Below are 104,882 nucleotides of genomic sequence, written 5' to 3'. Positions count from 1 at the left end.
TTGTGCATAGCTTATACAAGAGCTGAGTTATTTATGCCCACTTGAGGAAATGACCCTGTGCTTGTAAATACAGTAAATGAGGCCTCTACAGCCCAATACCATTATGCCTCCAATTTATAGATCTTAAAGTAGAGGTAAAAGAGGTTTCATTTGGGATCCATACAATAAATTTTAAGAAGCAAGGTTTATAAATCTATCATGCCATGATTGTACTTTTAGAATAAAAGACTTCAAATTTATTAGAAATCAACTATCTAAAATCTTAATAGATCCTACTATTTCAAATCTCGGCTAAAACTTGAGGTTGTCAAACATATCTCAAGACGCCTGAACATAAAAATGGATTTGTGTAGGGGTAGAGCCAGAATTTTTTTTTTATAATGGAGCACTAAATATATCGTTAACAAATTTTTAATTGATCATGGAATAAGGGTAGAGCCAGAATTTTTTTTTTATAATGGAGCACTAAATATATCGTTAACAAATTTTTAATTGACCATGGAATAAGGGTAGAGCCAGAATTGTTTTTTATAATGGAGCACTAAATATATCGTTAACAAATTTTTAATTGACTATGAAGCACTGATATGAATTTCATGAGGCTAACCATATAACTGGACTCAAGTTCACCCAAGATTCAACACTAAATTAACGATTCAAAAAGTGGGCTCCAGCATCCTACATAGACCCTACTACCCTTAATGTGTGGATTTGCTGAACACATCTTTTATAAAAGTTATTCAATTGCATGTACAGGAAATAATGGCGAGAAAATAAAAAAAAAAATTAAAAAATGACAACCGGACAGATTTGAAATGAATGTAATCTTCACAATATTCTATTTTATGGAATGTTCACATATGCGGATTTGAATGTTCGCGTACGTGGATTTGAATCCGAATGAAAAAATTTATGCTATATTTAAATCTGAATTTGACTTTTAAATTCACAACCGAATCGAAATCTAGCTTCTAATCAAATAAGAATTATGTTATGATATATAAAGAACTGACTTTTAAAATGTATGGGAATTAAATATAAGAAAATTTAGCTGGTCATATTAATGCTTATTATCAGATCCAATATTTATTTAAAATTTAGCACACAACTGAATAAGATCAAATATCGAACTTATTTGAAGCAGTCCTATCCAGACATCCCTAGAAAGAGTTACTTGTAGTTCCCAGCACAAACTGTCAGTATCTTTTTGAAACAGTTTTTTTTCTTTTTTAACGTTTCTGCTTTTGGATATTGCGAAAAACACATGGAACTTTTGCACCATTAAGAAAAAAATTTTACAATTAACCCAGGGAATCACTTAATTATACAAAAAACAATGTTAGTAACTGCTGTTTAACCATATCTAATTAGTTGCTTTTTAATATATGAAAGATTCAAGTGAATACTATTTGCATGATCCTAGATAGTTGGGCAAGAAAACTTAGGCATATACGCAGAAAAAATGTACATTTTTACCTTCTACTTAAAAGGCAGAATAGTAATTTCTCAAAATGAACTTATGGACGTTTCTAATTAACCATGAGAAAACGTAGTTTGCTTTTATCAAAATAAAAAGGTTAAGTGTTTTTCCAATCATGGCCTATTCTTTTAGTTTAGTTTCCAGGAAAGATCCCAATTATAAAAGGAGAACAAATCTTACAAATACAGGCCAATATTTTTTTTTAACTAATGGCTAATTTAAACTAATTAAAATAAAAAAATTGTGTTGGCATCTCTCAATTTAGTGAGGAGCAGCTAAGATGTGCATGAGGAGCAATCAATACTGATAGTCGTTCTTGGCAAATCTTCTTTTGCCATAATCTTTTTTCTTGGGGGTGTGTTTGATAGCCTCAGATCTAAGATACAACATTAATCTAATAATTCTGCCCTTTAATTTGTTTAAAGGGACAGCATATCGGAATGGTGTCGTGTACCTCATACCTCATCAGATCCACAAATTTGAGATCCTCGATTATTTTAGAGATGTGCATAATAAATTACCTAAGCCTAGGCATCGGGCGGGCCTGGCCCAGCCTGATAACGAGTCGAGCCCGGGCCAGCACGACACCTAAAACTCGGGTCCGGTCCTTGGCCAACTCAAAAAACCCGAGCTCGAGCTTGACTTGAGTACATTAAAAAAAACATTTTTTAATATAAAATAATACATAAAAATAATTGATGGTAATAATATATATATAATATTAATAAAAAATTAAAAAAAATCATTATCGAGCCAAATCTGTGCTTATCGAGCCCACATGAGCCGGCCCACATCATGTTTTCTTAGGCCCGAACCTGGGCTCCAGTCGGGCCCAGGTACTGGGTATCCGGTGGCAGCTCGGCCCGATCCATAAGCTTAAAATTACCCTAAGGTGTTTGGTTATTTGATATCTGATATGGATTTGACGTTAGTAGAATCCATCGTTCAGAATACGATATGGATTTGACGTTAGTAGAATCCATCGTTCAGAATACGAGTTAGATCTTAAATTTACAGTTTTCAAACCTTTCTTGTTAGTAGTTGTAGGTGGGATTGGAAAGATGTGATCGAGGCAAAGCACGGTGACCCTTTGGACCTGTAGGAAGTCTAAATGGTAGGTGAGGAGAGAAACAGTTGGGAAGGACTTTTTGATGGGCAGTTGATATGACAACATGTTGTCTTTTTATAATAATTCAGTCATTGCGTGAACATCATGTTCCAGCAAGCAAGCACCAAAAAAAGAAACAAAATAAAATTATAAAAAAATGGCGACAAATCACATTCTCAAGGAAATCAGGCCACGCCAAAACTTCTGTACTTCAAAATCTTGAGTTTCACAAACATTTGAAGAAAATATTTGTTTGATATATATATATATATATATATATATATATATATAAGATTCACGAAGAACTTGTTTTATGTAAATATAAAGACGGGCAAATTTACTATTTCAAAGGGATAAAATGATTTTTGGTATTTTGTATAACTTTGTAAACCATTGATTAAATAAATTATGCAACTTAATTTGGTGCCCTCAATCTCAACATCATTTTTGCAGGGGAAGATATTGAGGCCATATACGGTTTGAAATTTGTCATTCATAAGAAATTTAGCCGCAAGGATTTGGGAGACCTAAAAAAATACTTTTTAGGCATTGAAGTTGCTAGATCTAAAAGATGGATATTTTTTATCCCAAAAGAAATTATGTGCTGGACAACTTGCAAGAAGAATGAGGATAACATTGATTTCAAACCAAGCGACTTCCAATGAAGCAACACTTAAGGATCAATGACAAGAGATGCCAGCCATTAAAAGATCATACTTTTTCCAAAAAAGTTGATTGGTTTGGAATTTTCATTCAAGAATAAAAATGGCAAAACCATAATTCCTCCTTCAATTAGAATGGAATCAAAATTCCAGGTTTCGGTTTCCTAATTCTAGAAATAAAATACCATGTTTGTTTGATAATTCCAATTTCTTAAACAATGAGCATTTTGTTTAGATTGGGCTTGAAGTCCTATGACAAGAAGATCCATGTCAGGTTTTCGCATCATTATTGGAGATAGATGATGCTACCATATCCAAATCCTGAGCAAAAGATGAACATGGATAAAGGATTTACTTGTGGATCTGGGAATCCGTCACAATCAGCCCATGGAATTGTTTTATGATGACCAGGGAGCTATCTATATACATAGTTGCAAACTCAATTTTCATGAAAGGACTAAACATAACTGCAACATAGTTCATCTTTGTTATATATATATTCATTACACATCCTTCTTCTTTCAACTTTTATTTTTTCATTTCCTAACGAGGCCCACAATGAAGAAGTTTGGTTGATTTCGTCAACCGCTATGAAACAGTAGCAAAAATGTCTTTTTTTTCGGGGTAAAAGTGTATGGCAAGATTGGCTTTTAGTTTCCTTTCAACAGCAAGCTGAGGCACAAATTTGAATGTTATTGTCAATGCAATCTTTGATGAATCTAGCAAGGATTATGTACAAAAATATAACGAAAGAGAACTGTTCTATGAATATCTGCTATAGCTTAAAAAAATGGCATCAAATAATAATAATTTTTTTTTCATTTCTTTGGTGGATTTGTAGGAGCAAGCAAAATAATTTTACTAGTTTTCCATGAATTTATGGCAGCTAACAATTACATTATTTTCTTTGAATTTCATTAGTTTTTATTAGTTGATGTGAAGCAAGAAATGAAAAAAAAATTTTAGTATGCCAATAAATTTGCTAGCCGAACATTTTCGCAAGAACTATCGGCACAGGAGTTGAATCAATTCAGGAAACGAGAGAATCAGCGATACATGTCGAATCGGCAATATGAACTGGTACACGAAAGGACCCAGAAAAGGATTGTGACATTGATACATGTTGTGTCCTTTTCCCATGTCAATGTCTATCATCTATATATCCAGACTCGTCCAAACTCTCATATAATTGATTTCAAATAAACTATAAATAATACAATTGATGATAACAACAAAGGCACTAGTAACGACCAAAGGCACCAATTCCAATTAGTTACAAGAATCATATCTTTCTCGAGTATGAACATATTAAAATGCGTCGCATTTCTCAACCAAGCTCACCAAATTCCTTTGGGTCAGGATGAGCCCAGAAATGAGCGAGTAGGCCCACCAGCGGCGCATTGATGTAGGTCGTGGGCTCGCTCTCCTGGAAGAAGGGCCTCGAGTCTGGGAAGAGGTCCGTGGTGTTGGGGCCGCCCACGACCGCGCCCACCAACAGGTTCGGGTTCGGCCGAGGGCTGAAGAAGTAGCGGGAACCGGCCTTGCAGCCGATACGTGCCGGGTGAGCCGAGACGGAAGGTAGAGAGCTGCCCCTATGGTGAATCCGCTGGGGATAGTGCTCGCCGTATCCCACCATGTATGACATCTTCATGGGATTATCTCCTAGTATGTAATCCACCTGCGGATCCATCAGAAAAAGATCCAGTAAGTATTTGGATCCGAATCCATATCCTCACCATGAAATCAAACGCACCAAATAATCCTTTAAACTCCTAATAATCTAAGAAAAAGAAAATCCAGATGCGACTGGAGATTTTGGATCTAATTGAAGGTCCGAAAGCGAATAAAAAAGTTTTGGATTTGATTGGGTACTGGATCCGGTTCCCAAGTCAAGTGTTGGTCGAACTCGAGAAGTTGTTCTGGGACAAAACAAGCCGAAAGGACTCTGAAGACAAAGGCACTAAACTCAGGGGCATAATCGTCATGTCGAATTCCTAGAATCGCAAGCCCCCAAAAATTCCTCCTGACGCCTATACAGTGTAAGCCCCGGGCCTTCTCACTTCTGAAATGACGAAATTACCCTGAGGACCAAAATCATTTCCAGCGTCAAAAAAAAAGGGGACGACTCTCAGTAACTTTTGGTTTCAACTTTTTACTGACCTGTTGCTTTGCTATTTGCTTGAGGTGGGCTGGCGTGGCCGAAACCTTGCCACATGGCACCACGTGATTGGAGTGGCTCAAGTAGTTGGAATAAGTCAGCAGCAAGAAGGAGAGCGAGGTTACGTGCTGCATGTTGCTCCCCCCGACCTTGAATATCAACCCGCCTGAAAATCATTTGACAATCCAGGTCAGTTTTCCGGCGATCACTTCAGGCCGAAGTTTTCATTCAAAGTGTGTTATTATCTTTATAAACAACTCAGAAACTTAAGATAAATGATTATATAAACCTGGAGAGTACTCGATGTGAGGATGGGATGTCCCCGGCAGCAGGGAACAGATGAAGTTGTCTGCATTTAGCTTGAAAGACTCCAGGTAATGCGCATTGCCCATCAACACCTCCTGCACCAAATTAGTTTATTATTATAAGAAGACACGAAATAAAACAACCAAACAACTGGCATGAACTGTACTGGAACGCCTGCTTGGAGGAGGAATGTTTGAGCCTTCAACTAAAAAAAAAGAAGAAGAGAGAGAGAGAGAGAGAGAGAGATCGACGGCATAATGCCCACCACGCCCATGGGGATAGCAGCTAGCTTTATGTAGGGATATGGGCTCGGCCATGCGAGCCATGCCAAAGATGGTCAAAAAGGGTCGGTCGAGCCCACATGGGTTCGCCGGGCGCGGGTCCCTAGGTCCGCTTTTAGCAAGTGGGTGGCTTTCGAAAGTCGTTTTCCGGAGCCCTTTCGGGGCTCAAAGCTCGAATCTCTAGGTCACCATACTTTTTGTCGTGAGAAGGAGCAAATAAATGCCCACAACAGAAAATTGAACCGAGTACTAAACGACGCAATCCCCAGTACCTCTCCTTTCTTTCCCTTCTCCGTCCTTATTACGTGAAAAAAAGGTACCTTGGAGATGAGGACGTTGATGCCGGCGTGCTTGTTGTCCCAACCGAACTCGTTAATGGTCTCGTCCGCACCCAGCACCCTCTCGTTCGTCTTGATGTATTCCCGGTAGGTTCGGTCCTCCGACGCCTTGTGCAGCCACGCCGCCGCCCACAGCAGCTCGTCCTGGTTTCACCACCCCTCCCCAAACTAAGTAATGGACACCAAAACACGTAGAGAGAGAACACCAAGAGAGAGAAAGCTAGAGAGAGAGAGGCCGATTTGATCTGCTTGTAAGCAATAGTAAAAGCTAGAGAGAGAGAGAGCACGAAAAACTGAAAAGTGTACAAAGTTAACGGCAACAAAGACTAGTAGAGAGAGAGAGAGACAGATTTGGGTGCTATTTTATTTTTATCTGCAAACAGTAGCGCTAAACCTGAGCGCTTTACAACGGTCAGATTTCCGGCCGACCAACTTACCTGGTAGCCGTCAAAGCTACAGTAAAACGGGCAGACGACGTCATGCAGGCTGTTGCTGTATGCCCCGCGGTATTTATCCGCAAACTCGAAAACCTGCCAAACGGGATCGCAGATCCCGAACCGAAACAGTCAAGAGACACGACGAGGACGCCTAACGGTTGGTGGAGCAAAGAAAGGAAGAAGACGAGAAAACGAGGGACAGCGTAGCCGCGACGGGGAAAACTCACGCTAACGGCTCTCTGAAGCAGAGTCCGAGAATACGAAGGGTCGCGGGACCGGAAAACGATGGAGGCGGCAGCGAGGGCCGCTGCCGTCTCGCCGGCGACGTCCGAGCCCGGGTGCTCTTTGTCGACCTTGTAGACCGTACGGGGCGTGTCCATGTCTTCCGGCCTCTCCCAGCAGTTGTGGTCCGCCACCGCGTCGCCGACCTGCACGTACACCGTCCCCGGCACCGCCGTCGCCTTCAGGAGGTAATCCGTCGCCCACCGGACGGCCGAGAGGGCGTGCTCGAGCTCCGAGCCCATGTTGCGCCCGAAGTCGATGATGCCCCAGGAGAGAAGCGTCCCGGTGAAAGCCATCGGGAAACCGAATTTCACGTTGTCCCCCGCGTCGTAGTAGCCGCCACTCAAGTCTACCTGCATCCAAACAGAATAAAAAAAAACGTGAATAGTGTCAGTCACATTGCGCAAAAGCTACAGAGAAAGATAATAAGGGAGTGCCATTTCCGGCTTACACCGGCGAGAGAGCCATCTCTGAGTGCGGAGTCACGGCGCCAGCTGAGACGCTGGGAGGGCGGGAGCTTGCCGGAGCGTTGACCCTCGAAGAAGAGAATGCACTTGCGGAGGGCGTCGCCGTAGTCGTGGTCAGCGAGAGAAGAGTGGGGAAAGAGGAGGAGGAGGAGGAACAGGGCAGTGGTAAGATGAAAGGCCGCCATGGTCGCCGGAGAAGCAAGGGACGGCGGTAAGAACGGCAGAGTTGCAGAGCATGGAGCCTCGCGTGGGAGATCCGTGCTTTTATAACGGGACAACAGAGCGAAATGCAGTCATCGGATTCCAGTGCAACCCACGAATGGAAAGACGCCACGTCGGCAAACAGCGTGGCTAAAAGACTGTCGACCTTCTCGTTGACGACGTCGGAGGAGGGACCCACAGAGGTGACAGGAAGCGTTCACGTGAGCGGCGGAGGCCCGTTGCGCTCCAAACAATCAGCTTTCTCCTCCCTGCTTTGCGATGGCCGATGGCCCGTACCGTGTTTTGACCCGAAGGGAAGGGAACAGTCGCCGGCCGGAGAAGTGGGGTGTTCCCCTCGGTCTCCATTTTAATCATTAAGACTGCCCTCGGAGCCCGGCACGTGCCGCCCATGCACTCTCTCTCTCTCTCTCTCTCTCTCTCTCTATATATATATATATATATATATATATATATAGGGGATTAGGTTGTTAAATATGTTTGTTGTTGTTTATTCTAGGGAACTGCATGTGCTTTGTTGAACCTTATCTAGAAAAAATGAAAAACGAATTTTTCCTTGGTTAGACTCAGTCAGTTTGGGTTATTACTGCTTGGCCGCCTATTTATATAGAAAATGGCGAGTCCGATCCGTGTTCTACGTTAAATGAATATCATATAATGCATTCAACGGCTTGAAGTGAATAAGGGAATGCATCCGAACTAAGTATGCTTTTTATAGGCACTCAAAAGGAGCCCAAGAAAACTAGGTCCGATTGCCCGTGCATATAGACAGAGAGACTAGCTCATTACTTGCCAGTATTAAGTTTGGAAGGAGAAGCCCGACTTTGGCCGAAATCAGTGTGCATGTGGGGATCGGACAAGGGTCTTTAAATAGACCGTTTTAAATGCTCTTACACAAACACAAACGCGGTTAAAATAGTTTGAAGCCAATGTTCCAGTCGACCCATGCCCTCACTAACACACCCTCAAGTAGGAGCAGAACCAGAAATTTTTTATGAGACGGACCAAATTAAAATTTTTAAATTTTGATTAGAGCCAAAAAAATCATTTTTCAAAATTTTTATATAAAACAAGTGAAATTTGTTAAAATTTACATGTAAATTTTAAAAAAAATTGAGGTGGGGTCAAGGCCCATGCAGGCCCTACCTTGGGTCTGCCCTTGCTCAAGGATTTGTTTCACAGTTAAGAGGAAGGGCATAGCTTAAACGGGTAGGTTGGGATGTGTTATGCGGCACGTTTCTAGTTCAATTTATAGGAGGTTATTTTACCATAACATAGAAATGAATGAATTTGATATACAAGTTAAAGCACATGTTTATATCACTACCTAGCATCGATGCAGTTATAAACCGTAGGGTCAAGAGAAAAGGAAATGAAGCTTTGGCTCTCGCTCAAACCGCAGGACTAATCTTCATGCTTGCCACAAAAAGATGTATTTTTTTCGTCCAATTAACCAATGTTACACAAAGAGAGGGGGCCGAACACATGCGCATGTGGTCAATATTTAACTCCATTTGGTTTTTAGATATTGGTTGATCGAGGCTGTGAATTCACATTGACCGAATCAGCTCTGGATTGGCCAATACTTAAGCGAAAACGAAGATTAAAAAGAAAAAAACTAATAAAATACTTTAGTTTAAAACTATTTAAAATGGTTAATACGAGCCGCGCTGTGGACTGACTTGGTAACCATTCGAGTCATGGTTGGTTCAACTCACTCCTGACTCGTCCCTGACTCCATCCAACTTGACCGGACTCGGTTGATTCAGCCGCAATAGTTTACATTATGATTATTTGAATACTTGATCGAGTGGCGAGCCAACTCGCTGACCCAATAACGCAGTCAAATCTTTCGATCCGAGTACCAGAGCCATGGGTTTGCCAACTATGCCCTCCTCCACTTTTTTCCAATTTCTTAGTCTAATTTTTTTTTCCATGCCAACAGTTGCATATGTTTGAAAGGCAAATCACGTGAAATGATGCATCCCTGAAAAGGAAAAGAAGAATGTACGAGTTATTTTTGAATAACACAACAGGTGATTGCTAACTATGGTTAGACTTAATGTAGAGGACGGATTTTGTCAATTACCAATAAGCGACCTCCCGATCTGAAGAAAACACTTGCTTTATTAGGTAAATGATGGAGATTAAAATATATAAGCATCCCTGGATGAATGAAACATTCAATCATTGGAAATAAATAAGGTTTTGAGTGACCACCAATGGTAGAGATTATATTTATATATGTCTTGCCATGTGAAAATGTATACCAAATGGGTGTCCCATTTGTCCATATATATATGTCTTGCCCTTTCCTCAAATTTTTTTAAGAAATTACATATAAATTTTGAAAAATTTTACTTATCCTATATAAAATTTTGGAAAATGGTATTTTGGCTCATGTCGAAATTTTGAAGCCATAATTCACCCTTTTCATGAAGAATTCCTAGCTGTAGACAACTGCCCACATGACCCTGCGAGTTTTAAAACAATGTTTGTTTTAGGAGCATTGTGTCGTGCATATCTAAGCATAAGGATACAAGCTAGAAATCGAAAAGCATATACAAGCACTATTGAAGCCGCGTATCAATTGTCTGTTAGAAATTATTGAGTGAGCAGGACGAGTATTTAATCCTACCATCCAAAAGAGCCGAAGCCCCATCCACTCAGGCTACCAATTGCGGCCGATAAAATTAACTTCAAGCTATCAGTTTAATCGCATCATTTTCTTCTGTATAATGGCCATTAAAGTGTTGCCATTAAAATTATGGCCAATCTCCATAAAACGTTGGAGAGATACGTGCATGTGGAAGTTGGGAAGAGAGGGAACACCTCCCTTTCGAAATTCTACCTTAAAAGGGTGGCTTTCTGAATTTTGGTTTTATATAAGGGGCAATTGGTATGCCCAAATGACTCGGATGCATGTGAAACTTGGGGCGCCAGAGAATGGATTTGGCGTTTCCCGTGGCAGTGTGTTTCACGAGCCCTTAGTGGAAGACAACCGATCATAACTGCAGCTTCGCTGACGCTTGCTAGATGTCAACCGGGTTGGATCCACCGTATCTTGCGTTTGATTTGGATTGTAGTTGATCCACAAAACAATAAAAAAAAAATTGTCTTCATTTACCATAATGAAATTCTCCTTCTTGAGTTCACTATTACTATATTAATACATTCATTTGCCTAACTTTTGATAAGCCAACCAACCACATGATAATTATTTATTGCTTCTTGGAATTGAAACCACAAAGATTGGTTGCCTTTTGAAATTATCAAGCACTCGAATTATGTTACAAGTTTAGCCATCTTGCTAAGTGAGGCAAAAACAAGGTTGATGGCAAGTCCCGTATACGGAATATTGCAAGAACATTAGCCTAACCTACTCGTCTCTGTTGACTCTCCAGCATATTTAAAGGTTTTTGAAATTTATAAACCCAAATTCTGTACATTTCTTTTTCTAATGTGCTAGATCTTTTGTTTTTTTTTTTTCAATAAGCAATTCTATGTATTAATATGGCCGAACAATTTTGGGATAAGAAAAGTTGGAAAACGTTTTGGAAGCACTTAAACGCTAATTTGGCCAACTTACGCCATGCAAGAAATTAAGCTAAGTTAGTTACGATTGTGAATTTTTCAATCTAAAAAGGTAAAAGTTACAACCTCGCGGGACCAAGGTAACATACAAATCATCATCCCGGTCTCGAAGCAGTCTTTTAGTGAGATTTCATGTCTGGGCACCTAAAATTTAAAGTGCAAAAGAATGTTGTACAGTCGCATATACAGCCAGATACTGAAGATTAATTTCAATACTATCTTTCACATCATGTTCCCGAAACAGGAAACTCAGGTTTCCCTCACTTCCATGAGGATGCGAACACAAAAGGAAGGAAGATATTCTATGACAAAGTATCCACTGAAACGAACGATCATACATGTTTTTCATTAATAAACAATAGATTAACACATAAGTATCAGTAAGTGTGTACCCAATGATCAGACTTAAACACAACTACATACGCTAACACACGACCCGTATCCATCACAGGAAGTGATGGAACCGAATCTTCACAGCTACCCATTTGTACACGGCATCAAACAGTGAACCAGATTAGGTTTCCAATCATAAAGGAGGAATATAGAGACGTGTGAGACGAAAAGGACGAGTTGAAGACGGACACATAAGGAAACAGGAAGAAGCCTATAATGGGGATGAGGACATACAGAAAACTTTCACATGAAGCAGAGAATATAATACGGAATGGTTCCAAATAAAATGAGCTAACTATAACGTGGGGATCACTCAGCTTGTCGGCTTTATGATCAGGGCCAGTGTAGCAGAATATATACATCTTAGTTTCCCTTCTTGGACCTTCGATGATGACCAACTTCCTGAAGTTGGAGGTTTTAATTTCTACGCAATATCCAAACATAGACTTGATGTAAGCATGGGATCATCCACTAATCAGTAGGCTGTTGAGCCTTCGTAAATGTTGTCAAGGATGGCGATGATGCCAAAGACAAAGGCCTGATCGAAACCGGGCTGGACGATCACGTAGTACAGATCCTTGCTCACTAGTGTGCCAGCCTTGTTCTGCGCTCTTATCTGCAAATTACCAGAGATTTACCAATTTGTAACAATATTGATCACCACAATTTCGTGACTCGTTATCTCCAATATATGAATTCAACAACCAAGTTCTCCATATTCATGACAGAACATATTTACGTTCATATTAAATGATTAATTTGTTTATCTGGAAATCAGCGATCTAAGGTATGTCTTGTCATATATAATTTGCAGAATTTAGTTCTTGTTTCAATATATTGGCCATATAATGAGTGGTATCCCTTGGCGCTACCAACAAAGGCAACATTACCTCTGCTACCAACTTTCCCCTGTGGTCTGTTATGGTGCACTGTCTGTCAATGAAGGAACCATTAATCTCAAAATCCCAGGAGTTGAATGAACTTGCTGCCAACTGCACTTTGAGTGAGCATTTCTTGGCAAAGCATAAGAGTGGCTCCTTCACACAAAATATCAGCTTTTCTGTTCCCTCGTAGTCCAAGGAGTATGCCCTCCACTGTCTGTGAAAGCTTACTGCCTGCATATAATTCCACTCCCAATTAGTATGGCAGTTGATCACAGCCATGACAGTTAACTAGATCTAGTAAACGAGCCAGGACTCCGATTCCAAACTTGGCTCATGCTTGTGAAGAGCCAAAACACAGTGCAGTGAAGAGACCAATTAGTTAAACTGCGCAGAGACAAACATAAACCTGGCTTCAAAACAGCTACACCGCACCATGTCCTAGAAAGAAGAAACTAATCAGGTTTTGCTCTTAGACCTACTGAGCGAGTTCAGGACAACGTCTTGTACTGTTGCTGAAAGTACTCGTCTAGGTCCGCATATCTTGTTTGATCATCTAGCTACATAGATGCGATCTCCATGTCCAGAGGCCTAGAGATGAACATGATTAAGCAGGACTGTAAGAGATTTTAAAATTGATGAAAAATTTCAGCGCTTAAAATCCTTCAGAAACACTGGAGAGCGTGATCTCTGTGTCCGTTTTCTGGTTTTCAGACATGGGGATCGTACATACTCTAGTTCTCTTACCATACAAAACAAAATCATGATTTTGTTCACCTCTGTTTACTCGAGCACAGAGTAATATACCTCTTAAGGTGCATCTTGCACCTGCTCAGGATTGTACATGGCGAGCAGGATCCTCCCACTTACCAGCAATAAAGAATAACACATCAAAATACTGTCCGAACTTGATAAGAACGGCAAAGATGGGATTCACCTTCTTGCGTACGAGGAACAACGCTATGCCGTTGGAGTCCCTGAGGACCAACTCCCCTTTGACGCCGAGCCCCGCACATGCCTCCGTTCTGAAAGCAAGGTCTAGGCCGCTGCAATTCGTGACAACGAACCCACCCCCCTGAACGGCGCGAGGCCTCTTCCTCACTGAGAAGGTCGTCTGAGAGATTGAGCAGAATTGCTTGCTTAACACAGGTCCAAGCGCCGCCATCTCAATCTCTCTCCCTCTCGCTCTCTCTGTTCTGTCTACGAATCCATTGACAGAGCGACGTCCGTTCCTGCATTTATAGAAAATGAAGGCACGCCGCAAGTTGGTTTGTCTGAAAACTGCGTTTTCTGCTTTTTCAAACTACTTGGAAACACACCTTTTACTTTACTGGAAAAGGGAACACTTTTTCTACGTAAGTTTTTGCCATATGCAGCAGACCACACACGTCTCGCAAGTGTCCTCCAACTGCCCTTTCAGACTATCAATGATCACCATTTAGGCCGTAGATTCCAATTGATCATATAATGAAAATTAATTTTTAAATATTGAAGTCAAACCAAAAGTTTGAATACGTTTCTATACTTTTTTTTAGTATTAGATTGGTTCTTATATTTTAAACTTAATTTCTACTTTTTGATTTCCTTGGAGTCTATGATACATTATGTCTAGCTAAGGGTCAATCTGGTAAGTACTTGTTTTCTTCTAAACAAAATATAAACATCTTAATACATCTATAAAAACCAATGTGAAATAAAGATGTTTAATTTCAAATTGCTTTTATGAAGAAATATGGATTTTTTATCATCCAAATGTCTAATTATAAGAGCCATTTATTTTAACTTATTATAAAAACACTATTAAACTCCAAAAATTTATGAGCTTAATTTACGTTTCAATCAACCTATTCTTGAGATCATATAAGTTACAATGCCAAACCTATTGAAGAGTCTAGTTTTTTACCCCAAACCTATATATATATATATATTGAATGGAAACCGTTTAACATTACTGCCGGCACTTTTGCAACTTTTGAACCCGATTGTCTCGCTGGTTGTTGGGTTTTAGTTTCGGGGACATGAACTTGTTTGACTCCGTCAGGTTTGGTGTAAATAAATTTTCCTTGGCGACTCCGAATCATCGATCGCTACCGATTATCAGATGTAGACGATGTCATGTAACGTTTATCTTTATCATCGATGTGCTAATGGCAAACTACCACCCCTAACAATCAGCCGCTTAATTTTTCCTGAAAATCTCTCATTGCTTCCTCCAAAAAAAAAAAAAGAGGTTGACTGAGAAAAATAATCTGTAAAAAATGGCTTTATCAAATGAATTTATCTAAAACCTTCACCGACAACGAAGGTCGGCCCTCGTTGTCCAATAATGAATGTCGAAATCACTTGATGGTCAGTCATCTTCTCCGCATAATCTCCACATTGCAGTCTGTTGCTTATGGGATCAGAGCAACGAGCGGAACTGCTTCTCGAGTAACGGCTCCTCCAGGGTTGACCGATCTGAGAAAGCCAATCTCGAGCTTGACTGATAAAGATAACAGGAATCGCGTTGGGCAGATTTGTATAACATAAGATAACGCTAAACAATTGCAAATATTAATCGAAGATAGAGGAAATCTTCTCAATGGCGGTTGTAAAACCGATCGCTCTTTGTATAAATTCATGTAGTGCCTCATGGCAAATACAGAAGAAGGAAGAAACCTTGCGAGAGAGATCTCTCCGTGCATGCCACATAAATTTACAGTGTCTTATCTATTGTCCTTTCTCCGTTGTCCTCTAAACCTTTTAGTTGCAGATAGAGTCCACTACGCAATCGGGCTTCAACCAACGTATGATCGTGAATGAGCTCCGGGAGCAGTTGTTCGAGCTCTTGTTTTTCTTCCTTCCTCGGCTTTCCCGATGCTTTACAAGGTGAAGGAAGGCGGGAACCATGTTGAAATGGCCCTTCTATTGAAATAACTCCTTGATGGGCACATGGGATGGAAATCAAATTCATGGGGTACAAGTCGGCAAAGATGATCGGGCCTTGTTCGCCTCAAGTTACACGCGTTATGGGAAGATGATTGGAATGTGGTCTGTATCCAGTTCCATGCCGGAGAATTTCAAGTTCACCGGAAACCGCTTTCTCAACCTTAAGGAAGACCCTGTCAAAAAGTCTTTACATCCAGCAGCCTAAGAGGCGACGGTAACTCCTTATTACATATTTTACAATGTTTCATGAATTTGTGTTTTAAGGCAAATTCGTGAGATTACTGCTGCCAAATAATCTCTGCAACAAGTCTTATCAACTGCTCCACGGGCTCACTGTCAATCCTTCCATATGGCGGTGGTTTCTTGACAGCCAGTTAATTAGGTGGTCTTTTGCAATAACTTTATGTTTAATTCGTCATGTAAAAATGAATGAAGAAGATCGCCTAACAACAACAAGCCACATTTCAAGTCTAACAAGTAGGCGCCTAATTTTTTTCTTCGAATTCTCACATTTCACAAGAAATGTTAGCTGCCGGAAATGGTTTTCAAAAACACTCAGTTTAGACCAAAATTATTTCAAAAAATAAAATAAAAAAATCTTTGCTAGGTTCAGGTCTTTGCCTCTTGGCTTGATTTGTAGATCATGGCACTTCTAGTTAGTAATGGACTATGGTTTAGTTTCAACCACACTTATGGAAGGGTCGACCATGAACATGATGGAGATCGCCAAGCAGTTGATACGAAATGTTGCACGGTTTAGCATCTCATGGCTCGATGTTGAGGAGTTTAGTGGGTCTTCTTTGGGCTTGATAAGCGGATTTCCGGTGAACTTAACATGGTCCGGCATGGAGCTGGAAGCAAATGACATTTCGATCGTCTTTCTTGATGTTGGGAGCTTGAGGCCAACTAAATCCGATCATCTTTTCCCGACTGCGCCCCATCAATTTTATCTCCATTACATTGAGCACTAAGAAGTAAGTGGCTTTTAACATATGGATACATCGGATCAACAAGTGCTGATGGAGCTCATTTACAAGAATACTATGGTGGAAGCCGCATTGTGCAATGGGCTCGCCGCTCTTCTTTGTCTTGGGCACAGTGACATGTGGAACGAAACAGTGCGACTCGCTGCTTTTAACGGAGAATCAGTAGCGTGGAGAGGTTGTTCCGAAGATGAAGGCCCATCATCATCAAGTGATTTCCACACTCCATGGACGACGGAGAGTGCCCTCGCCTTCCCATGCAAAGGTGAGGGGCTTTTCTTTTTTTCTAATTTTTAGATAATTTTATCTGATATGGACAGGAATCTAAGAACTTTAAGGAAAAATGAGGAGCCTATTTGTTAAATCTTGATTGTTGGATGGTGGTTTCTTAATAGCCATTTTGATACGTAAAATTTTATATATATATATATAAACAAGAAGATTCGTCTAATCTATCATGAAAAATAAAAAGAAAAATGCGTGAAGTGCCTATCACATTTTTCTTTTTGTTTTTTTTTTTAACTATTCATTATAATGAACCAAACATTTCTTATGAATCAACTGATATCGGGCCCATCCATATATCAAAGCGGCTGTTAATAGGCATATTCCCACTACATGTGGGGATTCAGCTCAGGTGGCCATGACAGACGGATATACATAATATATATTACCCAATGTAATTGAACCCAAACCTATGTATTAATCCGAATCTAATCCGCTTGCACCCCAATCTCAAGCTGCTAGAACAAGCAGAGGCCAACCACGTCTAGATACCAACTGGACTTGAATGATTGATGAAGGTGGGCTGAATTTGACGCCAAGAAGAACATAGAATTCGTGGCACCTCGAGTGGGTAGCACGAAAGAATCATTTGAATTTGAGGTGAAAGCCAACCAAACTGAGATTCCAAAAAAAAACTTGGAGGAAAGTCCAACTACAAAGAATTTGTGGCTGCAAATCAATGGCAACCCCCCAATCTTTTTCTTGAGGAGAAAGAAAGTAAGAGATCTTATGTTGAAATTTGCTGCTTGGAGAGGAACAATTCAATGGTCAAATTCATCTGCTGTTAATATTTTGCTGTTTGATATCGTAGCAGGTTATAGGCATGCTAACTACGTAGCATGACATTGTGGACCCATTTCCTCTCCCTACTATATCTAAAGCAACAAAATAAAAGTTTTCTACCTGATACCAATGCAGCTCTAACCCCCCAAAAGCAACGGTCTGCTCGCCTGGACCATATTCAAAGTAATGAATAGAAATTTGCAAGACCAATAGCCCTTGAAAAAAGTTAGGTTCGTGTAAACTATAGAGGGTCATGGCGATTCTTTTCCTTTAGTCACTTTGAGTTGTTTGAAAACTTGTGTTGCAGTAGGTAAGCTGCTAAAAACCTAAAAGGATTCCCTGCTTGCTTCATATGTAACATAGACACTATTTAGCCCATGTTTTCTGACGAGGAGTCTGCATCATTCAAACGCCATCATTGAAACCCTGGGTACCCTCCCTAACCACAACCAGTGTATGTTTTTCCCAAACTCGATAACTTTCAATTCTAGAACCTGGCAAATCAAACATGCCCTTTGAGAACTTACAACTTCTTTTTTTTTTTTTTTCATGGCATGGAGTCTTTCGACAAAATACGAATTGGACCCATTTGAACTGCAACCGCGATCATGATTTATGAAGACATGCCCATGAAGATACGCCGTGTGAACTGGTAAAATGAGGGTACATGATATCATCGAGAAATTGCGATCCCTACGGATTTTTTTTTTTTTTATCTTTCTAGTAGTTCTGAATTTCGATTAACTGAACGGTACTTCATTACAATAGATCGTATTGTCAAACAAAGTTAAGCAATCTAAATCCTTGTATACTTTTTGGTGGCACCGCGCTAATACTAGTGCAGAAAAAACTGTGTTTCACAGACAGACAATCTTAGAGAAGGACTAGATTTACAAGTGTTGTTAGAAATAGTATAAGGGGATTGAGATTTGTTAACTTTATTTCACAAAATACTCTATCTTAGTAAAGTACCATTAAGTTTGTCCCAACAAAGCATCTGCATGGGGATAGGTTCCTGGGCTTTTCTTAGCAATAAATGGGTGCCTAATCTACAAGTTTGTGTTCACAAAAAGGTCCCAAACCCCATTCTGGGCATGCCATTTCCTGCATCCAGTAATAATAGAAATAGCAGAAAGCAGATGTTTAGCCTCTGCCACCGTCCCATCCCCTTACGATGAATACCGTCCCATCCCTTTTTAAATATATGATGAATCAAAGGTGCCACCAAACTTGTAGAAATACATTTGGCCACCACCAATCATGTAAAAGGAGTCCACTGAAAGCTGTAAAGTATAGATGATTGATCGCCCTTTACTTCGTCCTTGGACGTTTTCCTTTATAGGGTAAGCCTTTTTAGCTTTGACAAAGTTTCACTCCGCATACTCAGAATATTCTTTGGTCCCTCGCTAGCTAGGTAGAGGCCAAAAAAAGGGCAGTCAAAAGTAAGGACCATTGAAATAACTGTTTTAGGATAAGCGGGTTATTATGTGCGTCCTGCTGTGCACCAAATTTTCATGCGCCAATAGTAGTGACTAAAAATGTTCACGATTAACAGAAAAAGTAATTTTTTTATAAGGACAAAAAAGAATTCGAAAAAAAGAGATTCAATAATGTTCAGAGTTCAGACCAAATGATTGTCAGTCTTTATATGCAGATTGTTATAACAAATATACCTAACAAATATACCTCTCTGAGCAGCAAAACAACATCTTCATTTTTTTTTGTTTTGTTTTTGTTGTTATCTCATACTCATTATCTCTTACCACTATCATTTTTTCATATTTTTATCATTATCTTGTTCTCATTATCTTATACCTCTGTCATTATTTCATATCTCTATCGTTATCTCATATAACAAGTATGAGAACAACAAGGGTATGAAATAATGATAAGGGTATAAGGTAAGAGTTAAGAATTTGTGCACATGCAATGTTAAGGCATTCAAGTAAATATATATATTAGTAGTAAGATCCACCCCCAAACGCATACTCGTTGTGTACACAGCGTGGCATGCAGAAACCATTATTTGTTTTTAAGTCACCTTGAATGCCATCCGTCGTCAAAGCAGAAAGACGTCTATCAATTATAAAAACTAACATGTTTGTCCTCTCCGCCAGCAGACGTCTATCAATTATAAAAACTAACATGTTTGTCCTCTCCGCCAGCATCTTCTCCAGTCTATATCGACTTCTCAATAATAAAATGAAAACCATGTTTCGAAATGCTAACTAGCCTGTCGCATGGAAAGCAAGTTACAGTGAAGACGATTAACAGCAGGCAGGCCAAGATTGTGGAAAAATAGAGGTTCTAGATCCACCATTATGACAACATTCGCTTTAAGCTGTAACGATACATCTTAAATATGGTCATCTTCTCTTTAAGCTGTAACGATACATCTTAAATATGGTCATCTTCTCTTTTTTGTTGTGTGGGAAATGGAAAGGTAACAAAAAACAGGGTCAACATCCCAAAGTGGTTAGACATTAAAAATGCCATCAAGTTGGAGGAGGTCAAAAGTTCTATATAGCATAATCTGGTTAGACTTATTTTCAGTTCTCGGAATCGTTTACAATCACTCACCCCAAAAAGGAAAGATTACTGATTTACGTCATTCGATCTAGAAGCTATGAAAAAATTCTGATACGAAGGCTTAGTAGGGTCGAGCCAGAGTATAATCTAGGCGGCATTTTGTTATGTTGCGGATTGTAAACTAACTTGATTATCTAGTCACCAAGTTTTGCTGAAAATCGTTCATGTTCTTATAAGTTGGCCCTTCAGATGTAACCTCAATAGGCTTGTGCTGTTGTCCCCGTGGTTGAAAATCAAGGGCCTACATTGTGAAAAGATATTCTACCCATATACGTGGGTGTGTGGGTGTTGTGTGTGAGAGAGAGAGAGAGAGAGGGGTTTTGGCGGAGTCGACCCTACCATTTCAATCCAACGCAAACAGTTGCACTTTGCAGGTTAGACAAAGTTTATTCTGCAATTAAGCCGAAGAAATGATTGCTCTCACAGACCTGTAAAATTGCAAATTTGAACAATGGTGAAACTAAGACGATTTCAAGAACTTGCCATCGCAACACGAGAGCTTGAAAACATGAATACTATGAGTCTCGACTTTATAAGCGTATAAAGCTCATGGCGCCGCTTTTTCAGCAAACATTACAATTGTTCGAACTAATACCAGACCAAGTTCTAGTACCTCAAAACTTTGAACCACCACGTCTGTGGCATAAACTAAGCTGAATCCATAATGGCTAACGTAAGCAACTTACCACAATGGATCCACTAAATCAATGATTGTTTTTTGATACACTTCGTGCTCTTGAACGATTGTGCCCCACGGAGTGTAGAACTAGTGAAGCTAAAAAAAATGATTTATTCTTATGAAATTTTCTCAAATGTATATAAAGTCATATTTTGGTATATATAGAACTGAGTTCCTCAATTCCTGGAGGATTCACACTTCACAAATGAGCAACCACATTTTTATGGCCAAATACTTCTTTTAACCATTTATGCAAAAGGTGAGAAGCAGACGAGAGTCCACCAAAATAACCATATAATTTATTTCTATCTTGAATGCTCTGAAACCCTTGAAACAGGTGGAATTTCCACTATATCTAGGTTCCCAGGATAAGGAGTCCAAAGGCCCAATCCTCCCTTGGTTTCTCTCAACCCACTATTATTCCCCTTGAATTCACTCAATGATTTGACCCATTCAACCTTGGAAGAATGTTCTCTCGTGTGTTTGTGCAATATGAATAAGGAGTTATATTCACAATTGGGGAACATATGAAACTTGAAATGGTCTCCTAACCTGTAAACAACATAACCAAAACTTAGCTGGTCTCTTGGAGTGAACATGTGCACCTCATTGAACCACAAGCAGCAAAAAAGATTGTTCAAAGGTGTGTGCTCACGAATGATGATGGCTCCTTCAGGAACATCTGCAATGAGTAGCACTTTCATGAAACTAAGATCCAGAAACAATGGTCTGAATTTCATTGCAATAGAAAGTGGAGGCAAGTGAGAGACAGCAATTTCAATTATCTGAACTTACCACTGACAGTTTTCTTCTTGGAACTCCATGGTTTCATTCCTTCGTATACATAGATTTTCATGTGCAGATCAATAAGCGGTCGAGCATATCGTTTCCTTCTTTTGTTGGCATCAGCCTCTTCATATATACTCTTGTGATGTTTGTGCTGAGCTATTGCAAAAGTATAACCACCACGCCACAGATACCTGAAACTTGTTGCGTGGAACAACATGAGGGCAAAGTAGAAAAAAGGTGAACTGAAGGAGCAGAATAATAGTGTTTTGGCATTTTCAAAGAGGTTACCGGAGATCTTCACAGCAAATAATATGTTCATTCAAGAGCATGAAGTTTTATTTGTTAAATGAAAGAACTTTGTCAACAGCCAGATATGAATAAGGAAAGTTTCCATTGACAGGCCAACCTTCTAACCTCAACTCAGGAAGTGTCATGATTTTTGAATCTCCTGAGATCGGCAGCATGTTCTCTGAATACATGGCTAGGCTCTGGAATACACAACCTATTCTTAAAAATTAAATAACAATATTGCCCATTTCATTTTTCTCACGTATAATATCCATTTTTTTTATTTTCAACGACAATAACTTAAAATGTCACCTTTCCCACAATCAAAGACTTTTAAGTCCACAAATTGTGTGTAGTCAGGAAAAATTTGGTGAATATCATGAAAGTCAGAAGCATGAAAGTCCCTTTCGATGATTAGGAAAAAAAGGATGGGCAGAAAGGAATTTACCCAGAAAGAAAATTAGCAAGGGCAACGCATGTGCATTCTTATTGCAAAATTTGACAGCGTATTTACTAACCTTTCCAAAATGAGCAAGGGATCAACTATAAGCTCCATTTTTCCATCGATCCAAATACTATATCTTGCTTGTGGAAACAACCTGTGTGTCAATATTTTAGGAACCTTCCCATTCCTTCTTGGTTCATCATATGGGAGCTTGTGCAGTGTCACAAGGCGCCAAATACCAACCCATTTTCCCCCATCATTCTCCTCCTTGATGCTGCCATTTGCCCTAATATGAGCAAGGGTTGTCTCATCAATGACCATAAGAAAACAAAAGAGCTTTTGTGATCTCCTACTTATATTGGAAGGTTGATGGGGTATATCATAGCCATCAAATATGCCTGAGGCCACAACATAGTTGCATCCCTTGACAAACTTGATATCTACAGGATCCATATCTGCGCCTCCATTTTTCATAAAGCCACAATGCACCTGAAGTTAACAATAAGTAGACAGATGGTCAAGACTATAATTTAAATGGTGAAAGCATAACGATGTAATGCTTGACCCAAAACAAAGAGAAATTTAGATATGCTATCACAAGTATACACAGAAAAAGGAAAATTCAGAAAACGAATGTGGAATGTGCGACCATGTTTTGTGAACAATGGCTTCATTTGATGAACAACCATGTTAAATTATACACCACAATTTTCAACTTTCCAGTTAAATATCACGGCATGTGCCACTGACGAAAGTGTGTCAAAAAATTAGTGAATTATTTCAAAACACAACTCATAAGCTTGTATCACAGTCTAGCTGAGTTGGACCTATCCATGGTGGTTACAAGTACTCAATAGAATATGTACAACTTTTCTAGTCGTGAAAAATCTAGGCACAAATGATGGTATTTATTTTCTGAAAAAATAGGAGAAAAAGAGAGAAACTAGGAAAAACACTGATATCTAACTGAAAGGGACAAAAAGATACATCAAAGGAGAAGAATAAGCTACATTCTGAGAATTATTTCAAGAACTGTCATGAATCCAACTGTGCTGACCCAAGCCTGCCAAAATTGGGTCCCAAACCACCAGGTTATCAAACTGTTCAACCAGAACATGTTATCCTACCAACACAAATAAGGGTTTTAGCTGAATTAAGAATGATTGAAATAAAGATCAGTAGAATCACCCGAAAAAATTGTCTAAAAATACACCACCCCAACCCCCCCCCCAACACACCCCACAAACACACACACACACACATATAAATGTTCCTAATATGATTTCTGGTCTATTAGAATTATAATAGGAAACAGGTTTCACAACGAAAGGAAGTAGTGGTCATGTTGAGGAACTTCTAGAAAGAAAAATTAGTAGGCTTTAGTTGAGTTTTTTTACTTCAGAAATTAGAATTAGAGATTTAATATTGATATTTACTATTTAGGAAACCAGAAGATTTTCCATGCAGCCATGCTCTATAGCATAAAAAAGCAGTCACCTAAAATTTTAGAGGGTGTTTGGATGACACTGCAAACTAAAGCCATGTTATATGCAAGGAAGTTTGCCCATCTTAATGATTTTTTGGGACTTCCTCTCTCTCTTTACCTGGCAGATATATGCATTGGTTGCCCTCGTCAGTGGAATTCCTTTTCCTGGTAATATTTTGATTGCTTTATTTCTCCTTCTTTGGTTCACAATTAAAGTTTGCCCATCTTAATGTTTTTTTGATTCACTAAGTTGGGGGTGGGAGAAATTTCTGCAGATTTTCTTTTTATTTGTAGGTCTTTTGTTTATAGACTCCACAATACTTTTTTTTTTTTTTCTCTCCCTGTGGTGCACTTTCATCTTTTAACAGGTATGGTAATGGTCCCTTTTTTCTGCTATTGAGTTATGCTAACTATTGGCACAATAGATTCTTTCAGCTCATCGACTATTTAGACTTCGTTTCTTCAAGTCCAGCCCAAATTCCAAGCCTTTGTGTGTTTATGCTTCTTTCGATTACTTCCCATGTTCAACCTAGCTTTTCAGATGTAAGGTACTGGTTCTTCATATCGCTAGTTTTCTCTGTTTGCATTTCCACATATCTTTCAGCTAGTGGTTGCCGTCACCTGCCTAGAGCATATTGGTGCCATAGAGAGAAAGAAGGTAAGCAGATGAGAGACCGCCTAATGGCAGAAAACAGGCAGAAGTATGAGGAACTAAAGGAGGTACAAATGTAAACTTATGATAAAAATAAAAAGGGAAAGAATGTGCAAACTCTGTTTGATCCATAGTTAACCATCTCTGTAAAGTGATATTCTCTAATTTATCTGTTAAGTATTGCAAAATTTGTGGATAATTTTCTCTAAACAAAGAAGGGTTCTCAGCACTGGGTTAGAAAGTTGACTTGATCTCTTAAGTTACAAGAGGTCAGGGTTCAAATTTTTGGTTTGCAGTTCATTTAGGTAATATTCTGATAAAAAAGGGTTGTACCCACATGATTTGCATTAGTGCAATATTGTAGAAAATGATGTTATTATGTAAAGGTTTTAGGTGAAATGAAAGCAAAACCATAATTGAAATGAACATATTTTCTTAACACTGAATGGATTTGTCTCCCATATTTTCATATGAGCAAAGACAGCGTAAAAACATGACACGCCCTAGATAGGCGTTCCTTCTGATGTAATTGCATTCATCTCGTACTCTGTCAATTAATGCTTTTAACATCATCCAAGGTTGTGGCATATTAACTTCATGACTGATTTTGTACATATCAGGGTCACAAATATCGTTCTCGGGACTTTTCTCAGGTTTTTTGGGGAAAATCTTGGAAAATTTTAAAAATAAAAAAATTAGGTATAAATGAAATAAATGAGAAACTAATAGGAAAACATGAATAAAACTATATAAAAGTGATAAAAGGAATGTTTTAATGATAATAAAAATGATGCAAATAATTTCGTTGAAGTTTATATTTAAATCCATGATAATATCAATGCTAACAAATAGAAGAATAAAAAATCACGAAAAAAAACGCGGTAATAGTGCGATAAATATTTTTTCCTATTTTTTCAAAATATCACGATTTTTTCCCTTTTTTTTATTTTTTCTGCTTTTTCACGTTAAAATCGCAATATTTTCGAAAACATTGCGATATCTGTCACACTGTTACATATGCAATTTGAAGCAGTAGATACCACGTGTCAGCACACCAATCATCTGCCAATTTGAATGACTTCTTTAATTATGCAGCAGAAGGCTTCTCAGTTCATGAAACACTCAGCAAGACTCAATGTAGCTAATCCTTTTTTTTTAGTGCATTGTGCTTTTCAATAGTGCATTGTGCTCTTTAAATATAAGAAGCAGTAGATACCACGTGTCAGCACACCAATCATCTGCCAATTTGAATGACTTCTTTAATTATGCAGCAGAAGGCTTCTCAGTTCATGAAACACTCAGCAAGACTCAATAGTGCATTGTGCTTTTCAATAGTGCATTGTGCTTTTTAAATATAAGCACTTTCTGGATACAACTTCAGGAATATGATCACCATGTTCGAGTAGCAACTCATTCAAATTTGGACGAATTCGTGTTGGCTGCTGGGTTGAAGTTTTACTTCACCATTCTGTATCAAATAAGACTCATTATTTGATTATTATCATGTCACTTATGTATCGGTCCAAATCAGGACTACCAAATACCAACATGATGTTTATTTATCTGGTGTTTCTATAACTATCTTTGATTCTTTTCAAGAGACTGAAGCTGCAGAAGAACTATGATTCTGACACTGATCAGTTCGATGAAGTTCTCACTGAATTTGCATCCCAGAACTGTGTCCATAGAGTTGTGGCAATGCCTGTTATAGAGGTAGATTTTGCAGGGATGTTTGAAGTATGAAAAACATGTTCTGCAGTAGAGTGATTGTTTCTTATATGCATAATATTAGTGGCAGACACAAAGACAAATTGTTATTGTGTATCAATTTTTCATAAAACTGTAAATTGACTATATACATTTTTGATAATCAAGTTTATATTTGAGAACATTATATTTGAGAACATTCTTTCTTTTATTTTATATATATATATATATATATATATATATATATATATATATATATACAGATGTGATGACTACGTTTTCTGGGGAACGCCTACATGGGGGATAATGACTATAGGTTTTCAATTTCATTCAGTAATGCTTCAGCTTTATAGTTTATTTTAAAAATTAACAATGCATTTTATTTTATTTTTTTTATCGGTCAGCTTAACATTCCTAATCCTAAGCTATCTAACACAGATACTGCTGAAATGGCGCAGTACCTGTGTCAAACTGGTACGACTTAATTATGGGTAGCCTTGGGTGCATGTGCGGTTGTGTCGGGTATAGTCAATGCACCCGAGGCCATATTTTGGGCTTGACCAAGTGCAAGACCATCCAAAATTTGGGACCTTTTTAATACATCATGAGGCGTGAATAAAAGCACAGTGATTTCTCCAATTTTGGACAGAAGTTGTAGGGTTGGAGCAGGCTGAAGATCTCCAGCACCCATCTAAGGAACAATCAGCATTCTCTAGTGTCCTGTTTTTTTTTTCCTCCTTCCCTCAAGTGAGCCCTTGTTTTGCAGAAGATTTTTTTTCTTCTCAGTTCCGTTGAGAGAGAGCAGCATGTTTGGTGTAGAGATGAGTGGGTGGCAACTTCTGCCCATCCCACTGCAAACCGGCGCATGGTCTAAGACAGATCTTGAAGCCTTTCGACCATGTTGAGATTTTCCCCGGGCCTTTCTTGCTGATGAATGATAAGCAGATTGAAATTGAATGCCCCTAGCGGCCAGAGGAAGAGATGTACTTAAAACTGATGGGTGGAAGGTTCTTCGAACACATGGAATGGTGTTCATTTCAGCGTCAAGCCAAGTAATGAAAATGTGTAAACAACAGGACCTGCCTGTCTAACTTATCTTCCCTTCATGGCAGTTTATCATACTAAACAAACGACAACCTCTCTTGCGTTTCTTAATTATTTTGATGTCATTGCTGCTCTCTTCAATATACACATATAGAATATCTATATAAATTAAAGAAAGATCTACAAATTTTTGAGATGTGATGCAGAACCAAAAGTGAGAAAAGACACATTTATGTGAATTTATAACACGTTTGAACTGCCCCTCATGGTAGAGATCAAAAAGGCATGGTGAGGTCGGGTATGTTATGAATTCAAATATCCACACTTTTTCTTTTTCTTTTTTCTTATATATATATATGTATATATATATGTGTGTGTGTGTGTGTGTGTGTGTGTGTGTACGGCCGTATCCCCATTCCCAAGTTTTTCTTAAAGTTCTCCTCAACCGTATCCGCACTTGTATCCATACCCATGTAATATAGCATTAGGCTAGAGGCTCAACTCACTGCCTAGGCTGTGCTTAACACCATAACAGAAGTACATTTATATTAAAAAAATGCCTACTCATCATAAGTATCATGCTATCATGGCCATGCATTTTGAATGCCTCGTGCAATCGAAAACATAGCAAAAAAGGTAAATTTAACCAAAAAAAATCATAAATTTGTAGAGCAAATGTAGATATGGTGGTAAAGGATTATCTCTTGAACTCAAAAGAAAACGCATTACCATCAAATCCATATTTAGTATAAGCAATAAGAAGAAAACCTAAAACAAGTGAACACAGAAGCATTTAAGTTACCTTCATTGTTGTGTTTAGTTTAAAGGATTCATTTCTCTGTTTCCAGCTCTCATGTCCTCCAAATAAAGGTTGATTCTGAGAGTCAGAGTCTACAAATTCATCTTCCACAAAAAAAGACAGCTTTTGAGGAATGTCATCATAATTCCTCTTCTCTGGAATAGCTACGCTACTAGGATCATCAGCAAGAGGGATAGGGCAACCTATGCACGTTAGAAAACAACAATAAGAGTATAACACTAACAAATTGCTGATGATAATTGTCAACAAATAGCTAGACTAAAAGCAAATCAATCTTACGATGTATTGGCTTTTGTATAAGTCCCACTGCATCCAACATATGATATACCTGTCCATCTTTTCTACATAGACCTGCAGACAGAAAGGTATTCTTGGAGCCTAAGAATAAGCAAAGTGAAATAGACCAAAGTAAAGAAACGAGAAAGAAAACTAAGTGCGTGGACCAATAAAACCTAAATTACAGGTTAATATTAGAAGCAAATAATGCTGAATCTTTTCAATGAAAGTTCTACCCTCAGCATTGTAGCTGATTTTTCCTTATTATTCCATTTTGACATGTAGGCAGCATTATAGCCATGCCAGATACACAACTAATACTCATAATAAACAGCAGAAACAAATAAAGGCTTGTGAGTAGGACCTAAGAAGGGCCAGCCAAATCACCAACATCATACCAGTGAATCTTAGCATTCATTCAAGACATGAGACTCATTCATAAACATACATGACATATAAGACAAATTGAAATATGTTTGTGGAATATGATAACAATAATTATAAGAAAGCTGCTCAAATTACTCTGCAGAAAGATTTTGAGCTCCCTGTCCTTGCTTAGCTACTCCCTACACATATGCCAAAGACATGGATGCTGAAACCAAACCCAAAGAAAGAGAAACACTACAAATATATCTGCAGGGTCAAGCCTTGTCAAATTAAACGCCGAATATACAGGTTTCCTGTGGAGTATGGTGCAGTTGAGTATGTAATCTGCAAATTTTTATATACCCATGACACCTATAATAACCTTAATTTTTCACAAACGGATTAAAAAAAGAAATATGTATGAAGCATGACAGGTTATGGAAATTAGAAAGGAAGTGCCTGAATATAAAGCAACAAGATCAAAGATAACCAATAGTCCAGCACAAAGCATTTAATATGTGTACTTTCAGAAACTGTTGTATCGATGTGAAATCACATAGAAATCGTTCCTAGGAATTGTTCTATCAACACCCAATACAAGAAAAGAAGTTGCACTTTTCGATGTCCCAAGAAGAAATATCAACCTAGTTACAGTATAAATTCATAACTAACCCAAAACTGATACAACATAAATGAATGACTGTTACAAAACACACCTGGAAAAGACACCACTGTCAATTGGCAGGACCAGACTTGAAATAATAACACAACAAGCATTAAAAATATCCATAATATTCCAGCAGCAAGGACTAGTCGTATAGAACGCTTCTTCCAAAAAGGTTTTAGTGAAGACTCTTGAAAGCTCCTATCAGACAAAAGAAGGCCGTATTCATCATCTGCATATAGCACAATTTAGGATTAGTGAAATGATCAACTTCTTAATGTCCTTAAATTTAATAACATGTAAAAATAAAATTTTTACCTGCTACCCTTTGACCACGATTACTTCTTTCTGGTCTATGGATTGCTCTTGAAGAGAATGAACATGCGATGTCTTTGTCCATTTTCAGACTTCAGATATAAAGTAAGCAACAAAACAACCTTGCTGGTTCTTATCATGCTTTAGAAACATGATTTTTCAAGATCTAGAGAATCAACTGCAGTTTGTAGAAATATCTCATGTGTAAGTGAGTAATTGCAAGATTGTCTGAGCATTTGTATGTTGTTAGAGAGAAAGAGAGAACGAGAGAGAGAGAGAGAGCATTCTAATACTAGGTCTGGCACTTCCAATTATCAAATTTTCTAGGTCCATCCCATACTCAACGAAAAACTTAAACATGTTTCAGAGCACTGAATTGGAGCTGTACAATATAAATATTGGCGGGAAATAAAAAAGCAATTAAGCAAAACAGATGCAGTTAATCGAAGCAACATGCCCATAGATATTCTAGTACCCACGGTTGAGTTTTTGAAGATTCTTAGGGAACACCCAAGAAGCAAGATAAAACCTTCTCCAAATTGCTAAAACAAAATGAATAAGAGGTAGTGACTGGACTTAGAAGTAGTCTCCTACATCATTTATCAGCTTAATCTGATGACTTTTGCTTGGTTTCTGCATGGTGCTACTTCAAGAGCATTATTTAGGAACACAATGATGCAGGTTGGCTTGTGGAACGAAGAGGCAAGGGCATGAAAAAGACAAATTCTATATCAATTGTTGGACCCCCAAATCAAGAAAAGAAGAAAGCCAGATATTATGCCAGAAACAGTTGGAACCAACGTCTAACAACTCAGCAAGTCAACCCAGTGACTCGGCTCAGCTCATCCCCTACCGGGTCAACCCAGTAGGTGGACTTGTTTTAGTTCATGCTTCAATATTTTATTCCGTTGATAGTTGATACAGGTTAAGATATAGGTTCTGTTTGTTACTTTATTGAAAATACAGGTTTCGTTTGTTAAAGTCAAGAAATGTTAACGAAATTGATTGAGCTTTCTTAATGTCTTTCCATTTTGATATATCAAAAGGAAACTAGAAAGGGAGAAAGAGAGAGGGAGACAGAGAATAGTTGCAAAAACTGCAAAGATTAAAAAAACAGTGCCAATGCCAGTTTTAATGCAACATTGACCATTGATCGCATCAAGATTCAATGGATTTTGAGCTAATAATAGGGAAAATACACAGTACTATTGTCACCCTCTGCTCTAGGGCATGAGGAGAAAACAGTAACTTCCTTTCAGAATTCCAAATCTAACGATCATATGAATGCATTTTCAATCAAAACTGATATTATGAGCTGGAAGAGAAGTGTAAAGGCTATTTTCTACATGATATACAATGCATAATCAATAAATACGAATCTAATTTCTACCTAGTATTCTGGGAACTCAGAGGCTTAACTATAACCGATGCTTAGCCGCCTGCTCAGAAAATTCTATCTCGCGCAGCCGAAAAAGAGAAAATACAAAAGAATGAATCCTACTGACTCTGTGAGCATCACACTGTAAGATCATAACAATAAAAAGCAAATACATACATCAACAATTTAGAGATAACACTACATACAACTTTCAAGCACATCTCTTAGAATTGTTTTAAGCTTAAAACTTAATTGTCTGATATTGGATTTCTAACTTTCTCATATCAATTTCTTACTTAAGTTTGCTCTATCGCCTCAAGAGAGGCTTGCTCTCCACTTGAGATCCCACACTTGAAGGACTTGCTCCTTTGTGGAATCTTACAACTAATGACCATCTCTTTTTCTTTTTTTTCTTTTTTTCTTTTTTAATAAAGGACTTGCTCTCGTCCCTTGCGGCCTATTATTGGTTACCACTCTTAGGCAGCATTGCAACCAGTCACGATAGAGACTTGCTGAAAAGTTTTATTAGAATCCTCAAAAACTTGTCTTCTCATTTCATAACAAATCGATCTCAGTAGTATAACATAATGTGATATTTTTAATCGTAATTCTAACCATGCCTGTAGACTGAAGTCCATTCTTTCATCATACGGCTCAATCATAAATGATATAATGATATAATCATAAAGGATGCTTTAAGCAATCTCAAGTAGCCATGACCATCTAAATTTAAAACTGTTTAGCATATGACTAACAAATCACGGTTAGGCAAGGGTTCAACCATGCTTCAGTCACTATAATTATCTGTTTCATGATCTATACATCAAATAATTAAATATTTCATAACCAGACATTAAAATGTGTCCTCTGCTAACAATCTATTGCATACTAGAACGCAACCATCAATGCTATAACTGTCTAAACAAATATACATACATGCTTTAAAGAAATTATACTAAAATCTGCTCATTAATGAATAAAACACTATTAAGATGTTCTCCCGGTATGTCCTTGGGTGCGGTGTCGCGATCAGGTGTCTCAAGCTTCTTATATGTCCAGCTGCCTAACCAACAATGAATCCCTCAACTGTGATACCAAGTCTTCCCTAACTTCATTTTCTTTTAATCTAACTCACACCAGATTATAAAAAGGCCCATTTATTTTAAAATTAACTCTAATTAAAACCAAAACGGAACCGTACAGCTTCAGCCCCACCACAAACTAACACAGAAGTAAAATTTCTCTCTTTTTCCAACATTCTGTACTCAAAACTTCTTCCTTAGCCATCAAGTGCCCGAACTCATAAAAACAGCATTCAAAAATTCAACCGTATGACCCATTCAGCCCTCTGTAGACAAGAAATATCACATCCATGATGAATCCCATGCTCAAACTGACAAAACGTGATTTTCTATCCCAAATTAACAAAGTAAAGATTCAAACTTCTAATCTAACAAGAATTTAAAAATAATAATACTAATTGAAGAAACAGAAATACTGATAACTTTACTTCTCTACCGTTACTCTCTTCCTCTATTTCTCAATCCCTCGTCTCCTCCCTTTCTCCGTCGTCTCTTCTGTCGTTCTCCCTCTTTCTCTCTTCACCTTTCCCGCTCTTTCTCTCCCGTTCTCTCCCTGTCTCCCTCTCTCGCTCTCTCAAACTCTCTCGGTTCTTCCATGGAAAGGAAGAAGGAAGGCGGTAGCGCTCTAACCCTCCCCTCTCACCCTATTTCAAAATCGACCCAACTCAAAAGAAAAACTTTCAAAAAACACACTTTAACGAGCAATCTGCACCAAGACAACTCCAAATCGATAACCCTCGACTCATTCAACGAGATAAATCTCCTTCATCACTCCCCAATTCCTTCGCCATTTTCTGGCGACCAAATGTAGCATAAAAAACCATTTACATTCAAGGAATTACGGAAAATCCCTACTCCATTTGCAAGAAAGCCCTTGCAATTCCTTCACTAGCAAACCTCTAATTCGCTTCGGGATAAGAAGCAACCGACCCAAAGAGGACGACACGAAAAAGAGAAAGAAAGAAATGACGCACCAACTTGCAAGATGCGACACTCGAGGGATAAGATGGTAATGTGGATCGCAACCAGCTCTTATTCCACGATCTGATGCAGCCGTAAGCTGATCTCCTGTAAAGGACGAAATTGGTGCCTCAGAGCACGATCTGGTCGGCGGATGCGGCAGAGAGCAGCAGCAGCACAGAAAGAGAGGGAGCGCGCAGGATACAGAGCGTCGGCCGCGGAATGAGAAAAAGGGGCTGGTATGAGCAACTGGACAAAAAACTAAATCACCCAAAATCGAATCCCACGAATTTTACCCGCAAGAAGTTCATCGATACTTCCATCAAGCGCGCCATAAGAAGGGGCCCGCGGCAATGATCCTGATGGTGGTCGCAACATAATTAATCTTGACGGTGATGTTCATCCCTGCAAACGGACGGTGGAGATATAAGAACGTTTTGTTAATGTTAATCTGGCGTCTAACGTTTAATCACTTTAACCAGTCGGGTCTAACCAGAATTCTAGAATTTTAGAATTAAAACTTTCATTTTTGTTCCCAAGATTTATGTTATCAAATAAAGGATTTTGATTATGGAATTATAGGTACATTCTTGAATTAAAGTTTTTAAATAACATCTAATTCTACCATAGGGGTGGGATTATGATTTCGAAATTCTATAAATTTTTTACCACTTTACAGCACATGTCATGATGGTCAAGTCTATCATTTTTATCCGTATTTGATCAAAAATATCATTTTCAATTATAGAATCAAAATTTTATGCTATCAAACACACATATGAATTGTAACTAGAATTTTCATTTTAATTCCAATTTGAGGTGGAATTTTGATTCTATGATCAAAATCCATGGCTATCAAACGCCTTTACTTTTTTGGATGAATGGGATGAGTTTATCTTATTGTGCGGCTGAGAGCAAAATCTTTCACTCTTCCTCCATCTATGAATTTACTTTTAGTGCCTTAAAGTGCTACTAACACTATACTTCCACTTACATATCGGTGTCCCTCCCACTCTTCACAACACAAGAAATTTAGATTATGGAAGCTCGAAATAAGGTTATAAGAATCTACTTTACTTTTAAATGACCGAAATTACAATATCTAAAAAATCAACAGACAATGATAAAAAAAAAAAAGAGTCAAAATTTTGACTATCACATTCAGAGTTGAGACACATGTTGTCAATGCCGCTTCCAAGAATGGTTCGATCCGTTCCATTGAAACGAATAAGAAGGATTAAAGAAGCCCACTAAGGACAAAATGGAAAAGTTCAAAAATTGCCTTTGATCGAATTACCAAGCGAAAATACCACAAGACTCAAACATAAAAATGCCCCGATCACACCAAAGTCCAAACTCACTCATTTGCATGTTACGTTGACATCAAGAGCCACGAAAAGCCATTTCAAATAGGGGTATTTTTGTCTTTTACTTAAAATATACCAAATTCTAGTTTTGACCTTATCAAGAGGTGGTCTTCTAATTTATCATCCAAGGTTATTTTTGTCGCTACGAGCCCCTAACACGCAGTCTCATGTTAGGGGCCTAACAGGTGACTTAACATAGCTGGTCGAGCTGACGAGTTAGTGAAAGTGATGTCAGTTCTATTCTCATAAGTATTACTTTTTTAGACTGCAAAAGGCAGGAGACATTATTCTCGAGTGAAAATCTAAGCTTCATGAACAAAAGGAAGAAAAAAGAGATTCGGCCTTTCACCTGAGAGAGGTGGGATTCCCTCCTGCTCACCAAATGAATGCTACTAAAAGCGAATGCCAGTTAAGGGCAGTAGTGGTCGAAGCGCAGGAGATGACCATCTGATCATCCATTTACATTTAGAACTAACTTTTCAAGGAGGTCAACAGTTCCATTTGAAAATAAGTTACAAGCAAACGACAAAGGCCTGAGGGTGTAGGGGGCGTTGTTAGGAACGTGGTGGCTCTCTCACACTCTTAATGCACCAAGAGAATAAGAAAGCAAAAGAAGAAAAAATGAATGAACACAAAGTTTTATGTGGTTGAGCAGTGGCCGCCACTTTGTGGCTAATGTGAGCAGTTGCCCCCATCAGCCTCACAAACTTTACTTATATTAATAATTTCATGTATTTGGTTGTTTATAAATATAGGTGCCCCTTAATGTTGTTATTGAACTAGTGCCCCCACCACCACCAGCAAAATTGGCTCCGCTAGTGGTGGTTGACAATATTCTCTTAGGTTCAAGGGGAGCCACATAGAGTAGGTTTTCACTATCCCAAAAGAATACCAAATACAAGCTAAAACAACAAACTCATAAACATGAGAAGAAATGCTTTTACATAAATTAGGAAAGACTATCATGTATGGATCAGGCTTAACACTCCAACAAGGGTGGTGGTGTCGGGATAAGCAGCAATTGAGACTCCTTTGCCAAGAATGAAGAATGGAATCAAGATTTTGAGGTCAAAGGAGGGCAAAAGCCTATTAGCAAGATGCATTTTGACACAACGCTCACGCCAAACTTAGCTCGATGCACTTTAGTTGTTAGGACATTTTACATGCAATGTTGGAATGTTCCAACCACTTGAGTAAATTCATAGAACATTATAACATGATGTTCTTTGAATCAACCCTAAATTTGAGTGCATGATCATTGGATAATAACAATTTGTTACGAGTGTCAAACAACCTCTTAACGAACAAGTGACCCTATGCTTAAGCCAGTGTCTTTGTCAAAGATGAAAAATACACTTTTTTGTAACTTTAGCTTAATATAGCCGGTCTACTAACAACATGAATACTTTGTTCCAGCTTTGCTTCTAAATACAAGAGATGGTCTTATTGTTGTCTTTGCGTTTGAGGCTGACTAAATATTTATTTCTGGTTGGTTATTCAATGAAAAAGTTTTGGATTCTCAATCACATACATTTAGTCCCGACAAAAAAAATTCTAAGAGTTCGCGTATTGCACTTGGAGAAACAGGGACTTCACACTACAAATAAATATGAAAGCAATTATAACTTAGAGATTTTGAGCTCTCTCTCTCTCTCTCTCTCTCTCTCTCTCTCTCTCTCTCTCTTGGTTGGCTGGGGGGCATCGAACTAAACTAAATGTGAGCCTCGATTTCGTTAGAATACTTTAGAGCAAACCAATTGCATCCTCTTTCTGCATTCCTAGAACAATAAAAAATAATTAAATGAAATTGAGCTTTTCCTTTGTTCCGTAATATACTCAGGTTGCTTGAGTCCATTCCCACTGCATCATTCTTTGTAGAAAAATCTAAAATGGTTACAATCGATTTGTCATTCATAAAACAATTTAATTTAATCAAATGGCTTCGTTAGTGAGTATAAATTAGGAATGGGCATATCTTCCATCCAAGGATTTAAGATGATTCTCTGGCTGTCTTTTTTTAATTTTTATTTTTATTATGAAGGAACCTGCACCAGAGTCATGACCCCTGCCCTTCAGCGCTAGATTTGCTTTTACTTCAACTTGCTCATGGAACCAATTATAGTTGGTAAACCCGTGACTCATACTGGGATCGGTGGATGAATGACTGGGTCATTGAATGAGTCAGTTGATTCGGCGAGTTGACTCATCAATTCAGTCGAGTATTCAAATAACCATAACGTAAATCACTGCAGTGGAATCGAGTGAGTCAAGGCCGAGATAGGCTGAGTCGGGCGAAATGAGAGGCTAGTCAAGGGCAAGTCAGAAGAAACCTTGAGTCATGGCCAGATTTGTTGATGGTGCGAGCTGGCTCGGGCACTTCCCTAGTCAGCCCGGCGAGTTTCCCAACTATGGAGTCAATCTCTTTTTATAAAGTTAAAGCCTAGTCCACTCTACCAAACCTCTTGCAGGTTTTTAGGCATATCTAAAGATGCAGTTGAGTCGATACCACTAAACTCTACCTGGAACTCGATCACCATATGACGATCATCTATGTAAGGCAGGGGCGAAGGCAGGTGTGGGCAATTGCCCACATAGGCTCATAAAAAATGTTAACTTTTTATATTGATATTTGATGATAGTTTTTCTAATTTACATTGCCCCCTTAAAAATTTCATTTATATAACTATTGTTCCCTAGCCGAATTTTTTCGGCTCCAACCCTTGACTGAGGAGATTAACATCCGCTTAATTAGACCTAAGGTTTACATTTAAACCATGTTTGTTAGCATTGGATTTCATATTTGAGGTTTAGCAAACAACAGATTTTAGATCCATGGATTTCATATCCATAAGGCGGTTCAATCTCATATCTGCATGGGAAGCTACACTTACCTGGCCTTCGACAGACCTCTGCTTGCCAAACCCTTGTGGCTAAGGGTTGTCTGTCTCCTCAACTGGTCATAAAATAAGTTGGCCGACTCCTTCCTGTCTCCCCCTTCGGCTTAGAAATCACTTATTTTTTTCTGACAGATCTTCAAAGGAGGACTCTTTTCCACTTCAAAGTACAGAGTGGCCTTGAAGACCTCAATGCATGTGATAAAGAAGGTCTCTAGTAGGCCGGTAGAGAGAGAGAGAGAGAGAGAGAGAGAGAGACGAAGAGGAGAGAGAGAGAGAGAGAGAGAGAGAGAGACGAAGAGTGATAAACCCTTGGTTGCTATGGACGAAACAAGAACAAGGAAGGAAAGAAAGAGTGAGAGAGAGAGAGAGCTTCCTCTACTTTATCTCAAGCTCTTAAGGATGATTAGTGCCCACTGGAATCAAAGGAACCACGTCTCATCTTGCCCTCTATGCCCGACCAGTTATACTACACTCTTAGGGTAAGAAAAGAGACAGAGCATAACAAAATTTGAGATCAACAAATTCCCTAAATACAAGAAGAGAGAGAGAGAAAGACTTTGGTCACCATAAGAGAGAGAAATTGAGAAATTGTAGTTAAAGAACTTAGAATGCCATGTTTAAGAGTTGAACCATTCATAAGCTTATCCAAGGGCAGGTAGTTAAAAGAGCTTCGAATGCCATGTCTAAGAGTTGAACTATTTATGATCATAAGCTTCCCCCCCCCCCTATATATATATATATATATATATATATATATATGCAATTTTTAAAAACTTTTATTTTGGCTTTTGTTAAAATTTTGAAACTATATTTCAGCCTCCTTAATAAAAAATTAATGGTTCCGCTCTGGGCTTATCAAACATAGAGTTAGAGTCAACAGCCATTCCTACTTTAAAGTTACAGAAAATTTTTTCGCCATCTATACCATAAAAGATTCATAAAACATTTTTATTGGAGCCTAAAAACGTAGGGAGAGAGTATAGCCTTCTCTTGAAGGCAATGAAAAAACCACTTCCCTCGTTAAAAGAAAACCAAAACACAGGTAAGTTCTACCAATCCATCACTCAATATGCATTTAGACTGTCAACACTTAGAAAAGCAAAGGAAAAAAAAACTCGTCGAAGAGGATTTTGTGTTCATTAAGGGGCCGTTTGATGGCAGAAAATATGGAAATGGAAAAAAATTTCTAGAAAAAAATTCCTGGAATTAATGAATAGGAAATAAAATTTCAATTGTCCAAAACCAAGTTTTGTTTGTTACATAGGAATTATGTTTCTGGAAATTTTTTTTTTGTTTGATGAAAAAAAATTGGAAAAGAAGGAAGGGGACGACGGTTCTGTGTGAGAGGAAGACGACGACCACCGCCATCACCGAGGAAACTCCGAGTCGTCTTTTCCTCCGCCCTCTGGTCTACACCACCACCATCCCGGACCTGCAGAAGTGGCATTTGTGGGCCAGAAACATCGCCCTCTTTGTGGGTTCGAAGTTTGCCCAGCTCGACAATGGCCCCGACTCTCACACCCTCTGCAGAGAGGTCGAATAGCTCTTGGAGGATGCCGTCGAGATCTATGACCACCGATATACTCTGGAAGATTTTCTCAACTGGAAGCAAAAGGGGGACGGAACTCCACCCGCGAGAAAAGAGGGAGGAACTGTAGGAATCTCATCCTTTCCCTTTCCCTCTCTCTCTATGTCTCTCCTTGTGGATCAGGGCAGCCATATCCGCCTGCGCATTCAAATTTTTGCGTTCCATCTCTTGTTCAAAGGGTTTCTGCCACATCCAATTCCACCTAACGGTTGACGACCAATTCGTTTGATCAGAGGGGTTAAGAAGAAGAAGCAAAAGGAAAGAGGAAGAGAAGATGATGATGCAGAACCCTACCCAGATGAAGGCACCGTCGCCTGCCAAGCTTCCCCATTCCCCATCTATCCTCTCTCCCCCATCATCCACTAGCACCAATCCAACGCCACAACCGCCAGTACCACCACCATCAGCGGCAGCAACAAGGTCAGCCTCAACCGCCCAACAGAAGCAGACATTCTTCCTCCCAACGGATTCCCCGGCGAAACCTCAGGTGGGTGAACGGGCGAGAGGAAGACGCTGTGAGAGGGCGAGCAGGCGAGAGGGCAAACGGGCGAGAGGAAGACGCTGTGAGAGGAGACAGCGAGGTTGGTGCGGCTGCGGGTGAGAGGAAGACGCTGTGAGAGGAGAAAGCGAGGTTGGTGCTGCTGCGGGCGAGAGAGAGGATGATGCGGCTGCGGGAGGAGAAAGCAAGGAGAAGCAAGGTGTGCCCTAACGGGCAAAAATATTTCTCCGGAAAAAAGTTTCCGAAATCGACCGTAACGGTCCAAAATTTTTTTCTGCGTTTGATAAACCGGAAATTTTTTAAAAATTTGAATTTTTTTTCTGCTGCTACAGGATTTTTCCTGCCCGTCAAACGCCCCCTAAAGAAACAACTTTTTTCTAAGCAGAAAAGATTCAACAAGTGGCTATGATCTCGAAAAAAACAGGTCAGCTCGCGGCAAATAAAAAAGGTGGAAGTCTCCTGAAGTTGGTACAAGAAATTTTCTTGATTAGTTGTTTCAGAGATTATGAATTCGCAAGTGTCCATGGCAAAAAACAATTGGACGCAGCAGAGCCTTCGTCCGGTGAGCTGGAGGCAAGTGCGCGGGCCCCGTCATCGCCTCGGATTCGAAAAATGAGGGCGGGAGAAGGAGGATCATGTGCACTGCGGGGTCTGTCAAAGTGTCCCACCACATGGGGCGGAGGACGAGAGCTTCTCTGCCCACCGCCCGGAAAGGGGCCGAGCGATCGTACGGCGGTCGTCAGAGAAGCCACCGCTTCTGCGAGAGGAAACCAGATCTCCGCCGTTCATCGTCGACCGGAAGAGGGGAAGGGAGCGAGACACCCGGGGACAGGGAGCCGTTCGTCCCCAGCCGATGGACGGCGCGCAGGAGAGCTTTTCTTCACACAGCATCCGTGCACCGCACCGTTATGAATGTTCTGATGCCGTCCTCTGGCAGGGGGCCGGCGTCTCCTTCGCCGTTCATTTCAAAATGGACGGCACCGGGAGGAGCTCTAAAGGGAAGACTGCCAGCTCCATTTATGCTCCTCTTCTCTCTCTCTCTCTCTCTCTCTGCCATAAAAGAGATTTCGCTGGCGGCTGACCTAATGAAGCTGGCTATGTTCCCAAAATAACGGCACGTTTTAAAGGCAGAGGATCATTCTTAATCTTCTCTTCATTTGATCTTATGTTATTCGATATAGAAATCTCAAATTGATTTGGAATCTACTTCGTTGGATTAAACAAAAAAAGATAGAATTGATTAACCATTTTGAATTGAATATCCAATTTCATAGAGGTAGAATCCAATTAAAATTTGATAAATGTCTAAATAAATGCGGTTGGATCCAATTATGATTAAAAAGTGTCGGAGTTGAATCTAAATTCTAACAAGTTACATACAATCAGATGAACAGAATTCGGCGGAGGCTGAATCTAACCCGTAGTCAAACTGCTATGGGTCTGTAATTGCATCAAACTTTAAGCAAAGTCATCTTTGTGAAAAAGTTTTTTAAAAAGAGCGAGTTCTTCTGATTGATGATCGTGATGGCTAAATTCTAAGTCGTTGAGAACCGAGAACAAATCCCAACTGATATTTTAATCACGGAAATTTTCCGTTAAGACGTCGGCTCCTCTGTCTCTCTCTCTTTCTCTTTCTCTGTGTGCGAAACCCAAGAAGAGCAGGTACGCACTCGAGAGCATGCTCAGGGAGAAGGAAAAAAGAGAGAGAGAGAATCGGGGCGCCTCCTTCTCTTCTTCCCAACCTCGATTTTCTCCCCACGTCGTACGGAACCGAGATTCTCACTGCGGAGAGAGGAGGAGGAGGGGAATGCAATTTGCAATTAACGATGCAAAAATGGGGGCATTCCTCGGAAGCGGCAGAGAAGCCGTTTGGGGAAATCCTAGGGCTCCACTTTCCGAGCATCTTGTGTATCTCCTCTGTTCGCCTTTCTTCCTGTATTATTCCTTCTACCGAAAACAGTGTTCTGGAAGGAAGACAGAGAAAGAGTGTGTTATAAACTATAATAAGATGACATCAACGGCGTCATGTGCAGCAGCAGCTGGAACGGTCAGACCTCCTGCTGCTGCACCAGTAACAGTGGCTGCTGCAGCAGACGTGGCAGCCTTTAGCTGCAGCAACGCTCGCTCGCTCTCTCTCTCTCTCTATTATTGCTTCTCTCCTTCTCTTCCTATTGGTCATGGTCATTGTTAGGCTGCCGTCTATTCTTCCTCGCTTCCTTTTCCGCTGCCTGCGTTCGCTCCTCTCTGTCTCTCTCTCGTAGCTCCGTTTTTTTTTTTTTCTCTGTCATTAGGGGGCTCAGTGCGTGAGGAGGAGTTAGAGAGGGGGGCGGAAGAGGACCTGGAGATGGCGACCTCGGAAGCCGTCGTTAGACCGACGACCTGCTCAGCTACACTGCCACTGCCGCTGCCCTGCCCAAGGTCGCCTCCTTCCCAACCTGACCCGTACGGAAAGCATCGTTTGGAGAAGCAGATTGAAATCTTGAACCACGAGATCGGTTCCCTTGAGGTCTCTCTCTCTCTCTATCTCTCTTTCTTTCTCTCTTATACGGTATAACTGTCGGGTGGGTGGCCTTAATTTGTGATGATTTCCATGCCATAGCCTGCAAATCAAGTCCTGCAGATATTTTTAGCAAGTTTTCTTTTGGATTTTCTTTTCATGAGCATATTATTCTCTTCAATTTTGTAAAATATAGCAAATTGTAGACCTAGATCGTCGATTTTTCTAGTTCTTCAACTGCTTGCATGTTTTATCGGAGTGATCCAACAAGCAGACTCCTATCGTGTCTATATGCGCATGCCATAGCAACTAGGCATGGAAGTAGGGAGTGGGGAGGATTGAATCAAGCTATCCTGTATATGTCTGTTGTGCAATTAGCAAATTCTAACCATTTTCTATTCTGTACATATATAGGAAAAAGGGAACGCCATTTCTTGTTGGTGATATTGGATAGAACCAGTGAAGATTTTAATTCCTCCAAATTCTCCAATCATGTAGCAGTGCAACAATATGAACCATTGTCTTTTCTCAGATAAATCACGAATATTTTCATCCTTAATACATATTTTCTATTATACAAGATTAAGCTAGAGAAGGTATATACAAGCGGAGACTAATCAACATTCATAAATCGAGTTAATGTTTCTGTAAGTTGAATTGTAGATACATTGTAAGCCAAATCTTTAAACACCCAATTTATGTGCGCTATGGATTTTGTGAAGTCCTAAACAACCGATTTATGTCAGATCCAAATCTCGTTTTGGTGTAGATTTTCTCTACATGCTTTGATGTCTAATAGGAAGAAACACATGAAAAAGCAGGTGTTTGAATTCATTTTATAACGAGTGATTCTTTATCTGCAGTTTCTAGTCTTTAAGTATTTTTGTGCATTACTTAATCTCTTCCAATTCTATAGTCTAAAAAAAAAAATTGCATCTACAGGAGGAGTTTTTGTCGCTGGATAGCTTTCCACTTGCTTCTCAATGCTGCAAGGAGTACGCAATACGCATGTTTCTTTGTTTATATAAACCTCAGGTTCTGCTGTTCAAGTCCTTGGAGTCGTTTTTTCTTGTCACTGAGAGGATGCTCTTCTGCAGGATTGATGATTTTGTTCGAGAAAATGCAGATCCCCTATTACCCATGTATGCACCTCTCTTCATATTTTTGTCGAACATGAGCTTCTTTCTATTTGGGATTTTTACGTTTCTCTTCGATCCTGTGCAGAGTTCAGAAAGCTCAATCATGTTGGATTTGGAGAATTTTGGGGTACCATATTTTTTTTACATTTGCTACAGATTTGAATTTTATTAAACGTACTTATTTCATATTTTATCAAGTTGCCAAATTTCAACAATTTAGTAACGAAGTTGATGACATTCGTCTGTTTCTTTTTTTCCCATTTCCCCCGCGAGAGTTGCACTGCGATGTTCTTGAGTTACGGGTTTCCTGCATTGCCTATTGTGTTAAGTTGAAGTTTTTAGTGTGCCTATTGCCCAAACAAATGGAATAAACTATCATGTTGCATGACCCAAAAAAAAGCAACTTCCCTGCTTAATCAGTATGCTCGGGTAGGTAAGTGAACTTGCATTCAAGCTCCTCTCTGTCAATAGTTCTAAGCTGGAATTACTGAACAGGACGAAACAACTTTCTGAATCTGGTTCCAATTACGCATGTCATTTGGATACATAGAGCAGGTTCAGAATAGCCTTTTCTTTGGACTGAATTTTAAGATAGGCAGGTGGTTTAAGTCATCAACACACTAAAGATAAGGTGCAACGATTCGTAGTTCTTCGAAGCACATAGAAACCACGACTTTAAGCACCCATATGGCTATTCACCTGGATCAGGTCGTTGCTTACTGCCATCTTCCAGAAAAGAATGACTGCATTGCCATTGTTGAAAAGAATGAGGAGGTATTCTATCATAATTGACGGAATCTGGCCTTTCCACCGACATTACATAATCAGGGGCTACATGCTTGTTTGGATAGATTGAAGTGTTGAAAGTTCGATGCGTTATCCATTCTGTCAAGTAGAATGGGCAGAAGAATGCCTCTCTAATTGAAGATCTTCCCTTTTGATGCTTTAGATAATTGAGTGAGATCGCTTGGATTTATCAGCTTCAAATTGTCTGCTGTTTTTCTATGCTGGATGCTTCAATTTGTGTGGCTGGAAATGTTTATACTTGAAATGTTCTGTTCTTTTGATCTCTCGTTGTCAAGCTTTTAAACTTTGTTATGAGCACCATGCAATGTATACTTTATTGCTTACTGGACTACTTTAAGCATTAATTTGTAAGGAAGGTATGGAATCATATAACCCTGTAGAGGGATATGCCTTTCTGATGTTCTATAATTTATACTATTTCATTTTTGCTCTAATTGAGGTAAAGAAAATAAAGATAATGCGTTTTCTATTTTTGTATTGTTTTGCAGCGTAATTTTCTGCTTCAATTTCTCATACTTGTGCTGCAGCAGCAGCAACTGTGAGCTTAGCTTGCCCAAACCATGTTGTTCGTGCCATGCAAAAAAGCGTCGGAAGTGGCAATGTGTGACATATTGCTGTACCTGCAATCCATGTGCCCTGCCAAGTCTCTCTTGCCCTGACTGCACTTGCACTTTGCCTGATTGCTGTTGCTGTGAACCTGATCAGAATCGCAATTTACCAGTTTGCTCCTCTTGTATTCCTAAGTGCGGTTGCAGTTTACCGGATTGCTCTTGCTGTATTCCCAACTGTGGTTGCAGTTCAGCAGATTGCTCCAGAGGTGCTGATAAATGCAGATGCAGCATACCAGGCTGCTCTTCCAAGTGTGGTTGCAGTTTGGCAGGTTGCTTTCGCTGTAAGTCCAAGTGTCACTGCAGCCAGCCGGACTGCTCTTGCTGCACCCTGAAAAATTGCAGTTTACCGGCTTGCTCTTGTATCCCCAAGTGTTGCAGTTTAGCGAAACACTCTTGTTGCAGTCCCAAGTGCAGTTGCAAATCACCAGGCTGCTCCTGCTGTATGCCTAAGTGCAGTTGCAGTTTACCGGACTGTTCCTGTTGCACTCTCAAGTGCAGTTGCAGGTTGCCTGACTGCTCTTTCTGTATGCCCAAGTGCAAGTGCGGTTTAGCTGACTACTCCTGCTGTATGCCCAAGTGCAGTTGCAGTTTACCAGATTGCTCTTGCTGTACACCGAAGTGTAGTTGCAGTTTACCAGATTGCTCTTGCAGTATGCCCAAGTGCAGTTGCACTTTACCAGATTGCTCTTGCTGTATGCCCAAGTGCAAATGCAGTTTAGCTGACTGCTCTTGCTGTATGCCCACGTGCAGTTGCAGTTTACCAGATTGCTCTTGCTGTGTTCCAAAGTGCAGCTGCAGTTTTCCAGATTGCTCTTGCTGTATTCCCAAGTGCCGTTGCAGTTTTCCAGATTGCTCTTGCTGTTATCCTAAGTGTTGTTGCAGTCTTCCAGATTGCTCTTGCTGTATTCCCAAGTGTTGTTGCAGTTTACCTAACTGTTCTGGTTGCACACCTGGCTGTAATTGTAGCTTACCAGATTGCTCGTGTTGTATCCCCAAGTGCAATTGTAGCTTACCAGACTGCTCTTGCTGTACTCCCAGCTGCAATTGTAGTTTACCAGGCTGTTCTTGCTGTCTGCCTGACTGCAGCTTGTCATGCCTCTCCTGCTGCGTCCCAGACTGCAGTTGCTGCATATGCTCTTGGCCAAATTGTTCCAAGGCATCATGTTGTTGGCCACGCTGTAAATGGCCCAGCCTATTGTGTTGGCCAAAGTGTACAAACAATTGCTTTCTTCCTTCTTGGTTATGCTAGAAGGCACTTACTTTTCTCAATTTTCCTGTGCCTGCTCTGTCATCCTTCCTTGATTTTCTAAAAGCAAAAGGAACCATGTGCTAAGTAAGATTCCAGCCTTATTGCCGATTCTGAAGTTTGGAGTTATTGGCCTAAGGAATCCTCATACTACATTCCCATGGGACTAGAGATTTATTCATTTATTTTGGTATCTTTCATTGACTTGATAAGCAGTAATGATTTTGTTCACGAAATATGTGAGGTAAAATATAAGCTAAGACTAGTAAGAAGACTACAAAGTCTTACTGCATTGCCAACAGAATTATTAATTTGCTCATAATCCTGAAGTGTGCCTAAAAGTGATGCTGCAGGTTCGGTACTCCTGTACAAAATCAGGCCAGCAAAACCAGATCCCTCAGCTCACTTAATCTTGCTCCCTCTTTCACTCTTTCTCTCTGGTGCATGTCTTCAAATTCAAGAGCTGCAACACCGGGCATTATGTTTCTTCCTATATTGAAGTGAAAAGAATTATGAACTATAAAGTAACCATGCAGTCATCAGCACACCTGGAGCAGACTTATGTTGGAAAACAGCAAGACTTCATGAGCATAATCCTCAATCTGAAAACCTTAAAACGTCATGACAGTGTCTGCACCAGAGTGCTATTTTCAGCAATACCCAGTATGGGGACCAGAACTGACATATGAGGGTGGTGGTCAACATATACCGATAGGTAGGCTTTAGTGAAGAGGAGGTACTCCCCAGTACACTGTCAAACTTATACCTAAGAAGTATCAAAATACAGCTGCAATGATTCGAAGAGCAAACCATCAGGCCTACACCATCCAAAATGACCTATCTAAGAAATTTACTCATACTCATAAAATCACTGCCAACTTTAGTAGGAAATTGAGGATGGACTCAGAGACTTAGCTTTCACCAGCAGGCCCTCATAGGTGTAGAACTTTCCACTGCCACCTCAACCCAGCAGTTTGTTAGATGATGCTACTAAACAAAGCAAATCCTAGGAATTTCATTAGACCAAAAAGAAAACCATTGACTTTGTAGCCCAAGATCACCAACAACCATCTTAACAATCATGAATTGAGTCAGAAAGAAACGAATGTGGTGAATAATTCTAGTGTAGATATACAATACCACTCTGACCTGGCAAACATATATCGTTCATGATACTGGAACCTCAAAAAATGAGCTTTTACAATGAAATGAACAACGAACTGCATTTTTATGTCATAAGGTACAAAAAGCATTCTGGTATGCTTACAGCACTCTTCTCAAATTTTTATAAGCTTAACACCTGAAGTACCATTTGAAGAGTGAAACTTGCAGAGAAGCAGTATGATATCATCAAGTGGAAGACAAAGCCATGAACTTAGGGCTGATTGTGAACTCTTAGAGGAACTAACTCATTCTCCTGCTGTTGTCCCCTAAGATGTATCTTAGCCGAAAGCAATTTCTTGAATCTATCAGGCCAACACCTGCAAAAAATTGCAAAAGTATATACGATATGTAAGAATGCCCTAGCACCCCATGAAGACAGAAAACATACATTTCATATCAGGTCTTCAGCAAGATGGTCATAGCTTAGCAATATATCATGCAGCTAGATTAGTGACCTAGCAAATGGAAGGAAATGGACTAACATTAAATAACTAAGTGGAGTGTCAGAGCAAGGATCAACATATTTCATGGATATCGAGTATCACATGATATGCAGACACACATGAACATGAACTATGGAATAGATGCACAAAATAGTGTGCTGAACCATGTTAACGTAATGTTGGGCCCATGCTGCTATTTTCATGAGTACAGGAAAACCACCAAACAGCAACCTAAAATATCCACATGACCACTGCCTCACAAATGTGAGCTGTTCAGCTTCGAAAGGGCAGCTGATATTGTAAATTTTACATGAACAGAAGCATTCCAATATAAGCATATGCAAAACAAAACATTTCAGAATCAACATAATAACACATCCAATTTCATCTCAGACGAGTATAAAATCCTGAAATGAAAAAAATAAATGGCTACTAAACGGCTACTAAAAGGCAGCTGATATTGTAAATTTTACATGAATAGAAGCATTCCAATATAAGCATATGCAAAACAAAACATTTCAGAATCAACATAATAACACATCCAAGTTCTATGTTAAGGGCATACACTATCTGTATGGCATACAGACAGTCAGTAGGCAGCAGCAACAACATAAGAGTTGTAAATGAAGCACGTAGAGTTCTACCATAAGATCATAACAAATGCCAACAGCTAAAAGTAATCCAACTAGATTCATTTCCAGGAAACTGACTTACTGATCTAGCCTTTCAAGTATTGCTCTTCTCACTGATGCATTAAGTCCGTATGCAATTGAATTGAACAAACCCTGGAACATGCATGATATGTAGATAAGTAGCTTCAATAATAAGTTAGTAATGGTGAAGAAAAATCAACAAAAAATACTTTTACATCTTCTTTAGATATACAAGTTAGGGTTAGGCAGCAGATCCCAGGTTATTTCGTGTTTCAACAGAGATGAGCTCCTGGTATTGAACTCTTGGCCTTCTTCAACCTGAAGGTCTTAGTTTAAAGTTTTAAATGTCTAATTGGTGAAGTAGTGAGCAGATATACGTGACTGATCTATTAAACCATAGGCAGGTTAATGATCCTAACATGACATCACAAATTTAAACTAAAAAAAGTCAAGCCAATAAGGCTAGAAGTATTTTTCATGTTTGTAAGCTTCTGGATGAATTAAACTAGAGAAAGGACTCACTCAACATTGCACAGAAAACAATACAACCAATTACTGACATGGAATTGATCTTAGCACCAACTCCTCAGGCGTTTATTCTTCCCTCATAAACAGTCACCAATACCTGGTCCTTCTGCATATGCCCTTCTCGCTAGGCGTAGAATAGCATAAAAGCAAAACTGGCAAATAAAGAACTCTCGTTCTAGATTATCGCTATAATATTTCTACCGGTAAATAGAGGTTGTGCAGATAAGATTCATACCATGAGGGATGCCATTCCGACATCAAGAAGTGACAGCCAAAATATTCTATGTTTAGGATCAATAAAGTCATGAATGCGATTAATAGTTCCAAAGGCCCATGAACCAATTAAGATCAATGGGTAGTATCCCCATCTGCTCAATGCCTGAAATACAGAAATTAAAAGTAATATATGAGCAATTTTCACAGATAGCTTCAAGGTTTCTCATGTGACATAAAGCAACACTGAACTGCACAGCTTTAATACACAAAACAACTATGTTTCCTTTCCAACTGCGGAAAGAAAGAACCCTTTTGCATTATCATCAATGAGTATATCAAGGAGGTAGATGGTGTATTTTGGATAAGATTCACAAACTTATGACCTGCCCAAACATGGAAAATAGAGTTGACCAAGATGCTAATTAGATACACAAGTGAAACCAGATGAATGCCCACACCCCAAACAATTATCCAACAAGACCATTACCTGACTTAATGATCAGAGTTATGTCAGACATCTAGCATGCACTTTAGGTTAGTCACACACAGTCACACACACACACACACACACATATATATATATACTGATTTATATTGAACCTACTTTCTGTTAGTTTATATGTAAGTACATATATATATGTATGTACATATGTTTCAGCATACATCACTGTATTTAAGTGTTTGTATGTATACATATGTACTTACATATGTTTTATGTACATAGGACTGTACTGTGCTTTTTTTTATATTTCTTTTCTTTTTCTAGTTTTTATTTTTCTTTCCTTTTTTCTGTGTTTCCAGATGTTGGAGAGTTCCAACGGCTAGTTTTCTACCCGTTGGAACTCAGTCCAACAGTTGGCTTTCGTCGCCCTTTAGTTTCTTTACCTCTATAAATATTGTATCAACCTAAGGTTAATTGCTATGGTTTTTTAAGCCAGGCTTGTATGACTGTTTCATATGAATAATATTCAGTTTTCATTGTGAATTGTTTCTCGATACACTTGCGCGTGGGAAGACTCTTTTGGTGACTGGAGTATAGTATACATGGTATCAGAGCTTCGGGCTTTGTTCAATCAGATTCTCTCCTGTTCTCCAAGCTGTAGACATCTTGGGAAGGTGTTTTCCAAGTTGACTTGAAGTTTTCTGCTCACCAACTATTGGCTGAATTTAATGTTTGAAAGTCTATTGCTGTTATTTACTTCTGCTGGAAGTTTGTGGCTGCTGCTATGGTGAACAACAATCACATCAATAATTATTGAAGAAGCCGGTCAGTTTGTGATTCTGCCCAGCAAGTGTTCAACGATTGGATTAGGAGTAATGGGATTCGTATTGGCAATTGGACTGCATCCATCTTGATTAATCTTTCCAGCTGGATTTGCTCAAAAAACTATAAATTCATCCCATTTTTGCTGTCCTCCAATTTCTTTTGGACATTATGAATGAGAAAGTTTCCACAATTCCCTTTCCAAAACTTACTTCTACTAATTGTGCTCAATGAGCTAGAACCATAGAGTATTTTATTAGAAGTAACACGGTCACAAATGTGTTTTTTAGGTTCAGCATTTTTGGTCCAAAATGTGCTTTTATGTCAGTCCAAAATGTATTTTGGATCAATGGAACCTTTAGCAAGCAGACATATACAAAATACTACCTTTGTATCTGCCCTTGTGTCAAATTGAGTTGTCCCATCCAGCATGCCTACTGCCATCTGACAAAGTTCAAAAACTAACTGTTAGTGAAATAGGTTATGCTGCAAACCCCTTCAAAATTCTCCAAAAAATTAAATGGAGGAACAGATGCGAAGTTTCTTCAACACAAAGAACTTTAGGTTCAGCATTTTCAGAATCATGAACCTACACGAGTTGCATTATTCAGCATGCGGATAACTTGGAAGTATGTAAACCCATTGAAAAGAATTGCACCCCATAGAGGTGCATAAAATGTCATCAGATGCACCACCTGCATTATACATGAAATCATTCAGCTGACATCCAAAGTAGGCAAACGAAAGAGTGCAAAAGCTTAAGCACAAGGTCCTCATAAACTACTTGAATATATTCAATAAGAACCATGGAGGAGCCTTTACGAAAAAGAAGGATAAATGGCATGAGAACAAATGAACTGAGTTCCTGAGACACACAATAATGGAGCTCCACAACAATTACTCCACAATAACACATATTTAATTAAGAATAATAGAATAGAAGGTGAAAAAGGAGAAAACAACCAAAAATCAAAAGAAAGTTACAAAAAGGTAATCAGTTACTGTCTGCCTTTTTTTATTTGTCTCATGTGGGAAATGTGTGCTATCACGGAATTTTATGAATAAATCTATAGAACAGTAGTGGAGAGCATAGACAAATAGGACATGAACCATGCAGAACAACAAGCTGTTCACAGAAAAATATTCATGGAGCAAAGAAAATTTATGGTACAAGTTGTAACAGATTAGGGTTGCACAATTTCATACTCAAACTAAACCACAATACATTATTTATCATGAACATCAGTCACCTAATATGATCAATTGATGGGTCAATGCGGGTGTATATTCTCAAAACCAGATGGTATCCGAATGAGAGTTAAGAAATAAGAAAGAATTTACATAGCAACAAATACTGGACGTGCCTTGCTTGTTTGTCCTGTCTGGGTCCAACACCAAGTACCTAGTTGTCCATAATTATTACCTATTGACTGTACAACAGTCATCACAAGTGAAGTCCCTGAAAAGTGGAAAAGATAATATATAGCAAGTTAAAATCAAGCAGAACAAGTACCATGTCAATAAGAAAGTATATCTCCTGCCAAAAGAGACACACCTTATGTGGTTAAAATGTTAGGCAGAGCCTAGGCAATGAATAGAGCATAGGCAAATCTAGGCTCTTTGAGCATATATATATATAGACACACACACACACACAGAGAGAGCGAGAGAGAGAGAGAGAGAGAGAGAGAGAGAGAGAGAGAGAGAGAAAAAGTCAACGCCAATAGATGCCAGACGGCTATAATTTAAAAATTCGTCACTGAAAGAACCATGAATCATCACTAGAGCCACTATAAACCGTCAATAATGCCAATGTAGTGACTGCTGTTTAGCAACAAAAATTTTTGCCATCCAGCAACATCCGACATCCCGCAGAATTTTGAGAGAGGTAGAAAGTCTAGTCAGAAAAGCATTGGGCAAAGCCTAGGTAGTTAGATCACCCTAGAGCTTAGGTGGCACGAAGCACATTAAGCACCCAAACTACCCCCTCCCCCCCAACCCACCCACACAAACCAAATTATAAAAAAAAAATAATAATAAGGGAAACCAATAAAATGCAACATTAATTGTTAAAAATAATAGTGAAGCTAAAGCATTTTTCAGTGAAAAACCTAGAACCATCAACTTACAATAATAAAACAATTAAAATGCATGATAGCTTGAACACATTAAACATTTTGCAACTTGGTGGTAAACACAAATAAAAGTTTGGAATATTAGATTTGATGAAGTTGAATAGCATTGTCATAAATATCATTTTCAGGTATTAAACGACGAGGTTCTTCTCCAGTATAATATGCCAAAGTTGTTTGGGAAAATCTCAATAAGTTTAAAACAAAAAAATTGAAAAAGGAAAGATCCTAAAAATAACGTGAAAAACATGAAAATAAAAATCTGTTAACCGAAAAATGTAAAAAACATGAAAGAAATGGAAAAAATTAAAAAAATGGAAAAAACATGAAAAAACCTTGCCTTTTCATTTTGGCATTTTTTTCAAAAGAACATGTTTTTTTCTCTCTTTTTTGGCTGACCTGTTTTTAACTTTTTTTGTCAAATAAACATGTTTTCTGTGACACTGAATTAAAGTTAACAAGTTATATAGCACAAAAAAAAACTTAAAACATAAATAACAATGCTTCTCAATGTTACAGGTTCCCAATTGTCAATTGTTTATCTGCAATTCCAATATCTAAAACTAAAATCCCAAAAGCAAGACTAAACTACTGACCTAATCAAAGGAAAAGGAACATAAATCCTCAATATAATCAATGTTTTCATGTTACATTGCTTGCCAGAAATTTGTCTTCTATCGTAATTCCAATAAGCAAAAAACATATTAAATAAGACATGTAAAGCAGAGTTAAAAACTTAACATATAAACATCCAAAGTATAATAGCACATGAGTTGGAACTATAAGTATGCATGCACACACACACAGAAGTACTGGAAACAAAAAAATCTACCAAACTAGGCCATTGTTCTAGACCATGTCTTATAGATAAGTCAAGTAAATATCTTCCACAAGAGAAGTAGACAACACTGAAATGGGTGTCCATATCTTCTATAATCCTTCTATTAAAAATAAAATCCACCTATAAGCCACTGGACAACCTATTTCTAACTAACTAAATGAAAGAAAAAAGGTAAGAAGAATTGGGCAACAAACACTTACAAGTGGCCACCTAGTAAAGCAATGAACAGGGAAAACATTCTGATTCTTAGAAGCAAAACTTGCAAAAAAAGACTAAAAGACAATGAGCATAACACCACAGCCTGTTCTTTCCAACAAACATCCAATTTTACCATCAAGAAAACCCCATGACACCAACAAATAAAGATCTACAGATGATTGCAAGAGAATGCTCACCCCAAACATATAAGTGGAAGATAGGACCCAAATCCTCAACGTCAGTTTTATGCCTAACAACAGTACGATGAAGGGTGAATGCAATAGTTGTGGTCCATAGAAACGATGCAAGACAAAAGAAATGTGTGCTGTATCCCTGTGCATAGCATAGAAATCCTTTTGATGGGTCCCTGCAACAGCAACATGATGGTTTTGAATGTGAAATTCACAAATTCAGAATCTTATTATGACCAACAAATATAGAAATCTTAGAGATTCTACAAACTTGAGATTGTAAAAAAATATTTTTCAGAAGAAATAATAATCACTAAGACTCAGAGGTGTTGATGACACTGAACCAGCAAAAGAAAAAGCTCAGCATCTCCTGTATTTATGCATCACTACAAGGATGTATAGGCAGCATCAGAATAGGAAGATTTTCAAAGACAATGACTTTAATTAGGTGGCCGGAATATAACAGTGATGGTAATGGTGGTCAATATGAATTTCCTAGCCCAGAGAGAGTTGGCAAGTAGGCTGGTTCCACAACATGATTATGGTGCATATGAACACAATACTGATGGTTGAGGTTTACTTGATAATTTGGAGAATATAAATGCAACACCTCTTCTATAAAATAGATTTCTGATTTCCAATTGGATTCCTAATTCTTAACCCAGTGATGGAAGCAGAATACCCAAATATGTTGAAGAAGCTGCAGAACATATCCTGCAACAGGAACACCATGTGTCAGAAAACTTCCATAACGAGCAGACAAAAGAAAACAACATTGAGTATCTGTATTGACTGATTAAAGAAATATGCGCCGGCGTCAATTCATAAGTATGAGATCAAACGGACAACATAAAAAGGTACGTATGGCCATTTATATCACCTAGACAAGATGGTAAGGACAAAGCAGGAGGCATGTTAGGGGAAGTATACCTAGATTTTAAGTGCAGGATGCATCTGATAAAAAATAACTTAAGAACATCCAGGTATCGGAGGCCATTAAGTTTAACCTTCATTAAAGTAAAGGATGTCAACTTGTTATATTACCATAACAAAAACATGCACAGAATAGTAAAGGAGTTGTTGGATTATGAAACAAAAAAATGTAAATATACATGTAAGTTACATATAAAGAAAGTTTTTTACAGTGGATGTATCATGATATCATGATATTTTCAAAATATTACTCATATTTGTATGTCTGTGTGTGTGCCTGCGTATGTGTGTGTGTAGGTGAACCATGGAAATTGGGCCCACATTGACCACAAAAGGAAAAATTACTATGAGAATTATCTTTCCTAAGCCAATTTATGTTAGAACCTGCATCACTATTTTAAAAAAATCCAAGGCAGAACTTGCAAGTTTGTTCTCTGGTCTAGCATTTTGGCTGATGTTGTGAATATCCCATTGCATTGGATATATATTAGTATGATGTGTACTTCATGATATACACTAACACATGGCCTAGTATTGTTGAATCATTGATAAATACTGTGTTTTTCAAACAAGTTAGCCAGCTTTGGCTAGACTTTTATTATTCTAAGAATTGCTGTTGATTCACATTTTGCATGCATTTAGGATTCTATAGGGTTATAATTTTGTGGGCTTTGTAGCACTTTTGCTTCCCACTCTTTTAAAAGTATAAATTGACATTCAAAGAGGCAACTTAGGCTCGTCAGTGACAAGAAACGTTCTATCTGCCTTCCTGTTTTATGGTGCATGTTTGTGAGGTAACAAATAGACAAAGACAGCCTTATGAAGAGTTGCATAATTGTTGTCTTAAGCAAACAGTAGAGCAACAATGCCTACATAGAAGAAAACAAGCGTATTGATCTCCCAAGGTATCAGTTCTAGAGAAATTCAACATGGTTTCAAGTGTCTAACAAGATGGAGCGAACCAAAAAGGATCAGGAGAAAAGTAATGAATAAATATAGGAAACCTCCAAGAACTTGATGTGCCCACGAAAAAGTAAAATTCTCAAATTTTTTTAATGCAAATCTGCATATGCAATGATATTAACCAGATGGATTGGCTACAAGATGCATCACATCTTATATGAATCTTGCAAGCATTAGTACCTCGAAATTTTGTGATTTTCAATTTCAACTATTATAACATTCTCATACATCCATGACCAAAAAAGTTTGACATGTTGGACCCAGATTCCTTCCCTATTTAGCAACATCTACACATGCTAGCTTGTACATTCTAAATTCTTCCATCCTGTGCAACTTTAATAAGACTAAACACTTGCCTGCATGTGTAAGTCTAGCTGAATAAGACGCGACTATGATAGCATCACCAATAGACAATGTTTCCCTATATGAAGGGATCAAGGTCCGCATGGATATAATGCATCGACATTCTTTTACAAGCATATTACACTCCCCTTGAACCCATGTCAAGTGGGAAACATCAAGACAACTAATTTACACCTGATTTAAACAATTCTTTGCCCCACAATACACAAGAATTGTAACCAAATTCCTGCTGTTTTGCTTAGCTACCTCGAGTCCTAAAACTATTACCAAACTACAGATCTCTCTCCTCAGGTACTTAGACGGTCAAATTCCAGCGAAGCAGGATAAAACGGAAGAATGCAGATCGACAGCAAACAGATATCCTAGTTCAAAGAAACAAAAACAATGAAAATATCCGGCGTTCGAGAGATCCATAAGAGGATCGAGGAAAAACGGAGACCGTGGCGAGCACTCACCGACAGGGCGAGGAAGAACACGAGCTTGAAAGAGAACTTGCGCAGCTCCTTGAAGAGGACGTAGCAGAGTACGATGAAAGACGATCCTATGAAAGAGAGGCCCGAAGCGCCGGCGCCGACTGCCTCCAGGATCCGGCGATCGTTATCGGAGAAACCGCTGGCCATTTTTCGCCGACCGAAGGGCTCCCCCGGAGGAAAAAGAAACCCAACCTCTAGGGCTCATAAGAAGCCATGAGGGAGAGAGAGATTTCCCGCTCAGCGAGTGACTAAACGAGGGACAGGATCGTGGCGGGGAAGAAGGATTCCGTTTCCCTTTGAGAAGCTTCCATTTCCCATTACATTGTTAGCGTCTTTTGAATATACAGTTCAACCTTACGGGCAAAGGAAAGATATCATATCATCACAGCATCCCCGTCCCTTTTGTAAAAAGTAAAAAAGCTCAGTTTTATTGTTAATTTCAAATCGCCGCACAATCACATGCTAATATTGAAAGGGCTACCTCCCAGAAAATGAGAAAAACAATAAAATTGATAGTAAAAAAGTACACAAGTGCACCTTTTAATTGCCGAATTATTATTTTTTTTTTTTTGCCGATGAAATAAATGCACCTTTACTTGAACTTACTTGAAAGGTAATTACTGCATGTGGAACCAAGGGTGCATTTTTTTTAGGGTCCCAAATAAAGAAATGCTCTTCTTTTCAGGCAAAAGTGAAAACAAAAGGTGTTGCTTTTTGCACAATGATAGAAATGTCCATTTCTTTTGCAAAACTAACAAGACTGCCCCTTCCATATAAAAGAAAAAAGGGTAGTCGTGCTTTACATCAGCTGGAGCGGTTGTGAATATCTCCTATCGTTTTATCGAAACATTCTTTTTTTTTTTTTTTTGCTATTTCATGCGCAATTGAAATATCCAAGGCGCAAGCCTCACAGGATGAGATGATTGCAATTGTACAACATCCATTCAAACGCTATGTTTAAAACATAACTTTCTCTTTCAAATTCGAAAGGTTTTTCACTGAGAATCTTAATTTTGTTGCACCTGCATTTATGCAGTAACAAACATGGCTTAGTAGCTGTTTGATTGATGCGAAAGGGAGCACTATTACATAATAAAACGAAATCATTCTGACAAGAAACCCTAAACTTTAAGAACTTCAAAACTAATTAGACAAAAATTAAAATCCAAATAGAACAAACCCTATTGACACTTGCTTTTCTAAATTGTTTTTTGGGAAGTTGGACCTGCCACCATGATCTTCAAATAGTAAGGTATGAGAAAAAAGATTGACAATGTACTAGTAAAATGACAGTTGGCACTTCCAAAGCTGCCCAAGTACATGTAAAATTTGGCTTTTACGTCTGTTACATCCAGATTCGGTTTATCGAATTCAAGTTCAAACCCTAGTCCATGGCTGAAATCAGTTTAAAGAAGACCCGACTAAATTGAATATAGTAAATGGCGGAAACGACCTGAATCCAGAACGTTTGATCTCTGCCCCCAAATTGTTCAAGAAAATCAGAATTTAATGTCCATTCCTTCTTAGATATCAATCGAAAGACTGTCTTAGCCAGCAAAGTAGGGTTTTTTACAAGTTTTGCGATGGACACTCGTGAAAAACCCTGATAGCCATGGACGTTCTGAGTTAACAACCTGAACCAATGTCATCAATATAGCTCCATATTGGAGGATGTTGGCTGATATATGTAGTAACAAGCCCGATGGAGGTTCTTATTTTTTTTTTTAAATCTAAAACATTTAAAATCCATTTTTAAGTTCATAAAATCGAAAAAGAGGGGCATACGGGCAGATAAGCAACGATGCATATCAACAGATACGCCATGTAAGTATACCAATTTTCTTACAACATTAATCTAAATAAATAAACGACTTTCATGCGGCATCATGGATCTAAAACAGCATATATCTAAAACTGAACCTGAGTCACAAGTAAATGCTCTGTTCGTTGAAAGATCGTTTGCGGTAAATCGAACTCAATTTTCTGCCACCCAAACCATCTAATCTGCAAAGTCTCATCCCACATAATGTATACATAATAGAATTTTCAAAATTCCTAACGTGAAAAATTTGTGAAGTTTAAAACCCTGGTAACAATTGAGCGGCTACTGCGCCACCACCTTGTCCTTTGAAAGGTAGCATATTAACAAGTTGCCAACCCTTCACCCATATCCACTAAAAGAAAGTACAAGAGTTCGCATTTCCATCAGAGAAAAACATGTGAAAATTTTAGCAAAAGCACTATCATTTCCAGCACACAGCACCAGTAATCAAACATACCAACGGGTCTTCTTCTATCGTTCCCTTGTACCTTTTCTAGCTGGAAAATTTGAAATAAACCCGGAACATCATCAAATCATAGTGTTTAGATCTCTACATTTGAGTATAGTTATATAACTTTCTGTGGTAACAAGAGAGAGAGAGAGAGTGTGTGCGTGTGTGTCTTCTAAGTAGACAAACGCTTCATAATAACCTTGATAGAGGGTTAACTAAAAACTTCAAAAAGAAAAACGATCAACACTCAAGTACCTGGCATGCATCTTTACACTATAAGAACACATGCACCAGCGCATGCACATGGACACATGCGCATGCGCACACGCACACACACATAACCATCCACTACCCAGTTCCAACCCCTTCCCGAGGGGCTAAATTTACCACTTGGGAGTGACAGAGAATGAAGGCCAGAGTCCACGACCAACACAACCATCAGTAATTTGCGAACAGACAAAACTCAGCTAAGTAGAGACATAAATCCAGATGCATACAGGAGGTTCCTGCGGAAACTGTACATAGTTTTTGCTTGAAAAAAGAGGTCAGACAACAAATGAGAATACAAGACAACTTTGATAAGTGCGAGTAGGTTCAGGCTTTAAGGGAAACCCAATGAACAGAGGTCTGAGCCGTTAATATGAGGATGAAGTGATCTTCACTGCACGCGAAGAAAAATTGGCCCTGGACAGAAGCCAGCCGTCCATTATAACAACCTCTTAAGAAGCACCACTAATGACCATATTTCTGGAACTCCCATTCACTGTTATCTGTATAGAGGAAGGCAATATCAAAACTTGCAGAAATCGATCATTGATAGGTAAAAGTAACACATAAAAGAAGAAACACATATTCCCCAATAAATAAAATCAGAAAATATGAAGAACATACCCAATGGACAGACTTGACGTGTTTTGAGCCATCTGCTAATACAATGGAAGTGAAACGCATGGTTGCAGACACCTTAGGAAGTAAGCAAAAAACATTAGCGTGATACATCAGCCTAAGCTGCAATAAAGCATAAACAAAACCGTGTACATAACAAATAATTTCACAAAGGGTGTTCAAACATGCATCTGGAGCACCTAAAATCATAATACCAACAAGTTTACACTTTACAGCAAGAGAGTTGCTATGCAGAACACCTGTCTTGCAGTTTACTGATGTTATACATTTAGCTGTGCCACATTAACCTTAACAGGGAAGACCACATTAAGCCCTAGACAACCTTAAAACCATTGTCATAAAAAACGTGTACAGGCCTACAGGGTATTATACAGCGAGGAATTTCTCGAGTATAATACGACAAAGTTGTATATCTCGACAAAATCTCGGCAAATTTTAAAAAAATTAAAACATTTAATAAATCCTTAAAATTATAAAAAAATAAAAAATAATAAAAAATATGAAAAAGGGAAAAACACGTATAATACCCATATTATATGCGTATTATACCCATATTATACGGATATTATACAAGTATTATACCCATTTTTTTGCGTTATATTATTTTTTGGCGTTTTTCTCGCATTTTATACGACTGACTTGTTTTTCATGTTTTATACGCGTTTTTTTTAATAAAACGCGTTTTTTGTGACAACACTTAAAACTGATTTTTGGGTTAATTTTGATGTATTGAAAATAGAGACATTTCGGTCACCATACCGTACCTAAATTAGAAATTCCTGACATTTTTGTAACGGAGTTCGAAAGTCTAAGAGTCTATTTTTCTTTTCCCTTGGTTGGGATTACAAGGAACTTTCCTTTTCCCAGGACACACGTCGCTTATGGCAAGGTGGTAAATAAAGGGCTGTTAAGCTAGAAAAGGGATTTTTAGCCTCAGCAGAAAAATACAACAAAATCCAGATGAATATAAATACAAGAATTCATGTTTATGCAATAAATGCAAGACAATTTTAAGTTTTTAACCTCAAGGAAAAAAGAAAAAAAAGGCACATACGTATAGAGTCATAGACACAAGGCTTCATGTTTCTGCTCCAAACGACGAAACTGATTAACAGCTATTGCATTGTAATTGCATCTTATAGATGATACTCTTTGTGAAGTTTGTGGAATTTTAAAGTTCTTTGTTCCACTTGCATTTGTGAAAGACACAAAAATACTAGCCAAATGACACTTGACAGTTATACTAAGGGAGCACAGGTTTATCTGTCGTTTCCATCTGAAATCAAGTCACTTTGTCAAATACAAATTAGTCAACTTTGACTGACTTGCCTGATCTGACAGTTATAGACTTGTCAAAAGTTTCCATGTTTCTGTGATTATTCATGACTGGCACAGAGAATTTACGGGCTACACAGGCATGTAAGATGCAAGCTAAGTCACATGAGTACTTCAATAAGGTCCACGTACCCGTGTCGACGTACCCATACCCAAAATGGGTACTTGGACACACTTGGGTACCTTTAGATCAAAACTGCTTTAATTTTACTTTGATTTAAAATTTTTCACCTTACTTTTCATTTTATTCTTAGAGTTATTGTTCATTAACATATAACGTTTTTATTTATATCATTTGCTTATTAAAGTGTTGCTTTCATTTTCATTTTTTTTGTTATTTTGCATATATATATATATATATATATATCATGCCATACCTCTGTTCCCACATTTTTTAAAGTTGTCGTGTCTGTACCCATACCCAAACTGTACCTGTACCCATGTAGCTTAGGATGCAAGCCATAATCAGGTTTTTATCTTTTGTATCAACATCACATGATGAACTTGCAGGAATTTCAAAACCTCAGTGGGATCTGCAACCAAGATTACATCAGATAGTTCTTTGAAAAAAAAAAGAAAATCCTAATCATGCATACTTTCTAGGAGAAGGATACACGTGCACCTATCTATTGGTATCCCACATAAGTTCTTTAGAATAAGCACTTTAGGATCAGAACTATAAAGACAAGAAACACTAGGGCATTAAATAAGTAACAAAATGCATAGGATTAATATCTCACATTCATAACATGGTGCAAGGCTAAAAAGAAAGGAGAAACATGGATGACATGACTTGTTGTTTATGAATGGTAGCGATTCTTCCAAATATCATGAGATCGTGAACTGTGTCAAAAGATCCTCAACCCTTACATTCTACATCATGATTTTCGATCTTAGGTTCTTGAAAGACCATTTCAAAGTAATGACCAAATATTATGCCCAAGTGGCATCCGTTTCCACCGAAGAACCAAAAGGAATTACTAAGGAAATGACTGCAAACAGATGGAACCCCACTTAAACGGCACATCAAGAAAAAAAGAAACAATAGCAAATTACAACATAATTTACGGCAAACTTCTCCTCAGGATAATCAACATACCCCATGCAACAGTACATTCTTCGCTCGTTGCGCTCGCTTGATTGGCTTGGCACTCAATGCCTGTTTCAGAACTAGTAATGAGCAACAGTATAACCCAATGCAACAATATAATCACAATCCTTCAACTAAGCACAATAATACCGAGATAAAAAAAAAAAAAAAAAAACCCAGTTTCCAGCATATAGCTAACTTTCATCTCAAAACTTCAGTCAATAGGCTTAGAAGATAACGCGAAGAGCAGCCGGACAAGAATGCCTAACAAACAGACAGCAAGGTAAAATAAAGACATAAAAGTCAGGGGCGAACTCACAGAGATCCATGATATGGTTCCGGCAAATCGCACAATTATCGACCACAATATCTACAATGATTCAGCAAAAGGATTGAGCGCAAGAACAACCACAGAAAGGAAAACGAACAAAGAGGAAAAATTTTGGAATTTCAGAGATAAATGGTCGCCAACAAAATAAAGCAAAACCACAAGATAATTAACCCTGTCAATCTCAACCTCCGCACAACCAGAAGCAAGAAAATGGAATAAGCAAAAGAAGAGCGCCAGACCAAGACGAGAATCAACTAGGGTTTCGTACAAAACAAGATAGTGAGAAAGAGATTCACCCCAAGCCCAGAGGGCGACGGCGTTCCACTTCTTGATCTCGAAGCGCTTGGGCTTCTTGGTGCAGGCGCTCGGCCCCGCCGCGGCGCTCGAAGACGAGCCCTCCCCCGCCGGCACCATGTTCACGTCCATGTCCACCGCAGACGCCATATTTCGACACGCACTTTCCCTCTTCTACTTCTTCTTACACCGCAGAAGCCCACAATCTCAGAGGGATTTCCGATTTTCCCTCTTTCCCCTCTTTCCCCCTTTCTTCGGTCGACGGAAGCGCGGCAAATGAAGTAGCAACGCGAGATGTCTTCAGGTGTCGACATATCGAAACAGGTCATTTTGCGCTGTTGCGAAAATATCCAATCAAGTAAAAACAGATAATTAAAAAACAATTAAAAGAATAACACAAAAAAATTTAAAATTTAAAATATAAATTTATCATAAAAATTTCTAAAATACCTCAACGACCTTTTTCTTTCTTCATTTTTCGGTCAGCCTCATTTTTTACTAAAAAATGATTTTTTGTATCATTTAAAAATAGTCATATTTTATAAAAACTACTAAAGAGACCGAAATATATTAGCTCTAGCTTTTTTTAGCTGTTACTTTGTTTTGTATATATATTGTATATATATAAAGGGAGTAATTGATAACTTTGAGGATCCAAATAACCCAGCCATTTAATAAAGGTCATTCATCAAAAAATAAATTGATGGTTAAAAAAGACATAAACTAATATTATTATCTTTTTATCATTCTTCTGTTTTTTAACTGTCCATCATATTGGATCACTACTCCCCTGCCGATCTTTACTCTCCAAGACTTCATTCATGATTTTAGTTCATGATTTTGATGACGTCCTTGTTGATGACTCCACAATGACTTGAGGGTGTGTCATGATTTCAACAGTGACGCAGGAATAGAAACAAGAGAGATCCAGTTTCGGAGATTTGTTTTATTTATTTATTTTTTATTCAGATCCAGATCTAGAGATCGCTATATAAAGGTGTCAATGGCTCATTTTGAAATCAATCTGGAATGTGATGAAACCCTAATTATTTATTGGCATTTTATAAAAATAATGGACATTTTAAACCTTTTTCTTTTTCCACGATCCTTTATCACCTTTGTATTTTTTATATTTTAATGACGGCATTTTGGTCATTGCGTATCTATATGCATGAAAAAAAAATCATGCAGGGGTGTGCGCTCTATAAAGAAGATTCTAAAATGGATCCCATTCTTACATTCATATTTATCCTTTTTTAACCATATTCATAAATATTATTAACATGATTTAAACGGCGAGGATTTTTCGAGTATTTTTCGGCAAAGCTCTTTTTCATGTTTAGCACCAAAACTGTTATCAATGAACTTCCATGGCCACCTCATAAAGGAATATTATCTTTAGATTCGAAATCTAGCCATAATCTAGCCCTTCCCCAGCCAGGAATTTTTTGTTGCACCACCCAAACTTTTAAAAATAAAAATTTTCAACAATTTTATATATATTTAATTTTTTTTTTTAGATTTACATATAAATTTTTAAAGTTTTTAAACTCTGAGGATGGCCAAGGTCCTTACCAGTGCCTCTTCCATCCACCCCGGACCCTAACTTAAACATGCCAAGAAATTTTGCCTTATATAAGTTTCCAAACGAAGCACAAGATTAGTCCAAAAGTAAGAATTCTCACAAGCAGGTACAAGTACACAATTACACTTTATATATATATATATATATATATATATATAATACTAGAATTAATGGGAATTCTCTAGGCCATTTATTCAAAGGCAATTATATAATAGAAATTAAGTTAAGAAAAGAGAAGCTAAGCTATTTTTTCAAATGACTGAAATACTCTTTAAAGGACGTTAAGAATTTTGATTAAGGAAAATCATTTGGGCATGTGTGCATATGAAAGAGAGAGGGAACAAAATTAGTTTCCTTAATTGAGACTATTATGCCACAATGAAATGTATTTTGTTATCTTGAAAAAATATTTTGGCTTTTGTATTTTCAATTGACATCCACCATTTTATCTTCTTAGAATCAATGACCCAAATGGTTCTTATTGGGACTCTTATATGAAGGTTTGGCAGCCATTAGTGGGCGTATATATACATATATATAAAGTGTTACATGTGTCCTTTGACCCATAAATACTCAAGATGTTAGTGCACGAATCTTTTCTTCCTAAGCATGAAAAATTATCAGTTGTGAGACTTGAAAGGAGATCTTCAAGAAGCTAGAACGAGGCTGAGTTTGTGACACCAAATATTCCAATGGTCGCTCTCAGTTGCGAGGATGTGTTCTCGGGATAAGGACCTCGGCTGCCGGTGCCGGGGACAAAACACATTTGAGAGTCGGACACAACGTAGTGCCAAGATATTGGACAAATCCCTTATATGGAGGATGAATAACGGGGAACAAGCGGAACACGAAATGCGGAGAGGGCCGGAAGGAACACTTTCCCGATCCAGATTTGTCCTTTCGAACACAAAAAACAATTCAGGTCCTTGAAAAGGCAAGCCACCATTTATATATCTCCACACTATATATCAAGCACCCGTCCGGCCCCACCATTTAGAGGGAATTCTCGCCGTCCGGTCCTCCGTTCTCTTCTTGTTTGTTTGTTTGGAGGATGGGTCCCCTGAAGATTTTCATGGCAAAATAACAGATCTGGTGGGGAAATGTTGTACTCTTGGTTTTGGATGAATGAGAATGCAACATTGGAGCTCATTCATAGTATTTTACTGAAGGTTTTGAAACGAGGGTGCTGAACACGCAACACTTATGGAATATATTATAGTTTAGAAGCAATGTTGTAATATTCAATACATAGTTGTTTGCTGGCCGAAAGTTTTTAATGTTTACCAAAAAGAAACCATCTTTAATATAAAACCCTCCAAAATCATACATTTTTGTTTGCCTTTAAGGTTTTCATTGCTTCGGGGCTAAGGTGGACATATAGTACATCCTTCAACTTAAGTCTCATGCTTAACACTATTTGAAATGTAAAAGGATAATACAACGGAACGTGGCAATAATCAGGGGATTTGAAACTCAAACTTCTTGTGTAACACTCCAAAAAATTAATCCAAGATTGTGAGAGATCTTTAAAAGCTTATAAAGAGGGTTATTAAAGAGATGATTGTTCTGATTCCTAGTTTTTTTTTTTGTTGGAACCGAAATTGCTATGAAGCAGGTTGGGATCCGCCGAACTAGGGGCCCTAGCCCAAGAGTGGGTCGAGCTGTTACAATGGTATTAGAGTCGGTTCGACACTCGGACTTAGGGTCCCACACGCAGAGATGATTGTAACACTCAAAAAATTTAGTCTCATGTTAAAAATTGTGAAAGATCTTAAGAATTTATAAAAGAGATTATTAAAAAGATGGTTGTCTTGATTCCTAGCCTTTTTTTGGTTTCAAAACTCAAACTTGAAGCGATATTACCAATGTTGCTATGAACCAGCCCATATGAGTTCTGCCAAACAATACAACCGATATGATATTTAGAAATTTTCTTATCTTTCGATGCTTTAATTATCTTTTAAATAGTTTTCTATTATTTTTAGAATAGAAGGAAGAAATCGGTGGACTTGGGCAGATTCTTCTAAGCTCATACGGGCCGATTCGTCGGATCCGTCCACAATATGAGTTCAAAATGGTCTATTGTTAGTAGGACCGGTGGTTGGTAGATGACAGGAACCCGTTGGAGATGGGTAACTTTTCATAAGGAATTGGAAGTTAGGGATGTAAAAGGATCAATTCCTTCACTTATCAATCTGACTTTGAATAACTTTAAATGGTTCTGACAAAGAAATCTACATCCAATTACTATTTGGATTTAGATTTAACATGCAGTTCGTAACTGAATCTAATTAAATTTTAGTCAAATATCCAGCTGAGTTAAAGATCGGACCCGATTGCATACTAATGTTGGATCTTATACTAGTTGGATGTGAACTCAGATTAGAAAAAGGAGGCTGAACCTTCAGGAATCTGAATACATAGATTAGTCGAATCAGATAGAGACTAGTCTTAAACCCGCTAACCGAACGGTTAAAATCTCTACCAAAAGGTTGGTGGCCATAATTTTGAAGAACAAAATATATACTTTTTTTTTTTTTTCCAAAGGTGTGGCTTAAAGGTAGACTGGTATAGACTTGATCACAATAAATGCACGTTTCAGGGTTTTGTCGCAGGCGAGCCCACTTTTCATTTTCTTTTATGAAAGTTTTCAAGTCAAATGTATGACCGAAAAAAGCCAAAGTATATTACTTAAAAATTCATAACCCTCACTCCATAATCAGAAACATATATATATATATATATATATATATATATATATATATATATATATATATATATATATATATATAATCATTGGGCTACTGGTAGGACGCATACTGAGGGCGCTGCAAACTGCCTCTAAACTCACTGCCATCATGATCTCCCAAGACCTCTTCAAAGGTGCTTCGGTGATCTCTGCCGTATCAGCTACCTAGGTATCTGTCCAACCATGATGGGAGGGGATGCCAAATAACTTATATATATATATATATATAATGATGTGAATTAAACTGAAAAAAATGAAAAGCCAGTTGCATTTGAAGAGATTGAAATACCTTTCAATGAAATAAACAAATGAGTTTTCTTAATTGAAATCTTTTACTTCCTTTAAAGGTACTTCGATTTCTTCTTAGGTTCCTACTTTTTCAATTTAATCTCCTACATATGATTTTCTTAAAACGTCTAGATAATTTTCTTATACATATATTATATATATATATAATCAGATAATGGTAGGAATCCAATCCGTCAATGTATGGAGAAGCAGCTGGGATCCACAATTTCGCAATCAAAACGGCTGGTGAATCAATAATCGACTCATTGACTTTTTTGGTTAGCTCGATGACGTTGAGTTAAGTCAGTGGACTCTCACGACTTCAGGAGGTCGTTCTGAAATGTATCGAAGGTGGTTGGCGTTAATGCGGAGACTGGACCTAAAATTATTCAGCAAAATAGGAATATATTCTGATTATCAGCCTCATTAGGTGCTCGAGAGAGACATGCAATAACATATTTAATGCATATAATTCTTGCCGTCATCTCACTTTATTTCATTGTTTTTAGGAGGCCACCTGCTCCTTTTTCTTTTACTTGGACGATGGAGAAACCCCGTCTAAAATATACTTTCAAGTGGCAAAGTGTCTGTGTATCTCGCTTTTTCTATTTCACATCTTGAACTGCCATAAAAATCAGTGTCAAAATCAGATACGTACGTGAAGAGCAGTTCACATGCTTCACTATCTGCATTTGCTTAAACAAATGGAAAGCGAAACCAAGAGTTGCACTGACAGAGCGTCTGGTAAAGAAAATATCATGTTGATTATGTTGACGAAGAAGAATATGTTCTTCTTTGGGGAAACATGTTGTGATCACCAATATGCTTTTATGTGATGCTTTTAGATGGTATATTATACAAAATTTTGGAGGTAAAATTTTGCTTGACTTTTTCACTTTTAAGGTGCCCATGACGAAAGAGTTATTGATGCAGCTTAGGTATACCTAATCGCGCCCAGTCAATTCAATGAAGACGAAGTAATAACATGAGGCTAAAACAAATATAGACCTGGCACCAAGTAGATAGTAGCAAGTGGGGCTAATCTAGGACCTATTCTTGGATTTGTTGGAAAGAAAAGTCAGAAAAAAAAATTATTTCATAAGTTTCAGTGTTAAATTATATTCGGGATAAAGTCTGTGTGGGCGTTAGCCCCCCTTCCTTTATTAGTAAAAAAATGAAGATATATACGCTCTGATGGAGCTCTAACTTTCAATTACAGGCTCACAGAAAGGACTCCAAGAGCTCTCATCTCCTACCAATTTCCGCAACGAATTTGGGAGCCGGAGCCGAGGCTATCAACAAAAGATGAAAGCAATGGCGGAGCTACTTGCTGGATGGAGTGGGCAATTGCCCACACTAGCCCAACAAAATTCTTATTATACCTTATGAAGATCACATTGTCATGACTCAAAAATTACATCTTATGCCTACACCAAACTTGTCATGTGCCCCTTAGCAAAAAAATCCTGGCTCTGCGGCAAATTCATAAAAACATGTAAGACAATATTCCATTAATTTATCTCAAATTTTAGAGAAAAGGTAAGAATATGTCATTGTTGCCAAATAGCCCTTAAAATAACAAAAATAAAGTCAACTTACTGGCATTTAAAATTATTAGATTACGGTGTTTTCTTGCAAAGTATAGCAGTATTTTCCGGGCTACATGTCACATTTTTATCATATTATATTTGTTTATAGTTGCAATTCGGTCACTATTCACCTTGAACTCTGCATAGTGTTATTTAATATTTTTATAATGTGCGGTGGCGAGGAGTTGCTCCAAAGCTTATCCAAATGGGTCTACCAAGTCAGCCGATCCTTAGAAAAAGAAATCAGAGTTAGTCACTCTGCTCTAAGCTGAGCTATCATAGTTTGATATGCATCCAATATTACAACTGAATCCAAATCTGATACTCAAATGGATTTGGATAAAAAATTCGAGCAGGTTATATATAAATGGCGGATCTTGCATTATCTGAATCCAGTTTCGTAAGTGTCCGAATACAAATCCAATTAGTCAAATTCAATGAAGCGCGGATCCAACCCGAATTTAACCGACCCATCCTCTTCAAGTAGACAACATGGATCCATGTGAGATGAGGAAGCGACATGTAGTAAGCGGGTCCCACAGCTTTCTTCTTGCTGCTTCCCTATAAAGAAAGGCTCAGGTGGCCAGCGCCCTGCTCTCCCTCGGGTTTCTGAACTCCCCGGTCCACATCTCTCTGTCGCTGAGGAAAGATGGTGGGAGGTGGCGACGAGCAGCTGACGGCAGCCGGAAACCGCCGGAGGCAGGAGATATTCCGGCCGATACCGCCAACGCTCTTCTACGCGAGGCGCCAGTTCGCGTCGGGGTCGGGGTCGTGGAGGGTGAGGCCAAGGAGGAGGAAGGTGCTGACTATCCGGCTAGGGGGGCGCGGCCGGAGGGGGGGCTTCTTGTTCCGGGCCTTCAGGCAGCTCCGTCTGGGGTGGCTCCGCTGCAGGGCCACCCTCTTGGTGAAGAAGCTCAAGGTCCTCTACCTCCGCCTCCTCAACGACCTCGTGGAAGCCGGCGCGGCCATGGACTCTTCTCACTCCCGCTTCTTCATGGACGCTTACTTCGCCTCCCCCATGCTGCCGGTCTCCGTGCCGTCCATCCTTCCATCCGACGGCCAGGCGACTTCCTCGCCCTCATCCCGAATCTTGGGTGCCCTCAAAAGCTAGGTGCTCCATCGATCCATCCTTTCCCCTGTTTTTTTTTTTTGGAAAATTTCGGCTTCCTTTTTTGTTAATCTTAAGTTTTCCTTTTCTTTTTCTTTTGCGGTGTATTTATCTGTCATGTAAAATTAATGGTAATTATCAAGTTGTACAAAAATATGCGTGTATGTGTGTTCATTGCTTTGGTAACCAAGGTCGTCGGTGCGCACATCAAATCGATAATTAAAAGGTGTACTGGCATACTAATAGCTTTGGACCTAATTAAGAAAAATAAGGTGAATTTGCATCGCACAACGATGAGGGTGGTAGCATATTGGCGACAAGGTGGTTCCTCTGCATACTCATATTCGAATAGTGGTCACTATCACGTTCTAATGCATGTCTTAATGCATTTTACTTTTACACTGTAAAAAGTCTCGACGCATATTTTGTGAAAACTCAGGTGGCGAACATCAGAAGGAAGTAGTGACCTCTCTTAAAGGTGCTGGATTAAACCACTCACACTAAAAATGATAAAAAAAGAATTTGTCTCTCACATACCATCAATTAGTCAAAATAATTAATGCACCTTCCTATATATATATATATATATATATATACCTATAAAAAGTACAAACATTTGGAAAAAGATGTAAAAGTCTAAGAGGATCCCAATCCAGAGGCCCATCTTTTTAAATGTTATATTTTATACATAATACTACTCTTAAGAATGGTTCTTCAAGGACAACAAAATCTTTGACTATGCTTTTAAAAAAGATTTAACAAATTTTCGCCCCGCATCTTTTAATTAATCACCATATCTTTCTCTTTCTCTCATGCGACGACAGGGACTAGATGGCCAACACAACGTACAAACTCACCAACCAAATGATGTTAAACAATTCGGTTTTGGCCTTGGTGCAAAATTATTGAGCCTGTGAATGGAAAGTGCAAGACCGAACTTGGCTGGAGTTTCTTTTAAATAACTTGGGCATCTGCGTTAGAAGAATAATTATAGGAGCAAGGAGCCAAAAATTATTGTACAAGAGAACACAATGCAAAAACAAGCAATCCCTTTCAGTTGATGACTTTTTGGCTGGAAATGCCACCAGCAAACTGCATCTCCGGCTACCCTGGCCCCCACATCAATTATAGAGAGAGAGAGAGAAAATCACCGGCGCGACCTGTGTTCGCCCTTGTGCAGCGTGTATGCCCTAGTAGGAGTACCTCGAAAAGGTCGAAGCCCCTCTTCCTTTTATTCTGCCCGTTGGGTTTAAAGCTGTTTTTAGACTTGGGTAGGGAAGCAGTACACTCAGCAACTAAAGTGTCGCACATTCACCATTTACTGTCCAAATGAGTACTGCCCGCAAGAATCAAACTAACGACAAAACTTTCGCCGGTCCATCACCACTAGCCTGACCAGCTATACAATGAGGGATGCAAACATTCCAATAAGGTTTTAAAATTTTTTCACAGGGGCCAAATATATCTTTCCTAAATTTTTAGAGTCACATTCAAATCTTTGAAAATGTTAACTATAATTGAACATTTGATAGGAGCAGATCGATCAATTATGCACACATCTGCTCCGATCAAAAACTCACATATGGTCTTATAATCTTGCTTGAGTACGTTTCGGATGTTTCCTTAGAGGGACGTAATTCAGATTTTTCTCGTTCTTTAAAATCGGATTAGGTGGGGATTCAGATCTAGTTGTATTGCCATATCAATTAGTCTAATATGATACCGTCTGATTCTGAATGAAATTCAGATCGAAAACCAATGAAGCGAATCAATGAAAGAACAAATAACAAAGTTGATACCAATTTCTTCTTGATATTTTCTAGCACAGGAGAGGAACAGACACTTACACGGAGACTTTTCTTTGGAATTCAAATAAAGGTAGAGATAGTAGACATGAGATCTGAAGCAAATTGATAACCATTGTGGTTCGTGCTGAAGGTTCTACCAGATGATTCTCAGATGCTTAGGTTTTTTTTTTGGGTACATATAAGATCGGAGTCCAAATTTTAAACATTAATTTCCTTCAAATGGAGTTGATTAGTTATCCTAATTAAACACCAATAATGTAAGGATGGATACATTAATAAATTAAAGGAGGTTTAAATTGAGAATCTGAATCTTGAGTTCGCGTTTTAGTACGAAGGTCATTTTTATGGACTGGTGTGGGCAATAGACCACATCAGCCTACACTTGCCTCCACTACTGGTTGCATGTTTGCCTCGTCAAACACGCGCTCTCTTTGCTGTGACAGCAATTGAGCATGTCATACATTACTCGTTCTCGCGATAAAGAGTGTGACATATGGTTGTGGGACCGTAATACCACCCCGTTCCCCTGCCCCTACGTCTGCTTCAAGATCTGGGGAGATATACGGTGCACCTGTTAACTAGAGTGTTCCGCTTACCACTCTTTGCAGTCTCAATCTCTTAGTTTACACAAATAATATAAAGGATTAAGAAGCTTTAAAGACTTTGCATTTTTGTTTAGTTTTCCTGCTGCTTGCTTACCAACCATAGTGGGAGTTCAACATTTCATACCTAGATCTCTTGGCACAATCTATACCTTGCTGAGCTATATAATTAAAATAATAACGTACAGAGGGCCGCCAAAGAGACAAAATGAACCACTCTTCAGTTAGGTTTACCATATGACAAGTCTGATTGGGTGAGCTAAGCACATGCACACGCTACTGTGTGCTTACACGATGTTCTTAAAATCAGTTTTGGAATCAAATTATTGAATCAGACTCATTCGAAAAAGCGGATCCTTCAAGTGAAAGTAGTATTTTTTTTTTCAAAAAGAAGGAATTCGAGTCATTATAGATAAAGTCCTCAAGTTTACGCACTGAGGAGTGTTCAATAAGTCAAGCAACTCGGACTTGACTTGAACTCGCTTGCGTAAGCTTGACTCAACATCAAACAATTTAATAAATAAATCAAATTCAAGTTAATGGATGAACATGCGTAGACATACAAGTTGAGCTCAAGATAGCCGGACTCAATTCAGTTAAGGTCAATAAAGCTTGTGACAGAGAATATATAAAAGATGTTTTTTCTTTATCATAAAAGGACGTTGTTCCAATGAGCTTCTTTTTGCCTAGCAGTAGGGGCGAAGCCAGGATTTTCTTCAAGGGCGGGCCGACAGTCCAACCTTTGAATCCACGTAGGCCAAACTGAATTCAAATCCAAAAAATACATGGTGCAATTAAAAAATTTCATTCTTTTCAATGCAATTTTTTTTCCATTGGCCAGGGTGGGGCCATGCTTAGCCTCTCCCCCTGCCTAGCAAAAGTTAGGCTAAGGGTTTGAGTCTCCCCGTTTTGCTTATCAATAAGACAATATTTTTTGTAAATGGCACATTCAAGATCAAGCTGGGCCAATTGCCATCTCATCTCAAGCTTAGTTGGTCCGAGCCGATCTGAGCTGGCCCAGCTCCGGTCGAGCTTTGCTCGTGAACACCCCTACTGACCCACCTATTCTCTTGAATAGATGGTTGCATGGCATTTTTGTTGCCCATTTGAAACGAAAGATTTAGCTGACATGAATCGATTTTAACATCCACCGTTTATATGCGGATTCATTTGGAATTGGTGCCCACGAAGTGTTGAAACACGGGAAGTTTTGCAAATTCTAGTGGCTTGAGAAATTAGAAAAACAAAGCTCACTATGCTTGGACATTGGACAATTGAAGTTTCTTTTAAGCTGTGAGTTTCCTGGAGGATCAAGAACCAATAAATTGGCATGATACTAGGGCATCTAACTTGGGATTCCAAATCCCAAGTTTGTCTATGAAGAGCTGATCTAATTGTACTAGTATCTATAATTTTTTTTTGGTGTAATACTAATTGATATATGACCTCATTGGTAAGTGCTACAAGTCTCGTGCATTGGAACCCATGGTTATGGATATGAATCCATTAGTATGGGACATTTTCTTTTCCAAGCGGAACCCCCCAATATATGAAAGAATAAAAGTGTGTTCTTTGTTGTGGAATAAGAAGTCTTTGTATCTTAATGCATGTATTTGTATCTTTTAGGGAGTATGAATCAAAGCAATAACACTAATATTTAATATGAATCAAAGCAATAACACTAATATTTTTAGTGAAACATCTTTCATAATCCCTGGTGAGATGGTTCACTAATAGACCGAATGATAAGTCATTCACATACAGATCATGAATGTTTGAAATTCATATTATGCAAGAAGACATTGCTTTTGCTAATTCTAATGGAAGGGTGATTTCAAAGTGATCCATTTTCAGCATCATATACATAGTTAGCACATTCGGCATAGTTATCAGCTCCGTATCAAGGTCATCATCGTCATGATCATCACTGTGTGTGTGAGGGAGAGAGGGAGAGAGAGATACCTACCATTAATTACTTAAATTTGGATCTCTAATCCAAGCATTCTTCCCACTGGACCATAGCTGCACGTAATATGTTTTTCACTTCCAATGAAGATGTAGGCATTTTAGATAAGTTGTATATCATCACTCTCATCTTTAAATGCAAAAGAATTATGGTTGGGTGCCTACAAGACTCAGATGCTAACATTAAAGGCGCTTTGTCCCTAGAAGCAAGTTATGGTGTAGATGATGCAGAATTTAACATTCTCAAGTGGGGGGAAACTGTGCACTCCACCAGCCCGATCCCCCTTGCCATCTATTCCAACAACAAAAGATGGATCAGACGCCTTAAGTCTATTATTCAAGGTAGAAGGAACTGGCCTGAGAAATGGCGTTTTTTATCTGAACACAGTGGCCACTGGAGGCTCAAAGATGATACAATTCCCTTCAACATATGCTTTCTGGTAAGGGACTGCTCTGACTCTTTTGACAGATACTCCACTAGTTGATCATCCTACATGCTCAATTTTGTTTTTTGGGTGAGGCCTTTTTAGCCTGGTTTTTGTGTTACTTGTGAGGGGTTGCTGTGTTAGCAGCTCTGGTTTTTTGATGTCTCTTCTTACCGGTTGATGCATGGCATCCTTGTCAATCTTGTACATCTTTTTTTCATGTACATATTATACCTTCTCAATAAATGGTGGGGAGCCTACCTCCCAACATCCTTCATTGGAATATGTTTTTCACTTCTAATGGGATACTGAAGCCCTGGACTTCACGTCCCACATCCACTTGAGGAGAAGCCAGATCCAAGTTTCTGTTTGGATTTGACGAGCGAGTGCGATAGTAAAGTTCACATTATCATGCTATATTCGATGTGAACAACCTGTTATGATCCAAAACATACAGTGTAACTGCTTGGACTGAAAAAAAAACATAAAAATGTGACATCATTTTTGGTAGAATGATGAAGGTTGACAGTGAGTCCCAATGCATAGAGATCGATGCCCGAGGAGCCCGAGGCATGGGCCTAGTGGCGGCGAGCGAGCTCGTAAGTTTTAGAACGAAAATGGACTTGGGTCTTAGTTCTAGTCATATGAGCGCCATGCCCCATTAGACTTAGGTGTGCTTTGGCGAAAAATTTCTGACTCCACCACTGAAGGCCCTACTTCGTTATCACATCCATGTTCAAACACTTCTTTCTTGAGTTCGTCAAGAACCCTTGCGTTAAAGCGAGCAGGTAGATAGATCTCACGTCTTTCCCTCTAAGCTGGGCCACCAGAATGAAAGGTCCGTCCGTCATCAACTTTGGGTCCGACGGCACCAACTTTGCCTTTTTTTTATCGGACCAACACGGGCTCATTCGAAAGTGTGTTTTGGAGGTTAGCACCTGGTTGAGGCACTCTTGGGAGCCGTGCCTAGGAGGCTAACAGTTAACACCCAAGAGAATCAAACCAACGATGTTGATTCAAATAAAATATACTCTTAATCATATCCTCCTTTTGGATATTTACATATTTAGATTCAGATATGAATAAAGAAAAGCCTTATGAGAATCCTAATCTGAAATCTGCAATCACAAACTGAATCCGACCTTAGTCCGACTTTTATATTTATATCTGAATCTGAACAACAATTTTGAACAATATAAGAACATTGGACATGAGTTATGTCTTTAATACTAAATCTGATTCGATATTTGTATGCGAATACGATCAAATGTCATTTCTTAAATCCGAATCCGACTCGATTTCTTAATTGAATAACTTTTTCTCTTTTTCCATATCCTATTTTGTGTTTTTTAGAATGTTTCGTCCCTGATTGAAATAAGGATGTATTGATATCCCTAATTCACACCAGGGCCCCTCTCCTTTCCTTCTCTCCTTGAAGCATCTAATCAGTCTAATGGCCGACAAAATCTATCATTCGGGAAGAAGACCCTATATGCCAACAAAGAAGTTGCGTTACAATCAGATATTCGTTTCATGGACCATCCCGAGAGGAAAGATGGTCATCAATTCTGGGTTATCTACAGCGACATAGAACAAGCTCTTTCAAGAAAAGTAGAAGCCGACGTGCTCCGGCTCATCTTAAGGAAGGAAAAAGAAAGAAGGATCAATATGCGATTCGTGTCTATCATTAACAAGGAAAGTGCCACGCCAAGGTCGAAAATCAATGCATGTCATGGATATCATTTCCAGAAGAATGTGAACGTGTCATGATAGTTCTTCCTTCCCTGATAAAAGGTTTAACAGACTTTATAAATGCAGAAGAAACGGACCTACAGTTACGTAGACCAACGCTGCCATGTTTCTCGTCCTAACTAGTTTTTGAATAGACTGCATCAGATCTCTGAAAAATATCGCATTTGTTTGGTTTTATATCGAACTCTAGACATGACGTGCAACAATATGGAGACATCACCTTTTCTGTGGTCGCAATACTTGCGGAACTCTTTTGAGTTGCAGCAGTCTATAGCTTTTACATTCTTTTATATAGCTACTATGTTAAGATAGGCATGGAGACATCCATGTCTAAGCTACTTTCGACTCGAACGTCTTCAATCTATCGCCAAGCACTTGAACTGTTGAGGGACTCTGAGTCAGCCCAGGACCCACGAAGCAACTGGAATTGGCGGGGACCTTAGGACCTTTTTTCCTAGCAGTGCGTTGTTAATCTCTTATTTACCTGAAACTAGGAATGTTAATGGATTAGATTCGGATTGGATATATCTTTAATCATATCTCCTTTTTCGAATATTCACATATTTGGATTTAAATTTGAATAAAGAAAGTCATATCTGAATCTGAATCTGAATCCAAAATCTGAGTTTACAATCTGAATCCAACTTTTAATTCATATCCGAATGAGAATTTTGAACCAGATTTTGCCAATTTTCAAAATTTAATAGCATTAGATACATTATATTTGTCTAAAAACGAATCCAGTCCAAATCAGTGTTTGAATCTGGTTGGATGTTTATGTATATCTGAATCCGAATCCAAATTCGATCGGATGCCATTTATTAAATCCGAATTTGATCTGATTTCTTAATCAGATATTATTTTCTTTCGTATCCAATTTTTTTGTGATCGAAATGGTCGGACATCCGATTCAAATCAAATATATTGACATCTCTACCTAAAACGCCCGAAGAACTTGCATATATATGATGGAAAACTGTGTGTTTCTGCTCCCACGTTTTACTTACTAAGGGCAAAACAGAAGACCTTTTTTGTAAACGTTTGAAGAGGGTCAGCCTTTGCTGCATAGGCTATACGTTAGGCCCTTTAGAAATGATAAGAATATCTTTAGAGATAAATTAAAGACCTCCCTTATAAGCGTAAAGTTGCAATTCAACAAGTGACTTCTTATGAAAATAACAAAAAGGCATCTCAAATGTTCCTGGGTTACCCATTTTAATCGACCTTCACATTTTTCACAAAAACCATTCAATGGTCAAAGAGCTTTGAACTTTGAGAGATTGTTTGGCAATGACAACATTTTATTACTGTTCCAAGTATCCGACTGAAAGAATAGGGATTCATAGAATACTTGTAATAATGTTTCATGAATCAATCTCAATTTAAAAATAGGGCAGATTCATAGAATACTTGTAATAATGTTTCATGAATTAATCTCAATTTTTGGAAGCATGTTTACAATGAACTGCACTGCACTGCACTGTGTGTACTATTATTAACTTGTTAACCTGAAAAAATAAAAAAATGCCTCCCACTAAAATTGCATTCCTACATTTTAAATAATATGATGTATTGACAAAATTTCAACTTAGGTTTGGATTTGAGAGTTATTAGAAAAAATTGTATAGAACCCAGCACAGGACTCTGTGCTAGGTTCCCTGTTTGAGTCCCAAGCACGCATACTTCTTCTCACTGTTTTTACTTTTTGTTTTGCTTTTCCGTCTTCTTCTTTTTTTTTTTTTTGCTTCCTTTTTTGTAGGAATAAATATCTTATATTCAATGCCCTTACATTTTGAAAATCAGCTTAAAATTCAGATTCGGATTTGGATGTCAATTCAAATGTCAGATTTAGATCAGATTTGGATTGTAGAAACAGATTTCAGATTGGGATTCAAATATACATTTTTTTCATTTGTTTCAAATTTGAATTCCCATCCAAATATGTATCTATTGACATCCCCCATTTATGTCTCATAAAGTATATGTACTCATTGGTCAATTTTTATTTCAAGGCCAACTGTTATTCCTATAGTTTGGCACATTTTAGGAGGGATCGGATCACCCGAGCCAGCTTGCTGGGCCACTCTCTAGGACTAGGGACCCTACTGACCCCCCAAATGGTTGAGTACTGCTCAAAATCTCTCTCTCTCCAAGGGGCTCAACATAGCTGGTCGAGTTAATGCTTAGATAGAAGGTTTATCATTAATTCGATTCACATAAGTAGTATACTTCCGAACTATAATGTCACTGTAGCTCTCTCAGCTCTACCGGCTATTATATATGACTAGGGCTGCACAACTAGTCGAGTCAACTCAGGCTCGACTTGAACTTGCTCGTGCTCGACCCTCTTGTATACGAATCAAGTTTGAGCTAACAAAATACTCGAAACGATAAACGAGTCGAGTTCGATTTTGTGTTGTCATGTCAAGCTCGAGCTTGCTATAGGGAGCTCGGACGAGTCGTGCTCGAACTGGCCAAGCTCGGGTTCGACTCATCTCGTGTGCAGCTCTAGGGTCTGCCCCTTCCAAGCAGCCAACCTTTTGCCTGTCACTGGGATCTCCATTCCACCAAAAGACCTTCTATTCGGTTGTATAATGGTATAATGCCTGTGTTTTATGTAAATCAAAATAATTTCATAGGTTCGCCTGCTTCTGCAAAAAGTGGGCAGTCTGTGGGACCTGATCTCTTACAACTTCCATTAGTAGAACTTGCAAAGATGTTAGGTAATTTTTTTCTGCGCTTTCAATCGGTCACATAAACCCGCTGTTTGTATATATAAGTGTCTCACATGATGAACCTAGCTGTTAAATGTCAAATCTTGAAAGTAATGTTTGACCAATGACCAAGCAAACAGACTTTAGGGTAATTTTCGGGCAATGGGTTGTTAACCTCCTACTCAATTGATTTTTAGCTGCTGTTTGTTTAGTTGTTTATTGTTGTTTTCTAGCTGTATAACACTAGCAATTTGTGCTTGATGTCCGCAGACAACGGTTGATTGTATATGCCCGATAATTAGTATTTTAAAGCATGTTGAATTTCTTCGTCTAATTGCATAAAAAATAGACAACAAAAGTTTATCACTTGAGTCACACGGCGATCAAATCACTCTTGACCGAGGACCCCATTGTCAGCAGATAGCTTTGATTCACGGGTTTACCAACTATAACCAACTGTCCATTATTTAATTGTAAAAGGCCTCTTGTTTCCCGATTTTTCTAAAATTGCGGGGTCATGAATTTGGCCATAATTGGCCATGTAAATGCAGCGAATATGTTCAATCTTTTTATTAATGTTTACTTAAGAGAAACCGCCTTTAGCGTGAGACCCCCAAGACAATATCTTTTTCTAATTGAAGGAAAATGCAAGACCATTTAGTGATATAAAGATTGAACATATTACATATAAATCAAAGTCAAATTCAGTGAAAGTTGGATCAATCTGAACCCAAATTGCTAGTGCACCTACTATAATTTGCCCAATAAGAGCCTGAGATTTTGGGCACGTCAATTGGGAATATGGGGATCGTTCACCTTTTCATATTTGTCCTTTACGTTGCAAGTGATTGCTTAGTTATGATATCATAAGGGGGAAAATATCATTGTTATTATGTGAACTTGACTAAGCGAAAGAGGTGTGATTTGGGCCCCCATTTAGTAGTTGTTAGCAATTATTTTTCTCAATATATGATGATTCGACGTTAATGTTTTGGATTATAGCTAGAAACTGTGCTTCTAACATATTTTTTTTTTTCTGTCCTCGTTGAATTTTATGCCACCTTGTCGAAACCAGTTTTTTCTAGTGGTCGTCATGTCTAGAAACTGAGGAATTAACTCGAGATACCTTTCTCAAGATGTAAACTAGATTTTAGAAGCCGGACATTTTTCAAATTGCTTACTGCTGATCGTTCAAAAACTCATAAACCTACTTATTGGACAACACACGTATCTTATATCGTTTCCCCATTTTTTGTACTCAAAATTCACATCAACATATATATAATATACATTGAGATTCATGAAATAATCCACAATATATAATATAAATCCGACACTAGATTCAAGAATCAAGGTTCTTTCCGTGGTTTTCATCGGTGTTGTCACTTGTTAGCAAACAAAAGGCGATAAAGAATTGGGATGTAAATGAATTAAATATATCCAAATGCCGAATCCAATTTCAATTTAAATTCGGCTAGCTGGATCTAGTAAAGGAATCTGGATCCAAATGCTAATCAGATTGGGATTCACTCCGCAGTTTGATAACGAATTACTAGGAGTTCGACTTTGATATTCAACTATAAAGTTGACTTGACTCCCTCGACTTGATTTTCATGGCTACTACTTCTCTATACTGTAAACTATGACATGCACGACTCTGAAGTTGAATGATATACCATTGAACCACATATGTCCCAAAGTAGCTTTGTGCCTTACGGACAGAAAGAAAAGAGGATCAAAGACGGCTTTCCCACATGATATTCAACAACAACCCGACAAAATCTCACCGGGGTAGCCAGCTCATTAGAATTCCTTTATTTTTACATTGGTAAATTTAATATTTTCTTTTACACATATAGAGGTGTACCTTCGAATATATAAGTGTTTCTGAACATAATTTTTCTGGCTCCGCCACCGCCATTGCTAGCTGAATTTGGTAGATACTGAACCTGCCTCTAACTCAAACCATCTACAAACTTCTACAAAAAGACAACAGCAGAAGCAAATGGGACCCGTGTAGTCGAGGTGAAGCAACATACGAAAGCACATGAGAAAGCGAGTTGCCTTGAGAGAGACGAGGACGGTGCGCTCGTGTTGCAGAGACGACCCGTAAAAAATGTTTTTAAGTTAAGTTGTAGACTTTGGCGTTGAACTTCGCGACGGCGGCTGCGCCATTCTCACTACGTTTTGCTTTTCAAAACCAACACCCTCACGTCAAAATTCTTCAGTGGAATGGAGAAAGAAGACGTGTTCGGCACTAGATCGGATGATCATTGGTGTCTTTGCAGTGTCTTTATATGTATATATATATATGCTCGTCGTCGTCGTCTTCTTCTTTCGCAAGCAAGCTTCTTTCTAACATGTCCTTAGACTTGGTAGTCGCTTCCCTGCATCTGTTTCTTCTTCCCTTGGCATTTTCTTTGTAAGTTTGAAGAAGCCTGGGTTAGGTAGAACGCTGCCCATTGACCAAACTAAAGCATGAACAAAAGTCGAAGCATTTCATTCGAGGAATTATATTTAAACTGCGACATTAGTTGTTAGTTGTTAAATTGGCATTAGACCGAAGATTCTAGTCGCCTTTGTACCTTCAGTACAAGACAAACCAAACTCGCCTTCTTTTCTTTGCGTGCAGTAGCTTTAGATTTTCTTTTTTCTTTCAAAAGTTCCTTGGATGAAATTTCTGAATATGATTTTTTATATGCAAGTTGTTTGTTCTTTTACCAAATGGCCTGCTATTATATATGACGCATACAAAATCAAATTCGAATCTGATGTTCTCTTTACTATATTATATTCAAACGATCAGATACTCAGAATCCCAAATTCAACAACGAAGGAAGAAAATTTTATAGCATACCTGAAATCAATTTTTAGATTCCCAACACGAAACAGAATTGAATCCCGGCTTTTTCTTCACATATGAATCTGACTTTCTGACTTCCACGTATACACGGAATCTAAATCACGTTATGATATGTTAAATTCCAACTTTGAACATGTATGTATATTGAATATAGAATATTTTTCTATTATTTAATTTAAATCTGAATCTCGGTGAATTTATATTTGATTTTTTAAAGCATTTCGGTTAGATGTCCGATTCTCTTCAGTGTTTGATTCATCAAGAGTGACCTTAGCTATCGAAAGTATACGGTTGAGCGGGGGGAAAAATGCATGACATATTTGGTTTGTGGCAATATGTTTGATTCCCGCACAATATGTTCTTTTTTATACAAATGCTGAAAATACCTCAAAATCTTTTTATTAAGTATATAGAGCACATCAAGATCGTACTTGCAATGCAGAAGTTGGTTATGTATGTCATATTAGTGTATGAATTTTCGTGCGACGAAGATTCTCTTAATTAATAAAAAATATATATTTTTTTTTGTAAAAATGAAAATCTAACGAAAAGACATTTTATAAATAATTACCAATAAATATCCATGTTTTTTTGGCGTATATTGGTTGCATGTCACACAACTTACTCTATGCAAAGCAGCATAAGATAGAGAAAGAGGTATGCTTTTCCTGACGCCATATAGAGTGGCTGTTCGGTTGAGGTTTGGCCTTACTGGTTTGAATTTTTTCTGAACTGAGATGAGTCGTGCGCGGCCCCCGGCAAAGGAACACCGGCCGGCGGCCGCTCGTCCCTTTTACCAGTGCCGCTAGAGTGGCGGTGACGACGAGAAGGCTCCTCTTGGTCGGTCGGGGGAGTTGCGTCCCAGTGCTTTCCATGTGAAAGCGAGAGAGACGGAGGTAGCCGAACCTCAGACCAGTCACCATCAGGCGTTGAAAGCTGGACGGTGCTGCAGATCGTTAAGCTGCGGGACACTCCCAGTCCCATGCGCCGTCCATTTTCTCTAGAATCTCCCCCTAAAAAAGTCTCGTTTGGCGCGTTCTGAACTCCGCCCGAACGCGAATCCCGAACCTCGCCGAAATCTCCCCGAAAATTCCTTGCTGCTCTAAAAGACTCTTATCTAAGTTTTGAATTCAAAAGACGTATGCCAGAGTTTCAACCCGAGTGCGGCCGGACTCGGCCGCGATGCTGAAGTGTGAGTGCCCAGCTTGTGGCCAAGCAGCAGCTTTTACCCGGCCGCCGGCCGGGACCAACTGACCTGTCAAGGCACTATTCGTGCCGCCGGCCGGTTCACCTATCAGAGTGCACACCTTTAGGCTTGCCAAAATGACAGCTAGACGAGAACCACGTATCGAATTAGGTTGTGGACTGCGTCGCTTCAAATCGCTATCCTGCATGTCGGCATTCGTATCTGCGCTTCAAACATGAAGATTCGGATCCAGTCGGATACCTAAAACTTACCGGCCACACCCAGAAGAAGTCCGTCCAAAGCCTTGCAGTGTCGGCTTACCTGCGCCAAATTTCTAGTGGCAATTGGTGATCATGACTGACTGCGACGGCCGCCGCCGGGAAATCTCAAATGATCCGCGAGTCTCTGCTGAATATCAATTAACACGTACATATACTGATATATGTTGTCTTCTCAATTCTATATCTCATACGAAAAGCGATGTTTACTATGGTCGGTGCCCAATGTCTTTGTGATCAAAGGGGGCGGGCGGGGTCAAGCGAAAACTTTATCTTTGGCAGCACACTATTGCCCAAAAGAACAAACTGCTGAGGTCCATACCATATGCACCAGTGTAGAGAATACCAAACTTTGTTTTTGTGCGGCAAGAAGCCCTGGATTTCAAACAGTGAAAGTTTCCGGGAAGCAGCTCAACCTGGGGCCGCCCATGGCTATGGAGTGCACAGACCTATGGCAGTTCCACAAAATTTGTTTATTTACACATCGATCAGCTCCGATCATATGCTTATTTTGTACATTGAAACCCCTCGCACATTTTATTATGTATTCAAGGGTTCCAAAATTCCGTAGATTGGCTCTACTTAGCCCGCATTCAGGGACGAAGTCAGGATTTTTTTAAGGGGCGAGCCAAATGAGAACTGAGTTTTGTGGGTTGGATTTGGATAAAGCCAAACTGAACTCACATTTAAAAAATATTAATTTTTACATTGTAATTTTTTTTTTCATTTGGTGGGGTTGGGGCAATAGCCTAGGCGCCCCCCCCCCCCCTCCCTCCGCCCGTGCACTCATTGTCATTGCTTGCGCAGATAGTTTCTACATACTCATTAAGATTTTTTTCAAACCCTTTACGTATAGGAGCAGCGAACCAAAAAATATGGAAAAATGCATGAGAATTAGAAGCACTAGTGTGCAAAGAAAATTTCTTTGTCTGCTCATTCATGGAAACTTGGCTTCTTGATAATCGTCGCCTTCCAAAAACCCACCAAACCACCGAGAATGGCTACACATTCCAAAGAGAAACTCAGGAATCCAGTCAAATTTGCCACCGATAGAGCCAGAAATTTTATATGAAAAGCATTAATTCAATAACTTTAATGATTATATATATATATATATATATATATATATAATAATGAAATATATCCAAAACAATAATGTAAAACTAAACATACTTTGTGAGGTTGGTGTGGACGCATGGACTCAACCACTAAACCAGTTCAAAAGATAAACTACTAAAGTAGTACTCAAAGTCTTTGTTTCCAGAATAACAAAACATGGTTTTTGCACTTTATTGACGACAAGAATGAAAGATTTCAATAAATGTCGAGACGAATTAGGAGAAGGTTGGTACTTGTGCTAAGCAAATTTGACATTCTTTCTGTGAGCATTACTAAACTGGCCCTTGACCAGTTTAGTTTGCCCCGTCAGAATCCAACGGACGGGGATACATGAACAATTTCAAGCTATTCCTTACACGACTCTAGTAAAAGAAGAAGTAGAAGAAAAAACATCATGCCTTGATTGATCAAGATTTCATAAAAGTTACAACCTTATAACATAACCAAACTAAAAAATAGTTTATACTAATGATTTTATAAAATCAGGTGTATTTTTGGCAATTTCATTATTTTATGCGGTCATATTCGTTAAGCCATGCTATATATATATATATATATAATGTATCAAACAAGTGAATTGAAGAGTCACATTTTTTTTCTGTTTGTCTCTGTCCTATTGGTCGGTTGAAATTTTGGCTGGTGTTTTTTAAAATTTCACAGAGCAATGAACTTAGAATACTTAGTCCTAAGGGTTTTTAAGAAAGATCACCCTAAATCCGACGCGTGGATTGCGTTTTATGACAATTCAATTTTTTTTTATCAATTTAAAACAATTTAAGATCATTGATTTTTTATCTTCAACAAATTCAAATTTATGCATAGCATTTAAATTAATTTTTTCTTGGATTGTGTAGACTTTGGACCTTATAAAGTCAAATTTTAATAAAACCACCAAACGACTATAAATACTTGAGTACTGTCACATTTATGGATATTATCTACGTAAGTCTAATGCACTACTCATTTTATAATTGTCTGTTTTGAATTTTCATTATGAAGCATTTAGTAAGAAGCACAATAGCCACAAAGTACGTTCATTAATAATGCGTTCTCAATATTACATTTTTTATATAAGATTTAATCATGCTGCCCGATTACAAAATGTCTGATGAACAGTTTTGTTAAGTGTTACATGCGAAAGTCTTTTTTGTAACAATTATTTTTTTATTTGAAAAAAAAATTCCATATATCGTTTTATAAAGAACCAAGTATGAGAGGCATCTTTTGAATGATTTTTGTGATCGGACAGTAAACATTAACATGGTCAGTTTAAACTCTCCCTATTCAATATGCATACATTCCGAAAGCGGGATGTTAATGTATCATAGGGCGGTTTGATTGCAGTTGTTAATTGAAAAGTTGGATTCAGATTAGAATTTGAATTTAAAGGCCATATTCCTATACAATGCATATTTGAATACGAAAGTCAGACTAGGATTCACATAACTTTTTTCGTTCATCTAGCTTGTATTTGCTCATGCCAGCAACAATTATATATATATATATATATGTCTTACAATTATTTAGTTATTTATATATGGTTTTTTCTCATGAAAAATGAAAAATTCTACAATTATACTCCTTAGCCAAAAATTTCTGGCTCTGTCGCTTCTACCATTCACATTTCAATTCAAATTCAAACATGGAGCACATAATAAATCTAATGATAAAGGGTATTTTTGTTTGGATTCCAATGGGTTTGTATCCCAAAATGTGCTTCTCTTTTTTGGAAATCACAAAAATACCCCAGGTTTCTTGGAGTACTCATCTTGTGCGTCCAACTTGGACTAATGTTATCCCTAACATTAACTATTTTTTTTTTTTTTAAAAAAAAAGAAAGAGTTTTCGGCACGTAAAACCCTACAACATCAGCTTATATTTTTTGGTAAAGGGCACCGGAAACCCTCGGGGCTCATCCATAAAGAACTGTTTGATGATCTAGGTAGACCTATGGTACAACTATCAATTAGAATTCGTAGAATTCGTCATGCATGTTATGTTTTGGCCTACAAGAAAAAAACAAGAAAAACTTTCTCCAGCTTTCAAACACAAACTCAAAGTTTGCAAGGTGCAAGCTTCAAAAATAGGTGAATGAGATCAGGTGTCCGCATTGAAAGAATTTTTTTCTTGAACAGGTGCACGAGTTAGCATACTAATGGGGAGGATAGTGAAAACAAGGACGGACATGGTGGCCACTTCAACCCACCCTCCAGAGCTTAAGGGCTGTTTGAGGATATAGGCAGATCAATGGTACAACCGTCAACTAGAGTTTCTAGAGTTTCACATTTGAGCCTATGTTTTGACCGACAAATTTTTCAAAAAAAAAAAAAAAAAAAAAGTTCCAGCTTTCAAACACGACTTGAAGTTTAGGTGGTAGCTTCGAAAGTAGGTGGACGAAATCAAGGGCCGGCATTTGGGAACCTTTTTTTTTCCTAAACCGGCACAAGAGTCAGTGTAACAGTAGGGAGGATGGTGGCAGCAGGCACCGGCACCGGCCCCATCCTTCAAAAGCCTCACTCTTTATTCTTAGTTCATATGGTTGTTTAGGACCTAAGTAGATTCGTGGTATAACCGTCAACACTGCGGCTTCTGTTTCCACCATGAACAAAAAAAAATCTCTAAGTTTGAGACCAAACTTGAAATTTACAGGTGGTAGCTTCGGAATTAGGTGGACTAGATGAGGCGTCGGCATAGACAGAATTTCTTGCTGAACTGGTGGCAGAAGGCACCGGCACCGGTGGCCACTTCAACCCGTAGACGTGGTCACGAAGGCGTCGCTATCAGAGGACGTATGACTACGTTTGCGGCGGCAGCCGCTTCCCTTCCTTCCTTCTGTTAGTCGACACTGCCGCAACGTCTCCTGCTCCCTTCCTTTCTTTCTCCGCCCCTCCCACCGTCCAAGGGAAAGCTCATGCCATCAACGCCTTCCCTCTTTCCACGGCCGCTCTAAGTCATCTCCCTCCTCATCGTGACATCCTCTTGAGTGTTCTCTTCATTTTTGAATCATTCTCCTTCGTCATATCGTGGCCGCGTTCAAATGTTAAAATTAAAATTGATGCCTCTTAATTTTCATACAAAATGCTCGGATGGGATCAGAATTTTGTTGCTCTTTCAAAAACATTAAGGGGTTGAAAAAAACACTTGATTTAGTGAAAAATTAAGTTTTCACGAAAACTTTAAATTAGTTTTATCTACAAAAACTCGGTTTTGATGTCATTTAAACCCACTTGAAACCATGTTTTTGAAGTAAAACCAACACCAAAAAACCTGGTTTTGGGCTGCCATCAAAATTCCCTCTAAGGTTTGCTTGTAAATTTAATTTTCCGCTGCCTGGTGTGCCGCCATTGATGCTAGCTGTTTTCTGCATATCATGCATAGTAAACGAGGACGGAATACACTGGTGAAGCTATGATGGGGAAAACAAACTGACCAAAGAAAGTGGAGAAGATTGAGAGTACACTAACACGAAATTACTTTCCCAATATGACGTTGTTCCCGTACTCTTTTTTTTTTTAAGCGCAAGCGAGAATTTTACTTACAATTTGCAATGTTTTCAAATATTAAAAGTTTTATTTACACGTAATTTTCAATTGCCTTACATAAAAATTTTGAAAAAACTATATTTCGGCTCGAGTTAAAGTTGTGAAGCTTTAATTCGACCATTCTAATACAAAATTTATGTCTCCACCCCTAATTCAACTCTATCTTATTTTTGTTCAAGGAAATACGGCAACGTATGGGCCAACACGTAAAATATGTCACCTGAATTTATATAGACTAAAAGACAAACGACTATGTGTACATATACATGACATCAGGGGCAAAGTTAGAAATTTTTCACGAAAAAAGTTGAATTAAAGTTTTCAAATTTATATTATTTTTCAAAAATTTTATATAAAACAAGTAAAATGGTTTAAAATTTATATATAACTTTATAAAAAACATTTTGAGTGGAGTAGGGCCCATGTGAAAGCCTTCCCATGCTAACAAAGCCCATTTAGAGTGATCCTTGTTGGTTGGCCCAACTTTATCGACTCTCCTTTGCCCTCTCGGCTTCTGAACCTAAGTTTAGTCCCGTTTTGTTTTTGTCCATCGACTGCACCGCCATGGCTATGGGGAATAGCACCCAATCTTTAGCCATAGAAGCATGAAGTCGGCGATGGCGATGACTAGCATGGTAATATGCTGTTGATTCCATGGCTGCTCGTCCATTATTCGGAGTTGATTTCAGTCTTAAAATTTAGTCTCCTAATGAAAATTAGGAGAGAGCTTAGGAGAATTATAAAAAAGCTTAAAACTAAAATCATACATCCATGCATCAATGTAGTGTGGGGTAAATATTAACAAAAGAAAATATCTTTGGGGACTGCTGCGGCTGGGATACGGATGAATTGAAAGTGTCATTTCAAATTATTGAAAAGTAAATGCGAGTGGTTAATTTGGTTGGTGAAAGTTTTATGTTGCCATTGTCCTTCAACAGCGACTAAATGATAGATGCACTGCCAAAAACAGCGTTAAACCCTGGGATAAGGACAAAGGCAAAAGGGAGGGAGGGCCATGGCCCTTCCTCATATTTTTAGAAAATAAAAATTATATTTGTAAAATTTAAAAATTTTAATTTAACCCACATAAAAAATTGAAAAATTATATTAAAACCTCCATTAAAGTTTTGAAGAAATAATTCGGCTCTTGAGGGAAAAAAAAAAGTTATTTTTGGCCCCTGCCTATAAGAAAACGGGAACAGTTCCAACCTCTCATCAAATTGCAAATGCAGGTCATTTGGCATAGTTGGTCAAAGAAATAATATAGAAATTAATGGTCCGTGCTGTTATTTCAGAGAATTTATTCTTTATTCTTAATATTTTTAATTGGACAGTTCAGGTTAGTTATAATCTGAGTTTGCATTCTTACCCCTGAGTAAAAAAAGGTTAAAAAAAAGAAGGGCTCAATGATCAGTGGACAATTTTTTTACAATTTCGACAGACTATATTTGGTGATATGCTATATAGTTACTGGTTTTCAATTAAATGTCGTGTGTTAACTTGAAGACAGTCAAACGCTAAATAAGTGGGAGTTTTCTTTAAGATAAACCGCTAGGTTTCCGGTTCACTCTTTTCTTATCTTCTATGTACCAAAGATAAAACTGAACCCAGTTTAAATACAGTCAATTGTAGAGGTGTAGGTGTAGGGAACTGTCCACACCAACCTAACCTACATGTAGCACCTTTTCTTTTATATATATATATATATATATAAACTGAATTGTGACTCTAATTTTTTGGAGTCTTACTTAGTCATCTAATTTACACCATCCAATCAAATAAGATGGACAGTTAAGAGAAAAATGTGTTGGACATTTTTGTTATTTAATATTAATTTACAAATTTTTTTATTTGTTTTCCTTTTAATCGTCTATTTACTTTAGATGGACGGCCTTAATTAAATGGTTGAGTGACTCTAAATAATCAAAGTCATCATTCACCCACTATATATAAGAGGCTTTAATATATTGTAATATATAACTTGTCGACAAGTTTATATATATATAATAGAAGTGCCGACAAGATATATATATATATATAAAGTGAGAGAGAGAAAGACAGAAAGAATAGCCTGAATTATATTCACGTAAAATGCCATCCCCTATATTGCATTGTCAGACGTTTTAATTGGAGGCAAACAGATTCTATCATACATGGTGATGATATAACTGCCCATTCTGAATTATTATTGGCAATACAAAGAATTTTGTATTTATGTTCGTGATGGGCTTTGAATAAGGCTATAAATGACTGAGAAGAGTCCATCAATGATGAAAACGAAGGCACGGTGAAAATTTACTTTGCTTATAAATGTCGGCGGAGGTACAAGGACCTTGCGTGTCCGAACCAAGTCCTCATTCTGGCGTCGACCGAACCGTAAACCTTGCCTTTATCTGTGGCATCTCCTAACCAGCACACGACCGGCTTTCAAAATATCGTACAGATTTAATATCCGCATTAATTATTATGATGCTTTTAAAACGCATTATGGCGTTTTTTGGGGATAAAAATCAGATAAATTGACCGAGAAAAACAAACAGTACCAGCCGACTTGGATCTCATGGGTCCCTCGCCCATCACCTTTGCAGCACTAGAGCTTGGACCCACTTGTGGGTCTCTACCCCCTTACCCAACGCCCCAATTTAATACCTAACCCAGTTGCTGGAACCGACTGAGCCCAGTGAATATGATCAGGCATGTGGACCTGTGAGGTATTAATGGCTAGGCTTAGGCCGCGAGGCCCACCCAGTTTCCACTTGTTTCGCAACCTTACAGACATTGGCAGTGGCGGAGCTAAAAATTTTGGTGGGATGGGCACTCATTCAAGAATATTTATCGTTAAATATAAAATATGAATATAAAAATAAGATATTTTGTGGGTTTAGTGAGGGCAACTGCCAACACTAGCTTATATGTGGTTTCACCAGTGCGCCTAAACCGTGGGCTGGCTACCCGGCTTGTCTCTTGGATATGCAAACTTGAATAATTTTTTCGGACGTTTTGAATTGATCGACACTTGGTTGTCCTCCCGCATGTCGGCCAGAATGATGCCTTTGTTAAATTTTATTGAGGAGCATACCTCTAGAGGATATGTTTGTTTATACGTTTGACGCGTGCCGGATTCTCCTACAAGTGGACGCTTATCCGTGTTTGTGTTGGACTTACTAGAATGGGCTTTCAAATCAAACTTAGGGATACTGATTAAATTCAGAGCTCGATATCATATATCAATTTCTTGACATTTTTAAAAATTTTAAAGCAGAAGTTTTTCATTTTTAGTTAATTATAATGTTTTTTATTCAGTTTTGCTTAAAAATAACTTTTAAGTACTTTCTATCGCTTCAGAACCAAATTTCTGTATATATATTATTTTATAGATGAGTCGAGTATTGTCGTATGTCGGACGGTTGAAATTTAAAATTTGTTGCAAAAAGATAGTTACTAGATTGACATTAACTTGATTTTGGATGTCGTTATACTTTATAAAGGTTTTAGTGAAGATTCATTTTAAATTTTAGCGATCCTAATATAATTATAGAAATTATTTTCATATAAAACATGTTTTGAATCAAGTTGTTGTTGTTTTTTCTTGTGTGGATTTTCCTACTTTCAAAATGTAAATATACTGTGGCAGCCATTGATTGTTTGTTCTTCTAAAAACACCTATTAAAAACCCAAAAAACAATATACATAATGTACATTTTGCATCAGCCAATTTTTAAGATCATCTTACAAGGTTAGATTACCAAAAAGAAAGCACTTTAGCTATATAGCATTCAAACCGACCAAATTGTAGGTGAGAGGAGGAATTCGTGCACATGCACACACATACACACTCAAATATGATTGGCTTTATGATTATATACATATAAGTTGCTGTTAACATTTTGGTCCGAAGGATTTATTTTTTGCGTCAGAAAGTATAATTGAAGTGTCCCTCTAAAAGCCAAGTCAAGTGAGATCAACGCTGCCGACATGGCGTCCGAGTTGTAAAGTCAAATATATATATATATATATATATATATACAAAATGTTACTTGAGTCCGCTGGGTAGGTACATTTAGTTAATGTCTTGTTATTATTATTGTCGTATAGGTTGTGCAGGAATGCCCTAGACCTACTGAATGTCATGGGCCTATGTTCTGCCTCTTTATTCGTATTTGAGAGATAATGTGTTTTCCTATTCTTGGATTCCAAGTAAGAGGAAATATTATTACTCAGGAAGGCGGAAACTTTTCTTTTTTCTTTCATGTCCCTAAGACAGGTCTTCGGTGCTTTTAAGTAATGTTCCGTTATGGTTCAACTTACATATTAGCAGTCCCCTTCCCCACTCCTCGAATATAAGGAGTTGACAATGCAAAAGTTTGTTTGAAACTGAGCATGACCAACTACCAAGAGTCGGATTACATCAATTAATGAGAATGCTTACATTTCGGCAGAATAATCACATATTCTAATCCTCAAAATCAAAACCAACATATCAGTAGATACAGATCTTCTACCACTTCTAAGTGGACTGTTTATATAAATAGGTTCACTGCTTTATATGAGAATGTATATAATTAGCAAGACTATTAGTTTTACACTATCTAAATAATCAAGAATGGATGAAAGATCTTTTCTTTTTCTTTTTTTTTTGGAACTTTAGCATGTTCTTCTTCTTTTGGGTATATAGAGTATTTTACGAAGAGAGTTGAGTCCCGACTACACATTCATTAAATCAATATATGAAAAGGCTTAAACAATGTAACCGCAAAATTTAAACTTAGGCCAAGTTTGAATACATGGTATTAAATGCTCGGGCATTAGAATGCCCGGTATTTAATATTGGCTGGCTTTTAAGTGGAACAAAAGCTTACACCATCCTTTTATGATGATATAAAACTTCTTTTAGGCATTTTAGTTCCATGTTTGTTTTTGTATGGAAGTTTTTTATTATGCACATCTTCATATACAAGGAGTGCTGAAAAGTGAAAAACAATGGCAAAAAAATTTTACCCATGCTTAAAATTTAAATTTTTCATCCTTTTAAGTGGAACTTTATTCCCAGTACTAAAGTTTCATAATAGATCAAAAGATCCTGGTGCACTAATTTTTATGTTTGTTTCTTGTTGAAATTTCTTATAAAAGTTGGATTAAAGTCCCCCATTTACAGTAAAATGTCACGCATTCAAACAAGACGTTACTGCTTTTCAACAAATCAGCCAATATGTTAGATCAAATTACTATTGTATATATTATCAATGTGTCACAAATAGAACACTACAACCTACCTAGAATCTGGGACAGATTCGTGGACATCAAGTTTTAGTGGAACACACTCACAGAGTGTTCCAACCGCCAAACAGCCCCTGAATTGTCTGCCAAAGCGCCCTCAAAGTTACATGAATAGAGCAATCCGTAAGACTTTTGTCACTAATCTCGCTCGATAAGGGGCAGATCCAAGGGGGCCCACCTAGGCCGTGGCCTACCCTGGCTAATTGAAAAAAAACTATACATTAAAAAAATTAAAATAAATTAGTTGTCTGATGTATTTTTTAGATTCAGGTTTAGTTTGGCCCTACTCAGATAAGTTCATTGAACTGTTTGACCCGCCCAAAAAAAAAAATACTCGTTCCGCCCATGAGCTCGATCAAACATGGTGAACTGTATGAATCGCATGACACCCAGTCAATCATGTCTCATTTTCACCCAACTTTACAGTCAGCAGTCGGAAAGTTGAGGAGGTCTCGGACGAGACGAAAAATTTGCCACAATTACGGCCTGAACTTCATCTGAATTTTCGTTTAAAGATTATAGACTGCTCACCGATTTTCATATGCTAAAATACAAGAAAATGCCATTTAAAACAAAAGTGTCACAAGAAGACCCTCAGCCTTTGAAGCTGCAAAGAAAACATTCTCAAGTTTGATTATACTTTTTAGCTGTACAAAATATGTGGTTAAATGGAAAGAATTCGAAGGCCAATGTACCTCTGTTGTATTTTAAGTTTGTTTTCTTCCTTTGAGAAGATGAGGTTTTCAACCAACAATTGGTTCATCGCCTCATGCACAGAAAATTCTCAAAATGAGATTGGCACCAAGTAACAAAATGACAAAGTTGAAAACATGATCCATCAAGATTCATGTCCAGTTTTGCTTCTCGGAAAGACCATCAGCGAGTTTAACTCTTCGGAGGTTCAGACTCCAAACTCAAGAGGTGCATGCTAACCATGCCATGTCCCAATTGTTCCTTTCGTGATTCGCAGTCAAAGTAGAGATGTACGCCTGTGAATGAAATCTTACGAACTAGTAGCGCATATAATATGCAAGCGAACGCTGTCCTCGACCCTGAAGACAAGGAGAAAGCCGAGAGCCTCGGCATTCCCTTCTTCGCCGGAACTCTAAAACTATTCAATCTCGTTCGCCAGAAGAGTTGAACGCGCTGGTCCGGTGATGAAAAGTTACGGGGGACGATGCGTCTCAAACAAAATAATTAAGTAAAACGTGTTTGCTCGAGAGAAGGTTCCTCGGATTTAAGGTCACTGTTGCAATGGCGACCACGAGCACTCCCGACTTTTCATCTGGGGACCTCGCAGCTTCTTTTTAAGATTTAAAATTGTCATCGTCCCATTAGAAAAAGTGACCAAGTTGGCATTTTTACAACGTGGACATTCAAGCACAATAACATATAATTTTCGAAATCATAAATTTGCTTTGAACAGATCGAAAAAGTTTTTTCGCTCTGAGATCTCTTGTTGTCAAAATCATAAGCTTGAATCGAGTCATGATCTAATGGCTAATTAATTTTAATTGGGTATCTTAAATTAATGTTCACACTTAATTTATATTTTGAAAAAAAATATTCTTTATATATTTTTTTTAACTGATAAAGAAGTTGATTAACGAAAATGACAAAAAGGGTCCTTGAAGTTTTTTGCTTGGGATTGAGCTGACAAACAAGGGGTTCGGAGACACGTGAGACGCGATGGACACATGGGAGGCTTGCTACTCGGTATGGTAGGCGACAGCGCAACGCTGATGGCTGACCGCCGCAGAATTGGCTCCGTGTGTTAGGTCAAACTCTTTCCCTCACACACACTCTCTCTTTACCGTGTGTCATGGCCGGTGGGAGGACCTCCTCTTACTTTTTGCGAGCTCGCGCGTTTATAAATACGAGCACAACGGATGATCGGCCATCCAGGTGATCCTACAGCTTCCCGCCTTCTCTCCTCCTCCTCCTCTTCTTCTTCTTGTTTGCTTCGATCACTAGGAAAACAGAAATTCTTTGCTTCCATCACTAGGAAAGCAGGAACTCCATTGGAGGAGAGAGTGGAAGAATGGCTGCCATCGTGAAAATGGATGGCCAAGTCACGAAGCGGCCCTCATTTTTGGTGGGTGCCCCTCCGGTTTCCATCGTAGAGAGGAGGATGGTCTCCTTCGGACTGGGGACCGGCTCTCCCCTTCCGGCGGCCCGCACGAGGAAATGCCTGCGGCCGACCATGGCGGTGGTGAGCGACAGAGTGCAGACGGCCGCGGTGGCGGAGAAGGCCGTCAAGTTCAAAGTGAGGGCCATCGTCACCATCAGGAAAAAGAACAAGGAGGACCTCAAGGACATCATTGGGAAGCATATCGACGCCCTCTACGATCGGTTGGGGAAGAACGTTCTCCTCCAGATCGTCAGTACCGAAATCGACCAGAGTACGCGACGATTCCGCATTGATCCTTTTCGGCTAATTGGTTCAAGTGTGAGCGAATTTTTAATGCGTTTGATTTTGTTTTTGTGGTGGCGACGAGTAGATACCAGGTCGGCGAAGAGGAGCAACGAGGGCGCGCTGAAGCACTGGCTCAAGAAGTCGAACGTCAACGCCGAGAAAGTGGAGTACACGGCGGAATTCGAGGTGACGTCGGACTTCGGAACGCCGGGGGCCATCACGGTGATGAACCAGCACCAGAGGGAGTTCTTCTTGGAGAGCATAGTGCTCGAAGGGTTCATCGGCGGACCTGTCTATTTCACATGCAACTCCTGGGTTCAGTCCACCACTGTTCATCAGGAGAAGAGAATTTTTTTCACCAACAAGGTAAAAAAACACTAAAAAAGTCTTTCTCCCTCTCACCCTCTCTCCACATAAGACCACAGGTGCCATGTCATGGATTCTAGAGTCTTGTCCTGCTATTTCTGACATCTGTAAAACACTACACATGTCCCTGTCTAGAACAACCAGCATAAAGTCTTTCATCTGCCTCCCAGAAAGAGCATTTCTACTTATTTCAAATTGAAGCTGCCCAGCTTCAAATCCAAGCAATTCCAGAATTTTTCAGTCCCTACCATTAAGCCTATTACGACGGCAACATTGAAGTACGAAGAGTACTAATTTTCTGCAACTACCAATTTATTCTACAAGTTGAATGAACTTGTTAGATGAATTTAAAAGCCTTTCATCTTAAAGGTTTATGAATAATGAATGGTGGCGAAGCTGATCTAGATTGAAGCACAGCTACGTCCTGAACAGTAGTCCATTAAGAATATGATAACAAAAAGAACAAAAAAAGAATGCCTTTCTTCCATACCCATGGTACATCCACATGATGCATGCGGATTCTGCTAGTGATCTGTGATGACGACTGACGATTGTTTTGTGGGGACAGGCTTATCTGCCGTCGGAGACTCCAGAAGGTCTGAAGTACCTGAGGGAGAAGGAGTTGAAGGAGATCAGGGGAGACGGGTCAGGGACCCGGAAGCTCACCGATCGGATATTCGACTTCGACGTCTACAACGATCTGGGGAACCCGGATCAAGGTAGAAACATGCAGAGGCCAACGCTGGGAGGGGAGGAGATTCCATACCCGAGGAGGTGCCGTACCGGCAGGCCCCCCACGGATTCCGGTCGGTATCATGCCCTATCTGTTTCTTTCTTTTTCCAGTTATCTTCTCCGTTTTTCTTTCTTATCCCGTGTTCTTGTGTTTCGTGCTTCTTGGAAGGAGAAAATGATGGCTGCGGGAAAGCTTATTCCACACGGATTGAATACTTTAGTCGACTATGTAGCTATATTTATTGTGCATGCGCTCAATTCCTCCTTATTTTAAGAACTATAATATTAGTTTTGGGTCGCTATGATACTGGTCAGGTTTTAAATTTCCTTTTTTAAAAGTTTATGTGAGGAAGATGACAGCGATATTTGGTTCACTTATGGGCCCAGCTTTCTTTTCTTTAATGAGTTTTTTGGACTTCTCTTTCGGATCCCCATCTTTACTCTGATGTTTGGAAAATTGAAAACGGCCTTGCCTTGTGCTCGATAACTAAGACTCTTCAAAACCAAATTTTAAAATATTGTGGGGTATAGATCTTTGTTTTACTGAGTCAGGTTTCGACCATAAGGTGATCATCGAGCCATCTTCTGTTTCTCGGATGATGAAGTAAACAAGGAAATATCTTTGCCGGTGATGGCTGTAAATAAGATTTTTTCGGATCCCAACGTTGATATTATATTCAAATCTGAAGCTGGCAGTTCTTTTTGCAACAACCCAACTAAGCTTTTTTCTTTTCCTCAAAAATTACTATTGGCTTCATTTGGAACTTTAACAAAGAAGATGGAATTTCCAAATATATTATTTCCCACTTGGTTGACATGACATAGGATGTAAGAGGCATGAAACTAAACCACACAACTTTCCGATAGTGGGGTTCGGTGTCCTCCTACTTTAGCCATTTTTACCAAAAGAAAAATCCTTCCTATGGCACAAGTTGGAAAGGGAACCCTGGCCCGAAGCTTCTTAGGAGCAGTGATAAAACTCTTTCTAAGTATATCTTTTGACCCCAATCAGTAAACATGCATGAAAATTAAAGAAAATGCAAGCATATTTACTTCCATGAACCATAGAAATGTATGAAAATTATGATGGTTAAGTTAATCAGACCGTCTAATCTGTTCCTTTCTTCTTCCCCTGTCTGAACTACAACAGATATATCATGTGAGAGCAGGATCGAGAAGCCCAATCCAATGTACGTGCCGCGGGATGAAGCTTTCGAGGAGATGAAGCAGGAGATGATTAAGGAGTGGAGGCGCAGGGGGGTGCTGCACAACCTGATACCTTCACTCAAGGCCTCCATCTCGAAGGACAACCATGACTTCAAGGGCTTCCTCGAGATAGAAGGGCTCTACCGCGAGAGCCTGGTCCGCAAGTTTGGGCTCCACGATGAGATATGGAAGAAGCTGCCTCTGCCCAAGCCTGTGAAGAAGATCGAAGAATCGAGCCTGGGCCACCTGAGATATGACACTCCCAGTATTCTTTCCGGTGAGCACGGTTCCCGTCCTTCATCTTTTAGAATTAATTCCGTGAAGATTCCAGCCCCACTGGTGGGCAGCGGCTTCATTCCGTGTCTTTAATGGCGCCCTTCCCTCAAGCAACCAACGCTTGGATTTTTTTTAAATGGTTGTCTTATCATTGATAATGCATTAATGTTCGTTTTAAATTGCGACAGTTGATAAATATGCATGGCTACGAGACGACGAATTCGCCCGTCAGACCTTAGCCGGCGTCAACCCCGTGGGTATCGAAAAACTGAATGTAAGGGCTCTCTCTCTACCTCTTTTCCTTAGATATATATATAAAGTTGATGATGACTCATGGTTGGCATACTTAATCATCTAATCATCTAACTAAGATTAGGTAGATAAATAAAATGACTAACTAAGGTTGTTCATCTACAGTAAATAGATACTTAAAAGAAAATAAAACACATAAAATGATATTTTGATCATCATTTTCTTTTTCTCTTAACCATTTATCATTTTTAATTAAATGATTGAATTGCAAAGCCAAGTCATTGTCAACATTATATATAATTGCCAATTTGAGTGTCACATCAATGAGTGGGGAAGTTGAATCAATTACACATGGGACCTCAACTTTTCGAAAAGTGTGAGCAAACGTGCCTTAAAAGGTGCGGAACAACATGTTCCCAGTAACTTCGCAAGCAATTGGCTGTTAAAAATCTCTCCCTCTCTCTCGTAGACACGGAGAAGGCACGCCGTGGTTACAATATGTATATGGTCTCTTTTTGACGGCGGAAGATTTAGGTCAGCGCCATTCTAATTTACGAGCACTGCCTCCGATGTTCAGGTGTTTCCTCCCGTTAGCAAGCTTGATCCGGAAGTGTATGGCCCCCCTGAATCCGCCATTAGAGAGGAGCACGTCATCGGTCAGCTCGACGGCATGTCGGTGCAACAGGCTCTCCAAGAAAACAAACTCTTCATGCTGGACTACCACGACATTTACATGCCGTTTCTGGACCGGATCAACAGCCAGGATGGCCGGAAAGCCTACGCCACTCGCACTCTCTTCTTCCTCACGCCCTTGGGCACCTTGAAACCCATTGCCATCGAGCTGAGCCTTCCGCCGACGCTGTCCGGTTCCAGCTCGAAGCGAGTGCTGACCCCGGCGAGCGACGCCACCAGTCACTGGCTGTGGCAATTGGCTAAGGCCCATGTCTGCTCCAACGATGCCGGCGCTCACCAACTTGTTAACCACTGGTAAGTCCATGCTTTGCTTTTATTTTTTGTTCTTGAGAGGAGAATTGGCTGTCATTGGTCGCGTTAACTTACCGTCGCCAACTGTTTGATGAAATGCAGGCTTCGGACTCACGCCTGCGTTGAGCCGTTCATACTGGCAGCACACAGGCAGCTTAGCGCCATGCATCCCATAATGAAGCTGTTGCATCCCCACATGAGGTACACGCTCGAGATCAACGCAATGGCCCGGCAGATCCTCATCAACGCCGGAGGAGTCATCGAGTCCTGCTTCACGCCGGGTCCCTACGGTATGGAGATCAGCGCCATGGCCTACGACAAGGCTTGGCGCTTTGATCAAGAGGGTCTGCCCGCAGATCTTTTGAGAAGGTCAGCAGCAGCAGCTTTTGCCTCTCTATCATGTAATTCTGCGTGTTTGCTTCATGGTTTAAAGGAGGCAAATTTTAGACTGATTTGCTTGATCGTTGCTGCAGGGGCATGGCCGTCGAGGATCCAAGCCAACCACATGGGCTTAGGCTGTTGATCGAGGACTACCCATACGCAGCAGACGGGCTGCTCATCTGGTCCGCCATTGAGACATGGGTCAACGAGTACGTGTCCTACTACTACCCGGACGCGGCCACCGTCCAGTCGGACGCCGAGCTCCAGTCATGGTACGCCGAGTCCGTGCACGTTGGCCACCGTGACAAGCGGCGCGAGAAATGGTGGCCGACGCTGAACACCCCGGCGGACCTTGCCTCTATCCTCACCATCCTCATCTGGCTCGCCTCAGCCCAGCACGCCGCCCTCAACTTCGGCCAGTACCCATACAATGGATACGTCCCCAACCGGCCGCCGCTGATGAGGCGGCTCGTGCCGAGGGAAGTGGACCCGGAGTACCGGAACTTCGTCCAGTCGCCGGAGAACTACTTCCTGACGTCGATTCCCAGCGTGCTCCAGGCGACCAAGTTCATGGCGGTCGTCGACACGTTGTCGACGCACTCGCCGGACGAGGAGTACCTGGGCCAGCGGCCGCACCAGTCGACGTGGAGCGCGGACCTGGACATGATCGAGGCGTACTACAAGTTCGCGGCTGAGATCCAGAAGATCGAACGGGTCATCCAGCACCGGAATTCGGATCCGAACCTTCGGAACCGGTGCGGCGCCGGCGTGCTTCCTTATGAGCTCATGACGCCAAGCTCCGAGTCGGGGGTCACCGGAAGGGGCATCCCCAACAGCGTCACAATTTGAAAAGGTCCAGATCCAACCAAGAGATTCTTTTAGCGAGATATAAAAGATAAACCAAATTAAATAAGCACTGTGCTTAATTGGTAATTTATGATGTAATTATGTAATTTTGTACTATAATAATAAGATTTATTTCATATTGTCTCTACCAAAATCTCCACATACAACGCTTTCTCTGAGCGCCTTGCACTGCATCGTATGATATTTACTTATTTACTTTTCTCTCAACTATTCAACCGAACTAAATTAAAGACATAGGAATCAAGCACTTAAGGGTCTGACAGCCACCTATATATATACAGGATAGTTGGTATGTTCCAGACCTTCAATTTTTATTAGAAGGCATTTTAATCAATATATGAACATTCCAATGTGTTTGTCTTAGTTCCAGTTATTTTCGAGTAAACGTTGATTTTTCACTATTAAAAATGTGATGTCATAAGAGCCATCTTTTTTATTATAGAAACATTTAAACTTAAAAAATGACTAATTTAATATACGATTCACATCAAAACATCTTCAAGTTCATATATATAAAGTTAAATTAAACAAAAAAATGTTTTAGCAATCGATTTTTTGGTGTCTGGTTTTCGTCTAAGATGTAGTATTCTGGGATCTACCTATATATATATATATATATATATATTCAAACACCTGGCTTTCTAAAGGCAACTTGTACCATATTTTTTGTGGTGTCTAGGCAAAGCTAGAAATAAACTAAAAAGGAATACATATGTAGATTTTTAATCACATGACCAACTGATACATAAGTAGATTTTTAATCACATGACTAACTGATACATAAGTAGATTTTTAATCACATGACCAACTGTTCCCGAGGGAGTTGCTCCAACAATCACGACAAGAGTTGATAGGCAGCCAGTTCCAATTAGGCAGCCAGTTCCAATTAAGCAGTCAGTTTCAATTTTGAATCTCAGTGTAATGCCCTAAAAAAAATTTAGTTTCGCATTGAAGATTGTGAGAGATCTTCAAGTACTTATAAAGAGAGTTTTTCAATAGATAGTTGTCCTGGTTCTTAGCTTTTTTGGAGTTCGAGTTGAAACTGGTAGAAGGCGAGTTGGGATCCGCCGAACCAAGGACCCAAGCCCATAAATGAGTCGGGTTATTTCAGTGGTATCAAAGCCGGTTCGACACTCAAAACTAAAGTTTCACACGCACGAACGCATGTGCCTTAAGGGGGTGGATTGTAACACCCAAAAAAAAATCCGAAAGTGCCCAGAAATGGGTAGGATTGTTACACTCATAGCATATGAGGGCTTTGTGGTACACCATTTTAACTCTAACCAGCGAATTTCTGCAGTAGTCAACTTCAGCTGGAGCAGGAATATATTCTGTTTCATGGTGGAGAAAGGGAAGATCAGAACAGCATCAGCAAGTGCTCCCCCCACATTAAACTGTGGCCGACGGTCCAACGTACATATATAAAGAAAAGAAAACACTACATGCCGATGCAATGTTGATTAAATAACTTCACATGATTTACACGTGATTCGCTTGCATTTAATAATTAAGTTCAGTACCTTTTAAAAAATTATATGTGACATGGAAGCTGGACATCTACAAAGGCAACCTGATTAACTATACATGCAAATTAGTTAAGACACCTATGCACTCTGATTACTCATAAATATCAGTATCATAAAAAATCATTTCCTTATTATTTTTCTCTAGATTAATCTGATGGAGGACATGGTAGGTCAGGCTATAATTTGGATGTAGTATAATTTATAAGGTATGAATAGACAAATAACATAAGAAATTTTAGATATTTCAAAGCAACAAACAAATTAATTGTCTTCCCTGTTTCCATGCGCCAACCTAGCTTTTCGGGTTTAGAGCTTGCTTCCAGACCAATGTGATTCAACACAAACTAATTAATTGATTTCAACGAAATACAACAGTGACAACAAATTAAAGAATGCTTCTACACGCAAGATTGTGATTCTTAGTACCGAACTTGATCTCTTTATAAAAGCCAGGAACGCAACGAGCTAGTGAAGATTGCGTAAGCAACTTGTAGAATCTGTAAAGATTAATCGAGGTTTTGCATATAATAACTTCTAAATGTCATTTAGTTGTAAGTACGAATATTCAGTTTCGTTGTCGCAAGCAAGATTATTAAACATTGCAGCCAAGACTTTATAAGTGTTTATTTTGGTCCAATTATCGCTACCCACAACCAGAAAATGAATCACAAATTGATAGAAACAGGTTCAATGAATCTCATAATGTGGGTAGCGTTCTAAACGGTTTATATATATATATATATATATATATATATATATATATATATATATATCAAAACCAATAACTTAACAGAGCGTTTGGCAAGAAAAATACTAGTACAATGCTTTGCAAATCAATGTTAACAGTTGGGGCATAATCATGAAACACTTGATAGATCTATAAAATGCCAAGTATTTTATAAATCTGTTCCGATCAATGGGATAGGTTCAGGAAACATTGTGCTAATGTTCATGTTACCAAACAACTGCTAAGATTATGTTTGATTGGATGTTATCATAACAGGTCATCTGGTCCTGCCATTTTCCATGAGAACAGTTTCAAGTAATAAGGAATGAGGCATGCCAGTGTTTATCGAGTTGCCTCGCATGTCCGTTCCATAGTCCCTCGTCACAGATTAGTGCAGGAAAACTCTGAATTTGTAACTCACGAACAGTATGTTCTGTCATTCCTTATCTGTTGTTTATATTTCGGGTGAGCGAGACGGTTTTCTCATTGCTCAGGTGAGAGCAGAAGCCAAGTCCCTAAGGTCCATGTTGTGTCGATACCAAGTGGTCAGATTTCCATGTGTTTCAACTTACACATATGACTCACCCCGGTTATGGTAGAAGAACATAGCCTTCCATACTATAGTTGTGCCTCCAACGCGCCCCAAGTCCACCTTTGAGATACAATTCGACAAAATAGAACTACAGTGTTTGCAGAACACGCCGTTACAAAGTGTGTCCACATTGTCATGGAAGATAATATAACTTAATTATATAGAATAACCGAAATATCTTGAGACAATACCTTGTACATCAATTCACAAACTCACGGTGGAATTTGAAGGCATAGAGATCACGCTGTTAGTAACTTTGTATATGTTTTTTGAGGTATTGGACGTTAGATCTTTTTGCTGTAAAGAATTTGAGAAGACTGATCCGATCTTCTCCACTTAAGTTATATGAACTTGTGTCTACATGTATTTGAATTGCTTGATTCGAACTATTTTCACTCCTATTCCACATCATATGGGTTTCAACGCATATTGGTAGTAAGTTTCTCTTGGATTGCTACCCTTAACGAGGGTAACTGCATTTCCGATGACAGTACCACCTCTTCGCCGGCAAAGCAGAGAACAGGGAACGGTAGTGCGAGGAGCCCACACCTTATCAAGCGTCTTCTAGTCATGTCATTCACGCTTCTTGTGGACCGCCTTCTTCCGAATCTTGCGAAGCGTCTTTCTGACTAAGGTTGACTGAATTTTCTCCCTTGTGCTCTATCTCGCGTACAGTAGAGGAGAAAGATTGCTTAACAGAAGCCCAGCATGAAACTTTTTCATATTTCGATTCTTCAATGGTGTGCCATTATCAGGTATGATTTTCAAAGGAAGATCAGAACAGTTTATGATGTTAACCTTGAGAAAGAGAAAATTCATTCTTTTAAGTACTTAATTCAAGGAAATGACCTCTGCTCGTTTGGAGAAAATCTTCTCGTTGTTGCAAAAAGGTACTTGTGGCCCTGATACAATGTCGATTGTCTCATCCACAATCAAATAGCACCTCTAGATCAAACATGAAAATGCCCTTCAACCAGTGCCGGAGATACATGAAGGCATGTGTGGGCCACTGCCCACACCAACCCATCACAAGTTTCATGAAAAAACTAAAATGACATTGTGATGACTTACAAATTGCATTGAGCTTTCACATCAAATCTACACTTGGGACTCTAGTGCCCATCAACCAGAATATTCTACATTCTCACTCCGCTGCTGCCATTAACCAGAAAAGGAACCCGCTGCAAGGACAAAATGTGAAGACAAAAAAGCTGTCACACTAAAAAACAAATGCCCTCACACAAAACATAAGATGCCTCAAGCTGCTTGTTAAATTTAACACGGGGGCAATGTTCTAAGCTGGTTATGTACATCATACTAGTCTATGAATTTTTGGAAT

The 104,882-nt window shown here is 38.8% G+C and overlaps 8 protein-coding genes and 1 long non-coding RNA gene across 9 annotated transcripts; 3 read left to right on the top strand and 6 right to left on the bottom strand.

Annotated features, from left to right (window-relative positions):
* Positions 1-4,419: 4,419 nt before the first annotated feature.
* LOC116259325 (endoglucanase 8-like) lies at positions 4,420-7,768 on the bottom strand. The gene is made up of 7 exons (XM_031637077.2): positions 7,504-7,768; positions 6,998-7,405; positions 6,771-6,863; positions 6,316-6,477; positions 5,698-5,809; positions 5,411-5,574; positions 4,420-4,928 (listed from the first exon to the last, which is right to left on the bottom strand). The coding sequence occupies exons 1-7, from the start codon at positions 7,702-7,704 to the stop codon at positions 4,578-4,580; spliced, it is 1,491 nt and encodes a 496-aa protein (XP_031492937.1). The 5' UTR covers positions 7,705-7,768; the 3' UTR covers positions 4,420-4,577.
* A 3,901-nt stretch (positions 7,769-11,669) lies between these two features.
* Positions 11,670-13,794, bottom strand: LOC116259326 (protein LURP-one-related 6-like). Its single transcript, XM_031637078.1, has 3 exons — positions 13,544-13,794; positions 12,616-12,840; positions 11,670-12,341 (listed from the first exon to the last, which is right to left on the bottom strand). The coding sequence occupies exons 1-3, from the start codon at positions 13,769-13,771 to the stop codon at positions 12,201-12,203; spliced, it is 594 nt and encodes a 197-aa protein (XP_031492938.1). The 5' UTR covers positions 13,772-13,794; the 3' UTR covers positions 11,670-12,200.
* A 7,279-nt stretch (positions 13,795-21,073) lies between these two features.
* On the bottom strand, positions 21,074-33,432 carry LOC116259480 (probable hexosyltransferase MUCI70). The gene is made up of 8 exons (XM_031637322.2): positions 33,140-33,432; positions 29,709-29,883; positions 29,443-29,622; positions 28,364-28,435; positions 28,067-28,266; positions 22,449-22,864; positions 21,649-21,833; positions 21,074-21,535 (listed from the first exon to the last, which is right to left on the bottom strand). Exons 2-8 carry the CDS (start codon positions 29,788-29,790, stop codon positions 21,159-21,161), a joined length of 1,512 nt encoding a protein of 503 aa, XP_031493182.1. The 5' UTR covers positions 29,791-29,883; positions 33,140-33,432; the 3' UTR covers positions 21,074-21,158.
* A 3,820-nt stretch (positions 33,433-37,252) lies between these two features.
* LOC126410291 (uncharacterized) lies at positions 37,253-40,545 on the bottom strand. The gene is made up of 2 exons (XR_007574053.1): positions 39,272-40,545; positions 37,253-39,179 (listed from the first exon to the last, which is right to left on the bottom strand). It is a non-coding gene; the product is annotated as an uncharacterized LOC126410291 (long non-coding RNA).
* A 559-nt stretch (positions 40,546-41,104) lies between these two features.
* On the top strand, positions 41,105-45,799 carry LOC116258609 (guanine nucleotide-binding protein subunit gamma 4-like). Its single transcript, XM_050079040.1, has 5 exons — positions 41,105-41,982; positions 42,916-42,968; positions 43,071-43,115; positions 43,198-43,239; positions 44,408-45,799. The coding sequence occupies exons 1-5, from the start codon at positions 41,821-41,823 to the stop codon at positions 45,777-45,779; spliced, it is 1,674 nt and encodes a 557-aa protein (XP_049934997.1). The 5' UTR covers positions 41,105-41,820; the 3' UTR covers positions 45,780-45,799.
* A 1,063-nt stretch (positions 45,800-46,862) lies between these two features.
* Positions 46,863-56,489, bottom strand: LOC116258610 (G-protein coupled receptor 1). The gene is made up of 9 exons (XM_031635837.2): positions 56,121-56,489; positions 54,089-54,120; positions 53,413-53,582; positions 51,409-51,503; positions 50,638-50,739; positions 50,432-50,488; positions 48,800-48,943; positions 48,098-48,168; positions 46,863-47,257 (listed from the first exon to the last, which is right to left on the bottom strand). Exons 1-9 carry the CDS (start codon positions 56,283-56,285, stop codon positions 47,152-47,154), a joined length of 942 nt encoding a protein of 313 aa, XP_031491697.1. The 5' UTR covers positions 56,286-56,489; the 3' UTR covers positions 46,863-47,151.
* Positions 56,490-58,883: 2,394 nt separating this feature from the next.
* LOC116259708 (RING-box protein 1a-like) lies at positions 58,884-62,672 on the bottom strand. The gene is made up of 5 exons (XM_031637616.2): positions 62,370-62,672; positions 62,062-62,112; positions 61,752-61,811; positions 59,303-59,374; positions 58,884-59,181 (listed from the first exon to the last, which is right to left on the bottom strand). The coding sequence occupies exons 1-5, from the start codon at positions 62,515-62,517 to the stop codon at positions 59,144-59,146; spliced, it is 369 nt and encodes a 122-aa protein (XP_031493476.1). The 5' UTR covers positions 62,518-62,672; the 3' UTR covers positions 58,884-59,143.
* Positions 62,673-69,168: 6,496 nt separating this feature from the next.
* LOC116259253 (uncharacterized) lies at positions 69,169-69,840 on the top strand. Its single transcript, XM_031636978.2, has one exon. The coding sequence runs from the start codon at positions 69,228-69,230 to the stop codon at positions 69,687-69,689; it is 462 nt and encodes a 153-aa protein (XP_031492838.1). The 5' UTR covers positions 69,169-69,227; the 3' UTR covers positions 69,690-69,840.
* A 25,263-nt stretch (positions 69,841-95,103) lies between these two features.
* Positions 95,104-100,831, top strand: LOC116259457 (linoleate 13S-lipoxygenase 3-1, chloroplastic-like). Its single transcript, XM_031637292.2, has 8 exons — positions 95,104-95,619; positions 95,719-95,999; positions 96,568-96,805; positions 97,883-98,215; positions 98,403-98,488; positions 99,044-99,453; positions 99,553-99,819; positions 99,924-100,831. Exons 1-8 carry the CDS (start codon positions 95,259-95,261, stop codon positions 100,678-100,680), a joined length of 2,733 nt encoding a protein of 910 aa, XP_031493152.1. The 5' UTR covers positions 95,104-95,258; the 3' UTR covers positions 100,681-100,831.
* The last annotated feature ends 4,051 nt before the right edge of the window (positions 100,832-104,882 follow it).

The sequence above is a fragment of the Nymphaea colorata genome, chromosome 8, assembly GCF_008831285.2.
Source record: "Nymphaea colorata isolate Beijing-Zhang1983 chromosome 8, ASM883128v2, whole genome shotgun sequence".
Lineage (NCBI taxonomy): Eukaryota > Viridiplantae > Streptophyta > Magnoliopsida > Nymphaeales > Nymphaeaceae > Nymphaea > Nymphaea colorata.
The sequence above is the reverse complement of the archived record's forward strand: the minus strand, read 5'-3'. Positions and strand labels throughout refer to the sequence as shown.

Excerpts from the sequence above, each read along its gene's own strand:
- LOC116259325 (XM_031637077.2), bottom strand. The coding sequence starts at position 7,704 with ATGGCGGCCTTTCATCTTACCACTGCCCTGTTCCTCCTCCTCCTCCTC. Across the intron at positions 7,406-7,503 it reads GAGATGGCTCTCTCGCCGGT|GTAGACTTGAGTGGCGGCTA; the intron begins GTAAGCCGGAAA and ends GTTTGGATGCAG. Across the intron at positions 6,864-6,997 it reads TGCTTCAGAGAGCCGTTAGC|GTTTTCGAGTTTGCGGATAA; the intron begins GTGAGTTTTCCC and ends CCCGTTTGGCAG.
- LOC116259326 (XM_031637078.1), bottom strand. The coding sequence starts at position 13,771 with ATGGCGGCGCTTGGACCTGTGTTAAGCAAGCAATTCTGCTCAATCTCT. Across the intron at positions 12,841-13,543 it reads TGTTCCTCGTACGCAAGAAG|GCAGTAAGCTTTCACAGACA; the intron begins GTGAATCCCATC and ends AATTATATGCAG. Across the intron at positions 12,342-12,615 it reads GGGGAAAGTTGGTAGCAGAG|ATAAGAGCGCAGAACAAGGC; the intron begins GTAATGTTGCCT and ends GGTAATTTGCAG.
- LOC116259480 (XM_031637322.2), bottom strand. The coding sequence starts at position 29,790 with ATGGACAAAGACATCGCATGTTCATTCTCTTCAAGAGCAATCCATAGA. Across the intron at positions 29,623-29,708 it reads TCGTGGTCAAAGGGTAGCAG|ATGATGAATACGGCCTTCTT; the intron begins GTAAAAATTTTA and ends TGCTATATGCAG. Across the intron at positions 21,536-21,648 it reads CAAGAAGAAAACTGTCAGTG|ATGTTCCTGAAGGAGCCATC; the intron begins GTAAGTTCAGAT and ends TACTCATTGCAG.
- LOC116258609 (XM_050079040.1), top strand. The coding sequence starts at position 41,821 with ATGGCGACCTCGGAAGCCGTCGTTAGACCGACGACCTGCTCAGCTACA. Across the intron at positions 43,116-43,197 it reads GCAGATCCCCTATTACCCAT|AGTTCAGAAAGCTCAATCAT; the intron begins GTATGCACCTCT and ends GATCCTGTGCAG. Across the intron at positions 43,240-44,407 it reads TGGATTTGGAGAATTTTGGG|CGTAATTTTCTGCTTCAATT; the intron begins GTACCATATTTT and ends ATTGTTTTGCAG.
- LOC116258610 (XM_031635837.2), bottom strand. The coding sequence starts at position 56,285 with ATGGCCAGCGGTTTCTCCGATAACGATCGCCGGATCCTGGAGGCAGTC. Across the intron at positions 50,740-51,408 it reads AGACAGGACAAACAAGCAAG|GTGGTGCATCTGATGACATT; the intron begins GCACGTCCAGTA and ends TGTATAATGCAG. Across the intron at positions 47,258-48,097 it reads ATACTTGAAAGGCTAGATCA|GTGTTGGCCTGATAGATTCA; the intron begins GTAAGTCAGTTT and ends AATTTTTTGCAG.
- LOC116259708 (XM_031637616.2), bottom strand. The coding sequence starts at position 62,517 with ATGGCGTCTGCGGTGGACATGGACGTGAACATGGTGCCGGCGGGGGAG. Across the intron at positions 59,375-61,751 it reads AGAATGTACTGTTGCATGGG|GTGTCTGCAACCATGCGTTT; the intron begins GTATGTTGATTA and ends TTACTTCCTAAG. Across the intron at positions 59,182-59,302 it reads ACGTCAAGTCTGTCCATTGG|ATAACAGTGAATGGGAGTTC; the intron begins GTATGTTCTTCA and ends TCCTCTATACAG.
- LOC116259253 (XM_031636978.2), top strand. The coding sequence starts at position 69,228 with ATGGTGGGAGGTGGCGACGAGCAGCTGACGGCAGCCGGAAACCGCCGG.
- LOC116259457 (XM_031637292.2), top strand. The coding sequence starts at position 95,259 with ATGGCTGCCATCGTGAAAATGGATGGCCAAGTCACGAAGCGGCCCTCA. Across the intron at positions 95,620-95,718 it reads CAGTACCGAAATCGACCAGA|ATACCAGGTCGGCGAAGAGG; the intron begins GTACGCGACGAT and ends GGCGACGAGTAG. Across the intron at positions 96,000-96,567 it reads GAATTTTTTTCACCAACAAG|GCTTATCTGCCGTCGGAGAC; the intron begins GTAAAAAAACAC and ends TTGTGGGGACAG.